Raw genomic sequence first — 144179 nt, 5'->3', positions numbered from 1 at the left:
AGAGCGAGAGGGACCGGGCAGGCACCGTGTTATGCTGTGGAGTGTACGGGGTCCCCGGTGCGGGTGCATAGCCCGGTGCGGTACATTCCAGCTCATCGTATAGGCCGGGCTAGAGTGGGCATCGAGCCAGGTGCCATGAAGCCGGCTCTATGCATCTGGTCTCCAGTGCGTCTCCTTGGGCCGGCGTACATGGCACCAGCCTTGCGCATGGTGTCCCCAGTTCGCCAGCACAGCCCAGTGCGGCCTATTCCACCTCACCGCACTGGTCAGGCTATGGGGAGCATTCAACCAGGTAAGGTTGGGCAGGCTCGGTGCTCAAGAGCTCCAGTGCGCCTGCACGGTCCGGTCTATCCAGTATCACCTCCACGCACCAGCCCTCCGGTGGCAGCCCCCCGCACCAGGCTGTCTCTCCGTCTTCTGCCTACAGGGTCTCCCGCCTGTCCAGCGCTGCCAGAGCCTTCCTCCTCTCCAGCGCTGCCAGTCTCCCGTCTGTCCAGAGCCGCCAGAGTCTCCCGTCTGTCCAGAGACGCCAGAGTCTCCCGTCTGTCCAGAGCCGCCAAAGTCTCCCGTCTGTCCAGAGCCGCCAGAGTCTCCCGTCTGTCCAGAGCCGCCAGAGTCTCCCGTCTGTCCAGAGCCGCCAGAGTCTCCCGTCTGTCCAGAGCCGCCAGAGTCTCCCGTCTGTCCAGAGCCGCCAGAGTCTCCCGTCTGTCCAGAGCCGCCAGAGTCTCCCGTCTGTCCAGAGCCGCCAGAGTCTCCCGTCTGTCCAGAGCCTCCAGAAACTCCCGTCTGTCCAGAGCCGCCAGAGTCTCCCGTCTATCCTGAGCCGCCAGAGCCGCCAGTCTGTCCTGAGCCTCCAGAGCCGCCAGTCTATCCTGAGCCACCAGAGCCGCCAGTCTGTTCTGAGCCTCCAGAGCCGCCAGTCTGTCCTGAGCCGCCAGAGCCGCCAGTCTGTCCTGAGCCTTCAGTCAGGCAGGAGCCGCCAGAGCCGTCAGTCAGCCAGAAGCCGCCAGAGCCGTCAGTCAGCCAGGAGCCGCCAGAGCCGTCAGTCAGCCAGGAGCCGCCAGAGCCGTCAGTCAGCCAGCAACCGCCAGAGCTGTCAGCCAGCCAGGAGCCGCCAGCCAGCCAGCCAGGAGCTGCCAGAGCCGCCAGCCAGCCAGGCGATGCCAGAGCCGTCAGTCAGCCAGGCGATGCCAGAGCCGTCAGTCAGCCAGGCGATGCCAGAGCCGTCAGTCAGCCAGGCGATGCCAGAGCCGCCAGTCAGCCAGGCGATGCCAGAATCGCCCTTCACTCCGGAGCTGCCGGAGTTTCCCCCTGTCCGGCACTGCCGGAGTCTCCCGCCTGTCCGGCGCTGCCAGAGTCTCCCGCCTATTCGGGACCCATGTCTAGGGTCCCCAGTCCAAGGTCGGTGGCGAGGGTCTCCATTTTAAAGAGGCCATGGAGGCGGGCGAAGAGGCGCATTAGAACTATGGTGAAGTGGGGTCCACGTCCCGCACCCTCCCCTATAGGTTCAGGTTTTACGGCCGTTTCCGCACCTTAGTGGGGGGTACTGTCACGTTCTGACCTTTATTTCCTTTGTTTTGTCTTTATTTAGTTGGTCAGGTCGTGGGTTGGGGTGGGCATTCTATGTTTTGTGTTTCTATGTTTGGTTTCTGTTTCGGCCTAGTATGGTTCTCAATCAGAGCCAGGTGTCGTTAGTTGTCTCTGATTGAGAATCATACTTAGGTAGCCTGGGTTTCATTGTTGGTTTGTGGGTGTTTGTTTCCTGTGTCAGTGTTTGTGCCACACGGGACTGTTTCGTTTATATACACTTTGTTATTTTGTATTGTGTCATGTTCAGTTTATACTATTAAAACATGGACACTTACCACGCTGCGTTTTGGTCCGATCCTTGCTACACCTCTTCAGATGAGGAGGAGGAAATCTGTCGTTACAATTATTATGGACAAAAGAGCGTGATTATTTGTATTTGTCAATTGGCAGCCAAGCATCGATCATCATGTCACCAGAATAAGACCCTGGATATTTATTGGAAAGGAGCATCACGGTGCACTTTCACCACCCTGTGAAGTTCATCACCAAACTATTTCATCTGTAGCCTAATAAATTGCTCTCTCGACGAGTCGTAGTGGGAGGACCACAAAACATGTCATCCCGTGACTCCAAGTTTACTTCAATATAATGATTTATTATTGTCATGCATAGGTGTAATAGGTGGCAGGGAAGTCAGGCGCAGGAGAGTCAAATGGAGTGTAAAATGGAGTCTTTTAATAAAGTCCACGGAGTATGCTCCATAACACTAAAAGTACATAACAAACAAACATGGGTACAAGGACCCCGACGCGCACCTATACAACAAACACACTACACTGACAATAAAACAATCTCTGACAAAGACATGAGGGGAAACAGAGGGTATTATACACAACAGGTAATGAATGGGATTGAAAACAGGTGTGTGGGAAGACAAGACAAAACCAATGGAAAATGAAAAAAGGATCAATGATGGCTAGAAGACCGGTGATGTCGAACGCCGAGCACCGCCCGAACAAGGAGAGGCAACGACTTCGGCAGAAGTCGTGACAATTATATTAATATTTGTGCATCAAAGCGTTTTTATCGACATTTCTCGTATAATTAATTTTACCGACACGTAAAGCTCTTTTTTTTTTGTCGACATTTGGAATGTTTACCGAAAAATGTTTCCATCAGGCCTGTCATGACATTTTTGATCCATCATGTACTATGCTTGTGAAAAATGTTGAATGGAAACCAACCTTCATCTCCCTCTCCTCCCCATCCCAGGTTCTTGAATGTGAACCAGCCTCTCCAGCTGGGTGGGGTGAAGGTGACCTCAACACACAGACGCTACAAAGCTTTCACTGGCTGCTTCAGGAACCTGGTGGTCGATAGCAAGGTAACCTCTCTACCCTAACATCTCTTTTCCCCTCCCTTGCTTTCTATTTCTTTCTCTCCCTCTGCATTAAAGTCACACATCCTCCTCTTCCTCCACCACCTTTTATTTCCCACTTCTCTAGTAGTTCTATCCTCTTTTCCTCACTGTCACAGTGTTTTCATGCTCCCCATCAGAGTGACAGAGCTGTCTATCCGATCAGACTGATAGTGACAGGTTTATGAACAGAGCTGAGAGGAGACGGAGACTGGCAGCTGTATTAATATACCTGGGAAGAAGAGATGCTTTTTAAAAGTCTGTTTACTCTATGGGGTTGTCAATATTCATTTGTTTGTGAGTGGGTTTTTCCTACAGTGTTTTGAGAGGCAGTGTATGTGTCTTCCAGTTGGGAGAGTGTTAGCTTCTCTGTCTCTTTTGCGACTTGTGTGTGGGAGCGCGTCAATCTCTTTGTGTCTTCTATTGGCACTGGCTGAGAGTGCCGGGGGAGAGAGTTGGCCAGACGGTCGTTTGAGCACAGCTTATGAACGGAGGCCAATAAACGATTTCAAAGTCCAAATAAGAAATAAATTAAAAGAACATCTCCTCCCTAAACTATTCCTGAAAGCAGATTAGCTTGCGTGGTTTTGCGTCACTGCTGGGAAAAATGAAAGGGAGGGAACACGGAATGGAGTGGTGGCCATTTTGGCTCAGACGGTTGACAGTTGACCATATACAGTCCTGTTTGACATGAGGTGTGAAAGGAGAGGATCTACAGGGCAGCAATGACATCCATTTGGGCTCAGACTGTTGACATAAAGCCCCTTTGTAACAGAAATGTTGATAACTGACTCTGAGGGCTCTCTTTATGTTTATCTAAGCTGGTATTTAACCTATAATGTACATCTCTCTCTGGAGGTGTATGACCTGGGAATTCCGGGGGAGAGCTTGGATAGTTCCCCAGGCTGTGGCCTGACAGACGGGGTGTGTTTGACAGCAAGTGGACCCTCCTGTGGCGTCCACGGAACCTGCCTGGGCGAGTGGGGCTCCTTCAGCTGTGACTGTCACCCCGGGTACAGCGGGCACAAGTGTGACATAGGTAAGTGACTTTTCTGGTGGACTGGTTCTTCACAGCAGTATTTTGGTGTGTGAATGTGTGTGAGAGAGAGTATTAACCATATCGCCTCTCTCCCCTGTAGCTCTGCCAGAGTGGTCCTTCGTCAGGGACAGTATGCTACGCTACCAGCTGAGGGGGGGAGGTAGCCCCCGTCGTACACACATCCAGCTCCTGCTCCGCACGCGCTCCTCCACTGGCACCCTGCTCTCCATGACGTCCCGCGATGCCAACGAGTACATCATCCTGGAGGTCAGTGCCCTGCTGTAACATCACTCACAGGATCCAATTTAGTCAATTGGAAAGTGAAAAGTGGCTACATTTGCTGATGTCCTCTCTCCACTCTCTCAGATCGTAGACGGCCACCTGTCGGTGCATGCCAACCTGGGCGACGGTGCCCACTCCCTCCGCCTGGCCAGCCAGCGAGTCGACGGGGGCCAGTGGGTCCTCGCTAGCTTGCATCGTCACGACAACCTCTTCACGCTGCGCCTGGAGCAGGGTGGTGGCTCGCGGGAGGTCAGGGCCTGGATGGGGAACAGGCGGGAGATTGTAGTGCACCCCTCCAGTGTGCTGCTGGGAAATGGACCAACCCCGGGACAATCTGCTGACTTCCAGGGTAAGATTGTCTCCTCTTCTGTCCTTTCCATGTTTTCTCTACTGATTCTCTCTTCTTTCTCCCATCTCCTCTTTGTCTCAATCTATTCTCCTGTCTCATTTCATTATCTCTTCTCATCATTTCACCTCATCCTGTCTCTACTCCTCCCCTCCTCTCTACTGTAATGAGCTCCTCTCTCCTTGTCTCTCCCTGGGTGTGTCTGCCCTCTACCTCTCAGTGTGGGTATCTTTGGCTGGGTCAATAAGCCACAGGTCCATGTCAAGGAATGACTGATCTTTTTGTCTTCATTTTGTTCTATCTTATTTACTCAATCTTTCCCTTTTTTCCCTTTATTTTACTTTACCAAGGTAAATACATTTCTTAGAAACAGCAATTACAAAAAAAAACGGTTCTCTGATTCACTCTGATTATCTCTAAGAATGTTATCCTATTAGTATTTGTCAGTCATTAAGTCTCTCTCCCTCTCTCACTTGCAGGCTGCATGCGCGATGTGAGGCTGAATGGCCACTCCCTCCCTATGGATGGTCAGAGTACAGAGTTCAGTACAGTGTTGGAGCGGAGGGGGGTGACCTCCGGCTGTCACTCAGACGCCTGCAGTGCCAAGCCCTGCCGCAACCCCCTCTACTGTGTGGACCTGTGGAGGAAACACCAGTGCAGGTGTGTGAGGCTGGCTCCACACACACACACACACATTTAAACACGTAAAAGCACTCTCTCACACGCACGCACACAATCTTACACATGCTAAGGACACAGACATAGTTAAAAGAACAAACCTGTTCTCTGTCCTCTCCCAGGTGTCCAGGTGGGCAGGTGACGGTGACAGACGAAACATCAGGCCACCACCGCTGTGTACCCTCCCCGTGTGGACCCTCAGCCTGCCGTAACAGGGGCACCTGCCACGCCCTGACCCCCGACAGCTGGCAGTGCCGTTGCCCCGAGGGGTTCAGAGGTCAGCGGTGTGAGGTGGGCCAGATGAAAGCCCACCGTATGGCCGCCCTCAGCCCGGGCTCCATCCTGGTCATCAGCATGTGTCTGCTCGTCTTCTTCGGTAAATATGGGCGACTAAAACCCTCTCTTCACATGACCTTTCACCCTTCATATAGTGAGCTGTTTTTACGGAACATTGAGCGTGCAACTTGTTATGGCTGCAATCCCAATACTGGGATCGATATGACAACTTCCAGTGAAAATAGAGGGCGCCAAATTCAAAACACAGAAATCTCATAATTACAATTCCTAAAACACACATTTGTCCTATCATTTTAAAGATAATCGTGTTGTTAATCCCACCAAAGGTTCCGATTTCAAATAGGCTTTTTAGCGAAAGCACTACAAACGATTATGTTAGATCTCCACCAAACCACAAAAAGCACAGCCATTTTCCAGCGAAATTTAGCATTCACAAAAAGCAGAAATAAAGGTGAAATTAATCACTAACCTTGAATTATCTTCATCAGATGACACTCTTGGGACTTCATGTTACACAATACAGGCATGTTTTGTTTGATAAAGTTCATATTTATATCAAAAAATCTGAGTTTACATTGGCTTATTAGATTCACTAGTTCCAAAAACATCAAGTGATTTTGCATAGCCACATTGTTTCAACAGAATTACTCATCATAAATGTAAATGATAATACAAGTTATACACATGGAATTATAGATATACCGCTCCTTAATGCAACCGCTGTGTCAGATTTCAAAAAAGGTTTACGGAAAAAGCAACACATGCAATAATCTGAGACGGAGCTCAGAACAGAAGCCAAATTAGCCGCCATGTTGGAGTCAACAGAAACCAGAAAATTATGATAAAGGTTTCCTTACCTTTGATGAACTTCATCAGAATGCAGTCCTAGGAATCCCAGGTCCACAATAAATGCTTGATTTGTTCGAAAATGTCCGTTATTTATGTCCAATTAGCTACTTTGGTTAGCACGTTTGGTAAACAATTCCAAAGTCACAAAGCGCGTCCACTATAACGTGACGAAATGTCCAAAAGTTCCGTAACAGTCAGTAGAAACATGCCAAACGATGTACTGAATGAGTCTTTAGAATGTTGTTTACATATATCTTGAATAACGTTCCAACCGGAGAATTAGAATGACTTCAGATGACCGGTGGAACGCAAGTCCTTCCCCTGTGAAAGCGCATGGTGAAAGCATGGTCAACTCGTGGCAGTGGTGACTATTTCCTGTGTCATTCGAACCCCCTTTACATTAGAGTCATAAGACAAAGTTCTATTGACTGTTGACATCTAGTGGAAGGCGTAGGAAGTGAAAACACATCCATATCTTGCTGTAATTTCAATGGGAGCTTGGTTGAAAATCTGCCACCCCCAGAAAAAAAAACAGGAAGTGGAATTTCTCAGGTTTTTGCCTGCTATATGAGTTCTGTTATACTCACAGACATAATTCAAACAGTTTTAGAAACTTCAGAGTGTTTTCCATCCAATACTAATAATATGCAAATATTAGCAACTATGACTGAGGAGCAGGCCGTTGAATATGGGCACCTCTCTGCACCTTTCATCCAAGCTACTCAATACTGCCCCTGCAGCCATAAGAAGTTAAAAGATCGAAAGGGTAGCCATTATAATACTGTCCATTCGCAGCATTGATAAACACTATATAGATAGATATGTAATTACAGTTGAAGTCGGAAGTTTACATACACTAAGGTTGGAGTCGTTATAACTAGTTTTTCAACCACTCCACAAATGTCTTGTTAACAACTGTAGTTTTGGCAAGTCGGTTAGGACATCTACTTTGTGCATGACACAAGTAATTTTTCCAAAAATTGTTTACAGACAGATTATTTCGCTTATTATTCACTGTATCACAGTTACAGTGGGTCAGAAGTACATATACTAAGTTGACTGTGCCTTTAAACAGCTTGGAAAATTCCAGAAAATTATGTCATGGCTTTAGAAGATTCTGATAGGCTAATTGACATCATTTGAGTTAATTGGAGGTCTACCTGTGGATGTATTTCAAGGCCTACCTCCAAACTCATTGCCTCTTTGCTTGACATCATGGGAAAATCAAAAGAAATCAGCCAAGACATCAGAACAATTGTAGGCCTCCCCAAGTCTGGTTCATCCTTGGGAGCAATTTCCAAACGCCTGAAGGTACCACGTTCATCTGTACAAATAATAGTACGCAAATATAAGCACCATGAGACCATGCAGCCGTCATACCGTTCAGGAAGGAGACGCGTTCTGTCTCCTAGTGATGAACGTACTTTGGTGCGAAAAGTGCAAATCAATCCCAGAACAACAGCAAAGGACCTTGTGAGATGCTGGAGGAAACAGGTACAAAAGCATCTATATCCACAGTAAAACGAGTCCTATATCGACATAACCTGAAAGGCTGCTCAGCAAGGAAGAAGCCACTGCTCCAAAACCGTCATAAAAAAGCCAGACTACGTTTTGCAACTGCACATGGGGACAAAGATTGTACTTTCTGGAGAAATGTCCTCTGGTCTGATGAAACAAAAATAGAACTGTTTGGCTATAATGACCATCGTTATGTTTGAAGGAAAATGAGGAGGCTTGCAAACCGGAGAACACCATCCCATGGGGGTGGCAGCATCAAGAGGGTGCTTTGCTGCAGGAGCGACTGGTGCACTTCACAAAATAGATGGCATCATGAGGTAGGAAAAGTATGCGGATATATTGAAGCAACATCTCAAGACATCAGTCAGAAAGTTAAAGCTTGGTCGCAAATGGGTCTTCCAAATTAACAATGACACCAAGCATACTTCCAAAGTTGTGGCAAAATGGCTCAAGGACAACAAAATCAAGGTATTGGAGTGGCCATCACAAAGCCCTGACCTCAATCCTATAGACAATTTGTGGGCAGAACTGAAAATGTGTGTTCGAGCAAGGAGGCCTACAAACCTGACTCAGTTACACCAGCTCTGTCAGGAGGAATGGGCCAGAATTCACCTAACTTATTGTGGGAAGCTTGTGGAGGGCTACCCAAAACGTTTGTCCCAAGTTAAACCATTTAAAGGCAATGCTACCAAATACTAATTGAGTGTATGTAAACTTCTGACCCACTGGGAATGTGATGAAATAAATAAAAGCTGAAATAAATCATTCTCTCTACTATTATTCTGAGATTTCACATTCTTAAAATAAAGTGGTGATCCTAACTGACCTAAGACACAGGATTTCTACTAGGATTAAATGTCAGGAATTGTGAAAAACTGAGTTTAAATGTATTTGGCGAAGGTTATGTAAACTTCCGACTTCAACTGTAGATGTATGTCGAAGCGAGGGCAGGGGAAATAGACTAGAGACTAGAGGGCCATTCAGTGACATGTGACGGGTAGCGAGGTTTGTATGAGCCTCTGACGGGTATGGCTGTGTGATGTCAGACTGGCCCCCGAGGGCCCCTCTGTCAACGCTGACGGCCCTGATACACGACGTAGAGAGATCATAGCCCCATGCCAGGGAAAGGAGAGGGGGATGAGAAGACTAACATAAACATCTGAGTGCTAAAACTAGAAACGTCAAGCGAGATGAGGAAAAGGGTGAAGTAGCTGCAGTGGTGAATGTCTACAAATCAGTGATATATGATGGTTAGACTTGCAGGGAGAGTGAGGAGGGGAAATTGAGAGAGATGGAATGAAGGGAGAGGGGAAAAGACCGTGTAGGATTGCCTGAGGGACAGCAGATGGCCAACAGAAGACAAGAGGTGAACGTGAAACGGATAGGTTTTGCTTCATCTCTTTCCCTTTTTTCCCAACACTCAGATGCATGTAGAGTACAGTAGTGTTATCTCTCCATCTCTTCCATCCACTATAATGACTGAACTGTTGCCTTTATCTGTGTCCTGTAGCTGTGCTGGTAGCTGTGACAGTGTGGAACCAGAAGGGCAGTCGTAGTAAGTTCCAGAAGAGGGGCGTGTACCACATCCCTGCAGAACACCAGAGCTGGGAGGACATCAGAGAGAACATCCTCAACTACAACGAGGAGGGAGGAGGAGAGCAGGACCAGGTACACACACACACACATACATACATACACACATACATACACACACACACACACACACACACACACACACACACACACACACACATACAAACACAAATCAAATCACATTTATTTATATAGCCCTTCGTACATCAGCTGATATCTCAAAGTGCTGTACAGAAACCCAGCCTAAAACCCCAAACAGCAAGCAAGGCAGGTGTAGAAGCACGGTGGCTAGGAAAAACTCCCTAGAAAGGCCAAAACCTAGGAAGAAACCTAGAGAGGAACCAGGCTATGTGGGGTGGCCAGTCCTCTTCTGGCTGTGCCGAGTGGAGATTATAACAGAACATGGCCAAAATGTTCAAATGTTCATAAATGACCAGCATGGTCAATAATAATAAGGCAGAACAGTTGAAACTGGAGCAGCAGCACGGCCAGGTGGACTGGGGACAGCAAGGAGTCATCATGTCAGGTAGTCCTGGGGCATGGTCCTAGGGCTCAGGTCCTCCGAGAGAGAAAAAGAAAGAAAGGAGAGAATTAGAGAACGCACACTTAGATTCACACAGGACACAGAATAGGACAGGAGAAGTACTCCAGATATAACAAACTGACCCTAGCCCCCCGACACATAAACTACTGCAGCATAAATACTGGAGGCTGAGACAGGAGGGGTCAGGAGACACTGTGGACCCATCCAAGGACACCCCCGGACAGGGCCAAACAGGAAGGATATAACCCCACCCACTTTGCCAAAGCACAGCCCCCACACCACTAGAGGGATATCTAGTAAACACACACACAGGTCAGACATTTCAGCACAGTGAAATGATCTATGTTACTGTTCATTGACATGAATTTCTAAATTGACCACAAGATAGTACCATTTACTTATTTTCATACTTATGTTTTTAATTTGATGCCATTTCATCCCTCCAGAATGCCTATGATATCACAGAGCTGAAGAGGCCCCTGTGTTCCAGCCTGTCCCAGTCCTCATCCTGCACCACCGCCCCTCTCATCAAGTCCTCCCAGGGCTCCCAGGAGGAGGTACACCCTGCTGGCTCAGCCTGCAGCTCAGGGACCCCCTACCTCCACATCCCCCACCACCACCACCGCCATCATCACCACGCTAGCAATGCTAGCTATACGAATGATAGTAATGATGCGCATGCTAGCTCCGTGGGCCACTGCCCCATGGACTTCAAGAGCTACGTGGCGCATATCATCTGGGAGGCCGACAACGACAGTCAGGAGTTCCCGCCGGACAGCTATCATGTCTGGAGCATCGAGGGCGCCGGGTCCCCAGTCGGTAGCCTCAGCTCGCTGGGTTCTGCTATCTCCCACGATACAGCAGAGGAAGAGGAGGGAGCAGCCTTCAGCTTCGACCGGCTATCCCACTGGGGGGACAAGTTTGAGGCTCTAAGCGAAATGTACAAGCGACCGGCGCTGGCACTGACATACAGGGACGCTTTGTGTTACAGCCAGAGTCAGAGGAGCCATAGTCAGGACAACCTGCCACACCCTTTTTAGGGTATTCATAAACCACAACATCATACACTGCAACATTGACTGACTTAGTTCCTGCTAGTGATTGTGTCTGGTGTGTCAATGATGGTTGGTTGTAAGGGAAACAAAGCACACAGAAAAGTGGCTCCTGTTGTTTTTTTCTTCATGTTGACAGGTTTGCTGATGCTTTATGTGGTGGAAGAGAGATTACAAGTCTTAGTGAGATGAATTTATTTATTCCGTTTTATTTCTCTCGGTGAAGTGTTGAAACTGTATTTATTTTAGCTCTGAAATGATGTTGAACCAACGGGGACAATGTTGTTCTTCTACATTATAAGGACTTTGAACTTAGTATGTCAAATGTATATGTTACCGGTACCCATTTATTTTGTATTCTAACGTTTTTGTTTCAGACATCCTATTGGATAAAGATAGTCATGCCAGGGAAACGGGCAAATGGAGAAGCTCTGATTTGTTCCTTTATGACATTCTATCCTGTGACAATATATATTAACAGCATTTTTGCCCTACACAGGGGGAGTTCACCTTCTTCAGTTGAGCAGGAGGTAGATATGATCTCTAGGAGGAACCTTAAATAACTAAAGGAAAATGGATTAGACGAAGAAAGCAGTCAATCGTGTTGCTTATTCCTTGATATGTGAAGTTATGAGTAACTCATATGCAGGAGGTTCTAGACTATTGTCAAATACTTTCCCTTTCAATCACGGTCTAATTGCACTAATGGATGATTCTCAGTGTTAATTGCAGAATCCATTTACCCAAACATAAGTACAAACCTTAAAATGCTTAGAATGGTAAAAGCATTGTTTATATGCCTGGTGAGAAACCTTCACTTGGCATCAATTATGTGTATTATAGAATATAGTGATGGGTTTCAGATAGGAAATATTTTTATACTCCAATATAGATATAATGAACCCAACACTTGTGGTGCACTGTGTTGATGTGTCTTACAAGGATGTGCTCCTTTCTTCTGTTTCTAGCTCTATGTTGGTTCAGAGATGGTGTTGTGTGATGCCAATCATTTCTGAAACTTCCTGTCCTATCGTCTTGGAAACAAGAGGGCAGGATGACCCCACAGTGTCCTGACAACGCCTGATGAATGTATTGTGCTAAAGGAGACAGGACATACAGGGAGGGGTTGGCTGGGGAGGAATAGTTGTGAGTAGTCAAAGAAAAGTCGAACAGTACAATCACAGAAACTCCATTGCTGACAATTATTTTACAAATGATCTGATTGAAATGGATGTATGTTTTTTGCCGTAGATAGACAGAAACTCCCCAAAACTAGCTCTCCAAAATGTCTTCACTTTACAATTTTGTTCTTGATCATTCTTATGTATGATAAGCTATATAAACAAATATCTCATTTTCTCCATGGCTGTAGAGTTACTGTGATGCACAGTGGGGACAAAGTGAGAACCAGGAACACCTCACTAACAAACACACTGATAAAATCCCTTCTGGCTATTGTCTCCACATTTCAAATTACTGGGGGTGCGTTTTGTACACTGGTGTTTGGTCCAATTATCGACTGCATCCTTAAATTTTTTCCCCCATATAACTTAACTGCAGTTGCTATGTTTGCATATATTAACCTAAAATTATAGATACAATGGATAAATGTGGTTGCAGTCGTTCAGTGATTTTGATCAGGACACACATGGACTCCAGAACTCACAAGCCCAGTAAGGCTTCACTCCTCGCAGCCCAGCGTCCCTACTTACTGTATTCAGGACTCAAGGTTCTTGCCCCCATGTTATTATGTATAAATAATGTACATATCTAACGTTTTATAGCAACCTAACGTCAGATATTCATTTTGTATATTACTTTTATTAAAAATAGCTTTTCTTCAAGGCATTGCATTTGGTTTTGTAACTTTCTTTGTCCAGTAACTCCATCTCTATTATATGGAAACTGTTAATGAACCATGGCCCAGGCTTTATCAGGACATAGCACTGTATGAGAGAAGGTTCAACAACAGTGATTAAGGGGATGAGAAATACAGCCAGGATTATTCTTAATATAGGGACATACTGCCCTCTGGTGGTGTAATCTGCAGCTCCTAAAGGCACAGTGAGGCAGTTTTAGATCTCTACATGAAATACATGAAAAATAATGTATTTGGTCAAATTATATTATGTTCAATTTGTTATAGTTTCTCTCAAGGATTTAAAAAAATATTCCTACTGAAGATGTGTCATAGATAATATGGGCTATTTGTACGTGGAGATGGTAGCACATGTACGTTAAATTGGAAAATGAAAGAAACATAAAAGTGAAGGACTCATTATGCAGTTGGGTTGGGGGTGGGGGGAGAGGGTCTCTTTGTCAGGGTTGGTTTAAGAGGGATGGGTGGGGGGTTACAATAACTCTGGCATGTAGAGGTGGGGGCCATGCATTCCCAGGCCAACACAATAACCTCTCACAACCTAGACTTGGGGAGGGGAGAGAGAGCGGCCCACGGCTGCCTTGCTGTCCCACTGCCTGCCTCCTAGACTACCCCCTCAAACACAGACACACACAAACACGCTGGCCTCACAGTAGAGACATGCATCATCACACACAGACACCCGAGCGGAGCTGACTGACCAGGGGCCACTGTCACTGTTCAGTCCTTTCAGGGTGGGGGACATTAGGGGTACTAGAGATAGGACTGGGGCAATTTTTCATAAAGGCGCAGTGCAGTCAAAAACGTAATATTCCTGTGTTTAATATACAGTACATTTCCACACTATGAGGTTGGAATAATACAGTGAAATTATGAAAATAATGACCTTTTAGTGTAAGAGCTGTTTGAAAAGACTGCCTGAAATAGCCTGTTTTGGTGGGATGGAGTTTTGACCTGCCTGGTGACAGAGGCGGTGGATTAGTTAGACCAAAAAGAAAGTTCAAAACCTCTCTGCCAATAACAGATTGTTTCCCCCTCTCAACTCAGACCATTCCCACAGTCTGAGAAACATTGTTGCTTGAGAAATTGCTGTTTGCTCAGCAGCTATTTAAGTTTTTACCATTATCACAGTAAGTTAATTGTTACCCTGAAATGACTTGATATTGAGATAAAAATGGCTGCATTGGACCTTTAACACAATCACAGATTACTGAGTTTTACAGCTGCTTTGGCCCACTTTTTAACCTAATGTTCAATAGATTAGTGTCCCTCTGGTTTCAACACCCTTCAATACTGGAGTGAAGTTGAGCACTTCATTGAGACTTAACCCGTCTGTCACGGTTAAGGCTTCTTTTACACAACCTGTCATTGGAGTAGTAGTGTTCCCCTCCCCCGCAGAACAGTCCCATGGCATGTGTAAACATGAAATGCCAGACCCAAGACGAGGCCTGATAAGGATACTGTAGTAATGCAAAGCACATGTTAAAAGTGCAGGCCTCATCTTTATAACACCATCATTCTGTGAAAAATGGCTTATGTCTGAGGACCCGAAGGGGTGATGCTCACACCTCACGTTTGTTGAAGGAAAGGCGATGTTCGTCCCATTTCAGATGGAAAGAGGACTTCTCCAGTCTATGTAAGAGGTAGCATTGTGTATGGATCTTGTGGCTTGATTCATTCAAGTTAGACCAGTTCTAAATGTCACTCCCTCGCAATTCACAAGATTTTAACAAACCATAGTCGAACAAGTCCAAGGCAAATGCTGCCATTGCAATGCCAACCATAAAAGCAGGCAAAATGCACATGTCATTTATTCAAGACAATTCCATTAGAAAACATAACTTTCAGTTTATGTACATAACATATATACATTAATATTTCATTTAGTTTAAACATGGTTTTGTATACTGCTGCCTCAGCAAGCATCTGCACAACACTGAAGGGTTCAGTTGACAGTCACAGGTTTGCTAGACTGACTGGGTTGGAGCCCTGCACTGGTACCTCTGGGTTCTCAAGTCTTCACATCATCACCATAGTAGTTCAACTAAAGGCCACGGACAGGCTAGCGCAAAACTACAACATTTCATATGTAACTGCATTATACCGGGTTTTCCGCCCAATAACAGAGTCATAAATAACATGCATCCGTGACAAATGGTTTGCCTTTGGCATTGTGAAAGACCTGAATTCATAGCCCTATGAATGTATATGGACATAAAAACATTGTAAGGCTTAAATGTACAAATAAATACAATGTTAAAATTAAATAGTTGTAAGTCAGTCCAAAGGGTCTAAATCAAACTACTGAAGTCAAGTTGTCCAGGAATGTGTTGTGGCAGGAGAATGCAATGAGTCGTTCACAGTGTGGTGAGAATCCACAGTGAGTCGTTCACAGTGTGGTGAGAATCCACAGTGAGTCGTTCACAGTGTGGTGAGAATCCACAGTGAGTCGTTCACAGTGTGGTGAGAATCCACAATTCCAAAAACAGTGTTTTAAGAAGGTTGTGTAGTAAACAGTTAGCCCTGCACTACCCTTTCAAACAGCTCAAATGTTTAAAATGTCACCAGAGCAAACATCAAGACTGCTTTCAGTGTTACTGTATGGCTGAGCATTTCCAGGAGCACCCAGATTTAAACTACACAGCACCAGATACACAATGTTAAGAGACTGAGTTAAGTAACTCAACTGTGAGCATTATGTACCAATTCAACTCAAATAATGAGCTTTTTAGCCATCAAAACATCCCATGTCTTGAGATGTTCAGCTTCAAGTAACAGAGGGGGAGCAGCAGACATGCTTTCCTATGGAGAAAGGCTTGAGTCAACGCAAATGATCTCCATGTAAAATTAAAATTCAAATTCTGGGGATTAAGACTGCGAGAACAGGGTCTTTGTTGCAATCATTTGACAAAATAAGTCAATATAGTAACCATGAGCTGATTTCCATGGTTGTACTGCATATATATACAGCTTGGTATAAAAAGTAAACTCCTTTTAACATGCTACACAAAGGTGAGTTCTTCCCAAAAGCTAATTTGATTGGTCACATGAGGATGAGGTTCCGAAGTTAAGTTTCCCAGCCTCTGGCTGGTCAGGCATGACATCTAGGGAATTTTCCCTTCATCTGGTTGGCCAGAAGATCAACACAAGGAGACCCTGGGGCTCAGTGATTGGCTGGTTTCTCTGTGCTTTTTGGTGGAGTCAATATCCCTCCTATGGCAGAAGGTGATAGTCTGTCTTGGCTGTCCGGTTGCCTCTGGTGAGCGTCGCTCTGCAACAGACATGATTCAATAGAACAATGAACATTTTGAATGCGCAGTTCTATTCTTTTTTTATAAATATGACTTTGTAGCACAAAATGGCTGCCCGTGCATCACCAAGATGGCTGCAATACATGTCTGGGTGAAAGACTTGACTCCCAAACACTGGTAGAGATACTCTAAACAGCCAACAGTGAGCAGCCATTCTGGTTGTGTTCTTTGAATATTGTACCCATTGCAACCCTTGAAAATGTGGTGAGCCCTCACCAGCATGGACAGGTAGTCTACGTGGGTCTGGATGTTGTGTCTTTCGTCAGTCGTCACTTTCTTAAAGTCCTTGAGCTCTGCTCTGGGACAGGCGCTGACCGTGCGCATAAAGGGGGTCATCCACTGGACACAGGGAGCAATACTATCCCACGTCAGACCTGCACAGAAACAGACATTAGTAACTATGTAATAACACAGGAGGGCTGTGGCGTTCTAGGGGCCAACCCATGTACACAATGTCAAATCAATGCTTACCTGATACTTTGTGGACAACGTCAAATGAGAAAAAATGGCAGAAGGCAGCAGCAGCCAGAATCCCATACTGGTAATCCAGACAGTTGATGTCCAGAATGGCCAGGTCTAAAAGCTGTAACATGAAGAGACCAGGACAACCATTAAAACAGTTGTAGGGAAGCTGAAAACCTTCCATGACAGTCAAGTGTCAGGAGGAAAAGTAAAACCTGGGGGGGGTGGGGGGGCCTAGTGGACTCACCTGTGTGATCTGGATGTAGGTGTCCTGAGAGAACTGAGGTACCAGGAAGTTGACACCATCCTTTAGGGACTCCACCTGAGCATAGAGCTTCAGCCATGTGATCACCGTCTCTGGACACAGGTTCCAGTTCAGCGCCTGATGGAGGAGAGTCATTAAGTCATATGTGACAACTGAATTAGTACAGTGTTGGGCACAGGGTGTTTCTTACCTTCAACATGACAAGTTCCATCTCCAGGATCGCTTCCTCCTCACAGGCTCCGTCAGTAACGTAGGCAAACTCATGGAGCTTTGGAGGGTAGATTTCCTGAGGGACATAAACGGGGAACAATTAGACGTGAGAATTAAAAAAAAAAAGTGCTAACGACATCTTATTAATTTGTTGACAGTATAAACTAAAGCAGTGGTCACCATCCAGAAGAGGACGTTACACCTACCTCTATCTTCGATGCGATGAAGAGGGCTGTGATTCCTATGAGCTGCAGTCGGTCCTTCGCCATATCATCCTGTGTCAGCATGAAGCGGTCAAAGAAGTCCTGGGCCAGATAAGCAGTCTCTCGATGCAGAGTGTACACCTCACTCACCTACAACACAGGACAAAACAGGGATGGGTTAGACACTCACCTCTGTACAAATCCTGTGGCACTATAGTAAACAAGTCAAAGTATTGGACATGTAGAACCCCTGAGATAATGACTATGGAGGTGGAGTATCAGACCTTTGGCTCATGCGTATCCAGTTCAGAGGTCGACCGATTAATCGGAATGGCCGATTTCAAGTTCTCATAATCGGAAATCAGTATTTTTGGGCGCCGATAAAAATGTTTGTAGCTTTATTTAACTAGGCAAGTCAGTTAAGAACACGTTCTTATTATCAATGACAGTTAACCCACTGTTCCTAGGCTTTGTTTAGGGGGAAGAACGACAGGGGGTCTAATCTTGCAACCTTACAGTTAACTAGTCCAATGCTCTAACCACCTGCCTCATTTACTCCACGAGGAGCCAGCCTGTTACGTGATTGCAGTAGAAGCAAAGGTAAGTTGCTAGCTAGCATTAAACTTACAAAAAACAATCATAATCACTAGTTAAACTAGTAATATCATCAACCATGTGTAGTTATCTAGCGTGTCCTGCGTTGCATATAATCGATGCAACGCAGGGGGATGATTTGACAAAGCGCATTTGTGAAAAAAGCACAATCGGTTGATGACTGTGCCTAACCATAAACACCAATGCCTGTCTTAAAATCAATACACAGAAGTATATAATTTTTAAACCTGCATATTTAGCTAAAAGAAATCCAGGTTAGCAGGCAATATTAACCAGGTGAAATTGTGTCACTTCTCTTGCATTCATTACACGCAGTCAGGGTATATGCAACAGTTTGGGCAGCCTGGCTCATTGCGAATGTATTTACCAGAATTTTATGTAATCATGACATAACATTGAAGGTTGTGCAATGTAACAAGAATATTTAGACTTAGGAACGCCACCCGTTAGATAAAATACGGAAAGGTTACGTATTTCACTGAAATAAACGTTTTGTTTTTAGATTATAGTTTCCGGATTCGACCATATTAATGACCAAAGGCTCGTATGTCTGTGCGTTATAGTGGTATAATTAAGTCTATGATTTGATAGAGCAGTCTGAGCGATGGTAGGCAGCAGCAGGCTCGTAAGCTTTCTTTCAAAAAGCACTTTAGTGCATTTTGCCAGCAGCTCTTCGCAAGCACAGCGCTGTTTATGACTTCCAGCCTAATGGCTGGTGTAACTGATGTGAAATGGCTGGCTAGTTAGTGGGATGCGCGCTAATAGCGTTTCAAACATCACTCCCTCTGAGACTTGGAGTGGTTGTTCCCCTTGCAGAGGGCTCTTGTGGAGCGATGGGTAACGATGCGTCGAGGGTGGCTGTTGTCGTTGTGTTCCTGGTTCGAGCCCAGGGAGGAGCGAGGAGAGGGACAGAAGCTATACTGTTACTCTGGCAATACCATAGTGCCTATAAGAACATCCAATAGTCAAAGGTATATGAAATACAAATGGTAAGAGAGAAATTGTCCTATAAATACTATATTAACTACAACCGAAAACCTCTTACCTTGGAATATTGAAGTGTTAAAAGGAACCACCAACGTTCATATGTTCTCATGTTCTGAGTAAAGACCTCAAACATAAGCTTTCTACTTCTCCAACACAAATTTAACAGGTTTCATTATTTATGAGGCTAAATGGATTTTTATTGATGTATTAAGTTAAAATAAGTGTTCATTCAGTATTGTTGTAATTGTCATTACAAATAAATATCGGATTCTGCTTTTTTTGGTCCTCCAATAATCGGTCGACCTCTAATCCAGTTATGGCAAATACAAGAGCATAGATGGGTACAAGTAACAGGCCCAAGATTGAATAGAGTACAGCAAGTAATTTCAGAGACACATGTACCTCCAAAAGCCAGTCCAGGAGAATGGCCCTCATCTTGGGCTTTAGTTTGGGGTGCTGCTGTAGGAAGCCCTTGTCATGGACATACTTCAGCTCCTTGTTCAGCATCTTAATCCACACGTCATCCGAGCTGGCCCAGCTGCCAAGGGGAAACACACCGGTCTTAACAGGACATCCGGTGTACACTGGCATTGACTGAGGCCCAAAACCAGATACTGAATGTTTGTCATCAATAGTCAAACATGAAAAGGGCAAAAAGTAGCCAATTTCTAAAGTTTCTCTAGTTGCAGGTCTACTTCCACCCTGACCATGTGTTTAAGATTGGCATTGATAGTAGAGTGCCATGTAAAAAATGACATTCAGAGTTTTCCTTAGTAGTATTATGGGGGGGGGGGGGGTACAGTTTAGGAACAAAGACATGGGAGCAGTTGCCACCAACGAGGTGTAAATGGAATTTGGGCCAAGCCCCTTCAACACACACACAGTACCTGAGGCAGGGCAGCGGTGAGGTCTTGATGAAGATGTTCTTGAATCGGAACTGTTTGAAGCCAGACAGGTCTCTGGTCATCACAAGCTCCTTGTGTGGTGTTTCTACAAGGACACATGGACTTGCCCCTTCTTCTGACCACCGTTTCTAGAGAGAAAAGGCACCAAATTCACTCTTTTCATCAGCATATAGTCACATAAGCAGCGAATGCAGATGAATAAGCATGCATTTACGAGTGAAAATTCCATATAGCCAACAGAGCCATCATTAACAAAAAGGTCACAGTATGCTACGCACAGTGAAAAGTACCAAACTGTTCAAAGCTATAGTACACATGAACTTGAAAAAAAACACCAAAAAGAGAATGATTATTTTAATGGTGACAGAAACGGTATTGATACGCGTTCCATAGTGTATACAAAACAAAGAACGCAATGCGATTTAGATCAGGCGGGGAGGAGAAAGGGAGGGACAGACAAAACGCGGGGTTATTGCGCGCTGTCTAACCCAGTGACAACGCTACATACACACACGGCTAGTTCATTCTCAACAATTACTTCTACATCCATGCGAATTTATGTACCAGTTCACCGCTATATTCTCCCACGTGTTTTACAGTCATCAATCACTGGCAGAACTTGGTAACGTTAATTGGTTGAATAAACAAGCAACCAACCTGTATTTCATAGCTTTGTTTCTTCACTGCGGGTGGCATCTTTTTTGATGTCTGAAAAGTAAACGGACAATACCATTAGCTGTAGTTCTTATTTGGCTTAAAATCAAAATATAAACAATACCGCTACACTAATGGTTAAAAATAACACTGCTAGCTAATTGAACAAACCTCAGATTTTCTTTTTCGTGTGATCTTGACATTCTGTTCCGGTGCGTTCTCATCTCTTGCTTGTAATGTGATGCGACCACTGGAAGGACAGAACTTTTAGCGGCAGCAAGCAGTCAACATACTAATTGTTTTCAAACATGTACAAATATTCAATTTTAAAGTTCGCTTGCAATCATGCTTGTTGATAACGATGCTTTATTACAGTGTGGCTTCCCATACCTGCGTCTAACGTTAGCCATTCTGTCAATTGAAGGCTTCAGAGTTCCACTGAAAAGGAGACAGGGCGAAAACATTGTTAAAATGGCAAAGATAAGATTATTTGTACAAACTCTAAACTCACAAGTTCAAAACATGATTGGATAATAAAAGGCTGTTTTTGTCCGGGCGGTAAAATGGTATGCCAAATGGGTAGAGGGTTGAGCTTGTGAGTACCGTCCTCAATTCCACAAAGAAATCTGCCACAAATTGCATAAAATCTACTGTATCCATAGTCCCAATGTTATGTCAGAAACCCTGGTAATAACTTACATTGTTATTGTTAACGAAATTAACCATATGATAATTATTTTTGATGGTTTGTGAAACCCAACTACGCGCCAATTTCTCGAAGCGGGAGGATTTGGACAGTCACTATGGCTAGCTACAGTAGCTCCCCAGTGAACCAATTTTACCTCCAATACATCAATATTAAAACAACGTTCATATAAATAGATAAAATATGATACTTAAATAATGTATTGCAATAGCAATAATTCAACAATGCTAGGTAACATTTGCATGATGTAGTTTCCTGTCTAGCAAAGTTACTGGCTAAACTACCTTTATGCCACGTCCATGAAAAGCAGTGGTGGCTTGCGTGTTAACGTTAAATATCAAGCAAAGTTGATAACAAAGACAGCGTCAAACCAATGTGAAGAAAGATATGTATTGTCTTATCAAATCAACTAACTAATGTTTACCAGACAGTTTGCTAACGTTACCAGTCGCCCTTGCAATTTGGTTTCTTTTCCAGATTTTTTGAAAAAAACAATATCCCAATGAACCGAGTGTTCCCCATCGACATAGTAGCTTTACCACTAATTTTCAGAATAAACTCCTGAGAATTATAGCTAGCTAAATAAATGAGCAAACAATTCCTCTCCAGCTCCTTACCCTCAGAAATGAATGAACGAATAATGATCAGCTGGCGCGCCGGCGCCAATCTTTATATATCTGACTATTCCATGGCAAGTGCGCATGTGTGTTCCCGGTTCATTTCAACGCGCTAAATGTTCAAATCTGAATTCCATTTATTGCAAATAAGAAAGCGAACATTCTGTTTTGTTTCCCGAGAATTAATACATTTGATCACGTGTTTGTGATCTTTATTAGGGACGTTCGCTCATCGACTTTGTATGGATGGCGGATCTAGTTTGCACAAGAGGGGTTTATATTTTTTGGGGGAAAGGGCGCATTCCTTATTTCCCGGTTAACTTTAAACGACGCAGTAGGCGTTGAGTTAGCCTTTACATGTGGTCAAGTATATATAAAAAAACGTTTAAGCTCTATTTTCTTATTTTTTCTCTGCAAGAATAACACTTCCGTATTACAGGTCCACCTATGGGAGAGGTTTCAAACTCTCTTAGCCAATCAGAGGAAGGTCAGGAGAAACAACGTGGTCTTCCTTCAAAATGTAAACAACCCGAGATGAAGACAGCGTGGAGCGCTGTCATACTGAAACAGGAAGATTCTTACGTTTCAACGCAGATATTATATGCTGATTGTTATTGTACGTAGATTGAGGTTGGTTGAAGCTTTTTTCACTCCTCTTCTAGCAAATGCATTATTTGTTATACTGGACCCGTCCAAATAGTGACATCTACCCCCAGAGGGTAGTATCATGTACAGTGGGGCAAAAAAGTATTTAGTCAGCCACCAATTATGCAAGGTCTCCCACTAAAAAAGATGAGAGGCCTGTAATTTTCATCATAGGTACACTTCAACTATGACAGACAAAATTAGAAAAAAAAATCCAGAAAATCACATTGTAGGACTTTTAATGAAATTAAATGCAAATTATGGTGGAAAATAAGTATTTGGTCAATAACAAAAGTTTATCTCAATACTTTGTTATATACCCTTTGTTGACAATGACAGAGGTCAAACGTTTTCTGTAAGTCTTCACAAGTTTTTCACACACTGTTGCCGGTATTTTGGCCCATTCCTCCATGCAGATCTCCTCTAGAGCAGTGATGTTTTGGGGCTGTTGTTGGGCAACACAGACTTTCAACTCCCTCCAAAGATTTTCTATGGGATTGAAATCTGGCTAGGCCACTGGCTAGGCCACTCCAGGACCTTGAAATGCTTCTTTGTCATGCTGAAAGACCCAGCCACGTTTCATCTTTCATCTTCAATGCCCTTGCTGATGGAAGGAGGTTTTCACTCAAAATCTCACGATACATGGCCCCATTCATTCTTTCCTAGACGGATCAGTAGTCCTGGTCCCTCTGCAGAAAAACAGCCCCAAAGCATGATGTTTCCACCCCCATGCTTCACAGTAGGTATGGTGTTCTTTGGATAAAACTCAGTATTCTTTGTCCTCCAAACACGATGAGTTGAGTTTTACCAAAAAGTTATATTTTGGTTTCATCTGAGCATATGACATTCTCCCAATCTTCTTCTGGATCATCCAAATGCTCTCTAGCAAACTTCAGATGGGCCTGGACATGTACTGGCTTAAGCAGGGGGACACGTCTGGCACTGCAGGATTTGAGTCCCTGGCGGTGTAGTGTGTTACTGATGGTAGGCTTTGTTACTTTGGTCCCAGCTCTCTGCAGGTCATTCACTAGGTCCCCCCATGTGGTTCTGGGATTTTTGCTCACCGTTCTTGTGATCATTTTGACCCCACAGGGTGAGATCTTGCGTGGAGCCCCAGATCGAGGAAGATTATCAGTGGTCTTGTATGTCTTCCATTTCCTAATAATTGCTCACACAGTTGATTTCTTCAAACCAAGCTGCTTACCTATTGCAGATTCAGTCTTCCCAGCCTGGTGCAGGTCTGCAATTTTGTTTCTGGTGTCATTTGACAGCTCTTTGGTCTTGGCCATAGTGGAGTTTGGAGTGTGACTGTTTGAGGTTGTGGACAGGTGTCTTTTATACTGATAACAAGTTCAAACAGGTGCCATTAATACAGGTAATGAGTGGAGGACAGAGGAGCCTCTTAAAGAAGAAGTTACAGGTCTGTGAGAGCCAGAAATCTTGCTTGTTTATAGGTGACCAAATATTTATTTTCCACCATAATTTGCAAATAAATTCATTAAAAATCCTACAATGTGATTTTCTGGATTTTATTTTCTAATTTTGTCTGTCATAGTTGAAGTGTACCTATGATGAAAATTACAGGCCTCTCATCTTTTTAAGTGGGAGAACTTGCACAATTGGTGGCTGACTAAATACTTTTTTGCCCCACTGTATACCTACCTATACCACATTTTCTTACTAAACCATGTTTGCCTATACCGTATATAGTAAAGAAGGATCAAGGAATTACATGGCATTTTTTTTAAATATATAAGCTTGCAACAACCAAAAGCATAAAGTTGAGCTTTTTTAATGAATCAGAAAATCAACATTTATTTCTGGTTGCTTAGCTGGCCAATTGTTGGATTCCACTTTGTATAGCATACCCCTCCGATTTCAACACAGAATAAACATTATTATTATACATTATTCAATGTTATAGCCTTTAAAACAAGTGTATAGGATTATTTTATCAGAGTTATTGTTTTCTGGGTCACTGTTTATTTTCTGAAGTGTTGAATTAGTTGTTTGTTTGTAATAGTTATTGAAGATCTTCCTGGCAACTACTTTGCCCTGTTGTGATTGGTCAAACATTCGTGATAACTCGTTCTCAATTGTTTGATGAAGCCCATCTTTTAAACGTTTTATTATGCTTTAATATTGCTGTGCAAAGCAGTTACGTACTCTTCATTCAGAACTCATGAGAATGTCATACTGAAAGTAACATCTCAGCTCGGTGTCATAAAGGGCTAGGTTTGGAAATTAAGTCCAGCCTGGCTGTGGGTCTTTCTTGCAAAATACATGTCATCTTAGTTGAATAAACCTGGTAGAATAAAGGTTAAATGGATCAAATGGACAGAAACTGAAGAGTATGTGTATGAAAACATTTATTGTAGACTGTGGCTTTACATCATGACAACAGAGCATGTATTACAGTTTTAGAACAGACTACCACATTCTCATTTGCAAATTTTGCTGACCATAAAAACAGAGTGAATTGATCTCTCATACGTCCAAAATACAAATAATGCAATCAGTTAAGTAGATAAATAACAGTTAACGCTCAAATTCCTACACTTTTTTTGGCAAAGTGCTGTATTATTCCAGTAAACTAAACCAAAGCAGAAGTCTAACACGTAGTAAAAAAAAATGCCACCAAATTTTCTTCACACAGGAGAAAACAGGTTTGCTACATTTGTGTATAAAAGCTGTACATGGGCTGTGTGGTTCACGAAGAGAAGCTACCTCCTGTGTGCATAGGTGATTTTCTTTTGTATGTGTTGTCCCTTTGGACAACAGTTCAAGTTCTTCATTAATGCATTGTCATTATACTGTTTAACCTGGAAGGCACGTGATCCACAACAAATTCAAGGCATAAAACAAAATACAAATCCCTGTTATTATCAAAGAGCTCAGACAGACAGCCGAGGACAAAACAAAATGGCTCCTTCCAGCTTCACACATCAAAAATGAGGACTTTGCCATCTCCTCCATTCCCTTCGTCCTGTTGCCCGTGTCACAACAATGCAGTACAAAAATTGACACGTCAAATGATTTGCAATCGGAGAAATTTGAAAATAAAAAAAGACACACAAATACAATGGCTAGGCTTAAATCACTTCACTATAAATCAGTTTACAACAATAGAGACAAAACCAAACAAAACCACCTTACTGCTTCTTAATGCTACCATGCTAAATACATCTGAGTATGTATGTACTGTGTATTTCCCCCATTAAGTACAAAGAAACAGGTGATATTAGGTCATAATATCAGGTTATCGTAATATTAGGTCATGTAAATGATTGAGTTTGCCCTGGATACTTGACTTTTAGAGGTTCTGTGAAACTAAAATAGGCTATTTGGGTCTTTGAGTTGTCTCTGTGCTTTCTTACCACTACAGTGCACAGATTCATGTTGTCACAAACTTGACCATTTCAGAACACAAAAGTCTCCAATTTGCAAACATTGTTAAAGTAAAGAAGAATATACTGTAAAAGCAAAAACAATAGTAATATAAACTATTGCAAGGTTAGAGTTTGCTGCTACTTTTTTGGTTGACATTTTAACATAATATTACTAAGTTATGTAACTAAGCAAATAAAGAACAGGTCAAAAATCTAACTCAAAACAATGGAAAGTACACAGAAAAAAAATACAAACTAAAATTAAAAAGACTAATAGTTTCACTCCATCTTGGTGGGTTATAACAGTCGATTGAGAGAGTAGGAGTTCATTTTCACAGTCCTTGGACAAGCAAACGTTCAAATTCATCGAGACGCACACAATTATTTTAAAAGGTCAATCATTGATCACAAACATTACCACAAGGCAAAGCACACTATGACAAATTTGGAAGGTCTCCAGTATGTACAAAGACAATTAACATCCGTCAAGTAATCTGCATTTTAGTAAAGTGTAAAGGTGATTGGCTATGACCCTGAGAAGTGGACTGCAGATTTAGAACAAACAATATGAGAAGACACAAAAACATTTTTTTTCTTCTGTTTTCTCAACATCTGGAGACTAGCGCTATACAACCATGCAACAAATCACACACTAACGTAGTCAAACCGCTGCTTACAAACATACCTATGTAGATAAACACTCATACTAACTTCATACTGATATGTAATATAAGTTTTTTTTCTTTTAAAAAATATTATGGAATTTTTTTTTAAATACATTTTACATTTATTTATTTTTATCTTAAATTCTACTATTATAACAAGGCGTTTAGTGATATTTAACCCAGTATTTGACCATCAATATTGTGAAAGTACTGAATTACTAAGTTCAAGGCAGGTTCACCCATAGTCAAGAGAGGGGAGGTGATGATTTTGAAAAGTAAGTTGTGGCCATCAGAATGACAAATTACATTAGTTTGCCATGAAGTGAGAGAGGAAGCAATTTCATTGGAGGGGCATGAGAAACAACCTTGTTAAACTGTCCTAATTACAAGTGAAAGACATGCTCCTTTTCTAAATGCCTACTCCTACTCTAAAGACATCACAGTCATTCTATTAAGCCACAAACCCTCTTCTGATAGCACACAACCACTCTATGACAGCATACAACAACTCAATGACATCACTTACAATGTCACTACGACAGCATACAAGCAACTCCATGATATCAATCAATGACATCACACAACCATTCTATGGCAGCATATACAGCCACACTATGACACCACACAACCATTGCAGAGTGGGTGAAAGCGGAGAGTGTCGCCACAGGTGTTATATCTGATTGAACCAGTCTCTCCCAGTTGTGGTGGTGTGGACCTGCGGCGGAGTAAAGTGACCTATGGCATTGATTCTAAAGGAGTCCTCATCACATCTCTTCATTCCAGAGTGGAGGATCGGTGGATGGAGGGAAGATGGAGAGAATGTTGCAGGATGAACTCTTTTCGTGGATCCAGGTTGAGACAGATGGATGAATTGATAGTTGGAGGGTAAGGGATAGGGCCAGGACCTCAGTAGTTGAGATGCCTCTGGCCAGGCTGGTGTAGATAGGTGTTGGTGGTCTTGGCCTGCTTGGCCCCTCCAGTACGCAGCAGGTTGAGGCGGCGCAGGGCATTGCGGGAGAGGAGCTGGTGCTGGGCGCCGCCACGTACCCTTTGGGCCAGTCGTCCATGCTGCTGTGCCTGGTCTAGGAGGCCTGGGACGGCAGCCGCATAGCAGCCAGCATGGGGGCCGGCTCTGCACTGCACTACCGTCTCTGGCCTATAGGGGGAGACAGGAAGGGGGCTGGATTGGTTAATCCATGTTCTTTTTTCAATTTGCGCCTAAAATGAAATACCCAAATCTAACTACTTGTCAGGACCTGAAGCAAGGATATGCATATTCTTGATATAATTTTAAAGGAAACACTTTGAAGTTTGTGGAATTGTGAAATTAAATGTAGGAGATAATTTTTTTTAAATGTCAATTTTAAATTTAACCTTTATTTAAAATAGGCAAGTCAGATAAGAACAAAAACCCCAGCCTACCGGGAGAACAGTGACTTGCTCGGGATTCGATCCAGCAACCTTTCGGTTACTGGCCCAACGCTCTAACCACTAAGCTACCTACCACCCCAAAATATAATATTATACAACATATTAGATCTAACATCTAACAAATATAACACATTAGATCTGGTAAAAGATAATACAAACAAAAATACTTTTTTCCCTCTTCTCCATCTTTGAAATGCAAGAGAAAGGCCATCATATAATATTGCAGTTTAGGCACTGTTTAGATTTTGGCCACTAGATGACAGCAGTGTGTGTGCAACGTTTCCGATTGATCCAGTGAAGCATTGCAATACTGGACAATATTTTGAATCAAGTCTGCCCAAATGTGCCGAATTTGTCAAATGATACATTTTCAAGTACATACAGTGGGGCAAAATTGTATTTAGTCAGCCACCAATTGTGCAAGTTCTCCCACCTAAAAAGATGAGAGGCCTGTAATTTTCATCATAGGTACACTTCAACTATGACAGACAAAATGAGAAAAGAAATCCAGAAAAATCACATTGTTTGCAAATTATGGTGGAAAATAAGTATTTGGTCAACTACAAACAAGTAACATTTCTGACTCTCACAGACCTGTAACTTCTTCTTTAAGAGGCTCCTCTGTCCTCCACTCGTTACCTGTATTAATGGCACCTGTTTGAACTTGTTATTAGTATAAAAGACACCTGTCCACAACCTCAAACAGTCACACTCCAAACCCCACTATGGCCAAGACCAAAGAGCTGTCTGAAGACACTAGAAACAAAATTGTAGACCTGCACCAAGCTGGGAAGACTGAATCTGCAATAAGTAAGCAGCTTGGTTTGAAGAAATCAACTGTGGGAGCAATTATTAGGAAATGGAAGACATACAAGACCACTGATAATCTCCTTCGATCTGGGGCTCCACGCAATATCTCACCTGTGGGGTCAAAATTATGACAAGAACGGTGAGCAAAAATCCCAGAACCACACGGGGGGACCTAGTGAATGACCTGCAGAGAGCTGGGACCAAAGTAACAAAGCCTACCATCAGTAACATACTATGCTGCCAGGGACTCAAATCCTGCAGTGCCAGACGTGTCCCCCTGCTTAAGCCAGTACATGTCCAGACCCGTCTGAAGTTTGCAATAGAGCATTTGGATGATCCAGAAGAAGATTGGGAGAATGTCATATGGTCAGATGAAACCAAAAATATAACTTTTTGGTAAAAACTCAACTTGTCGTGTTTGGAGGACAAAGAATGCTGAGTTTTATCCAAAGAACACCATACCTACTGTGAAGCATGGGGGTGGAAACATCATGCTTTGGGGCTGTTTTTCTGCAAAGGGACCAGGACAACTGATCCGTGTAAAGGAAAGAATGAATGGGGCCATGTATTGTGAGATTTGAGTGAAAACCTCCTTCCATCAGCAAGGGCATTGAAGATGAAACGTGGCTGGGTCTTTCAGCATGACAATTATCCCAAACACACCGCCCGGGCAACGAAGGAGTGGCTTCAAGGTCCTGGAGTGGCCTAGCGGCCTAGCCAGTCTCAAGATCTCTACCCCATAGAAAATCTTTGGAGGGAGTTGAAGGTCCGTGTTGCCCAGCAACAACCCCAAAACATCACTGCTCTAGAGGAGATATGCATGGAGGAATGGGCCAAAATACCAGCAGTGTGTGAAAACCTTGTGAAGACTTACAGAAAACATTTGACCTCTGTCATTGCCAACAAAGGGTATATACCAAAGTATTGAGATAAACTTTTGTTATTGACCAAATGCTTACTTTCCACCATAATTTGCTAATTAATTCATTAAAAATCCTACAATGTGATTTTCTGGATTTTTTTTCTAATTTTGTCTGTTATAGTTGAAGTGTACCTATGATGAAAATTACAGGCCTCATCTTTTTAAGTGGGAGAACTTGCACAGTTGGTGGCTGACTAAATACTTTTTTGCCCCACTGTAACTATAGAGAACACACAAAATTATATGGTAATACAACATTTTTGTTTACACACTCCCAGGAATGTCATACATGATGGATCATTAGCGTACACACTAACTTTTACACAGACAGCAGGGGTTCAAACTGTAGAACCCAGTTCCTACATTTGAATATAAAAATTGATTTTATCAAACAAAATTATGCTACATTTTATCTCTGGGACCCTCAAGATGACAAATCAGAGCAAGATTACTGAATGTAAGTACATTATTTACCTTCAGAGGTGAATGTATCAAACCAGTTGCCGTGATAAAAGTTTGTTGTTGTGCACTCCTTAAACAATAGCATGGTATTTTTTCACAGTAATAGCTACTGTAAATTGGACAGTGCAGTTAGATTAACAAGAATGTACGTTTTCTGCCCATATAAGAAGACATGGGAAATTCACTAAATGTAGGTGCTGTAACACTACTGCCAGTATTTTTGTAGCAACAAGCCCTACCTGTGGCAGGGGGTGTCAAGCGACCGTCGTCCCGGTTCCATGCCCACAGCAGCAGGTGTGTCAACGGGGGGGAGACAGAGATTGAGGTTGAGGGAGAGGGGGAGGTTGAGGGAGAGTCGTGGGGGACAGTGGGTGGTGTACACAGACATGCTGGGGTGTTCTATCAGCAGGTTCTCCAGGGGGCTGGTCTCCAGTACCATAGGCTTGCCCCTCCTCCCCCCGCCGAAGCAGGGTGGGGGAGTCACGAACCAGCTCTCCTCTAGAGAACAGGCCTCCAGGCGCTGGAAACCGCCCTCATCCTCCTCGGGACCCCCATCCTCGGTGTCGGCGGTGGAGTCCAGGGAGGTGCAGGAGGCATAGCGGATGGGGGAGCTGGCGATAGGAGAGGGGACTACCACAAGGTCCTCCTCCTCCTCCGAAGTCAGTTCCACCTCAGACAGGCCGTCACCACAGGGGCTGGAGCAGGCCTCGGCTGAGGAGAAAGGCAGGGATTGGTTAGGATACACCAGCACAATTTACATTTAAATAAGAAATGGAAAGTTTGTTTGCAACAAAAGCATGTAGGGTATGTGTGAAAATGTGTTTTACAACCATTGAGTTTTATAATTGGTGATAAAAAAAAAGGTGTAAAACTCCCTGTAGCAAAATGTAAAAATGCAATATGATGGTCTTGAGGTCAACCTGGATGGGATGACAACTCATATGCAATACCCTGACATGACTTTAGGGGGCAATGTGGCACAGAGAGAATGACTTTAGCGATCAAAACAAAAACAGATTTTCCCCTGACGCATAGGTGTCAAAGCCCTACAGGCACAGAGCAGTGTTCTATCGGTCAGAATAACATGCCTGACCCAAAATACTATAGTGTGTGTGTGCGCAAGAGCTGTCACTCATAGGATCAAGCAGCTTCAGCAACTCCCTCTAACAAACGTTTTCCAAATGCTTTACAGTCTTTCCCCAACTCTAGAATGCACCAAAACATGTTTTTCCACTAGCTCAACTCGTGATGCTGCTTAAAAGGTTAGGAGAGAAACTAAGTTTCAATTGAATAAATCTAATCAAGTTAAATGAGGTGGTTTGGCTGGAGCGAGAAGTTGTATTCACTGCATCCCTGGGCAATACAGCATGTCTTGCTTTGAGACTTGGTGGTGTTACTGTAAATAGTGCACTAAAGTCAGAATAATACACTGCCATATGGGAAGTATGATGGAAAAAGCAACTTGATACCAGATGGGAATCAAAGCCAGCAGATTGCTGTTTGGGTTCCCATTATACTAAAAATAGCCTGCACCGACGTCTGGCCAAAACTTAATTCCTGGCCAAAGTTTAAAGCTGACTGTCTGTCTTTTTTTGGACAGAATCTCTGACAAACAGCTGAGTGTGTGCATGTACATGTTTGTGTGTAACTGTGTTCTTTGTGTGTAACTGTGTTCTTTGTGTGTAACTGTGTTCTGTGTGTAACTGTGTGTGTGTATTGGATGTGTTCCTGTGTGTGTATGATCATGAAAGGTTTCCTCTCTTTCCTTTTCAGATGTAGTGTGTACAGATGTGTTGTGTTCCTCAGAGCGTGTTCATTTCTGAGTGTGTGGATGTGTTACGGTGTCTGTGTGTGATAGAAATACACCCACTCCCAAGGACACTTCAGTTTCCATCCTCATCTTTCTCTGTCACGCGTGTCAGCGGCAGTGCAGCCACCTTGTTAACTCAAAAAAATAAAAATAGTAAATCTCATCCATTCTGACACACACACACACCTTCAGGGTGATCCGTACGCTTAGCCGCCAAGCAATGCAGCAGAACCCTAAAACAGCTTACACCCCTCATCACTGTCTCTGTAAGGCCAATTAGGACCTGTAATCCTCTCACCCCACCATCCACTTCGTGTTTGTGCGTGTGTTTATGTGCGTGTGTGTGTGTATACTGTATGTGTGTGCGCACGTAGGACGGGGGAAGGAAAGCAGTCTACGCTATTGATATAATAGATTGGCAGTTTAGAAGAAGTAGGAGACTAGCGCAACTTGAGCTGTTAAAGTGTTCTAGGAATACAGCGGGTACACACTAAATAGTACACACTTTAAGCATGTGGAATCAATCCCTACTGCAAAATAGGTCATGGTACTGCAGTCTGTGCAGGAAAGAATTATTCAACGCTTTCAGAGACAAAACATCTGACCTCTGCTTACTGCATTCACTCTAACAGTTCTATAAAACAGACACGTAATAAAGGGTTTATGATACCATGTATCATCTGATAGAGATTCATTGTGATCAGATGAATCATTATTATATCATACTGTTCTATGATCACATAACAGTTTGGGTAAGGCTACAGAGTGCTGGACTATATATAGGGTAATATATCAACCACCTGTTTGTAAAGCATTATGAATGCTTTTATAGGCATTTAAGCATTTACCTGGAACACCTGTAATGAATGATGCGTAAAATGGATTACGAACACATTCTCAGCCTTAATGCATTTCCAAAGGTTGTCGTAAGAAGCCATGAGCTACATATGTAATACAAGTCCTATAACGAATAATGGACATGATAGACAACGCTACGAATGCATTAATCCCAGGTGGCTTGGGTCATAGACTGCGTTACCGACTGGTGGCAATTCTGGAGGGGGATTCTGCTGGGCTGTCTGCCCACACGTCTCACTCCTCAGAGCCTAGAAGGGTAACTCTACCGGGCCTATTTTTATCTTCCTCCCCTCATGCTTTTGTTTGACCCGTTTACAGACATATTGCCCATATACTGCCCCATATCCCTTCCACCACCCTCCCCTCAACCGTACAGAAGTGGCCCAGCAGGATTCAGTCTCTCACACCTTGAATATTCACACACTTGTGGAATATGAGATGTGATGTATCAGGGACAGACGTGGTGGATGCACTCCTTTCCCCCCAATGAACAAGTGTGTGTGTGTGTGTGTGTGTGTGTGTGTGTGTGTGTGTGTGTTATTGAGCAGCATTTATATACTGTATATGTGTAGAACCATGTGTGTCTGGGCACACGTGTATGTGTTTTTGTGCGTATGGATACTGGGAACCTTGCCAGGGCTTAGAGTAGCATCCTTGTGTCTGCATTTGTGAACGCAGGTGAACTTAGGTTGCGTTGGCACAAAACAGAGGTTTATGGAGACAATAAGGCACCCAAGGATTGCATAGCCAAGCAGTTTGATAAGGTCAGTTCTTAGATGCTTATGATATGTATATATCTGATAATATGCTCACATGGAAAAACAAACGCTGCAGCGGCAAACAATCAGTGTTGACTTTTAAAAGGTAGTGAAGTTCCCACCACGTGACTGTATGGAAATGATGCTCACTGTTGAACCCATCTGAAACGTTTTGTACATGAATACCAGGAGGTTATGGTGTGTGAGGGTTGTTTGTGTTTAGAGTGTGTATTTAACTGTTTATGAAGGTTTCCTCTGTGTGTGTCTGTGTATGTTCTGAAACTCACCCAGATAGTCCACCAGGATCCACTCTTCATCCTCCTCCTTCTGGCCAAAGCCCTGTTCTCCAGGGCCTCCCCCACTCACCTCCTCCACATCGTCCCCAAACAGGACGCTGGTGAGCCTCTGGAACATACTGGGACTCCTTGGGGGGGTACGGCAGGACCAGGGGGGGGCTGAGTGGTGCGAGGACCGGGGTGAGGGTGGGGAACAGGCACTTTGGTCATCAGCTGCAGGTGCTAAAGTGCTTCAATAAGGTACGGATGTCTATCATCTGAGGGGAGCCGTGCAAAGTCTGGTAATAGCTCACCTCGGCGTGTGCAAAATTACAAAGGACCTGAGAGACAAAAGGGGAGGGGGAGAAAGAGAGAGAATAATTTGTTGTGATCTTGAGTGACACATTTGAAACCATATACACATGAGCTTGTAAAGACCTGTGTGAAAAAGGAGGGGGGAGATGCATGCAAAGATCCTTTGGCTTTTGGGCAATTGGCAGGAGGAAAACATGGGCCAGACTGAACTGGAAGGACATCTGTGTTTATTTCTGGGTTACTAGTTTGAGAGGACAGTCCAATATTAACACTCTCTGCCAAAACCAGATTTTCTATATCTCTAATACTTGATAATTAAACATATAAAAGGGTAGCCAGATCATTCATAACTGTCACAAGCTTCAAAGATGCACCGTATGTGGTCGTAAATGTTTACAGGTGTGGGTATCATCTACCAGACATCCCTCATAAAGCCAATTATGGAAATAGACCCATCATCACCACCTAGCTGCCAACTGACATAGACACACTGGCCAAATATGTGTGGGCTTAATAGATCTGTAACCTAGCAGCTTGTTCACTGATAGGGGTGGTCCTTTATAGAACACACCCTATAGTGCTGTATCTACACCTAGGGGTCAACTCTCTGTGACCTTACAGCCCAGTATTGGTGGTAAAGGATTGACCTTTCTTTGCAATTAGACCTCCAGTCCCACTGACTAGAGTGTAAAAAGCCAGACAGCATTTTCCTCTGCTGATAAAGTGAACTCCTACCCCCACACAGACACACCAGGGATACAGCACAGCCTTTACACTCACTTCAGGTCATAGATTACGACCCCTGACCAGAAGCAGGATTACTGATACACAACAACCATTATTCTGCCAGACAACATTCAATTCCTGCTGTGAAGCCACATTTGTCAGTGCAATTGTGAACTATGAGTTGTATGCATGTACACATTTATGGAAAACATATACAGAGCAGTGCAGCCAATAATTAGAGATATGTGGTTTTGTAAGATCTGAAAAGCTGAGAACTGCAGTAGCTTCTTATTTGTGATAATGTTCAAAAAGGACAAGATCGCTGTTTGGTAGACGTGACACCAAACTGAAACCTGGTCTGCCAGGCAGGCTACAGGAAAACACACGTTATACAGTTTGTCATGTATTACTTAACATCAGACATCTTCGTCAGAAGATGTGTAGGCTGCAAGCGAATGCAAACACTTCGTTCTTTGATTCAATATCCTCTTATTTCTAAGATTCAGCAAAAATGAGCAGCTGTGCAATGAGGTCAAGGGACTGAGGGCTTTTCTATGAGACTTAATCTACAGTATGTCCAATAGGCAACTGGGTTATAATCTCCTGCACCTGTTCATCCTCAACAAAATATCGCTTGCATGCATTGTTTCCTTCCCGAGAATGCTGGCTCTATTCAGATAGAATACAAGGAGGGGGGTGAAGATGCGGTCGTGATATTGGGCCCATTAAAATGGCAGTATATTATTAGTAACGAAATGAAACGGTAGGTTGTGTGAGAGCTCACTTTCTTGTCGTATGGTGTTTGGAAGGTTGGTTGGAGGCCTGTCGTCGACACCTTGGAACAGAGAACGTTAGTACCGTAACGATTACGTCATATGGATATTCTCCATGAGGTTTCTACCCAGATCAAAATGCCTGATATTGGTTCTGTAATAACATTTATTTATATTTTCAGTGATTTCTTTGTTTTAAGTTATTACATCAAAAGTAACAAAATAAGGCACATTTTAGGTTCAATAACAACTTCCAATCGTGGTAGGCTGTCTTGATTGCAGGATGGTTTGTTGACTAGCATACAAGCAGAGGGTGTAGAGCGTAACCCTACACCTCTTGGGCGGGTCGCAGCTCTTACAATCTTAATCTGCCAGCAAAGTACAATTCTGTTTTGTGCATATAAATAGCACCTCCTTCAATAGATCGGGAGACATATAGACCTTGCCATGATAATACATTTTCAGTAGACTGCCGTCTGCCTCTTATTTGGCAAAAATAGGCCGAGAATCTTATTTTTGCTACACAAAACATTGTTGGTGCATAAAAACCGTGGAAATAGGCTGTGTTTGTGCTAAACCGTTCTTGTGAAAATAATGTCATGTCAACAATGGCCTACAATTGAATTGCAAAAGATTACTGCGTGTTCTTTGAACAACAGACAACAAAGAGACCCCCAAAAAACTCACCTGCGGCAAGAAAAGATGTGAACAGCAAAGGACGGATATTTAGTGATTAAATCCTTAAGACTTTGAGGTAGATTGTATATTTTAGAAAATATATATAAAAAAGTTTCCTTCGCAGAAGAAATTAAGTACATGGACCTTTGTATTCGGAGCAACACAGTTCGTTACTTTGTCCGAGCCTTTCCGAGGTCCCAACTGTTCCCTTTGTTATTGTTGAGGCACACTAACAGCTGATCCGAGAGACGTAGTTTTCAACAGCCTATGGGAGGGCCCTGTATTAAATCTGTAAGCCAATCATACACTGCCGTTGACTCTGACAAACAGTCACCAACGCACGTGACCACCCCAGAGAAAGACAAGACTGGGCTAAACCCAGCCCACAAGTTTTTGGGATTGATTTTTAAAGTCTTTCTTCAAACTTGTCAACATATTTGATAAAGCACCCTTATTTCCTGTGATGGGTAAAATAGAGCCCATATGTTTCCTAATGATTTTTACTATTTTCCGGCTTAATTTATCAAGCTTTATGGATAGCAGGCTATAAATTAGCAATGTTATAATATGCGTTATAACCCTGTTATATAACTGTCCATAAAGGGTAAATGAAGCCATCCTGTAACATTATTTCCTTCGCTCAATAAAACATCGCCCTGTAGCCCAGTGACAGTCAAATGATCTAATAATGTGAAGGTGACATTATCAAAAGTACCAAAACACTATTCAGCACCCATGCATTAGAATTGACCCAAAAAAAGTACATTTAGGAGTGTGGGACCATGTTACAAAGCAATAACAGCTCGGCCCCCTCCCGAAAAGGAAACATAAAATCTATATGTTTCATTATTGTAACATTGCAACAACAAAAAACTTGGTGTAATCACAAAAATTTGATATATGTATGTCTCCTCTATCGGGACAGAATGGGCCATTGGCTTCACAAACAAAAAGAATCCATACAAAGGAAGAGGGGACAAAAAGATGACAATGCACTCAATACAGAGTGTCGGTCACCCGGCGAGGGGTACAACAAAGCACCCCTTCCCTCAAGCGGTGTAAATTGGGAAAAGGGGCCTGATCCAATGGTACACCAACCCCCATACATAAACCAGATTAAGGACACTTCGGACAAAGGACCTCCTGGGGCTGGTTGCACCAGTTAGTTGTAAATGGGTCGTAACTCTACGTCCGATGTCAAATGTGCTGGATTGCTGGCCCAGTATTCCATTAGGGTGAAAATGGGTCTGCATTTCACAGTGGGCAAAAATACAGACATAGAAGTGTCTTTGTTAATTTCCTAAGTAAGCCATACACAACTAACATGTAATAAAATACCAATAGCAAATCGTTTTTGAGGCTAGAAAAACACTCACCTCAATTTGGCTAACATTTCCCCAGCCGTGTAGGCTATCCAAAACGGACATTCTGTGAAAACAAAAAAAGTACTGATTGATTTATCAAGACGAGTCCCCACAATTGTATCAAAGAAGCGCAGTTGGGGCTACCGAGTGGCGCAGCGGTCTAAGGCACTACATATCCGTCCTTTGCTGTTCACATCTGCAGTCCCTGGTTCGAATCCAGGCTGCATCACAACCGGCCGTAATTGGGAGTCCTATAGTGCGGCGCACAATTGTCCCAGCGTCGCCCGAGTTTGTCTGCCATTGTAAATAAGAATGTGTTATTAACTGACGTGCTTAGTTAAAAGGTTAAATAAAAAAAATAAACGCCGAAATTATAGCTGACCACACACACCTACCGCTATTTAAAACGGTTGGATGACTGGGAGTTTCTGTAACAATTTGATCAATGGCTTTAGCCTACTTTACTCGAATATTCCCGTTATTCAGTGATATTCATTCCCAGAGTAATTATCCATCCAGTTGTGTTTGAGACAAATTTGCATGCTTTGTGATGTGACGAACATACCTTGCAAAGTTTAGAATGAATCAATGATGTGTTTAAACCCTGGATGACTAACAGGGGGCGCTGCATTGAACCCTGCTCGCAGCCATCGAGGCACTCAATTCTAAAACATATTTTGGAAGCTATAAAAATGTGTTTATTCATGTCTACATTCGTTTTCTATTATAGACACCTTAATGCATACTTTTAAATTATATTGTGAGCAAAGACATTTTCCTTAAATTATTTTTTGTTGTTGAGAGTACTGTTACTGTCCCCACTGTAACAAACAACAAATAGTTAAATGCATGTAATTTTGTCAGTCCCCGAGTCCCTCAAAACGTTTAATTGAAATAGTGTAGAATTCCATTCATCCTATGGAGGACTGCTCCTAATCCGGAGGGCCAATATGGCCGACAGGTGGCTTCCAAGCCTCTCAATCGTGTTATCAATCCAGGCTTATATAAATCATTGTATAGATCTGCCATGACTGACCAACCATAATGAGGAAGCATCAAATCTCATGAAGGCACATTGTTTACATCGGATTTAGCTACGACTAATCTTATTTTTGGTTGGTGCAACCTAGCATTTTATACCAACTTTATTTTTTACACCCAACTGGTGCAATCTGCCCCTGGACTGCTGGCCAAGTATTCCATTGGGGTGAAAATGGAACAACATTTCACAGTGGGCCTATAGACAGACATAGGAAGTTACGACATGTCTGAGTAAGCCATCCACAACTAGTATGTAAGAAATACCAATACCAAATAGTTTGAGGCGGCAAGAAAAATAACATGGCAAGTATGCAGATTGAAATAGTGTTTCTAAATATATCCTAACCCACAAAACAAAGAACCATGTTGAAATGAGGAAGTCTCTTGTCAGAGGGCTGAGAGGTGGGTAGGATGAGGCCATCATAAAAATGTGGAGGCCATAAACTGAGTATGTGTTGTCTTATGCCACAGCCACCCTGCCCTCTCCCTTTAGGGCAGTCTGGTTTCTCTACACTGGACCATAGGGCAGAGTCGTGTGTTTGTGTAAGCACCGTGTAGCGGGACAAACTCTTCCTGGAAGGCAAATCCCCCCCCCCCCCCACACACACACACACACACACACCTTTCAGAGGTGAGGTTATCAAAGTGTGAATCAGTCATACGAGTCCATGTAAAGAAAACTCTAACCAGCCATTTCTGTAATTTTCCAAGCCCAAAAACAAAGGCCACACCGGTGCTGTTTTAGTTGGCTACTATTGCAACACTGAAGATGTGGCTTTCAGCTCAACTCCGTTTCCTTTTTGCCACAACAGTGTTACATCACTCAAAATCAACCTGAGTGTGTTCTTGACCTACATAACTTGAGTTCCAATTTTACTTGGATAAACAAATTAAAACCTACTATGGTGTTTCTATTAAGAACATTAAAATGTTTACATTATGGAAGTCAAACATTTGTGTTATTCAGAAACAGGAAACAAATAAGGATTAAGAGTGAATATTATTTGGGATAAAAATGTTAAATTACCATCAGGTGTAGGTAATGTCAATTTGCAGAACATCAAGTAGACTTTCTCTGATACATCATCCTGTCAATAAATCTGGTCCTTTAAACAACAACAACAAAATTGTGTAATTTAAATGGGCCATCGTCATTTTATACAAAGACAATACATGTTCCCTTTCACTTGAAGACACCGCATCTTTACATAATGTTGTTATTGTTTGTTTCAAAGTGGGCAATACCTACTAGGTGACAGTTCACTGAAGACTTGTCATTTCAGCGGTTTAATAAATCAATAACGTACATTTTTTTACAGAGCAGACTAATTTGTATTTTCTCTGATATTTAACATGGTGAATTGAAACTGTGCATGTGACAGAAAAGAACATCACAGAATCTTCTCAGAGTAATCCAGTTAAAGTACATTCAAGGGGACAGCTATTCCTTGAGGGACAGTTCAGAAATAGAAAAATAAATAAATAATCAAAATCAACAAAAGGAAACCTATGTCAAAGGTCATGTGAAAGAGTTTGGGGAATTTGGGGAAAAAACAGCTGTGTATTCAAGCTGTGGGGTAAAGAGAAGGCTGTGAAAACACAGGAACATGCATGCATTCACTGCAAAGTTAAGGACTCATTTAAGTGTGGTAGGCTACTTCATTAAGCCACATTCTATGGTTGGATTGACACTTTCTGTCCATTGATAGGCAGAGGGTGACATTTCCAGCCCTCAACAACTATTATGTCAAGTAAAATCACATCACTAGGAAAGATTCATATGGAACTATGGGTAAAATAATTAACTAAAATCAAAACTGGTGAAATTATAGGTTCAAACATTGTTTTTCTTGCAGTCCCTTTGAATGGACAAAAATATACAACAGACGCCCATAACCTACAGTATGTTTGACACCCATAATAACCTGTGATAGGATCAATGATTAGGTTAAACATCAAATTTGCGTCTGGTTCTGTTTGATTAACATTGACTCAGGGTGTGACAGTTAAACTTCACTTGTTTGCCTGTTAACCAATACAAGACAGACAAGTGGGAGGGCAACCTTTCCTGCCAGTCTGTCTACCTTAACAGACAAACATACTCGCTCAAGCTAAGGCACACAGAAATTCAATATTTACAATGAATGCTTAAATTATTGTTTTGAAGAACAGTCACGAACACTCTAGGTAATGTGGGAAAGGTATGTCATGAATGGAGATAAGCGTGAGTAAAACCTTGATAGGACAACTTAGAGAGGAAAAGAGGTGGACAGGGAACAAGCAGGATAAGGAGCAAAGAGATGCAGGGAGGGACTGACATCACTCTTATGAATTGCATCAGCTGAAAAGGACAGAGAAGGCAGGGCAGACATGTGCCAGTCAGCAAGTGAATGGGTGGGCCATCCAGTCAGTCACTCCCATGGAAAATAACCTTGACTGTTGAGCACCAACATGAAATGGACTCACAAGACGCTAAAAATAAATCAAATGAGTTAATTACGGTTGTGGAAGCAGACTACGGACATGGCTACTTTGTCCACCAAAATAAACCACTGGTGAATGAGGTGTATGAATTAAGTCCTAAATTGCACCAACCTATATCAGACAAGACATTGATACTGAAACAAATGGCTTTATTGGTGAAAAACAATCTTCACAAACTCAGCAGTGACATGCCACCACCTTAAACTGCAGTTTGTTGTTCTCAATTCTTGCATTTGCATATTAACGGCAATACGTTTCAAGTAGACAAGATATGCGAGTTGTCATTCACAGCGATGACTGTAAAGGAGGCACAAGCATGAGAAACATTTACACCAGTTTTAGTTAATTGACTTTAGTTTGTGATTAACACTATACATGACTCAAGTGCATCAAATACATTCCTTGACAAATATTAACATATTATCAAACGTATAAATATTGAAGTGGCAATTCCTGTCTACATGGGATGGGAACTAAACAATTATTTCCTTGCCTGAGTAAAACAAAAAGAGATAATATACATTTGTTCAAAACTAGACTAAATCAACCCCCAATTATTTGGCATTATGCTGGAATCGGTACGTTTTAGGGACCACCCACTGGTGGACCTCTGATGAAATATAGCATGATTCCACATGTAGAATCGGTTTGCAAATTATGTCCGGCATGCTTTTCAGAGTTGGTAAATACTCTTGGCTGGCAAACGCTACCGGTGTTCCGTAGCCTGGCTCGGACTCAGGCTAGTTAACACAGACAACAACCCACGCTGGGCTACAACTGAACAGAAAATGTTTTTTTATAATATGCCAAGACTATTACAGCAAAAGCGTACAAAAATAACAACTCAAGCAAAAGGCCAATTAATCACAAGCCGTATGTAATGACATGATCATTCAGTGGGTGCTTATATTTATCCAAGTAATTACACGTGTGAATTGGAAATGTGTTTTATGCATATCCCTAATCTTCCCAAAAAACCCTCAGGGTGACCCTGGACAGCCAGGGTGACTCTGGAGCAATTACGGTTAAGTGCCTTTCTCAAGGGCACAGACTGATTTTTCACCTTGGCTCGTAGATTTGAACTAGGGAACTTTCGGTTACTGGCCCAATGCTCCAACCATTAGGCTACCTGCCACCTATATGTTCCAGGGTAGTGAGGCCGGGTACCTCTTGTTGGCCATCTAGCTCAGAAGCAGCATAAAACGTCTACAATTTACCAAACAAAACCAGTCTCGCAACTCTCCAACAGGCAAATGTATTGAAACAAACTTCTACTCAAGCAACCACCTTGATTTGCATTTTGACTTGCCTGAAGTTTAATGGTGAGAGCGCAAATGAAATTCTTCCATTCTCTTCACCAGTTCAAGGAAGTGCGAGTCAAGATAGGTAACTATACAAACACAACAGCATCGCTAGCACACAGTGAGTCATTATCACTGTATAAAGTCCTTTCAATGTTTTTGAGCACAAGTCATTAGCCGTCTCAGTGGGACAACCCAACTCCCAAACAGCCTCCATATAGACCACAATCTGGTAACCTGCATGTTAAATACACATGTAACAACACCATCAAACACATTTCCCATAAAGTGTTCTCCCACAGCCTTGTAATATAACCACCCCTGGAATGTCTCAGTGAATCCTAACCTGATGTGTGTGTGTGTGTGTGTGTGTGTGTGTATATATATATATACACACACACATAAAAAAATTACAGAACAGACTAATTTGTATTTTCTCTGATATTTAACATGGTGAATTGAAACCGTGCATGTGACATATATATGTACAGTGCCTTGTGAAAGTATTCGGCCCCCTTGAACTTTGCGACCTTTTGCCAGAATGGTCCTGTATTTGGCTCCATCCATGTTCCCATCAATTTTAACAGGGAAGAATTTTAACCATCTTCCCTGTCCCTGCTGAAGAAAAGCAGGCCCAAACCATGATGCTGCCACCACCATGTTTGACTGTGGGTATGGTGTGTTCAGGGTGATGAGCTGTGTTGCTTTTACGCCAAACATAACGTTTTGCATTGTTGCCAAAAAGTTCAATTTTGGTTTCATCTGACCAGAGCACCTTCTTCCACATGTTTGGTGTGTCTCCCAGGTGGCTTGTGGCAAACTTTAAACGACACTTTTTATGGATATCTTTAAGAAATGGCTTTCTTCTTGCCCCTCTTCCATAAAGGCCAGATTTGTGCAATATACGACTGATTGTTGTCCTATGGACAGAGTCTCCCACCTCAGCTGTAGATCTCTGCAGTTCATCCAGAGTGATCATGGGCCTCTTGGCTGCATCTCTGATCAGTCTTCTCCTTGTATGAGCTGAAAGTTTAGAGGGACGGCCAGGTCTTGGTAGATTTGCAGTGGTCTGATACTCCTTCCATTTCAATATTATCGCTTGCACAGTGCTCCTTGGGATGTTTAAAGCTTGGGAAATCTTTTTGTATCCAAATCCGGCTTTAAACTTCTTCACAACAGTATCTCGGACCTGCCTGGTGTGTTCCTTGTTCTTCATGATGCTCTCTGCGCTTTTAACGGACCTCTGAGACTATCACAGTGCAGGTGCATTTATACGGAGACTTGATTACACACAGGTGGATTGTATTTATCATCATTAGTCATTTAGGTCAACATTGGATCATTCAGAGATCCTCACTGAACTTCTGGAGAGAGTTTGCTGCACTGAAAGTAAAGGGGCTGAATAATTTTGCACGCCCAATTTTTCAGTTTTTGATTTGTTAAAAAAGTTTGAAATATCCAATAAATGTCGTTCCACTTCATGATTGTGTCCCACTTGTTGTTGATTCTTCACAAAAAAATACAGTTTTATATCTTTATGTTTGAAGCCTGAAATGTGGCAAAAGGTTGCAAAGTTCAAGGGGGCCGAATACTTTCGCAAGGCACTGTATATATATATATATATATATACACACAGTTTTATTAAAGTTGATCATCCCTCTTTACATCCCCACTCTCCCAACATAATCACACAATTCCCTTACACCCCCCACTATGACCATATACTACCCCAATAGTCTCATCGTCCCCCTACCTCACCAAGCCACCACACAATTCTCATATGGAAAATAAATAAAGGCCATAAAGAATTTCCTTGTCTCTGTGAGAGGACTCAACTGAAAAATAATGAGAATGAGCTTTCTGTTAAAGAATTGAGATTGGGGTCAAGGAGCGGTCAACATACTTACTCTGTCAGACAAAGTAAAAAAAAAACTGTCAAACTAGTTTGGGTACATGCTTATTTCTGCATTCAAAACCCCTACTGCTGCTGCCTAAGACAATTTTGTCTGAACCAGAAGCACACTTGGCACCCAGACATAATTTAAACAGGATTTCAACAGTTTATCTGAACGGTTACAAAAATAGGTGCTTCACAGGGCTGGTGGAAACATGACTTCAGACAGAAAAAAATAGTTTGGAAATCTTAAAAACAATCCCAGTGAACCCCGGTGCATTCACATTGAATAATTTGATCAAGTGGACTCCATAAATACAAGGTTCAGTGGGTTGGAGCATTGGGGATTTCCTGGCTAGGGTTCAAAGTTCTTAACTTGTTTGTTCTCATGGCAACAGTGGATAAATCCATCCCATGTTTGTGGAACAGGATTGCAAACATCAGGGTGGCCAACAATAAAAGGACCAGAATCCTCTTCTCTGTTTATGTCCCCTTAAAATACCTATTCTTATAGGGACACATACATCCTAGTTGGTAAACAAACGGTCTACTGTTGATATTAGACACAATCAAATATGTTGGCATATTGTTTCTTTTTTGTCACTTAGAAAAATCTATAGTGGAGGACAATAAAAGTAATTTAGTATAAAAAAGTACAAAGGGTGAAATAAGTTATTTTCTTCCTCCTTTTACTTTATGCCCTTCTTTTCAGGCTGTTTTCTCTTTCTTTACATCCACTCTGGATAACGAGATGGTGAGTGACGAGCCGGAGGGAAAATACAAATAGCCCTCTTTCAAATAGGGATAGAGTGTGAAACATCCGAGGGCCTTGTCAGCTCTCCCTCCCTCCGCACTCCCTCCCTCCCTCCCTCCGCACTCCCTCCCTCCCTCCCTGACCTCTTCATGCCCTTCTCTATCCCTGGCTCCATCTCTTCCTCTCCTTTATTGATTGCAACCCATTCTCTATCTAAACCTTTCTCCCCTCTTTACAGTATGTTAGAGAGAGCTTCTCCAGACAGTCCTAACAGGGTAGGCTCACTCCTACCCATCCCCCATCACCCTCCCTCAGCGTGCACACGACCACAGTTCATCCTGGGAGTCAGTCCTCCATCTCGAATACTCCTCTGTTGGGCTGCGACCCTTTCCCTCGAACCCCTGAACCGCACACACCACCATTGATCTCTGTCGGAGAAACGTAGGAGTTGTCCACACGGCCGGGTTGGTGAGCCGCGGACCCCGACACATCTTGATCAGGTGACCCACCAGGCTGGCCAACCGCAGAAAGGTCAACAGGCCAGTGACGATGAGCAAGTGCTGCCTGGGGAGAGATGAGGGATGAGAAGCGAGAACAGGGGAGATGGGAAATGGAAAACGGCGGGCGCTAAGCATTGGAAGTGGTGTATTTGCTGCATGCAGAGTGCTTGGAAAATGTACATATTCAATCCAAATCCAAACCACTTTTATTATCATTATCAGAAGAGGATTCATTGATATGTTCCCCAAAAAGGAACATTTGTAGGACGATGAGTGAAAACGGGAGGAGGAATTGAAGAGCGATAAGGCAGAGAAAGATGAGCAATGAATAAACAAACTTGAACCTCCCACTCCAATTGTGGAGAAAACCCCTCCACAGAGCATTTGGCAGAAACCATAGCAACTCAAATCAATCCCTCCCTAGCGTATGAAATGTAAGGGGTTAAATGCATATGGCCCCTGCACTGTTTGTCCATTCAAATATTAGAACATCAAACATAGCAGTGGACACGCTGTTAGTCACACCATCGAGGCATAACATATGATTGATTAAATGACTATGAATTTCTGTCAGAGCCAAGCTGTGAAAAATAGCATGGTTGTGTTTTGCACAATGGTCATCTGCATTGATTTACAATAGGAGAGCGACAGAGGGATTCAAAGGAGGGAGCGTGGCTGTGCATGCGAGGAGGGCAGTTAGATTGATTTGTAGGTGGTTAACAGCAGGGAGGGGGTTCAGCTGATTTGACCTTTGGCACTTACTCAGAGATAAAGCTTGGATTTGTGTGTCTCCTCCTCTCTCCATGTTGCAAACATCTGATTAGCAAGACAATGGCCAGCTGTGGAAACAGTATAAACAGCAATTACAGAAACCACTCTCCATGTCTAAAGTCTCATCCTCACACACCACTATGATGCTCACATTATCATACCAACTATAGATGGTCACTTCAGCTTCCTTGTTTGAATGCACTAGCTGTGACTCTCAGCTTAAATGGAGGACAGAGAAAATGACTAAAATGCAAAGAGGATGTAAAAGAAAAAACAGCCATCAAAGTACAAATGCGACAATTTGTTATTCCTCGACATGGCCTCAGGCAAATACAAGCCACTTAACATTTTACACAGTGCTGTGTTACAGCCTGAATTTAAAATGGATGACAATTAGATGGTCACTGGCCTACACACACCATTTCAAAGTGAAATGACGCTTCTTGAAATTGTTACAAATTTAAAATGAAAACCTGAAATGTCTTGAGTCAATAATTATTTGACCCCTTTGTTATGGCAAACCTAAAGGTCAGTAGTAAAGATTTGCTTAACAAGTCACATACGTTGCATGGACTCACTGTGCAATAAGTGTTTAACATGATTTTTGAATGACTACCTCAACACATACAGATAATTGGTCCCTCAGTTGAGCAGTGAATTTCAAACAGATTCACCCACAAAGACCGGAGAGGTTTTCTAATGCCTCGCAAAGGGCACCTATTGGTAGGTACATATTGAATATCCCATTGAGCATGGTGAAGCTATTAATTATACTTTGGATTGCGTATCAAAACACCCAGTCTACAAATATACAGGTGCCTTCCTAAGTTACCGGAGAGGAAGGAAACCGCTAAGGAATTTCACCATGAGGCGAATGGTGACTTTAAAACACAGTTGAGTTGAATGGCTGTGATAGGAGAAAACTGAGGATGGATCAACAACATTATAGTTACTCCACTATACTAACCTAAATGACAGAGTGAGAAGAATGAAGCCTGTACAGAATAAAAATATTCCAAAACATGCATCCTGTTTGCAACATGGCACTGAAGAAATACTGCAGAATATGTGGAAAAGCAATTAACTTTTGTATTGAATATAGTTGTTTGGGGCAAATCCAATACAACACATTGAGCCCCACTCCATTTAAGCATACATGTGGCTGCATGAATTTAATGGTATGCTTGTAATAGTTAAGGACTGGGGGACTTGTCCATGATAAAAATAAAAATAAACAGAATGGAGCTTAGCACAGGCAAAACCCTGCTTTCCACCAGACAATTTTCTTTCTCAAATATCAGTCAAAAGTTTTAGATCTCCTACTCATTCAAGGGTTTTTCTTTATCTTTTTATTATTTTCTACATTGTAGAAAAGTGAAGACATCAAAAGTATGAAGTAACACATACGAAATCATGTAGTAACCAAAAATAAGTGTTAATTCAAAATATATTTTATATTTGAGATTCTTCAAAATAGCCAGCCTTTGCCTTGACTGCCAAGAGTGCGAAAAGCTTTCTCTCAACCAGCTTCATGAGGTGGTCACCTGGAATGCATTTCAATTAACAGCTGCCTTGTTAAAATGTCATTTGTGGAATTTCTTTCCTTCTCAATGCATTTGAGCCAATCAGTTGTGTTGTGACAAGGGGGGTATATAGAAGATAGCCCTATTTGGTAAAATACCAAGTCCAGCTCAAATAAGCAAAGAGAAATGACAGTCCCATCATTACTTTAAGACATGAAGGTCAGTCAGTGCGTAAAATTTCAAGTGAAGTCGCAAAAACCGTCAAGCGCCATGAGGACCGCCAAAGGAATGGAAGACCCAGAGTTACCTCTGCCGCAGAGGTTACATTCATTAGACTTACCAGCCTCAGAAATTGCAGCCCAAATAAATGCTTCACAGAGTTCAAGTAACAGACATCTCAACATCAAGTGTTCAAAGGAGACTGTGAATCAGGGCTTCATGGTCAAATTGCTGCAAATAAACCACTACTAAAGGACACAAATAAGAAGAAGAGACTTGCTTGGGCCAATAAACACGAGCAATGGACATTACTGGTGAAAATCTGTCCTTTGGTCTGGAGTCCAAATGGGAGATTTTTGGTTCCAACCGCTGTGTCTTTGTGAAACGCGGTGTGGGTGAACGGACGATCTCCGCATGTGTATTTTACCACAGTAAAGCATGGGAGGAGGTGTTATGGTGTGATGGTGCTTTGCTGGTGACACTGATTTATTTCGACTTCAAGACACACTTAACCAGCAAGGCTACCAAAGCGATACTCCATCCCATCTGGTTTGGCCTTAATGGGACTATCATTTGTTTTTCAACAGGACAATGACACACCTCCTGGCATTGTAAGGGCAATTTTACCAAGAAGGAGAGCTGCATCAGATGACCTGGCCTCCAAAATCCCCCGACCTCAACCAAGTTGAGATTGATGAGTTGGACAACAGAGTGAAGGAAAAGCAGCCAACAAGTGCTCAGCATATGTGGGAACTCCTTCAAGACGATTGGAAAAGCATTCCAGATGAAGCTGGTTGAGAGAATGCCAAGAGTGTACAAAGATGTCAAGGCAAAGGGTGGCTATTTGAAGCATCTCAAATATATTTTGATTTGTGTGGCACTTTTGGTTACTACATGATTCCGTATGTGTTTTTTCATAGTTTTGATGTCTTCACTATTATTCTACAATGTAGAAAATAGTACAAATAATGGAAAGCCCTTGAATGAGTAGAAGTTCTAAAACTTTTGACCGGTAGAGTGAGATATATTTTTTCAATTAAACTAGGCAAGTCAGTTAAGAAAAAAATTCTTATTTTCAATTACAGCCTGCTCTGGCCAAACCAGTGGACCAATTACACGCCACCCTATGGGACTCCCAATCACAGCCAGATGTGATACACCCTTGATTTGAACCAGGGACTGTAGTGACACCTCTTGCACTGAGACACAGTGTCTTAGACTGCAGCGCCACTTGGAAGATGAATTCTCCTTTCAACAGGACAATAACCTAAAACACAATGCCAATTCTACACAGGAGTTGCTTATGAAGAAGACCGTGAATGTGGCTGATTTACACTTTTGAAATTAAAATGGCAAATGTTGTACAATCCAGGTGTGGAAAGCTTAGAGACTAAGATGCTTCTACAAAGTATTGACTCACAGGTGTGAGTACTTATTTAACAAAAACATTTTTTGCAAAAATGTCTAAAAACAAGTTTTCACTTTGCCATTATGGGGGATTGGGTGTAGATGGGTCACCCCAAAAAATATATTCAATCCTGTTTGAAGTCAGGCTATAACAACAAAATATGGAATAAGTTAAGGGGTATGAATACTTTCTGAAGGCACTGTACATTTACATACTAGTGTAAACAAGCTATTAAGAAATTAAACTTGACATATACATATGTAGAGGACTGGGGATTTTTTAGGGTTACTCTAGTTTGTGACATACATCCCAACATGACCAGACTAAGCCCCCCACCTCTTTCACAGGGGTCTAAATATTTTAAACTCCTGCACGTGTGCTGTGAGTGGCAGCCAGGCAGTCAGTAGATGGTGAGGGCCAGTCAGCTCATCATCCTGATAAGGAGCACTGTGCTGGGCTACATTGAGACAGAAAGGGGCGATCAACCTTAGAGGACATGGGATGAAGGACTGCGGGAGGGGGTGAGTTATAACACACGAGAAAGTCAAGAGGGAATGAGTCAGTGTAGTGTTGCGTTGATATGTTCCAACCCCACATATAAAAACACCACCAACATAGAACTAGAGTAAATAGCAGAGATAGTGTGATCCACTATCTCTGTGTGATGCACTGAGATAAGCATTGTGGTGTGCTGAGGAGTGAGATTCCAGTCTGCACTGATTCCAGTCTTCCAGGCTAACCTGGCTCTCAAGAGAAGACAGGCTATGTGCACACTTCCCACAAAATGAAGTGGAAACTGAGCTGCACTTCCTAACCTCCTGCCAAATGTATGGCCATAGACACATATTTCCCTCAGATTACACAGACAAACCAAAAATGTGAAAACAAATCCAATTTTGATAAACTCTCAAATCTATTGGGTGAAATACCAGTGTGTCATCACAGCAGCAAGATTGGTGATCCGTTTCCACAAGAAAAGGGCAACCAGTGAAGAACAAACACCATTGTAAATACAACCCATATTTAATTATCCCTTTTGTACTTCACCAAATGTGCACATCGTTTCAACTGTATGTGGCCATATGACATTTGAAATGTCTATTCCTTTGGAACTTTTGAGAGTGTAATGTTCAGTGTTTATTTTTGATGATCTATTTCACTTTCTTTGGCAATGTTAACATGTTTCCCATGCCAATAAAGCCCTTTGAATTGAGAAAGCAAGGCCAACAAGTAACGAACAAGGAGGGAGGTAAAATGACAGACAGGAACAAGAGAGGGGAAGAGATGAAATGAGGTAATACGTGGAAGGGAAATGGGTCTGGGTGTGCTGGGACAGTTGAGATCATCTCAGAGATAAACCTTCCTGATTTGTACTACAACAAAAAAACACAACACTAGACACACAGGACGACTACATTAGGGCTGACCCAATTAGTCGACAGGCTGTTGGTCGACTAAGACTAGACTAAAAGGTGGCTTAGACTAAGTCAATTTATGTTTGATCCGAAAATGTGGTCGGAGACTCCGTATGGAGGGTGTGAGGCAATTTACGGTGCCTCCGGAGGGCACGCAGAGGCCACGTACCTGACAAATGTAACAATGTGGAGGGCTCTGTATAGCTCCACATTGACATGATTGGTTGACGGTTGATGGGAGCGTTACATCCTGTCTAAACACAAACTCACCGCGAAGTGGAAGTAGTATGAATGCCCTGACTTCTGCAGAGGCCGTATCTCCGTAAACACTGCATGGCCAATGCAGACTTCGGCTTGACCACGAAGCACCCAGATGCGCTTCTCTCTACAGAATGCACTCTTCCACCAATTTGTGCACATTCATTGTTTCATAACTTCATTGTGTGAATCATTTGTGTTTGATTGTTAGTGTATATCAATTTCTCATTACATAGATCACCATTTGTACATTTGCCATTAATTGCCAATCTACAATGTTTGTTCGGCTACGGTCATTTCTGTTGATGCATTCAACATATTATTCCTTTTAGCGTTCTCATTGTCAGAGTGGACACATTGTTTGCAGAGCGCACAACCTATGCAACACTTGTGAGGAACAAGTTTTGGTTTATTTCAACCCATTTACGAGTTCTGTCAATTTAGTCACTGTCTTTTGTTTGGAGCGCTCCTGTCAATGTTGAGTAAGGACGTGCACCTGATTATGCTTAGAAGTAGACCTATAGGCTACCTGGCCTGCGGACAACTTTAGGCATATAAATGTGCCCATTTGGGGATCTGATAGTATTTCTGATTGGCTTAACCACCACTGTGGTGGTTAAGCTGTGGAGCTGTGGAGCTTCTCAAAGTAATGTTTTCACCTCGAACAGCAAGCAAACAAAGTATTTTTTACATGCATTGAGAATGACTGTAGTCCCTCAATATATTTGAAAAATCTTTCCAGCTCTCTCCCTTCTGAATACAACTCAGTGTGAATGGAAAAATGTCATTCTCTGATCCAGTGGAAACGTCATTGAATAGGCCTACACGATTACTTCTCATCAGTGGTTGACTTGGACTGAAATAGGTCCTGGTCTCATTCTGGGTGCTGGAGCTCAAGCAGTAGGAAATTTGAGGTGTCGGTACTCAGCTCCAGTGAGCTCCTGCCCAAGTCAAGTACTGCTTCCTATCACTTGCGCAAATAGCCTACAGCTGTGTCTGTCCAGAGCTCACAGGAGCCTGAAACAGAGGGCCCAGAATATTTTATACAATGTTGCAAGTTTGCTAGAGCAAGCTTCAGACCAGACCAAAATTAATACAATGTTTCAAGTTCATTGCAGAAAGGCCATGCATAGCCAGTATCATTTTGTAGGATATTTTCTACCGGCAGGCTGCAATGTTTTTATTTGTTGGCTTTATGTAGGCTATTTTTTACATAGTTGACCAATGGAAATAGAAGATACTTTTAAGGTTTGTATCATTTTAATTTAGATATAATTTTGATTAACCACCTGACAATGATTGAAATAAAACGTTATTATAAAAGTGCATATGAAAACCATAACTGGCAAACAGATCGGTAGATATGGTAAGATAAATTGGCATTCCACATGAAAAAAAGGTTGCCGACTCCTCGTGCAGCCTATTACCGGCACCTTCAGGAGAACAATGGCAAAATCTGAAAAAGCCATCAGGAGAGGGATGGTTGGGCAGGTTAAGGTTTTTCTTCTGGTTATCTAGATCTCTGGCTCCCTCTAGAGTCATTTGCGTCTTATTTAATCAAACAGTGAGCTTAAAGTGTCAGACAAGCTCAATGCATACAGTTGATTTTATCAAAATACATAGGATGTGTCTATATGGAAAAATACACGTTTAAAAATATCGAACCAATCGATTGGTCGAAGGTACAGACAACGTCGGTCAAACAATATTTTTGTTGTTGTTGGGGGCAGCCCGAGACTACATACAGCCAACTGAAACATATCCTGAATGTCTGTACCATGTAATGATGTGGAACCAATAAAACAGAAAACCTATGCTAGGAGGCTTTGAATGAAGTGGTCCACATACTGTGCAAGACACTTTACAGGATGACAACTATGAAACTATTAGTACTCTTTAGAGATTGAGGTGCAGACATCATGAAGAGGCTTGTAACCTCTTTATGCAGTATGTTGTGATCTGTTTAGTTACTGCAACTAATAGTGCTCAGAGCAGGCGCGGGTGTTACGGGTGGCCTCATACCACTGTGTGGGGAGGGGAACACAGGAAGTAATGTGTAAGAGACACCAAGGAAACAGAATGAGATGTCACTGGAAAATACAATAAAGCTTTAAAGTTAAGAAACGTCCTTCCTGTAAACCACTGCTCTAGCTTGCAACATCAGGGGTTAGTACCAATGTTTTGGTTTCCTAGACCTTCTAAGGGATTTGAAGATACTGTTCACCATATGTAATTGTCACATATACGTATAACTAGTCCATAATACATGGGAACTACAGCAATGATGTACATGAAGAGTGAAAAGGCTCTGACAGACAATACGACTTCAACAAAAGCGTCATTTAATCTCCAAAGCAAAAGGTATTCAGTCCAGGATTTGGTCATCAGAGGACCAAGGAAGTGATGTAACGTAGGCTTAGCCTATTAGGGCTAATGCATTCCAGCTGTTCATTCAGAGATTTGAAGCGAGACTATTGGCAAAACTCGTACAGAGAGGGAATGTTCTAGCCGGACCACTGGGAAAGCTTTTGTTGATCACCGTTATTCTTGTGAGACTGGGAATAAGGCATAACATTGGAAGTGCGCCAAGGTGCCATTATCGAAACAGGTGAGGGAATGTCGGGGAATGGGAAAGAGAAATTAGAGATTGAGAGGGGATTACGAATTTGCTTTGGAGGATCATAAAAGGTTGTTAGGTGTACACCAATCAAGCAGAGTTACACACTTATCCTGCCACACTACTAGCAGTACACACACCCATGTATAAACACACCTTGTTCACAGAATTCACCATGGAAACCAATGGGGCCAGCTGCAGCCACCGTAAACAGGTTCACACGAGCCCCCGTTAGTGCAGCCGTCACCATAGAAACCCAAATCACACACTTAGAGAGAGATAAAATAAGTTAAGACACAAGTAAGCTGTTATCGGTGGACGGTCAGATACTGTAGATTTTGGAGGGAGTATTACAGGATATGAGGACATGACCTCACTGTATAAAGTTTTAGGTAGGATACAGGTTTGGTCAGGAAGGTAAAGAGTGTATTATAGGACCATGGGGTTGGGAGAAGGTGCAGTGAGTGAAAGAAAATGTGAGGTCTAAGAGGTGTTAAAGCACTGCCCTGGAATGTGGACGTTATAACTTCCAACCGTAATTGCCAAAGCTCGACAGAGCACATTCTTCACAAATCATAGGGTCCTGGGGACAAGCAACATGTTTCACACCAGGGGAAATTACTGACTTGTTGTGTAAACAAACCAAGCCAGAAAGAGAGAGAGAGCGGCTGATTACCTTGGCCGCAGTTCTCCCCTCTCCATCCAGCATCACACGCACAGCCATCTGCACCAGGAGAGAGATGAGATAAGAAAGAGGAGAAAGAATAGATAAAGAAAGAGGCAAGAGGCATTTCATTGTGACCTCAGAGCTTGTTCAGAACACAAGAGAGAACAACTGTACCCACTCCTCACCAGTCATCACTCACCCTGTGTACAGACACCGTGGGCACCGCAGGCGGACGGTTCGCACACCAGGTTGTCACAGCCAGTCCCACTCCAGCCCTCCTGGCATTGGCAGTGCCCATCGATGTACATCCCGTGACCGCTGCAGTCCTCAGCCTGGCAGACACACAGGGTGGTGGAGACCCGCCGAGGGCAGCACCACATGGGGTCTGAGACACTGAAGGAGGGAACCGATAGACGAGATGGGGAACATGGAGACAAAGAAAGCAGGTGAGAGAATGAATATCATGAATAGAAATTGCAGTGTGTCAAACAGCAACATTTGACTAAAATAAAAGTCACAAAAAGCAGCTACATAAACCTTGTAATGTTATTGCAATGAACATGTGACCTAAGCTCTCTGTTTGGCTTACCAGTGGTCTGAGGGGTAGCTGGTCAATGAGCCATTTGCCACGTAAGTGGAGGAACCACCCCCATCCAGGTTGATGGCGTTGATGACCCCCTGACCTTTCAGAAAATGTGCCATCTCCCAAAGAATCATGCTAGAGAGGAATGAACAGTTGGTACAACACCACTAGTAGTACAGTACCATAAGGCCATATAGGAGAAAGGTGCATGCATTTAATGCAAAACAAATCCATAAGGATTTCTGAAGCAATGTCGATTGTGTGAAAAATAAGGTAAATTCATTGGAGAAGGTCAGTGGTTGGTCTGATATGCACTGAGAGACTGTGCTGACTAGATACAATTTTTTGACTTTATATGGCCTGATATTGAGTGGAGAGGCCATGGACATGAACAGACATGTCCCCTTGTGGTCTTTTCAAAGCCATTTCTTTAACAAACTCATGAATCTCTAGGTCAATGAGGTCATTTGTTCATTGCACCGGTGCAGAGAAAGCCAGATCAATAGAATTGATCAGAGCCTTATTACTTAGCCCTATCTCCTTTCATATGCCTAAATGACCCCACTTCTGTCTCCTATCAAACCTGCATTGTTTCACTTTGACCACGCATTTTCTCTTCCTCCCACTGTATTCCCTTTGTCTCCCACAATCCTCTTTCCACTCCCCCCCCCCCCCATCTCTTTTACATTTTTACCCTCTGCGGTCCGTCTGTCTATGTGGAACAGGCAGGGTAGTCTAGTGGTTAGAGCGTTGGACGAGTAACTGAAAGGTTGCAAGTTCAAATCCCCGAGCTGACAAGGTACAAATCTATTGTTCAGCCCCTGAACAGGCAGTTAACCCACTGTTCCTAGGCCGTTATTGAAAGTAAGAATTTGTTCTTAGCTGACTTGCCTAGTTAAATAAAGGTTAAATTCTTTTTATTTATTTTTTCGCCTGGCTAGCTTTGTTGGCTTCCACAAGAAATGTTTATACTACAGTTTGTGACAGTTAAATATCTTAGTGTTGACAGCCCTCAGGCTCTGGTCTATGAAAAATCTATGGGGGGTGAGATGTGGGGGCACATTGGACACATTGAATGCTTTGGTGAGTCTGCCCATACAGTATTACATCAGCCACGCCACAACAACCAAGCAGCCGTCTGTTCCAGGTGGCTGGTTTTATTGGTTCAGGGACCACTGCTTTTTTCACTGCTCTTATTTTTCCCATCAAACGTGCCTGAACGTAAACACCCTTATCTGGGTAACAAGAACATTCCATGTTAGAGCCATTAGTCTACACAGAATGACTGACAGGTCAACACAACACTTCTCCAGGGAGCAGGGAGTCCCGTTCTAATCTAATTGGTTATGTTCCAAAGTAGACGTCATATTATGCGATAGGGTCATAAACATAAGAACTTCATATTTTATGATTACAGGATCCGTGTTCCACAACCTCAACTACAAGCCTTGACACCATTTGTCTAGAAAAAGTCATGAAGTGCAAATTTATGTTAGATATTACAACCACAAATGGAGCTCAAATTGAGTAGAGAGAGATTGAGAAGGAAATTTTACAAGACCGGCAGCTCTTACCCAAAAAACAGTGTACCGTCCCTCCTGATGCCAAACTGGGCATTCTGCTCCCCTCAGCTGTCCCTCACTTGCACCCCGTCACTGACTACATTCCCCAAACACTTCCCAGTCCTAGTACCAAAGAACCCTCCATTCTGGGCATAGAGACACCTGGCGGCGTTAGCCGTTTCCTCCACCGCCTCCCGCTGGTTCACCCCGCACCCCCTGGGCTCCAGCACAGACACCGTCCTCAGTGGGTCGTGGACCACTGCAATGTGACCTGTGGCAGGGAGGAAATCTTTTCATGACAAAAGCCTAAAATTGTAATGGTATGGTGTTTAAAACTGTTGAATAGATATGGAAACAAACAAAAAAAATAGTACATTTTGCCATGAAGAATTCAAATGGGGTAATTGTAGGGGTATTTTCAAAATGTATATTTCCTCCACTGACCTGTGACCCATCGGGTTGTGCCAGGGACGTCAGAGATGAAGACTTTGGACTCAGCCTCGGGCACCCCAGTGTGGTTGCTGGTGGGCGACGTTGCCATGGACAACTGGCTGGCGGTCTCGGACATGACGGTGGGAGTGTGAGGGTCCATGGTTATGGCCGTAGGAGTACGGAGATAGGTCATCATCCAATGAGGGACTGAAGAGCAAATACCTGGTTGTTTCAACTTTATTTACTCATGATACACTTATCTTGAATTCATATTGCATTAAACGTTAAGCAAAATAGACAAACTGCATTCAAAGAAATCAAGATCTGCAACAAAACTGTAAAGTAAAAGCACCCGTCACACATTTGAGTTATGTCCAAAACACTTTAATCTCACAAACAATTGACTTATTATCAGTGGGTAAACGTGTCCATAGATTGTTAGTTATGTGAAGAAAAAAAAATAAGAAAAAGCCTCGGGCCACTTCCAACCATCCTTGGTACGTCTCAACGCTCATGATAAGTGTTGATAAAGATGCACTACGCAGAAATCGCACCTTATTTCAGTTTCAGTAATAAAACAAGCAAGTATAGTATCATTGTACCATTTAAACCGCTGTGAAATATATTTTCCATAACCAAAAATCTTGTATTTTTAGCCATTTGAAGCTTGGTGTACAAAACTGAAAGACGTAAAAATGTACCTAAAACGGAAAGCATATAAATAGGGCACATAGACCACATCACCTGCGTCCTGGACTTGCTTTTCAATGAGAATGGGTCTTCTATACCATTAGACAACATATGGCAGCTTATGCTACTTGATAAGATGAGAGAAACGCTGGTGAGGTTGTAGTAACAAAGTAAAGACAGGGTCTGTAAAACCAGACAAACTTGAGTTGAGAATCGATTACGAGGATTTGATTTACATAATTTGAGATACAAGCACAGGACTATACAACACTGTCCTCTAGTGTTGATGAAATGCAACTGCCGGAACCTTCAAGATGAGTTGTGCATAAATGCTGAGAAGAAACATCTCTGCCTCAATGAAATTACATGTGTACTTTAGATTATATAACGTTTGTAAAGAATATGGGATGAGTTATTTCAAGCATAAAAAAAATGCTCATATTTCACATTAGCAATGACAAGTACAATGTACAGTTGAAGTCAGAAGTTTACATACACCTTAGCCAAATACATTTAAACTCAGTTTTCACAATTCCTAACATTTAATCCAAGTAAAAATTCCCTGTCTTAGGTCAGTTAGGATCACTTTATTTTAAGAATGTGAAGTGTCAGAATAATAGCAGGGAGAATGTTTTCAGCTTTTATTTCTTTCACCACATTCCCAGTGGGTCAGAAGTTTACATACACTCAATTAGTATTTGGTAGCATTGCCTTTAAATTGTTTAACTTGGGTCAATAATTTTGAGTAGCCTTCCACAAGCTTCCCACAATAAAGTCAGTGAATTTTGGCCCATTCCTCCTGACAGAGCTGGTGTAACTGAGTCAGGTTGGTTGGCCTCCTTGCTCGAACACACTTTTACAGTTCTGCCCACACATTTTCTATAGGATTGAGGTCAGGGCTTTGTGATGGCCACTCCAATAAATTGAATTTGTTGTCCTTAAGCCATTTTGCCACAATTTTGGAAGTATGCTTGGGGTCATTGTTCATTTGGAAGGTCCATTTGAGACAAAGCTTTAACTTCCTGACTGATGTCTTGAGATGTTGCTTCAATATATCCACATACTTTTCCTACGTCATGATGCCATCTATTTTGTGAAGTGCACCAGTTCATCCTGCAGCAAAGCACCCCCACACCATGATGCTGCCACCCCTGTGCTTCACGGTTGGGATGTGGTTCTTTGGCTTGCAAGCCTCCCCCTTTTTCCTCCAAACATAATGATGGTCATTATGGCCAAACAGTTCTATTTTTGTTTCATCAGACAAGAGGACATTTCTCCAAAATGTACAATCTTTGTCCCCATGTAGAGTTGCAAACCGTAGTCTGGCTTTTTCATGGAGGTGTTTTTATGGCTTCTTCCTTGCTGAGTATCCTTTCAGGTTAGTCGATATATGACTCGTTTTACTGTGGATATAGATACTTTTGTACCCGTTTCCTCCAGCATCTTCACAAGGTCCTTTGCTGTTCTGTGATTGATTTGCACTTTTTGTACCAAAGTAAGTTCACCTTTAGGAGACAGAACGCATCAGGAACGGTATGACGGCTGCCTAGCAGACTTGCCAAAACTAGTGTGTTAACAAGACATTTGTGGAGTGGTTGAAAAACAAGTTAATGACTCCAACCTAAGTGTATGTAAACTTCCAACTGTATATGTTTATTTCAGATAGGTCCTCAGTTTGCAGTGACGCTAAGTGTACGAAAGACTTCGTCACTTGACTGAACATGTTTGCGTTAATTAAATAGCCTATTCACACAGCCTAGTAAAGTCACACAGGGAAAACATACTGTTGTCAGAGACAAGAATGACTTTGCTCTTTGCTGCTGCCACTGCACGAGATAAACATAAATCAAGCAAGTGCCTGGCTTTAACTGATCAAAATATGAATGAATTCGTTTATTAATTCCCAAAACCTGGCAGAACATAGGCAGGGAATAATTTACCCTGATGCATTTTACTCAATACATTTTCATACTGGTCACCATTGGAAATAGAACCTACAACCATGACATTGCAAGCTCCATGCTCTGCCAACTGAACGACACGGGACTACCACGTCAGATAGGTGCGGTGTCCTCACAGGCTGTCCTAACAAGATTCCGGTCTGCCTCCTTGAGACAGCAGACCAAGCAATCTAGCAAGCGAGCAGGCTGGCGCATGTTAACTTCTGAGTCTGATTGTGAACTTCCGAACTTGACACGACGGCCCTTACCCAATATTGTTGCACTCCGAAAGCCAAATACCATGCCATATCAGGACCAATGCAAAGTGACAATTAATTGAAACTGTTGCCATATAACAGCATCCACATGGACAGTGTGTAACTGGCTCACTCTACTTTTAAGCTCCCATAATCATAGCGAGGGAAGTCATATGACCCTTATATATGACGTTGTCCAAAACAAGAGCACGTCAAGTTCTGTTTACTTTGCCTGCTGCAAAGGTCTACTATAAATGAAACTCTGAAATGCACAGTTGTAGCTGCTACATATTGTTCGCTAAATTATAACTAATTGTCTTCCTTGAGATAAATACTTTACCTAAAACGAGTGTTCTGTATTTAAAAGTACAACATAAAGCGGAACACATGAACAAGGGAGGAATACTTTTGTTGTGACACAAAGTAAGGGTGAAAGTTGAAGGGTATGTTGTGAACATGGCATCTGGCATTAGTGCAAAGCATGGACTATTAACCACAAAATGTTCGGTGTTTCACTCACTCCAAAGAGTGCCACACGCTATTTGTATTCAACGACCTACCGAAGTAAAATGTATACGAGCTTCAACAAACTCTACTGCAGAATCTCGGCATAACGAAAAATACTGTATCGATATTGTGAGGTAAGTAAGCCAGTTTGCTAGCTAGCTAAATATGGCTAAATGGTTTGACTAGCAAGCATCATTCTAAGCACAAATTGCACGGGCCCCTCTGACTGGCTACATTGTATAGCTAGTTGCATGGTTGGGTTCAATTCCTGTTAATTTAGAAAGTAAACCAAATGCATTTAAATTCCAATTGTTCCTCGTTGAAATGCATTGAAGAGAATTGGAATGTCAGTGCATATACTGAATTGACCCGAACCCTGGCTAGTTATTTGTTTTTGTTACATGTGTTACTGCATCTAATGTTTTCATTGTGAAGAAGTTAGTCCACCAATAGCATTACACTTGTTTCAAATAATTTGCCTGTGTCCACTGCCTTGTTTCCCCAGGTCTCGGGACTATGACGGTTTTGTGTCCTCCCTGCTTCTCCCTGAGGATGCCCGGCGCTCCTCACTGGCCCTGAGGGCCTTCAATGTCGAGCTGGCTCAGGCAGGTATTCCAGAGTTCAGCACTGAGTGCCTTCAGAAAGTATTCATACCCCTTGACTTGTTCCACATTTTGTGTTACAATCTTAATTCAAAATGGAATAATAATTATATATTTTTTTTCTCACCCACCTGAACACAATACCGCATAATGAGAAAGTGAAGACATTTTTGCAAATGTATTTAAATACAGAAATCTCATTTACATAAGTATTCACACCCCTGAGTCAATACTTTGTAGAAGCACCTTTGGCAGCAATTACAACTGTGAGTCTTTCTGGGTAAGTCTCTTAAGAGCGTTGAACACCTGGATTGTGCAACATTGGCCATTTTATTATTTTCAAAATTCTTCACGCTCTGTTAAATTGGTTGTTGATTATTGCTAGACAATCCCTTTCAAGTCTTGCTATATATTTTCAAGCCGTTTTAAGTCAAAACTGTAACTCGACACTCAGGAACATTTCACTGTCTTCTTGGTGAGCAACTCCAGTGTAGATTTGACCTTGTGTTTTAGGTTATTTTCCTGCTGAAAAGTGAATTTGTCTTCCACTGTCTGTTGGAAAGCAGACTGAACCAGTTTTTCCTCTAGGATTTTGCCTGTGCTTAGCTCTATGTTTATTTTTATTCCCAAAAACTCCCTAGTCTTTGCCAATGACAAGCAAACCCATAACATGACACAGCCATCACCATGCTTGAAAATAGGAAGAGTGGTACTCATTGATGTGTTGTGTTGGATATGCCCAAATATAATGCTTTTTATTCAGGACATGAAGTTAATTTCTTTGCCACATTTTTGCAGTTTTACTTATTGCAAACAGGATGCATGTTTTGGAATATGTGTTCTGCTGCCGTCCTTCTTTTCACTCTGTCAATTAGGTTAGTATTGTGGGATAACTACAATGTTGATCCATCCTCCATTTTCTCTTATCACAGCCATTAAACTCTAACTGTTTTAGTCACCATTGGCCTCATGGTGAAATCCCTGAGCGGTTTCCTTCCTTTCCGGCAACTGAGTTAGGAATGATTCCTGTATATTTTTGTTGTTGTTGCCATCTACCAATAGGTGCCCTTCTTTGTGAGGCATTGGAAGACCTCCCTGGTCTTTGTGGTTGAATCTTTGTTTGAAATTCACATTTAGCAGACGCTTTTGTCCAAAGCGACTACAAAGGGACCATATGGGTGGTTACAGATAATTGTACCTTACAGATAATTGTATGTGTGGGGTACAGAGATGAAGTAGTCATTCAAAAATCATGTTAAACACTATTATTGCACACAGAATGAGTCCATGCAACTTGTTATTTGACTTGATTATTACATATTTAATCCTGAATTTATTTTGGCTTGCCATAACAAATGGGTTGAATGCTTATTGACTCAATACATTTCAGGTTTTTATTTTTTTATTCATTTATAAACATTTAGAAAAGCGATTCCACTTTGACATCATGGGTTATTGTGTATAAGCCAGTGACATAAAAAAATCTCAATTTGATCAATTTTAAATTCAAGCTGTAACACAAAATGTGTAAAGAGTTGAGGGGTGTGAATACATTCTGAAGGCACTGTATGAATATGTATATGCATATATTGGAAATGATGATACTATAATCCTCGGGGTGGTCATATGTCCAATACATGTCCAGAGCTAAGTGTTGATGTTCAGGCATCCTGCTGTTGAAGATAATGCTGTTATGTCTAGAATAATAGATCACCTTATAGACCTAGATATGAACAAGGATAACAGTGAGGGAATGGTCTTGTAAAGCAAGGCATTTTTCATGCAAATCTGTATGCCTAACAGTATAAACTTATTCAATGAAGATGTCTACTGAAAGGAATTGAGAAAAGACTCGCATTTTTGTTTCTCTCCAAGGTGAAGGACTCTGTTTCCCAGAAGACCATAGGTCTGATGCGGATGCAGTTCTGGAAGACTACAGTGGAGGAAATCTACAGGGACGACCCCCCAGTGCAGCCTGTCAGTGCAGAACTATGGAGGGTCAGTCTGGAGTAGATATCTTCTGTTTTTATTTTCATGAATACATCTGCAGGCTAACGCAGTCTACAGTATAACGTTTGGATTTGGCATACCATTAAACATAGTACATATCAAATGCATTGGAAAAGCTGTTTTAAATACCTTTAAATATCTCCTTTTGCAGGCGGTGAAGAAACACTACCTGACAAAGAGGTGGATGCTGAGAATAATCTCTGAGAGAGTAAGCAAATGTTGCATTTTAGGTCATGGATTTGGGTGGGTTCAATTCTAGTTCTGTTAAATTTATTTGAAGTATGTCTCTACTGTTGCCAACAGGAGAAAGACATGGAAGACAGAGCTTATAGAAACCTCCAGGAGTTGGAGGCCTATTCAGAGAATACCCAGTCCTCACTACTGTACCTTCTTCTGGAGAGTTTAGGTGAGCAGGTGTATCTGTGTTTTGTGCTCGACTCCACTGACTGAAGAGAGTGTACAGCATGTGCATTGTTCTGTTCCAGAGGGGGGGAAAACATCTAATTTATATTCACAATTAAGTTCCCAGTGTTCAAGTACCTCTTAGAAATGATGAGAATCGTTCTTGCAAATGCAGCACATTGACTAAATTGAGAAAGATGAGAATTGCAGCCAGCGAATGGAGCATTGCTGGGAACTTTGTAATTGTGTCTTGTCTAATGATATCTTGTCCGCCTGGCGTTGCAGAGCTCTTCATGCATAATTGCACAACGGAAATGCCATCAGAATGAATCAATATAGCCACTGATCTCCTGTAGATTCTTGCTGAAAGGCTGGACAACAGAAATGACCCATTTCCACTCTACATTAAACACATTCTCAATAGATTCCATAGAGCCAAAGAAATGGATGACAATGACTCTGCTCCTTCCCTATTTGGAAGAACCTTGACAGGAACAGTCACATTATACTGTGTGTGTACGGTGCATTCGGAAAGTTTTCAGACCCCTTGACTTTTTCCACATTTTGTTATGTTACAGCCTTGTTTTAAAATGGATTAAATAAAACATTTTCCTCATCAATCTACACACAATTCCCCATAATGACAAAGTGAAACAGGTTTTTAGAATTGTTTGATCATTTGTTAAAAATAAAACAGAAATACCTTATTTACATAACTATTCAGACCCTTTGCTATGAGACTTGAAATTGACCTCAGGATCATCCTTGAGATGTTTCTACAACTTGGTTGTAGTCCACCTGTGGTAAATTCAATTGATTGGACATGATTTGGGAAGGCACACACCTGTCTATAAAAAGGTCCCATAGTTGACAGGGCATGTCAGAGCAAAATCCAGGCCATGAGGTTGAAGGAATTCTCTGTCGAGCTCCGAGACAGGATTGTGTTGAGGCACAGATCTGGGGAAGGGTACCAACATATTTCTGAAGCATTGAAGGTCCCCAAGAACACAGTGGCCTCCATCATTCTTAAATGGAAGAAGTTTGGAACCACCAAGACTCTTCCTAGAGCTGGCTGCCTGGCCAAACGGCGCAAATGGAAACGGAGGAGAAGGGCCTTCGTTAGGGAGGTGATCAAGAACCTGATGGTAACTATGACAGAGCTCCTCTGTGGAAATAGGAGAACCTTCCAGAAGGACAACCATCTCTGCAACACTCCACCAATCAGTCCTTCATGGTAGAGGGGCCAGATGGAAGCCACTCCTCCAGTAAAAGGAACATGACAGCCCGCTTGGACTTTGCCAAAAGGCACCTCAAGTACTCTAACCATGAGAAACAAGATTCTCTTGTCTGATGAAACCAAGGTTGTACTCTTTGGTCTGAATGCCAAGAATCACATCTGGAGGAAACCAGGCACCATCCCTACAGTGAAGCATGGTGGTGGCAGCATCATGTTGTGTGGATGTTTTCAGCAGCAGGAACTGGGAGACTAGTTAGGATTGAGGGAAAGATGAACAGAGCAAAGTACAGAGAGATCCTTTATGAAAACCTGCTCCAGTGTACTCAGGACCTCAGACTGTGGTGAAAGTTCACCTTCCTACAGGACAACGACCCTAAGCAGACAGCCGTGACAATGCAGGAGAAGTCTCAGAATGTCCTTGACGAGCCCGGACTTGAACCCGATCGAACATCTCTGGAGAGACGCTCCCAATCCAACCTGACAGAGCTTGAGGATCTACAGAGAAGAACGGGAGAAACTCCTCAAATACAGGTGTGCCAAGCTTGTAGTGTCATACCCAAGAAGATTCGAGGCTGTGATTGGTGCCAAAGGTGCTTCAACAAAGTACTGAGTAAAGGGTCTGAATACTTATGTACATTTATTTTTAATATATTTGCAATTATTCCTAATTTGATTTGTCAGTATGGGGTATTGTGTGTAAATTGAGGGGGGGAAAAAACATTTCAATAATTTTATAATAAAGCTGTAACGTAACAAAATGTGAAAAGTCAAGGGGTCTGTAAACTTTCCTGAATGCACTGTATACAAAATAATGATTATTTGAACATGCAGATTGTTTTATGAGAGGAAGATTTAGAAGCTGGTCAAGCTGTATTCACTTGAGGGATTAATTAAGTGGCAACATTTCTGCATTTCAAATGCAAACAAGTCACAGAAATGCAGGTATCTTCTCTTGTGGAATGTCATTATTTTGCACCCCTCTGCCAAGGAACCTGTCACACTTGTTCCAGTCTAATTGACTAGAAGAGGTGTCTGACTCAAAGCCTCAACCTATTTCAAGTACAGGGCACTCCGCATGAAAGCATTTCCCAGTTATTGATATCAAATGGGTGCGCTTCATTGTTATAAATTATGTATACAAGAGAACAGTGTCTGCTTAAGGTTTTAGCATGGTCCTAGTCAATCAAAAACGGTAACTAGGTTTCTGAGGTAAACTAGAAGACAGATTCTTCTTGTACCTAGACAGCGCATGTTTAATTCAATAGAGTTTAGTAATTTGTTTTAAAAGTGGTGCAATGATTTAACTTTTATTTATTTTTCTGTCTTCCCTGATTCCCTGTGTGTGTGTGTTTGTCCAGGTGTGAAAGATGTCCATGCTGATCATGCTGCCAGCCACATTGGTAAGGCCCAGGGGATTGTGACGTGCCTAAGAGCCACGCCCTACCACAGCAGCAGACGCAAAGTCTACCTACCTATGGACATCTGCATGCTGGTGAGTGACCATATCTGCAGCAGAGGTATCAAAATGATGACTTTCCTGCTGGTGACGTGTTGTACAGATGGATGCTACACTGCCATTCCAGATACACACACACACACACACACACAGGCCTTTGTGACATTATATTCCTGCTAGACCGGTTTGTCATTATCAACACAGTGAGGGAGTGTGTCACTACTCCAAATGAAGTATGCCAGAGGCACAGTTCTAATGAAACCCCATGACAAATGCACTGGCTGTAGTTACAAGTCAAATTCACAGCCTTTGTCTGATCATCTGTCGACAAGGCCTCTGAGCCACAGCTGGAGTGACAGGGGACTGTGTGCAGCTGATTTATGATGTGACATCAGGAGATGTTTTTACCGCTACTAGTCCAGTGTGTGTGACAGTAGTGACCTCTTCAGGTTTATGGAGACCTCCAGGTCATTTGCCGATCACTATTGTTTTGACACCTGGGGTGCTACTGTAACATAAAGGTCTAGTCCTGAGCTCAATTGAAGCTTGCTAAAGCCTGGTGGGTTTTCTCCACTTCCTGTGTCATTAAGGGACAGTGAGTGCTTTGCAATTTTCCAATTATTTTAATCCAGTCATAAATTCATTGCTCTGGTCGGAAGCGGAAGGGACTGTTGGTGTCCAGGCTATACAGGCTTTGGCAGTGGACCCTCTGTATGTTCTTGTTTTGTTGTTTTGCTCCCATTGCTTGACAACAGCTTCTAGCCTAGCTAATAACTTGCAATTCCAAGCTTCATTTTATTCAAATAGTATTGAAGTTACCTGACTTGATTGTTTAGTTTGTCAAGCTAATGTGTGTAGCAGCATGTCTACAGACACCGACCGCCTTGTGCTTTTGGGCAATAAAAAATCTCATTGTCCTTGATCAACCAAGATGGAATAGCAGTTCAGACGTCTTTTGTCCTCATCGTGTCATATATATATAAATGCAACTTTCGTATATACGGGCTCTCTGTAATACCACGCAGGGCAGAACAGAGAACTGACAAGACGTATGTAAAACAGTATTCTTTATACTGTGATAGACAGTTCCAACCCGTCTGTTGGCCTATCACAGTAGAGACTGGGCGTGGTTTAAACTTGTCCAGTCTATTGTAGGCGCTCAGGCGGGTCCCCGCCTCTTGGCGCTTCTGTAACTTGCTTGTGAGGAACATCCAGGTTCTCATGCTCCATACCGTTATCTCGCACCTGGCTCCTGTTATCTAACAAAAGACCGCTTATTCTTGCAACACCCTGCTCTGAATGTGCCCCCCTCCCAACTAATTTGAACAGTTCCTGTCTTCATGCTTCTCTGTATTTTTCCATCATGAGAAAGTCCCATGGCCCTGATACTTTTAACAATGTTTTAAGTCAGCTATGTTGCATAACACATACATACATCCACACAAGCCAACAGCAGATAATATTCAATCATATATATGGTAATGGCTATAATGTAAAATACAGGATCCAACACTAGCCAGGAGCTAATCCAGAAGCTAGTTAAAGCTTTCGTCGATTCCGGAGCGAACATCAGTTGTTCCGGAGCTAGCCAGCTGAGGAGTTCCATCAATCACTCCTAGGCTGCGGTCACCTATCCGGACCCGTTTGGCTGCCTACGCGGAGCCCCACCGGGCCTTCACGGCTGAACTGCCGACGTTGTCTACCCGAGAGAGTTATCCGTCTGGTTCCTCCGTCGCGACGTTGCCTGGGCGCCCATCTGCGGCCTGCTAGCCATTAGCTGTCTTATCGGCTGCTATCTGAATAGATAATCGGACAATTTATTTATTTTTATTGATATTGTTATTTTTTTTCTTCTTCTTGGGCCTCTAGCTATATCTATTGTTTTTAGTTTTGTTGTTGTGTGATTTGGATTGGTCCCCTCTACCACACGGAACCCCACTAATCTACTGACGGAGCGCAAGAGGTGGCTAATAACAGACGTCCATCCTATGCTAGCTTGCTACCGATGGCCTGTCTGGATCGCCCCCAACCAACCTCTCCACTCTCTGGACCCTTTTGATCACTCGACTAAGCATGCCTCTCCTTAATGTCAATATGCCTTGTCCATTGCTGTTCTGGTTAGTGTTTATTGGCTTATTTCACTGTAGAGCCTCTAGTCCTGCTCACCATACCTTATCCAACCTATTAGTTCCACCACCCACACATGCAATGACATCTCCTGGTTTCAATGATGTTTCTAGAGACAATATCTCTCTCTTCATCACTCAATACCTAGGTTTACCTCCACTGTATTCACATCTTACCATACCTTTGTCTGTACATTATACCTTGATGCTATTTTATCGCCACCAGAAACCTCCTTTTACTCTCTGTTCCAGACGTTCTAGACGACCAATTCTTATTGCTTTCAGCTGCACCCTTATTCTACTCCTCCTCTGGCGATGTAGAGGTGAATCCAGGCCCTACAGTGCCTTGCTCCACTCCTATTCCCCAGGCGCTCTCTTTTGATGACTTCTGTAACCGTAATAGCCTTGGTTTCATGCATGTTAACATTAGAAGCCTCCTCCCTAAGTTTGTTCTATTCACTGCTTTAGCACACTCTGCCAACCCGGATGTTCTAGCTGTGTCTGAATCCTGGCTTAGGAAGACTACCAAAAATTCAGAAATTTTAATTCCAAACTACAACCTTTTCAGACAAGATAGAACTGCCAAAGGGGGCGGTGTTGCAATCTACTGCAAAGATAGCCTGCAGAGTTCTGTCCTACTATCCAGGTCTGTACCCAAACAATTTGAACTTCTACTTTTAAAAATCCACCTCTCTAAAAACAAGTCTCTCACCGTTGCAGTCTATAGACCACCCTCTGCCCCCAGTTGTGCTCTGGACACCATATGTGAACTGATTGCCCCCCATCTATCTTCAGAGCTCGTGCTGCTAGGCGACCTAAACTGGAACATGCTTAACACCCCAGCCATCCTACAATCTAAACTTGATGCCCTCAATCTCACACAAAGTATCAATGAACCTACCAGGTACCTCCCCAAAGCCTTAAACACGGGCACCCTCATAGATATCATCATAACCAACTTGCCCTCTAAATACACCTCTACTGTCTTCAACCAAGATCTCAGCGATCACTGCCTCATTGCCTGCATCCGTAATGGGTCAGCGGTCAAACGACCCCCACTCATCACTGTAAAACGCTCCCTGAAACACTTCAGCGAGCAGGCCTTTCTAATCGACCTGGCCGGGGTATCCTGGAAGGATATTGATCTCATCCCGTCAGTAGAGGATGCCTGGATATTTTTTTTAAATGCCTTCCTAACCATCTTAAATAAACATGCCCCATTCATGAAATTTAGAACCAGGAACAGATATAGCCCTTGGTTCTCCCCAGACCTGACTGCCCTTAACCAACACAAAAACATCCTATGGCGTTCTGCATTAGCATCGAACAGCCCCGTGATATGCAGCTGTTCAGGGAAGCTAGAAACCATTATACACAAGGAGTTAGAAAAGCCAAGGCAAGCTTTTTCAAGCAGAAATTTGCTTCCTGCAACACTAACTCAAAAAAGTTCTGGGACACTAAAGTCCATGGAGAATAAGAACACCACCTCCCAGCTGCCCACTGCACTGAAGATAGGAAACACTGTCACCACTGATAAATCCACCATAATTGAGAATTTCAGTAAGCATTTTTCTACAGCTGGCCATGCTTTCCACCTGGCTACTCCTACCCCGGTCAACAGCACTGCACCCCCCACAGCAACTCGCCCAAGCCTTCCCCATTTCTCCTTCTCCCAAATCCGTTCAGCTGATGTTCTGAAAGAGCTGCAAAATCTGGACCCCTACAAATCAGCCGGGCTAGACAATCTGGACCCTTTCTAAAATTATCTGCCGAAATTGTTGCCACCCCTATTACTAGCCTGTTCAACCTCTCTTTTGTGTCGTCTGAGATCCCCAAAGATTGGAAAGCAGCTGTGGTCATCCCCCTCTTCAAAGGGGGGACACTCTTGACCCAAACTGCTACAGACCTATATCTATCCTACCATGCCTTTCTAAGGTCTTTGAAAGTTAAGTCAACAAACAGATTACCGACCATTTCGAATCTCACCATACCTTCTCTGCTATGCAATCTGGTTTCAGAGCTGGTCATGGGTGCACCTCAGCCACACTCAAGGTCCTAAACGATATCTTAACTGCCATCGATAAGAAACATTACTGTGCAGCCGTGTTCATTGATCTGGCCAAGGCTTTCGACTCTGTCAATCACCACATCCTTATCGGCAGACTCGACAGCCTTGGTTTCTCAAATGATTGCCTCGCCTGGTTCACCAACTACTTCTCTGATAGAGTTCAGTGTGTCAAATTGGAGGGTCTGCTGTCCGGACCTCTGGCAGTCTCTATGGGGGTGCCACAGGGTTCAATTCTTGGACCGACTCTCTTCTCTGTATACATCAATGAGGTCGCTCTTGCTGCTGGTGAGTCTCTGATCCACCTCTACGCAGACGACACCATTCTGTATACTTCTGGCCATTCTTTGGACACTGTGTTAACAACCCTCCAGGCAAGCTTCAATGCCATACAACTCTCCTTCCGTGGCCTCCAATTGCTCTTAAATACAAGTAAAACTAAATGTATGCTCTTCAACGGATCGCTACACGCACCTACCCGCCTGTCCAACATCACTACTCTGGACGGCTCTGATTTAGAATACGTGGACAACTACAAATACTTAGGTGTCTGGTTAGACTGTAAACTCTCCTTCCAGACCCATATCAAATATCTCCAATCCAAAGTTATATCTAGAATTGGCTTCCTATTTCGCAACAAAGCATCCTTCACTCATGCTGCCAAACATACCCTTGTAAAGCTGACCATCCTACCAATCCTCGACTTTGGCGATGTCATTTACAAAATAGCCTCCAATACCCTACTCAACAAATTGGATGCAGTCTATCATAGTGCAATCCGTTTTGTCACCAAAGCCCCATATACTACCCACCATTGCAACCTGTACGCTCTCATTGGCTGGCCCTCGCTTCATACTCGTCGCCAAACCCACTGGCTCCATGTCATCTACAAGACCCTGCTAGGTAAAGTCCCCCCTTATCTCAGCTCGCTGGTCACCATAGCATCTCCCACCTGTAGCACATGCTCCAGCAGGTATATCTCTCTCGTCACCCCCAAAACCAATTCTTTCTTTGGCCGCCTCTCCTTCCAGTTCTCTGCAATGACTGGAACAAACTACAAAAAGCACTGAAACTGGAAACACTTATCTCCCTCACTAGCTTTAAGCACCAACTGTCAGAGCAGCTCACAGATTACTGCACCTGTACATAGCCCACCTATATTTTAGCCCAAACAACTACCTCTTTCCCTACTGTATTTAATTTATTTATTTTGCTCCTTTGCACCCCATTATTTTTATTTCTACTTTGCACATTCTTCCATTGCAAATCTACCATTCCAGTGTTTTACTTGCTATATTGTATTTACTTTGCCACCATGGCCTTTTTTTGCCTTTACCTCCCTTATCTCACCTCATTTGCTCACATAGTATATAGACTTGTTTATACTGTATTATTGACTGTATGTTTGTTTTGCTCCATGTGTAACTCTGTGTCGTTGTATGTGCCGAACTGCTTTGCTTTATCTTGGCCAGGTCGCAATTGTAAATGAGAACTTGTTCTCAACTTGCCTACCTGGTTAAATAAAGGTGAAATAAAAAAATATTATTGTTAAACTAAACTCAGCAAAAAAAGAAACGCCCTCACTGTCAACTGCGTTTATTTTCAGCAAACTTAACATGTGTAAATATTTGTATGAACATAACAAGATTCAACAACTGAGACAAACTGAATAAGTTCCACAGACATGTGACTAACAGAAATGGAATAATGTGTCCCTAAACAAAGGGGGGTCAAAATCAAAAGTAAGTCAGTATCTGGTGTAGAAGTCGACCGATTATGATTTTTCAATGCCGACACCGATTTATTGGAGGACCCCAAAAAAAAAAACGCCACCGATTAATTGGCTGATTTTAAAAATAAATAAATAATAATATTTAAAAAAAATATATCTATATTAATTATAATAATAAATAAAATATTATAATAATATTTGTAATAATGACAATTACAAGGTGATAAGGTATAAATCTGTTGTTCTGCCCCTGAACAAGGCAGTTAACACACCGTTCCTAGGCCGTCATTGAAAATATGAATGTGTTCTTAACTGACTTGCCTAGTTAAATAAAGGTGTAAAAAAAAAAAAAATTGATATCCGTGTCCAAAAATACAGATGTCCGATTGTTATGAACTTCAAATTGGCCCTAATTAATCAGTCGACCTCTAATCTGGTGTGGCCACCAGCTGCATTAAGTACTCCAGTGCATCTCTTCCTCATGGACTGCACCAGATTTGCTAGTTCTTGCTGTGAGATGTTACCCCACTCTTCCACCAAGGCACCTGCAAGTTCCCAGACATTTCTTGGGGGGAAATGTCCGATCCAACAGGTCCCAGATGTGCTCAATGGGATTGAGATCCGGGCTCTTCACTGGCAATAGCAGAACACTGACATTCCTGTCTTGCAGGAAATCACTCACAGCAAGAGCAGTATGGCTGGTGCCATTGTCATGCAGGAGGGTCATGTCAGAATGAGCCTGCAAGGAGAGTAGGAGGATGTCTTCCCTGTAATGCACAGCGTTGAGATTGCCTGCAATGACAACAAGCTCAGTCCGATGATGCTGTGACACACCGACCCAGATCATGGCGGACCCTCCACCTCCAAATCGATCCTGCTTCAGAGTACAGGCATCGGTGTAACGCTCATTCCTTCGACGATAAACACGACTCCGAACATCACCCCTGGTGAGACAAAACCGCGACTTGTCAGTGAAGAGCACTTTTTGCCTGGCCTGTCTAGTCCAGTGACTGTGGGTTTGTGCCCATAGACGACTTTGTTGCCGGTAACGTCTGCGGAGGACCTGCCTTACAACAGGCCTACAAGCCCTCAGCCCTGAGTCTCTCTCAGCCTATTGCGGACAGTCTGAGCACTGATGGAGGGATTGTGCGTTCCTGGTGTAACTCAGGCAGTTGTTGTTGCCATCCTGTACCTGTCCCGCAGGTGTGATGTTTGAATGTACTTATGCTGTGCAGGTGTTACACGTGGTATGCCACTGTGATCAGCTGTCCGTCCTGTCTCCCTGTAGCGCTGTCTTAGGCGTCTCACAATGCGGACATTGCAATTTATTGCCCTGGCCACATCTGCAGTCCTCAAGCCTTCTTGCAGCATGCCTAAGGCACTTTCACGCAGATGAGCAGGGACCCTGGGCATCTTTCTTTGTTGTTTTTCAGAGTCAGTAGAAAGGTCCTCTTTAGTGTAACTGACCTTAATTGCCTACTGTCTGTAAGGTGTTAGTGTCTTAACGACTGTTCCATGGGTGCTTGTTCATTAATTGTTTATGGTTCATTGAACAAGCATGGGAAACCGTGTTTAAACCCTTTACAATGAAGATCTGTGAAATTATTTGGATTTATCTTTGAAAGACAGGGTCCTGAAAAGGGGATTTTTTTTTGCTGAGTTTATATCAAACTAAACTCCTTATATGTGGAATAACATTACGATTAACCATTTTATATATATTTTTTGCTGTCACTATCTGACTTGTATTCAGTTTCTAAACAACTTCTGTCTATCATGGGGTTGACGGCCACAGTGCTGTAAACAGACCTCAGGGCAGCCTGAGGCCATAACAATTTTTAAAGGAGAGAGAACTGAGATCTGACAATCGCTATACATACCGTGAATAATGAAGATAATTATCGAGAGCTTCACTTTGTTCGCCCCCATTAGAGGTCATATGCTATCAGCATGAACAATTGGTTGGCTTGGCTAGAATAGTGGTTTGAAGGAACAAATCTCTCCTGTGTGAATAAGTGGTGTGAACAAAGGTGTGTGTGTCACCACCAGCACAGAGCCTCCCAGGAGGACTTCATCCGAGGAAGCCGGGAACAGAATGTGAGAGACGTGGTATATGACATTGCCAGCCAAGCCCACGTTCACCTACAACACGTACGTAACCTCATGACATTAGGACAGTGTTCCTCCAATGTTATTTGGTGGGCTGTTCTTGCCGAACAGATTTACTGCTTGATTTGATTCAATTACATTTCTACATTTGGAGAGCTCTGATAGTGTATTCTCATGTGGGTTCAGTCGTTTTCTCGAATGGCTACTACAATGCCTTTTTTACCTGTACAACACATACATAATCATTTAACGTTGATGAATACTTGTAACTTTGTTTTATTGTGAGCTTCAAGTCAATTAAGGCTTGTTTGTACACAAAAGGAATTTAAAAGAGAAGCTGAAGTAGTCAAATTTAGTAGCTACTGGTGTTTTATATGCACGTCCATCTCTGTTAAACGGATTATAGCTTTATTAGCCTGTTAGTCATTTTACTCAGTTTGAACCTTTTTTGTCTCCACAGGCCAGATCCTTCAGCAAGAACATACCAGCTTCCGCTTTCCCTGCCTTCCTCCAGACAGTGGGTTGTTGTTATTACTATAAGAATGATTGGGTTATGTTACTGGGTTATGTTGTGGTCACTGTGACTGATGTAACATCATGAAAAGGGTCATATTTACTAAAACGTTGACCAAAGACAAGACTGAACTACGGGGCTTCTTTAGTCCTGGCACCAGGGAAGAGACCAGGTCTGCGTGTTAGTTTCTCTTCAATTTCTGTCATTTTTTTTAAATTATTTTTTTTATGAATCCTCCAGTCATGTTCATCTGAACCTAGAACTTAGACCGTCGTGAGACAGGTTAGTTTTACCCTACTTTTTTTTTACTTCAACTGTACTTATGTCTATATGTTAAATCAAGTGACTTTTGTAGACTGCATCATTTGTTATTAACTACCTCATTTTAGAATTACTCATCAAATTGACAAGCATTGATAAAAGTTATTAAAAAAACAACACAAAATCAGACTTCACCTCTGAAGTGATCGAGGTACACCAAATATGCTCTACACAGGACCAATAGTTTTTCAACGGTCACTGTCTGAGACTAATGTAAAGACTGTCATAAGAAGCTTACCCTACAAGGAGGAGCAGCCATCTTGAATGATCCTTCCTCTTCCTCAGCCACCTCCCAATATCCTCACATGGCTGTCTGTCTAGCCTAATCTCCCTCTCATCACAGCACGCTCCCCATCAGGCCAGACACACCTTCTACTGCTCCAATTTAAATCGCACCTGACAGAACACCAAGGGACTGCATTATGGGCTCTTACCACTGGCACTCTCAAAAGCAGTCTGATTCATGCATGGAAGAGCACAAGAAAGGAAGGGCAGAACATATTAACCAGAGGCTTGAGAATGAGGCCCAGGTGAAGAATTCAAAATAAACAAATGCCCCGTCGTCGTGTTATGTTTTGAAGGGTGGATGTCACAACGCTTGAGTGCTCCAACCAGCAGGGGTATGATGGTAATTAGAGAAAGAGAGCATTAATCCACTCAATTCTGTGTTCTTTTATCCTCTCCATCCAGGACAATTTCCACAAATATGATGCTCTATTGCTGCTGGTGCTATAACTATGTTAGCTTTTCTGACACCTTAAAGGCTCTTTCCTCTCAGATGCTGAATCATATCATATGTTTTAGGCCGGGCTGGCTTTGTGTATCTAGGGCAAAGAGGAAGCACATTCCTGAGCTCTGAGATGATGCTCACGCTAGCTTCCACATGTAGAGAATAAGGACTGACAGACACACAACACACACACAGGTGTGTTGATGCTGTTTCCCTCTCTCTGGCTGCTGTTCTAGGTGGTGCTGGAGGACTACCTTCAAAGGGTGCGGCGGGTAGACTTTGATGTGTTCCATCCCAGCCTACAGAAAAGAAACCCACTGATCCCCATCCAGCTCTATTTCCGCTCCTGGAAGAAGACCTATTGACCTGCATGGTGGGACCTTATCTTTAGCTCTATCCGATTTCTCAAAGTCCCGCTCTCGTATGTTGGTTTCTAAGTAGACCAATCTACAACAGTGGATTTCAGGAGACTCTTCCATCTACGACATCAGCACTCCCCAGAAAAGGATTCTGATCTAAAACATACCTCTGCCATCTAAACCAGTTCAACCTGTGTTACTCCCTGTTGTAGACTAGACAGCTGAGAACCACAGACAGGGATTATTGCAAAGCAATAACTACAGTACTGGAGACTGAACTGATGCCCTGATATATTTAATATTTTCAGTAGTAAATCGGACCATCAACATGGCTACACAAGTGTTCTCTTCTTTTTAAAGCTCTTCAATAAAGATGTCACGACCATAATAACAGTTATGTATATTATTCTGAATTGTGAACATTTTAAGAAAATATAGAGCTTTTTACTTGACTTAAGTGTGAATATCACTGTCCATATTTGCGGCACAAGCTGTATACATTCACAACAGCTTTTACCAGCACAAAATGATATGGTACTGTTGCTCCTGACAACCATTTACAGCCAAAGTAGGATGCAAGTGTATAATTAGCATAGTGCTTAGTTTACCAGAAAATGTCCGCCTCCAGTTGATTGTTTTGATCTGGACCAGATGCCAGGTTGTGGAGTTGAAAAGAAAAGGGCCATTTTGAACTGTTTATGTACTTATTTGGTTTTATTCTTCAAAACCAGGAAATGCTAAGGCTTCACCTTAAAGATTGTCACAGAGAGGGCCAGGTCATTCACCCAGGTTAGTTTGATTATTTATTTAAATAATGTATTTTATTTATTATAGTATGTATTTTCCTCCCTGTTATGAATCATTACATTCCGCGTGTTCCAGACCCTGATGATGCCCTCTTCAGACTAGGCTACCCTTCTGCCCTTAACAGAAGGGAAAGTCCTCCCATCCCACTTTTTCTGCCTGTTCTCAATGTTGCAAACAGCTGTAGCCTTCCAACGATTCATTGTTTTTTGTTGTTGTTCCCAAGCAACCCTCTGTGCTACTTCTGTCCGCTTAAGGCTGTTTCTTATACATGCAAATACCTGTGGCCATTCGTTAGATTGCCATGGTAGGATGAAACATCAATCTTGATGCAGTCAATGGACTACTGATAAAATGAAGTTGGTATCATTCACTTGAAGCAACCCAGTGAAGTCCTGGACAAATGCCATGTTTTGATGAGCAGTGCCTTGTATTTCTAACCGGTGAGAGGGCGAACGCGACTAGAAGAGAGACATCCAGGATCAAAGGGTATTTGATAGGTTGGTTTAAACCTTCACCAAAGATGAGCGAGCATCGTCAGAATTTATTTATGTTTTTCGTCGCCAAGCCTGTGATGGCCAAAATACAAACATGCACACAGGCAGGACTCAAATCAAATGTACCTTTTCTTTTGAACCAAGATACCAGTGTGTGATGGCCAGTCAGTTCTCTATAGTACTGTCTCTTTCGGAGAGAGAACACTGGTCTCATCCAATTGAAGATTCTCCCCACTGGGCACAGACGTCTTCCACATGGGTTCAGCGTCATTTCGTTGAAATTATGTGGAAACGTTTATTCAACCAGTGTGTGTGGGTCAGAATTAAACCAACTTGATTGTCCCCTCGCTGTTTGACTTCCTGCATTGTGCCGATGTGTCCTCTTGAAAACAGTTTGTTTAATAATGTAGGAATGATGACTTTGTTGTAAAGGAAGTGACTTGCAGTCTGAAGGGTGACCTATAATATGCTTAGGAAATATGTTTCTTCCAGTAGATGCCACTTTTCTTGTCTAACTAAGTATTGATAGAATGTCAGTGGGGTGGTTCAAGGCTAACTGAACTGTGTGAATCTAGAACGATTGGTGTAGTGGCACTGCTGCTGGTACAAAGCATCTGGTCCTGTTATACTTCAAAGGAGGAGAGAGCCAGGTATGCGTTATCAAGTCCCCAACTAGAATGCTAATGATCAAGCGTCATTAATTGGTCCTATTATGGTCTGTTGCTATGGAAACCTGCTCATCTTTCCAAGACTGATAAATTGTGTCAACGATAAAGACTTGTGTTAACGATGTTAATTGTTATTCTAAGTAAAATAGGCACACTAATCCAAGAGATGTTGACCTGTGGTCTAGAGGTACAACTTAAATGCATCAACATGATGCCAATTTTACCTTTTATATAACCATTTAGTGTCTAGATGCAGAATTGCATTTGACGGGATTGTCAAGCTAAATTAATTGCTGTGATGCATAACATATTTCGATTCAATTAAAATTGTGTGCTGAACCCTACGGGACTTGACAAGGTTCCCTGTCTAGTCAAAAGCCTACTAATTTTATATTGCAGGAAATATAAGTCCATCCAAGCTCTCCATCCATTCCGTAATAAACAAAAATATAAATGCAACAATTAAAATTGTTTTACTGAGTTACAGTTCATATAAATTCATTAGGCCCTAATCTATGGATTTTAGATGACTGGGAATGAAGATACCGTTAAAAAAAATGTATCTGTTGTGACTACCATTTGCCATTTATCTCTTGAGATGTCTGTATCCTACTGACTGGTGTTTCTTTTATTTAAGACACTTAATATGTTTCTCTGCATCTCTGATAAAATCTGGGTAGAAGATTGAAAGGAATGTGAGTCTTATCCAGTACATTTAGTAATTGCTTGCTTTTCTAAAGTCTACCAACCTTGCCAGCAGGCATGCCAGCCAAGATACAGGTAACTGCCAAAATAATGGAAACACTTGAGTTAATGAGAGTCACAATATATATTGAAAGCAAGTGCTTCCACATGTGTGGTTCCTGAGTTAATTAAGCAATTAACATCCCATCATGCTTAGGGTCATGCATAAAAATGCAGGGCAGGCCATTATTTTGGCTATTATTTTGGCTACCATGGCTCTGTACCCATAGGATGACAATGCCTCGATCCACAGGGCACAAATGGTCACTGAACGGTTTGATGAGCATGAAAACAATGTAAACCATATGCCATTGTGGTCTCAGTCACCAGATCTCAACTCAATTGAACACTTAAGGGAGATTCTGGAGTGGTGCCTGAGACAGCGTTTTCCACCACCATCAACAAAACACCAAATGATGGAATTTCCCGTGGAAGAATAGTGTCGCATTCCTCCGATAAAGTTCCAGACACTTCTAGAATCTATGCCAAAGTGCACTGAACCTGTTCTGGTGGCCCAACATCCTATTAAAACACTTTGTTAATGTTTACTTTATTTTGTCAGTTATCTGTAGTTGGACAAGCTAGCTACTGTAACTTGATTGATAGTCTGAAATGGCTTCTTGGTAGCTAGTTATGAGGTTGGCAGATAGGTTTCCATTTTGGGCTAGCTAAAGCCAACTTCATAAAATGCTAGGTAGCTAGTAGTATTACAGAAAAACAACACTTTAAAAAAAATCTAATATTAAAACAGGACAAATCTGAGGTACCCCTGTGCCCTTTATGTGCATGACACCTCTATATGAACATTATGCCCAGTCACACCCAGAAACATAGACAGTTATCTAATTCTGTGGGATCTATTGTGACTGCTGAAACCAACATTGAGAAAGTGTCTGATAGGAAACATTATCATATAAAGTGTGAAGAACAAGGGGTTAGGAGTAACTAGTAAACAACTGCTGTTCTGTTCAACTTATTCAAAGGAAGTGGTGGGTGAGTAGGGAGGCTCCTGATGCTTACCAACTTGAAAAGATGCACAATGGCTTCTGCCCTGTGTGTGTGCGCATGGGGGCAGACTGGTTAACTAATTGGAATTTTCATGACGGATCCAGAGTCATGCTAGATACCTTCATGCCAACATCAAATTGAAGACCTTTTGACTGCCACATTCCCTCAGCAGGGTTGCATAATGAGACAAGAGAGGGGAAATCATCAGAGAAGAGTATGCTGGGAATAGATAATGGAATGAACTGAGTTTATATTTTCTCTCGACAAGTCCACTATTCACATTTTAGCCTTTGAAATTGCTGGCAGGTAGAGATAATGAACATATCACCCATACCAGTCACAGGAGTTCTGTTGCTTCAAGCAGGTCCAAATAAACTACATACTCAGGCCCTAGACATGTTTATATGAACGCAGTTTAAAACATCTGGTCTCCTTCTGTAAATAGTATTTTGATGAATACATGAATCCTATGTTATGTAGCATAAGAATTATATCTCTGACTTATCCTGCTGGACACACTGTTCCCGGGTTTCGATTCAATAAGCCCTTCGGTTTTTATGGAGATTACAAAATGTATCTCTGGGAAGTACTTAATACTCCCTGGTTCCCCCACAATAGATGTTTACTGAGGAGCTGTAAAAAACTAACTCTTAATCCACCTGAAAAGCCCTCCCACATGCACAGAAAAAAACACTACAATCCTTTTAGCCATAGATTTGATGTACTTCTTAAAGCAACTTCTCCTCTTCTATTATTTTCCATGGCAACCTACTGTAGATGTTATTCTATGTTATTACTGTGATGTTACATAAGAACCTCAGGGTTGTATGGGTTTATTCAGAGAACTAAGGAATTTCATGAAGTTCTACTGTTGCGTGGTTTACTGGTTGGAAACACTTGGTTAACATTATGGACTTGATGTAGCCTACAAGATAGCAATGACAATCACAACAACAGTCTGCTAAATATACTGTAAATAACGCTGAAGGAGACGCGTCAAAAACGCGTCATAAAAGCGGCAACCGAATCAGTATCATTAAAATGTCATAACAACTTGCTGAGAAAGACAGAAACATCAACTTATACCCCTTAGTCATGGCATCTTGCTTCTCAGATGTTCATATCTAGAGGCAATTACATTAGTAAATAGAGAGAAACATGGGAACATATAGTACATTGTTTTTTATAAGCACTGGACACATACACCAAGTCCCTTGAAATGCTAACAGTGTTTTGTCAATTAGGAGTGTTAAATGAAGCAATGGAAATACCCTATGACTGGATGTGCTCCTTTCATTTGCTCTGAGGTTATGAGTGTAAATGAAAATGGATCTGCTTTCTGATTATTTATTTTTGTCACCCAGTAAGCCTACTTTTCACATAATTGTTGTCCAAGTGAACTTCACCCCATAGTGACACTGTATGTGATAGGCTGTGAAAGTGCTTGACCGGAAGCTCAATTTTTCTTTTTGAACTGTTACCCTTTTTAGCTCTTGTGTGAATAATGTAGAAGCCTGCTATGGCCTGCTATAATCACTTTATGGCCTGCTATAATCACTTTATGGCCTGCTATAATCACTTTAGAGGCTACTTCTTGATAACCAATTTGTTCTTATTTTTCCAGTATCAACATGAAGCTCATCGTGGTTAGGCTAGTTAGCTAGGCTAGTTATAGCCATGGATAATGAAGGAAAAGTGGGAAAACAACATAATGACATGAGAGAGGGAAGACAAATGCCTTTGGACTCTCTTAGATTAAGGTCAATCTTATTCACTCAGCTGAAGAAAGGACAATTTTTCCCATCATTTGTTTTGGACTTGAACTTTTAAAAGCTTTTATTGAAGTGAAGTAAACATGAGCATTTTCATGTAAATAACAAAAGCAATAATGCCAGAAGTATGAGGTATGTCAGCGCCATGTTGCCTGTTAGCTACTGAGGGACCCATAATCATAGGTTATTTCAATAGAACTATTGTGTCTTTCTAAAGAGGATTGTAGGTAACTTCAATGTGTGTGTGTGTGTGTGTGTTGTGTGAGAGAAAGAGAGCATGTGCACATAAATTTGGCCCTAATCTATAGATTTCAAATGACTGGGCAGGGGCACAGCCATGGCTTGGCCTGGGAGGGCATAGGCCCACCCACTGGGGAGCCAGGCCCAGCCAATCAGAATGAGTTTTTCCCCACAAAAGGGCTTTTTTACAGACAGAAATACTCCTCAGTTTCATCAGCTGTCCGGATGGCTGGTCTCAGACGATCCTGCAGGTGAAGAAGCCAGATGTGGAGGTTATGAGCTGGCGTGGTTATACATGATCAGCGGATGTGAGGACGACTGGAGGTACTGCCAAATTCTCTAAAATAATGTTGTAACCAAAAATATAAAGGCAACATGTAAAGTTGTAAAGTGTTGTTCCCATGTTTCATGAGGTGAAATAAAAGATCCTAGACATAGAGAAATAACATTCAATTATCTAGCAACGGCTCTGGTGGACATTACTGCAGTCAGCATGCCAATAGCACGCTCCCTCAAAACTTGAGACACCTGCGGCGTTGTGTTGTGTGACAAAACTGCACATTTTAGAGTGGCTTTTTATTGTGACTTTTTTCCTTACTCCAGGTGTAGTACAAACAATTAATAAATAACATGTCTTTGTTTACAATGGGTCTAAAGAGAGGGGAAGCTGACACAAACTCCAAATAACCTAAACTTTCCTTACAATAGCTATTATTCACATTTACAGTTGTTTTTCTTTTAAATTAGCTAACAGTGGTGATGATGTTTTCAAGATGATGATCCTTTTTTTTTTGTTTTTTTTTTGCCACAAATGGGAAGACAGACAACAAAATCTCTGCTATCGCCACCTTGTCTATTTTGCTATTCGGGGGTCTAGAAACATATATAGGGAGGGAAAGTACGCTCCAATCTGGCCCACGAGACATTAAAATATATACTTTTCTTTTGACCCTTTTTTTAGTCTTGTCCCATTGCTGCAACTCTATGGTTGAGAGCCGTGCGTGCTCCGAAACACGACCATGCCAAGACGCACTGCTTCTTGACACAATGCCTGCTTAACCCGAAAGCCAGCCGCAGCAATGGGTTGGAGGAAACACCGTACACCTGGCGACCATGTCAGTGTGCATGCGCCCCGCCCGCCACATGAGTCGCAAGAGCGGCATGGGACAAGGAAATCTTAACCTTCCAAACCCTCCATCTTAACCTTCCAAACCCTCTCCTAGTCTGGATGACGCTAGGCCAACTGTGTGCCGTGACTGGGCACCCGGGTCTGTAGTGATGCCTTAGACCGCTGCACTACTCGGGATGCCCGCAAATTGATTTTAACAAACAATTGATCCCCCCAAAAATGCATCCCTCCGTTGATTTTCAAAATCCCGACGTGTCCTTCGAGCCAAAACGTTTCCCCATGCACCCCTGTGCTAGAGCGTCGTGTTATAAAAGGCGCGCGTTTCTCCCCCAAAAAAGTTTCCACCCAAGCGCACGCTCCTAGATCTATGAAGTGAAATGAGGAGAGACCTTTAAACGCACAGCTGGCGCACTAGTGAGGGGCGACGAGCATTTTAAATTGCGCGATAGCTCTCATGTGAATGGTCAGCCGCCGCGACAAAGACTGGCAAGCGCAAGCCTGGATATCAGAGATGAAACTCATGACTGCAGCTCCGCCGAGCCATAATCCTCAAAACGAAATTAAAGACAGGTTTACAAAAATCCCAAATCTGCTCAAGATTACCACTGACAACGTTTGAATATTTGCTCCCTGTGCGTTGTGCGTGCGTGTGCGCACGTGTTGTACGAGTGGGTGTGTGCGTAATCAGAGTGACAATGATGACACTTCGGTTTGCCTATAGGTCACCTACAACAGGACAGACGCATTACACATCTTCATCATCATCGTATTCATTCATTTTAGGTTACCATTTGAATATCCAACTACTACAATGGCTGCACAAAACATATTCATATGCTGCCATGTTCTTGCTAATGGTGAGATTGACCCTCTGCGCCCTCACACGCCGCTCTACCCCAAAGTAGCCTATCAGAATGAGGTGAGGTGTCGCTCCCGCTTGTGATTATGGTGTTAGTAGAAAGTGCAACTTCCACCCATCTGAACAGGCTCCCTAAATTGTATTTGTAACAAAAAATACATTTATTTTTAATAGTCAGAGAACACAACACATTGTGTCAATAATACCACATATTTGAGCAAGTGTAGTACACACAGTTTACACGCAGACAAGTATTGCTGACAAAACAATCATTTCACAAAATGGCTAAGTGTGCGCTGAACATGACATAACCTAAGACACAGCTGTTATACCATCATATTGGAAACGTGATATGCTTTTATGATGTCATTTGATTTTTTATTGTTGGACATAAAATACTGTAAAAACACCAGCAAAGCAGCTCCAAGTGATTTTCATTTTTGGAATCTGTTCCAAAGTATTCAAAAACAAATTTGAGAGATATACAATGAGTAGGAAAAGCATTAAGAACACCTCATTCCATGACATAGACAGACCAGGTAAATCTAGGTGAAAGCTATGATAGCTTATTGATGTCACTGTATTAAATCCACTTCAATCAGTGTATATGAAGGGGAAGGGACTAGTTACATAAGGATTTTTAAGCCTTGAGACAATTGAGACATGGATTGTGTATGTGTGCCATTCAGAGGGTGAAAGGACAAGACAACAAATTTAAGTGCCTTTGAACGGGTTATGTTAGTAATTGCCAGGCTCACCGGTTTATTTTATTATGTTCAATTAACCATACGTTCAAGAAAACAAATCTGCCTGCGGCTGAACCTAGTTGATGATCCCTGCCCTAACAGGTGTGGGCGTAAAGCATCGATCACAGAGATACCATAACCTAGCATTTTTCTGTAGGCTGTTTTTCTTTCGTTATTACATTGTGTTTGGTACCTTTATCATAAGTCCGTCATTTCGACATGTACAAATATGTCAAAATAAAATTAAGACAAAATGTCCACAGTTTTTGAGGTCTTGGTGACATTATTGATTTGGGAAGGAATCAAAAGCTTGTGCGCGCGCAGCCTAAACTTCTGGTCTCTCACGCTGTATATTATAACATTCCAACAGCTATTCGTAGTCAGTATCCAAAAAGCAAAAAGCGAAAAGTTGCACCATTCGTTTCCAAGAACATTTCCCACGACAAAGACAGCAATGGGGGTGAAGGATGCGGTAAAAGCCAGCGTTAAGGTCCCTATTGTTTTGGCAGCCTTGATATCTGAGAAAGTGGGTCTGGAGCCGCTTTGGCATTCGCCTTCAGCCAGATGTTTTCTCTGCTTTGAGTTCTGGCGTATGCTAGACAATGAAATTATATTTATCACCACGGTTCCACCAAGGAGTGTGAAATCAAACGCGGGAAAGAGCAGGAGAATGTTCCATGCCTGGGAAGGAAACGTGTCGATGGTGCCTAGTGCGTAATTGCACATTCTACTACAAAGGTTATATTCGAGGGCAATTTCATCGCTGAAAATCATAGGAGACACTGCCAGAAAGAAACTTCCCACCCATGAGAAGAGTATGATGATAGTGGTCCGTTTGCGCGTAATGACTGATTCTTTGTGCAACGGTCTTAAAACTGCGATGCTCCGTTCGATAGTAAGGAAAAATATAGTCGTAATGGACACAAAGGTGCAGCCAGCGAAAATGGGGCCAATTAAATTGCACGGGTGAAAAGCCGTTGCTTGTGAATTGTTCACGATCCATTCTGGCGCGGAGTTGTTCAACATAAGCGACACCTCTGCGTAAACGGAGACTGGCACCACAAATATCCCTACCGCCAAGTCAGCCACCGCTAGCGACGTTTTCAGATATCCCTGGGGCGTATGAAAGTGCTTAGTCCCGCACAATACGGCTAAAGTCACCGAATTGCCGAACAAGATAGCAAAAATCAAGATAACCATAAAAACGACCATCAAAATCTTGTTGGTCAGAGCACAGTAACACAGAGTACAGTTTGTCGGCTCAGTTCCCTCCGGCAGCATGATTGGTCTACATGAGAAACAGACCGTGAGCTGAAGTTACTTTAATAATGATGACTATCCTCCTCTTCAACTGTATGTTACAGCAACTGTGGTAAACGACCCCAGGACAGGATACGCGCTGTAATGTCTCACGTCGAGCTGTCACGAAGAGTAAAGCGATTACGTCATATTTAGTATTGACAGCAGCTGGAATAGTAAATACAGATGCTATTATTTGTAAAGTGGATTTCATAAATCTTCATAAGATTTCATAAGTCTTGCAACCCTAATATTTGATAATATGAAAAAATAATAATGTAGTAAAAACAAATAATATTCTAGGCTATCTCTTTTTTTTAACCTTTATTTAACTAGGCAAGTCACCTTCTTAGGGATAGGAGTCCTGCTATCGGGACAACTTCTGGTGAAACTGGAGGGCGCAATTCAAATAAATAATCATAAATATTATGGATTTTAAACATTTATGTACATAAGTATATCGGCTGAAAGATTAAATTCTTGTTAATCTAACTGCACTGTCCGATTTACAGTAGCTATTACAGCAAAAACATGCCATGCGATTGTTTGAGGACGGCGCCCCACATCAAAATATTTTTCCACCGGCACAGGTTTAATAAATTTACATATAACGTTTAAATATTAACTTACTTTTTGAAAATCTTCCTCTGATTTGTCATCCAAAGGGTCCCAGCTATAACATAGTGTCGTTTTGTTAGATAAAATCCTTCTTTATATCTCAAAAAGTCTGTTTAGTTGGTGCCATCAATTTGAGTAATCCACTCGTTCAACTTGCAGAGAAAGGAATCTGAAAATCTACCCCTAACTTTGTTTCAACATGTCAAAATACATTTCTATCTACTCCTCAGATACCCTAAAATGTAATTAAACTATAATATTTCTTACGGAAAGAAGTATGTTCAATAGGAAACCGACTTTAGCAGGTGCGTAATGTCTTCATGGCACGCAAACATGAATTTACAAGACTGCATCCTTATGCTAAAACAGATATTTCTTATTCGTTTTTGAAGTTACAAGCCTTAAACCTTGAACATAGACTGCTGACATCCTGTGGAAGCCATAGGAATTGCATCCAGGGAGCGAATTTTCAATATACCTTTTTATAATTTATTTTATTTCACCTGAATTTAACCAGGTAGGCTAGTTGAGAACAAGTTCTCATTTACAACTGCAACCTGGCAAGACAAAGCAAAGCAGTGCCACAACAACACAGAGTTACACATGGGATAAACAAAAGTTCAGTCAATAACAATAGAACAATCTGTATACAGTGTGTGCAAATGGAGTAAGGAAATGGAGTAAGGAGGCTGCAGCGATCTGTGAGCTGCTCAGACAGCTGATGCTTAAAGTTAGTGAGGGAGATATAAGTCTCCAACTTCAGCGATTTTCGCAATTCGTTCCAGTCATTAGCAGCAGAGAACTGCAAGGAGAACTGCAACCAGTGAGATATACCTGCTGGAGCGCGTGCTACTGGTGGGTGTTGTTATGGTGACCAGTGAGCTGAGATAAGGCGCGAAATAGGAATCCAATTCTAGATTTAATTTTGGATTAGAGATGCTTAATATGAGTCTGGAAAGAGAGTTTACAGTCTAGCCAGATACCTAGGTATTTGTAGTTGTCCACATATTCTAAGTCAGAACTGTCCAGAGCAGTGATGCTAGTCGGGCGGTCGGGTGCGGGCAGCGATCGGTTGAAGAGCATGCATTTAGTTTTACTAGCGTTTAAGAGCAGTTGGAGGCCACGGAAGGAGTGTTGTATGAGATTGAAGCACGTTTGGAGGTTTGTTAACACAGTGTCCAAAGAAGCGCCAGATGTATACAGAATGGTGTCGTCTGCATAGAGGTGGATAAAGGAATCACTCACAGCAAGAGCGACATCATTGATATATACAGAGAAAAGGGTCGGCCCGAAAATTGAACCCTGTGGTACCCCCATAGAGACTGCCAGAGGTCCGGACAAGAGGCCCTCCGATTTGACACACTGAACTCTATCTGAGAAGTAGTTGGTGAACCAGGCGAAGCAGTCATTTGAGACACCAAGGCTGTTGAGTCTGCCGATAAGAATATGGTGATTGACAGAGTCGAAAGCTTTGGCCAGGTTGATGAAGACGGCTGCACAGTACTGTCTCTTACTCTTGCATTTCTAAGAGGATGGTCTCTCTCTCAAAAAAAAATCTGGTTGGTTTTTCTTTGGATTTTCTCCTACCATATCTGTTGTGTTATATTCTCCTACATTATTTTAACATTTCTACAAATGTAAGTGTTTTCTTTCCAATGGTACCAATTATATGCATATCCTGGCTTCAGGGCCTGAGCTCCAGGCAGTTTACTTTGGGCACGTCATTCAGACAGGAAGTGGAGAAAAAAGGTGCCTAGCCCTAATTAAGAACACATTCTTATTTTCAATGACGGCCTAGGAACGGTGGGGTAACTACCTTGTTCAGGGGCAGAACAACAGATTTGAACCTTGTCAGCTCGGGGATTTGATCTTGCAACCTTCCAGTTACTAGTCCAACGCTCTAACCACTAGGCTACCTGCCACCCTGCAAAATAGAAGAGTCATTATTGCAGATGATAGAAACAACTCACCTACCTTAAATTGATTTTCAAATGATTAGATATAAATTTCACTAATATGCTTTATTGGGGGCACATAGGCCTACACAGTGGCTGCATCTTTTGCTCCAGGTTAAATATACCATATATAATTCCTCTCATAAAATAATGAAATATGACAGACTGCTATTCTCAAACCCACTTTTTTGGATGACTCTTGGAGACGAGGACCAAACCCAGTCAGTCCGGGACAATATGACCAGACAGGGCTTGAAGTCAGTGTGACTGTATGTGCACTGCATGGTCGAATATTATAGGGAGAACTAGAAATGACATTTTTACACAGGCAGATTCAACCCCATTGGCTGATGTTCTTGATGACAAAATGATTGATGCTTAAATTGTCTTTATGACATATGAGGTTTGCTTTGCACAATTTTGGGATGACAAACCTATCAGTTTATATCGTATCAAGTGGAGAGATGAGGAGGAAAGTATCAGTTGGTTGTGATGGTGTGAGGGGCCAGGTTCAGTAATTTAGACAAGACTATTAAAACCCCTATTTGTCATAAAACTCCACTATCACTGCCCTGTGTTGTTGGGGTCGTCAGATTGATGGCCCTAGTTCTCCAACAGCAGCAACCTGATTTTGTTTCCCCATCCATCTCCCTAAAGTAAACTAGGTCTGACCCTGCTAGATGAAAACCAGTAGAAGGACAGAGGTTGGTGTGGTTTTGCTGACTAAAATCATACTGCACACTGATTAAACGTGATTGTCTAAGCAGTCTGTAACATGGACGTTCGGCTTTCGCTCTGTTTGGGCAGAAGTATACACAGAAAAACAAAACAATAATCTCATGCCATAGTGTGTGTAGTTTAGTGGTAATAACCCATAATCCAGGGTCACCATGTGTGACTCAGGTACCAGCTCTGCAAAGCTCCATAAACAGAGGAAGACATGCAGCTGGCATCATGCCCATCTCACCAGATGCAACAGTCAATATTGCCTTTTCAGTCTGAAAAGGAGCAATGGGAGGACAGAGAAACAGATGGAGATGGGAGATCAAACAAGCGATATTGAGTGTAATAAGAGAGAGAGGGAGAGAGACGTAGGAATAGGTTGTTAAGGGCGTGACACAGAGACAAACAAAGCAAGGGCACTTATTTTCCATTGCTGGGCCTACAACAGACAGCACCAAGCGAGTCGAGTCAGATTAATTGGCTTTGACCGTGACATGCACCCGTTTCTCTCCGGAAAGACCAGTGCTGCCACTATAGCTTCCCCTATCCCTCAGCTAAGTCTAGCTCTGCTCGGTCAAGCTCTTGAGGGTGTGTAGGAGTGGGGCTTTGGGAAGGTGGATTGAAGATGTGGGTTTGAGTGACAGATTGAGAACAATCGCTTAGCATGGTTTTTAGTACAGTGGTAATTGGCTGTATTGTGTAGCTCTGAGGCAAGTTTGTTATCACTATGTTGTCATCCTTGTGTAGTCATATTTCTCTGTGCTGGCTGTGTTTATGCCCTGCTGAAATAAAATAGCATAGGCTGGTCATCAGCCTTCACTGTGTTTTTGCTGTTGCCTAGCCTTTATTGTGTTTTGGACACAGGTGACATTAATAAGGGATCATAGCTTTCACCTGGATTCACCTGGTCAGTTTATGTCATGGAAAGAGCAGTAGTTCTTAATGTTTTGGACACTCAAGTGTATATAATATAGTGGCTACCTCAGGTCTGCCAGTCATGTTATGCTGGTTTGCAAAGCGATGTTTACTTCATATTGGAATCCAGCCAGAGTGGGGATATCCAACAATTGTACTTATTCACCCACAATCTGCAATCAGAATGACTGCCAGGGTAAAAAGATTAATAAATGAAACTACCTAAACAATCTAAACTGGAACAACCATTTCAGTAACAGGTGCAATAAGTCCAACTAACAGATTGGATTAGAATTGTTTTATCTTTGTGCAGCATAAGATTAATGAATCGATCAATGTACATGCAATAACAAAAATCAAACTTCAATAGAGCTTGCTGGGAAATATGATAATGATGGCCGTGGTTTTACCTAACTAGCTTGACCAGCTAGCTAGACCATGCTGGACCAGCATACACCAGCTTGGTCACCAGCATACCAGCATGAGCTGCTCACCAGCATCATCAGCTTGAGCAGCTAGTCGGCCAGCCTAACCAGACAAGGGGTGGGCAACTTTGATGGGGGTGGGGGCCACCAGAAATCTGAACTCATGAGAGGCCGCAGTGGCTCGCGGGTCTGCGTACCCACATCCATACTCACACATGCGGCCTTTTGGGGGACCTATGTGAAATTTTGTTTCTCTAACAAAATCAATAGCGGCCCACCGAACAATAATTCAACCCTGATTACTACAGGTTTAGATAGATGAGTAAGTTAGTCTAGCCAACTAAAACATGTTAGCTGACATGGGCTAATTGAGTGACTGTCAGCGACTGACAAGAGAAACTGCTGATGCACATTCAAATTTAGAAATTGCACCCTGTCTATTCTACTATTCTAACTAAGTTACTAAGTTTTAAAAAAATTAGCATTGTGTGGAAATAGATCCGCGGGCCTACAAAAGGGGGGCCAGTTGCCCATCCCTGTGCTAGACCATGCTGGTCAGACCAGATATACCAGCTTAAACCAGCATGTACCAGCTTGAAATGTAGGCTGTTTTTTTCAGCAGGGCGTACCTCGTCATCAGAAAGTTGAACTGAATTAGTATTTCATGGGAGTGTTTCCATTGAACAATATAAACTATGAAAATCCTGGAAAAGGGTCTCAAATTCCATACAATTCATAGAAAAAACATTTAATTCACAATATGTGTTCCTTGAGCATTGCCCTCCCTTGTCCTATTTGCTCCAGTTGGCAAAAACAGCTACCTTTCAATCAGGGCAGTAGCACTGACACTTTTCAGGTCAATTAGGCTGTGTCAGCCATTCCATCACAGCCTCAGTCACTGAGAGGAGCACTTCCTCGACAATAAGCCAGGGAGACAGTCTGGAGATGACACAGGGAGACACACCAACGCAGACAGGCTCACCTGTTTCAGACAGGGACAGAAGTGTAATGGGGTGAACGACAGGATAGGGGCATGAGCCATCTGGCGGAGGTGACGACAGCTCTGTGATATGAACCCTGGTAGGGGTGGCGATGCACAGGAGTTATCCCTGCTGAGATTCCCATTAGCAGAGAGACTGGACAGTGCTGAGTGACCCACGTCCAGGCTAGCACAGGGGGGAAATTAAGCTAGAGCAATGTTAATAAATTGCCTTGGACACCTGCCATTTTCTAATGGGAATCTGAACCAAGTAAGAAAGCAATTAACAGTGAGAGGATAGACGGACCAAGGCGCAGCGGATGTTGAGTTCCACATATTTACTATAAAGTGAAAAGTAGCAGGAACAAAACAAATACATCAATAAATTAACAACGACTACATGATGCACAAAATAATATCCCACAAACACAGGTGGGAAAACTGCTACCTAAATATGATCCCCAATTAGAGACAACGATTACCAGCTGCCTCTAATTGGAATCATACAAATCATCAACATAGTAAAATAAACTAGAACACCACATAGAAATAATAAACTAGAATACCCCCAGTCACACCCTGACCTACTACACCATAGAGAAACAAGGGCTCTCTATGGTCAGAGCATGAAAACCATGAACAACAACAGGGCCCAAAACACATGTAGAACGTCAAAAAGAGAAAACTTGAGAAGTCTTATCACTTATCATGGAGATGAGATTTAAAAAATACTAGGGTTTTAGAAAATACAAAAACATGGCTTTGGTAAAAAAAAAAAAGTCACTTTGTGAAAATTCCCTAAATGTACATTAGTTGCTACCTGGAGAGACAAAGAGTCTAGAGCAAAAGTATTCACTTCCTGCTGGTTTTCTGTTCTACCTGATAATTAATTGCAGACACCTGGTGTCTCAGGTCTAAATCAGTCCCTGATTAGAGGGGAACAATGAATAAATGCAGTGGAACTGCATCAAGGCCCAGAGATAAGTATGACGGGTCTAGAGGATAAAGCTGGGATTGAACTAAATCTCCTAGAGGCCACTCTAGCTGAGAAGAATGTTTATTTCTCCCTTTACTCTCAATTAGTTTTTTTGAACTTGCCCAGATGAGTCTTTTCCTTGTAGTCACCAGAGTACACACTCCATTTGAACAGACTCTAGTCTCTACACACTATGTTTTTTGGACTATAATTTAACCTGTTGTGTGTGTTCATGATCAGTCAAAGTAGTTCAGATGATAATCAGTGAATTATCATTGTGCTCTAACTCCTAGCCTGGCTCTATGCTCTAACTCCTAGCCTGGGTCAAAATCAGCTGCTAGAGACAAAGGAATATGCTCCTTATAAAAGTGTGAAACATTCAGGTGCACTGAATTAGATGTACAATTAATTGTATTGGAACATGTTTTGAGTGTTCTTGGATATCCCTGACCTACTAGTGCTATGTCTGTGTGTACTAGATGGTTGTCCATGCTTACATGATCCTCCAGGCTATATTCACCTCTATTAAGAGTGTGTTCCTTATTTAAAGATCTAGGCATTGGAGGATAAGGATTAGAGAGGAGCAAGGATGTGACATTCTCCTGATCCTCTTAACTACACTAAACAAAAATATAAAATGCAAACATGTAAAGTATTGGTCCCATGTTTCATGAGCTGAAATGAAAAATCCCAGAAATGTTCCATACACAAAAAAAGCTTAATTCTCTCAAATGTTGTGCACAAATGTGTTTATATCCCGGTTAGTGAGAATTTCTCCTTTGCCAAGGTAATCCATCCACCTGACAGGTGTGGCATATCAAGAAGCTGATTAAACGGAATGATCATTACACAGGTGCACCTTGTGCAGGGGACAATAAATGTGCAGTTTTGTCACGCAACACAATGCCACAGATGTCTCAAGTTGAGGGAGCACTCAATTGGCATGCTAACTGCAGGAATGTCCACCAGAGCTGTAGCCAGATAATTTAGAGAATTTGGCAGTATGTCCAACCAACCTCACAATCGCAGACCACGTGTAACCGCGCCAGCCCAGAACATCCACATCCGACTTCTTCACCTGTAGGATCGTCTGAGAGGGGTTGTTGGGGTGCTGAGGAGTATTTCTGTCTGTAATAAAGCCCTTTTGTGGAGCCTGGCTGCCAAGTGGGTGAGCCGATGCTCTCCCAGGCCAACCCATATCTGCAACCCTGCCCAGTCATGTGAATTCCATAAATTAGGGCCTAATGAATTTATTTAAATGTACATATTTCCTTAAATGAACTGTAACTGTAAAATATTTGAAATTCTTGCATGTTGCATTTATATTTTTGTTCAGTATAGAAGAGAAAGCAGATGGACTTGATGGGAAAGTGATGTATGTTAGTCCTTTCCTGAGTTAATGCTGCGTTCAAAACAACTGGAACTCGGAAATCTCAAGACTTCCAACTTTGGCAAAGAAACTAGCTTAATCTGTATGGACCTCGCTTTGTGCACGGGGGAATTGTGATGCTGAAAAAGGAAAGGGCCTTCCCCAAACTGTTGTCACAAAGTTGGAAGCACAGAATCGTCAAGAATGTAATTTATGCTGTAGCGTTAAGATTTCCCTTCACTGGAACTAAGGGGCCTAGCCCAAACCATGAAAAACAGCCCCAGACCATTATTCCTCATCCACCAAACTTTACAGTTGGCACAATCCATTTGGGGAGGTAGCGTTCTCCTGGTATCCGCCAAAACCAGATTTGGACTGCTAGATGGTGAAGTGTGATATATCACTTCAGAGAACGAGTTTGCACTGCTCCAGAGTCCAATGACAGCGAGCTTTACACAACTCCAGGTGATACTTGGCATTGCGCATGGTGATCTTAGACTTGTGTGCAGCTGCTCAGCCATGGAAACCCATTTCATCAAGCACCTGATGAACAGTTATTGTGCTGATGTTGCTTCCAGAGGCAGTTTGGAACTCGGTAGTGAGCGTTGCAACCAAGGACAGATGATTTTTGCACGCTACGCACTTCAGCTCTAGGTGGTCCCGTTCTGTGAGTTTGTGTGGTCTACCACTTCGCGGCTGAGCCATGTTGCTCCTAGACATTTCCATCTAGCAATAACAGCACTTACAGTTGATCGGGGCAGCTCTAGCAGGCCAGAAATTTGATGAACTGACTTGTTGGAAAGGTGGCATTCTATGATGGTGACACATTGAAAGTCACTGAGTTATTTAGTAAGGCCTTTCTATTGCCAATGTTTGTCAATGTAGATTGCATGCTGTGTGCTCGATTTTATACATGTTTCTGAAATAGCCGAATCCACTCATTTGAAGGGGTGTCCACATACTTTTCTATATAGAGTGTATTTTTAGTACTGGCTAACCACATTATATGTTATAGCAATCTGTCAGTCAATGACGTGATACGCAACCATTGGTTGATGCTTGCAACGTCTGAGCAGGGGAACGCAACCTATATGTGGTTAGGTATTTATCAGCTATCAGGCATTGTATGATCTGTCAGGAGTCAGAAATATCCAAGCAGTGGAACATGACCTGAGTATTCACTCAGTAGGGAGTCCAGGCAGTTATTTTCTCTACTATTGTTGGATCCCAGTTTACTAGGGGAGTAGCCTGCCTTCTTCATAACAGGGCCTGTTGACCAATCCTGAAACAAATTATGAAGAAAAAAAAAGACCAAAAAACATGGTAAACCAGTGAGCCACTTATCCCTGACCCGTCCTGTTTATGACTGCACGTCCCAGTCCAGTCCAGCCCAGCCCAACCCAGCCTTGCACTCACTCCCATATTTTTTGAACAAGTCAAGTGACGCCACTACTCCCTGTAGCCATATTGTTATTACTTTCAAGGCAACGAGTGAGCCGCTACCCGCGGACAGCAAGGTAGAGGGCGACTGACAAGTGTGGAATTTCATTAAACGAAGCTACAAGTTACTTGTAAATTGCTGGTCGAAGTTAAAGTCGGGTATGTGCTTTGTTGGAATGATATCTCACTATTTGTGTTATATTCTTAGCCAGTCACAGCTACTGTAGCTAGCTAACGTTAACTCACCACTTGTCCACTGCACTGCGCTAACGCTACAGCAGCTAAGTTAGCTAGTAAGTTGGAAACGGGACCGAATGGAGGATTTAGCTAGCGTTTGCATTAACATTGTGGCTAATGAGCGTAGCTAGCAACTAACTAAATAAGTTGATCTAGCTAGCGCTACACCAATTATGAATTATTTTGAGATAACGTTGGCCAAGTTAACCACGTGAGTAATCTTTAGTAGCTAATGTTAGCTAGTTAACCAGTACACCATAGACGTCGTTAACTAACTACCTTTAGCGCCCATTGACGATATTGTCTGACTGGGGGTGTTTCGTAAGATCCCCGACGCTTGTTCTAAACGTTAACGCATCGTTTGCGGTAGGATTTTGAAAACATAAGGAACGTATCTTTCATATTAGTAGGTGGGAAAAAGTACTGGATTTTCATTCTTGAAAAAACATAAAGATAACTTAATAGAAAATGACTCAAGTAAAATATAAGTCACACAGTCAAATACTACTTGAGTAAAAGTATTTGGGTTTTAAATATACTTAAGGAGCTATCAAAAGTAATTGGAATTGCCAAAATATACCAGATCAAAGACGGTAGGGATGAACAGGGATGTTCTCTTGATAAGTGTGTCAATTGAACCATTTTCTTGGCAAAATGTAACAAGTACTTTTGGTTAGCAGGGTAATGTCTGGAGTAAAAGGTACAATATTTTCTTTAGGAATGTAGTGAAGTAACAAAAATATTTTAAAAACATATAAACAGGAAAGTACAGAGCCCCCCCCAAAAAAAGTTATTAATTTAATCTGATAGTCATGGAACCTTATGACATTGTCCACACAGGGCATCTGAACACACAAAATACATCTGGATGATTTTCATTACATGTTGGGTGTTTTATTTAACTTTTGTACACCTGTGGTGTTCCCTGTCATTAGAAATGATTGGGTGAGATGACAATTAGTGTATAAAATTGAGTTCAGGCACATGCCCATTAATCAGATGGACACTTCCTCTCCCAGACCCCCACATGCATGTGCTTTTGAGCACACACACCTCACTCCCCTTCTTGGCTTCCATGGCAACCCCCATGGAATCTTTCCCCAATAGAATTACCTGTTGGCATTCTCACAAACAATCACAACATTGTTTCAATAATATAAATAACTTTTCTTGCAGCTCTGGTATGTAAAAACTTTTTTGAGGCCTTGCTCACAATTCATTCTGTGGCAGCACAATGACCAAACAATATACTGTATGTGAGGCTCTTGATCATGACACTGGTGAGGAGAGAGTCCTTGATAATCTGACACAAAAGTAGTCTGTGATAAATGGCACTGTTTCATCTGATTATTCGTTATAGTCAAAATAATCCATACATTATGCTTTTTTTAAAACTCAAATTGTATAAGCCTAAAGGCTATAAATAGCAAATAGAAGTTCAAAATTGTAATGTTCACATGAACTTAAGTTGATAAAAAGATCTAACACAACATTAGGTGACAATATGTATTATGGATTTATAATCAGCTATCATGGGGTGGTCATTTTGTACCGAGAACACAGAATTAATAAACATGAAACAAAACACAACAGGAGGGTTAAAGTATTTTTTTACTTACAGTAGAAGATGGAAGTTTACGTACACCTTAGCCAAATACATTTAAACTGAGTTTTTCACAATTCCTGACATTTAATCCAAGTAAAAATTTCCTGTTTTAGGTCAGTTAGGATCACCACTTTATTTTAAGATTGTGAAATGTCAGAATAATAGTAGAGCGGATTTATTTAACCTTTTATTTCTTTCATCACATTCCAAGTGGTCAGAAGTTTACATACACTCAATTAGTATTTGGTAGCATTGTCTTTAAATTGTTTAACTTCAGTCATGTTTCAGGTAGCCTTCCACAAGCTTCCCACAATAAATTGGGTGAATTTTGGTCCATTCCTCCTGGCAGCTAGTGTAACTGGGTCAGGTTTGTCGGCCTCCTTGCTCGCACATGCATTTTCAGTTCTGCCCACATATTCTATAGGATTGAGATCAGGGCTTTGTGAATCCTTAAGCCATTTTGCCACAACTTTGGAAGTATGCTTGGGGTCATTGTCCATTTGGAACACCCATTTGCTACCAAGCTTTAACTTCCTGACTGATGTCTTGAGATGATGCTTCAATATATCCACATACTTTTCCTACCTCATGATGCCATCTATTTTGTGAAGTGTACCAGTCCCTCCTGCAGCAAAGCACCCCCACAACATGACGCTGCAACCCCCTCTGCTTAACGGTTGGGATAGTGTTCTTCGGCTTGCGAGCCTCCCCTTTCCCTCCAAACATAATGATGGACATTATGACCATACAGTTCTATTTTTGTTTCATCAGACCAGAGGACATTTCTCCAAAAAGTACGATCTTTGACCCATGTGCAGTTGCAAACCGTAGTCTGGCTTTTTTATGGCGGATTTGGAGCAGTGGCTTCTTCCTTGCTGAGCGGCCTTCCAGGTTATTTCGATATAGGACTCGTTTTACTGTGGGTATAGATACTTTTGTACCTGTTTCCTCCAGCATCTTCACAAGGTCCTTTGCTGTTGTTCTGGGATTGATTTGCACTTTTCACACAAAAGTACGTTCATCTCTAGGAGACAGAATGAGTCTCCTTCCTGAGCGGTATGACGGCTGCGTGGTCCCGTGGTGTTTATACTTGCATACTATTGTTTGTACAGATGAACGTGGTACCTTCAGGCGTTTGGAAATGGCTCCCAAGGACGAACCAGACTTGTGGAGGTCTACAACTTTTTTTCTGAGGCCTTGGGTGATTTCTTTTGATTTTCCCATGATGTCAAGAGAAGAGGCACTGAGTTTGAAGGTAGGACTTGAAATACATCCACAGGTACACCTCCAATATGCTAATTGACATCATTTGAGTCAATCAGAAGCTTCTAAAGCCATGACATTTTCTGGTATTTTCCAAGCTGTTTGAAAGCACAGTCAACTTAGTGCATGTAAACTTCTGACCCACTGGAATTGTGATACAGTGAATTATAAGTGAAATAATCTCTGTAAACAATTGTTGGGAAAATTACTTGTGTCATGCACAAAGTAGATGTCTTAACCTCCTTGCCAAAACTATAGTTTGTTAACAAGAAATTTGTGGAGTGGTTGAAGCACTTAGGTTGGAGTCATTAGTTTATCTAAACTTCCAAATTCAACTGTAAGTTCTTTACACCACTGCAAAAAAAATCTAAAGGTTAAATTACCTTTTTATAGGGTTAGGGTACCCACAGAGACATATTTCTATGTTACAGCCCTTGTTTTCAGCAGTGATGGGGAAACGAAGCTTCCTGAAGCATTGCATATTTCCAGCCAATTGTGTCAAATAGGTTCATTACTCGAGGCTTTGATCAATACTGTGTGCACTAGTGGCACCTTGTAGTCAAAAGAATTTAGCACTACCTTTTTGTCTTCTTCCGAAGCTGATAGCCAATCAGGTGTTTGGCGCCAGATAGTCTAGTGGTTAGAGCTTTGGGCCAGTAACCGAAAGGTTGCTGGGTCGAATCCCCGAGCTGACAGGGTAAAAATCTGTCGTTCAGCCCACTGTTCCCCGGTAGGCCATCTTTGTAAACAAGAATTTGTTCTTACTTGCCAAGTTAAATAACTAAAAATAAGATTTTGTTAGACGAAACAAAGCTTTGGATGTCATTGATCACGTGCCTTTGATAAAGCGATACAAAGCATCTGCACACTGCTTAAAAATAAACTGCTTAGCGATTGCCTCGGAGCACCGGTATTGAACGTAACATCACTAGTTTATGGAAGACAGTGGACTAACTAATTAGCTATCTGCGGCACCGACACGTGTGTAAACAAAAGACAGACGCAACAAACATCTTGTTGCTGAAAAATACTGTCGGGTGCAACTGTGTTAAAACCGGTTAAAACATTGTATAGTAAGTGTGTGTTTTTAATCTGTGAAATTATTTTGTTGTGAGATGAAAGTAGAGTGATTTCTGTTTCTAGAACCGAACCGCAATTGAGAATAAATGCTTTCTCAAGGGCCCTTCCTAACAATGCAGAGAGAAATGTATAAATAGAAAACAAGGAATAAATACGTAATGATAACTTTGCTATATACACGGGGTACCAGTACCGAGTCAGTGTGCAGGGGTACGGGGTAATTGAGGTAGATGTGTACATATAGGTATGGGTAAAGTGGCTATGCAACAGGATAGATAATTAACAGCAGCAGCAGCGTTTGTTATGAGTCAAAATAGTTAGTGCAAAAAGGGCCAATGCAGATAGTCAGGGGTGCTATTTGGTTAACTATTTACTAGTCTTATGGCTTGGAGGTAGAAGCAGTTCAGGTTCATTTTGGTTCCAGACTTGGTGCATCTGTACTGCTTGCTGTGCAGTAGCAGAGTGAACAGTCTATGACCTGGGTGGCTGGAGTCTGACAATTTTAGGGATTTTTTAAATTTAATTTAAGGACACTGACTAGTATATAGGTGCTGATGGCAGGGAGCTTGTCCCCAGTGATGTACTGGGCCGTACGCACTACCATTAACACCTTGTGGTTGGATACCAAGCAGTTGCCATACCAAGTGGTGCAACCATTCAAGATCCTTTCAATAGTGCAGCTGCCTTTTGAGGATCTGAGGGCCCATGCCAAATAGGGCTGTTGCGATCACAACATTTTTTTTCAATGTCAAAAATAAAAACGTGAAGTAAACCAAACTCTTTGGTCCTTTAAAAACCTGATGTATGTGAAATATTGTGTGCTATATGTTGGAAAATATACTGAACAAAAATATAAATGCAATATGCAACAATTTCAATAATTTTACTGATTTACAGTTCATATAAGAAATCAGTTAATTGAAAAAAATTCCAGGTCAATCCCGCAGTGGAAGAAGCCAGATGTGGAGGTCCAGGGATCTTTTTATTTCAGTTCATGAAACATGGGAACAACACTTTACATGTACCGGTAGTTTTTTATTTTAGTCCAGTATAAATCAATGTGTCTCTGGATGACTGATGTTTGTTTCCAACATTATGTATGTTTTTCTAAAGAAGTTGAATCTGCTTTGTGTTTTGTTTCCTTGCCAACGCCTTTTGCGATACTGGTATCATCATGGACCTATTGCCAAATCTTTTCAGCCTCCTGAGGGGGAAGAGGCGTTGTTGTGCATTCTAAGAGGCATTGTTGAACCTTCTTCATGACTGTTTGGACCATGATAGTTCCTTAGTAATGTGGACACCGAGGAACTTGAAGCTCTCAACCCACTCGACCCTCTGTTTCCTGTAGTCCACAATCAGCTACTTTGTCTTGCTGATGTTGAGGGAGAGGTTGTTGTCCTGGCACCACACTGCCAGGTCACTGACCACCTCCCTACAGGCTGTCTCATCATCGTTGGTGATCAGGCCTACCACCTTTGTGTCGTCAGCAAACTTAAAGATGGTGTTGGAGTAGTGCATGGCTACAGGAGGGGACTAAGCATGCATCCCCAAGGGGCCTCCATGTTGAAGGTCAGCGTGCTGGATGTGTTATTGCCTACCCTCACCACCTGGGAGCGGCCCGCCAGGAAGTCCAGGATCCAGTTGTAGAAGGATGTGTTCAGTCCCAGGGTCCTGAGCTTATTGATGAGCTTGGAGGGCACTATGGTGTTGGAATGCTGAGATGTAGTCAATAAACAGCATTCTCACATAGGTGTTCCTCTTGTCCAGGTGGCAGAGGGCACTGTGGAATGCAGTCGAGATTAACGTTAGGCTCCTTTAGTCCATTATTGGGCTAGTTATTTAGACAGAATTTAGATAGCTAGCCGTTTTGTTGTTTATCACCACATCCAGTACTTAAGTAGCTGGAGAGCTTACAACGGCCATAAATAGGTTCAACTCACTTAGCTAGCTACCCAACTAGTAATCATGACAAATATCAATCACCATTTAAACTTGTAGAAACTTGAATGCAGAACACCACCACAAGGACGGCTCAGCTATCATTAAATGTACTTTATCCTCGTCCTGGGGAGGCAAAGGTGTGTACCTTTTCTTTTTTTTTCTTGCTCGGTTTGTAGAGCATGGCACCTGCAACGGCAGAATAGTGGGTTTCGATTCTCGGGACCAACCTTACGTAAATATATGCACGCGTACTGCAAGTTGCTTTGGCTAAATGCATCTGCTTATGGCATATTTTTGCCTTCGTGCTACACAACTGATTCAAATGATTAACTCATCAAGCTTTGAGGATTTGAATCAGGTGTGTAGTGCTAAGGCTAAAATATGCAACTCTTTCAGTTGCCAGGACCAAGATTAAGAAATTGCGATTACGACATCAGTTAGCTAGTTTTTCACCTGGTCAGAGCATCAGCCTTGTACGATTATGTCAAAATTAGAGGTATTGAGCAATCTAGCGGTTGCTTTTGCTCTGCTACGAAACACACACGACTACCCAGTGCCTGATGCTGCTCACTCATAACTGTAGAGTAGCCTAGATGGCTTAGGGCAAAAGGACAATGTTGTGCAAGTGTGTCAATAGGCCATTTCCTATTGAATGAAGGTGCTGTCATTTTTTCCCCCTCGTGTAATTTCACATGGTCAGAGGCAAATCATAAAATGTGCATCTGAAGAGAAGCACCTACAATAAGTTGCTTGATAGCGTTTTTATTTTGTACATTTTTGACTTTTTTTTTTTTTTTTTTAGCTTAACTGTGTAAAACCAGTTTTCTGCCAGCTAGGCCTAGGTGAGGTTAAATGCAGTCGACTTGCCCAGGAGGACTCCTCCCAGCCTCAGGCAACTTGATGCTCTGCCGCACCGGTACAGGATGTTGCTCTGGTTCCTGTAATCCAATATGGCTCTGTTTATAAATGGATGCAGATTAAATACACTAGAATACTTCCCACACTGAAACAAATAGGTTGCCTTCGCGTTAGTAGCTCACAGGTATTGCTTAGCTTGCTGAAGTTATAGGTGTAGTGTAAGTCAATTGTGCTTCTCTTTTCACCAGGAAGTAGTTCTGTCACAGAAAGGCCTATAATGTAATAGTAAATAGTTTCCTGTCGCAACAGGAGGGTTTTTCATATTATGTAAGCATTTCACTTCTGCGTTTGTTGTGCCTGCCTCCAACCTGGCGTTTTTGAAAAGGCACAATTCAGACTCACTTTTGCAGGGCCTTTTTACTTCTGATTTATTCTCTTTTGTCTCATTGAGAAGATTTCACTTGTGACAACTTCACTTTTATCCACATGAAGGTAAACAAACAGTTAGCAAGATGGGCCGTGAGTAGCCTAGTTTTTTTCTTGCTATTTAACAGACAGTTTTATTTTAACGTGGCTAACTGCAAGCCTTACCACTCAACCTTTTTACCATTCCTTGCTACCTTTTGTATTAAAATGTCCCAGAAGTGAATATGATGAACGCATAAGCACATATGAATGAGTGTAACAGATGTTGTTATGGTGCATTCCTGTGTAGATAAATCCTCACAGTTTCTTCTCCTACAGACACCATGGTTGAGTTTAACGAGCGCTACCAAAAACCTGGAAAGCGTTTGGAAGAGCAGCCATTTCACATGTCATCAGAAAATGTAATGTGTTCATACTCAAACCCCATATGGAGCTCAGCTACCCTTTTTTTTCACTTTAAACATCAATCTGTAGTGAATGCTGTTTGCTGCTGCTGAGGGAGCGATCATTGCTTTCTGAGTGAATGGTATGAATAACAACAACTTCTCCACATAGAAGCAGAGAGCTTAAGGATCAACCACATGACACAGTGCCTTTTGACCTCTACTACAACTCGGTTGAAAAGAGGCGTGTCAGTCGGACTCTTGATCTCCATGGTGATTTTACAACCCTGTGAGCGGTCTGCGCTAATGCATAGACTTACTAAAGCTCCCACGCTGCCTGTACTGGAAATTGTAGAGGTTGAAATTATGTTGTCAACCTATAGGCCTAGCCTAAGAAATAATGTTAAGACAAAAAGGTACTTTGATCATATATAGCGTGTCAACTTTTGGCCTGAGAGGCAGCTGAAGTCAAAGGGTGGTGACCTCAAAGGTTTAAGCCAAGTTCATTTGGGTCAGGCACTTTGTCTTTGACAATCTTTCAATGATTTTTGTCAATTCAAATCGAATCCCATGAGCCGTCGCCTGTTCCATTAAATCGATTCAGAGGTTTTATGTAGCCTAGACCCACAACACTGGGGGGTGGCTTCCCCTCTAGTCAAAGTTAACATCCTTTCTGCCTAATGCTTTTTTTTTACTAGCTTCTTAGTCAGCAAAGTTATGGCAAGGACTAAATCTTTCCCTCCAAGGTAGTAGCTGAATAATTATTTGCCATTTTAAGAGTAGAGTTGTTGTTTTTTGTCCCTCAAGCCTGTGTTTATTTTTTTAAATTTAAGCTCTCACCTGCACAAGGTTATAATTTAGTCTATTTACAGGTGGCTTCACTGTAATAATTTACACAGTGGAATGTCCCACAACTTCACTTGAAGGTAGAGGCCCCCTAACAAAGGTTCTACTGAAATTCAAATCAAACCTGGTTGCTGTTGGATTGATAAGGGCCCTCCCTGTATTCTGTAAATGCACTGTCCTTTTGCTCTGGTTTAGAGAGCACATCCACAACAGTCCCATTGTGCATGTCACGAATTAGGCTTGGGCAGTATACCATATGTCAGGGTATTTGGAAAAAGCCACGGGATGGTTTTTCAATACTGTTGAAACTATTAGTTTTTTTATGCATTTTAATATTTGTAGATACTTTTGAAGTAAATATCTGCAGTCAACTTGTGCAATACTATAGGAGATAAAGAACATTGCGTAATATAGTTAACCTGTCACATTTTTATGAAGTTTACGGTCGTCCCCAGTCACGTGTCACATGGTGTTTGTTTACAAGCAAACAACGACGAGAGATCGGAGCCTTGTGAGTCACTGTTGTGCAGCATGCGCCAGGGGATCTGATTACGGTATGGAATTCAGAACTAAATGTTTGCCAGCTCGATATCTTATAACGTATGTTAAGTCTAAAATGTGCGAAATGTCTGCAGTTGTGCATTTGGTGTGCAAATTTAGTAGCTATCTAGCTAAGTAGTTAGCTTATTCCAAAATCAAGCATTAGCTTGGAAGCAGCAGAGAATCCCATCCTGGACCAAGAGCCTTGCTGGCAAATATTTGTTTTGTGTGTGCAGCAAAATTAGTGAGTATTTTTGAGTTACTTGTTTAGTTCAGAAACTGTACAACGTGTTTACAATGCGCTCTTTAGCATTTAGTTGGTATTCTCTATTGGGATTTTACATACAGTGCATTCGGAAACTATTCAGACCCCTTCTCCTTTTCCAATGTTTGTTACGTTACAGCCTTATTCTGACATGGATGAATCCTGTTTCCATTGATTATCCTTGAGATGTTTATACAACTTGATTTGAGTCTACTTGTGGTAAATTCAATTGATTGGACATGATTTGGAAAGGTGCACACACACACACACCAGTCTATACAAGGTCCCACAGTTGACAGTGCATGTCAGAACAAATCCAAGGCCGACGAATTTGTCAGTAGAGTACTGAGACTGCCTTGACACAATCCTCAGATCATATTTGCAGTGAGGGGTTTGACCTCAACTTAGCCCTGTCCTATTCAACAGGTCAATGTGCCTGCACTGCCCATCTGTTTTAGATATCACATAAACAGCCACTTCACATCCATATTTCCAACCCCCTTATCTCATATTGTGATCATGTAATCCTCTGTAGACATGCTGTGCTCATGGTAAGCCATGAGTGTGTCCTCTGCTGTAAGGCTGTATTTTCTTCGCAGAGGTAAGCGAGGCTGAAGTTGTTTGTTGTAAGCTGACAATAACACAGTGCAGTAGTGTTGTCACGATACCAGAATTTTGACTTCGATACTCGATACCACAACAAATAAAGAAGGCATATCAGCCAAAGTCATGTAATGTCACTTGATCCAGACAGATCTTTTGAGTTCAATATCATTGCATTACAATTTGAGTTTTGGTTCAATTTAAAAATAGAAAAAAACTACATCAGTGGTAAATCTTAGGGATGTGCAACTTTCCCTTCCTTGACAATTCAGTACATATCTAGATACATGGGCTCCAATACGATACAGGAACAATATGTTTTGGTTTTAAACGACTCGGTTTGAATAGAGGAACGAAACGATATAATTCGATGCACTGACATTTGTTGTATAAACACATTCGTTTTCCATTCTAATCTGCAGCTAATGGAGCTTATGAGCTGGGTGCCTCTAAGCTGAATCTGTCTGAGCTGACCTTTCTCACTGTGTGTGTAAATGATGTGTATATGTCAGCACCTGAGCTGAGCCATAAGCGAGACTGCATCTACCACCCCACCTATCAGATAATGGGGATAAAGTTTGCTTTTTGTCCTTCAACTTTCGATCTGAAATCCCATCACCAACTAATTTTGTCATTTAACTTGGCAAGTTAGTTAAGAACAATTTCTTATTTACAATGAAGACCTACCCCAGCCAAACCCTAACCCGGACGACTCTGGGCCATTTGTGCGCTGCCTTACGGGACTCCTAAACACGTCCGGTTGTGATACAGCCTGGAATTGAACCAGGGTCTGTAGTGACGCCTCTAGCACTGATGCAGTGCCTTAGACTGCTGGGCTTCTTGGAAGTATCTTGCAAGTGTTTTAGCCTGTAATGCTATTGAGTGCAGTGGTTCCTCAGGCCAGGCTAGAGCTAGCAAAGAGTAAGTGGAGCAGGGCGGTTGCTCTCTCGCTGTTAGGGGACATCGGCAGCCCTGATAGACATACTTGATCCTCTCTCAATCAGTAGATGACGTTAGGCACATTTGACACTGACAGAAGTACCGAAAGTAACAAATTCTAGTATTGAAAAACGACTGAAAGTTCGGTATACCGTGCTATACAACAATGAAATGGTACCTGTCAGTTCCAAGGACTCAACATATTTTTTTCTGGCTGTCTGACCCTTGGTGATTGGGGCTGGCTGCAGAGTGGGCATCAGCTCGGAGAATGGAGAGCAGAGACTTGGGTGTAGTGAAGTAGTAGCCTGAATTCTTTTGGAGGTGTCTCTGTGAGGAGGCATAGGCCTGTAGCTGTACTGTACTTTAGCTTACATAAACACCTGCTAGTGGGGGTGGTGGTGAAGTCAAATGTCTCACATATACAGTGAGGGTGTGCTTATCCTCTCATACAACCTGTGCTACATGGTCCAAGGTGTAGTGAATCATGAGCTTGGCAGTCACACTTCCACTTTAATAGCTGAAATGCTTGAGGCGGATCTTCTCTTCCTGTCTGGTTGAATTATGCTATCCTCCGTCTTTCACGCAATGCTTCCTTCAGTTAAAGGGGCAATCAGCAGTTTCTACATACATTTTAGACTTATACACAGAGTGTACAGAACATTACAAACACCTTCCTAATATTGACTTGCACCCACCCACCTTTTTTTTGCCCTCAGAACATGAAATCTCCAAAAGCGTTCCACGGGATACTGTCCCATGTTCATGTCAATGTTTTCCACAGTTGTCAAGTTGGCTGGATGTCCTTTTGGTGGTGAACCATTCTTGATACACACGGGAAACTATTGAAAAACCCAGCAGTGTTGCAGTTCTTGACACAAACCGGTGAGCCTGGCACCATACCCTGTTCAAAGGCACTTAAATCTTTTGTCTTGCCTATTCACCCTTTGAATGGCACACACAATTAATGTCTCAAGGCATAAAAATCCTCCCCTTCATCTACACTGATCAATAAGGGATCATATGTTTCAACTGGATGCACCTGGTCAGTTTGTCATGAAAAGAGCAGGTTTTCTTAATGTTTTGTACACTCAGTGTGAATTATATATGCCCATTCATTCTTGAAGAATTTAACTTATAAATGTCTCATGACCTAAGTTCAACTGTCGTACCCCTTCAGAACCCAAACTATAAACATGTTTTACGCCCACTGTTTGTCAACAAAGTAAATACAAATGCTATATAGCCTTAAAACATGGTTAAAACTATAATTTTGATATATAATGGATGGTGAATCCTTGCATCCATAGCTCTGTCTATGAATTTGAGTGGTTAGATTTCTCAAGCCCCATCCCTTAACTTTTTACTGAAACTGGTGGGGAGGTCACTTTGTTATTGTTTTACCTGCTGATTGCCGCTTTAAGGTCATGAATTCGTGTTTTGGTGAGCAGTGTAAAAATCACTTGATGCTCATCTCTTCAGATTAATGTGTGCAGGGTAATTACTTCCTCTGTAGGAGGAGGCTGTGACAAACTGTGCATACATCAAAAACATGAGCCCCTCCCAACAGTGAGGTTGATAAGCTACCACACCACAAGTGTTTATAAACCCAGAGGCGCAACATCGCGAGACTTCCAGAAACATCTGTGAAATAGACTAAGCAGACAGTTTGGGGTTTGAGCAGTCAATGAGAGAAGTGAAATTCTTTCTTAGTAGTTCATTTTCTCAGTCTAAAGGCACAACCTAGATTCAAGTCAATGTCTTAATAAGTAGTTGAACATGTTTTTACTCCAACCTCGTGAAATTGACAAACTAACACGTTTTGATTTTCGTCAAAAACAACTTTATATTGAGTGCCTTTGCTTTGACGGCCTGCACATGCGAAGTTTGGCGCCAGACGACCGTTAGACCTGCTGACGTGTTTCTACACATGAGCTTAGCTAGCCAACATCGCCGACAAGCGTGATCGGGGATTTCTATTGGCGAAGCAGTTTCTGCCTGTCTTTGACCTCTAATATGCAAAAGCAGCAGCATCCTTGTCAACAACATAACTCTCTTAATTGGTTTTGCTTGTTTTGGAGATTTTTGTTTGGGTTAGAGCATACAAACACCTCTCTTTCTTCCGGGACTTTCATTCTCTTGGTATCGGAGTCAGTTCTCTGTCTTGCCAGGGTTTATGACACATGGGCCGGTATAGAACTGCATTGCACTTTGACTCAAACAGTGATCCTCGACAAGTATTCTAGTGTCTGACAGTTAGGCTAAGTAATGTTGTAGCCCAGCATTGAGGAGAAAGGTTGAATGTCCCCTGCTGCTTCCCTCTCTGCTTCATGATGACAAGGGTTTTGCAATGGTGACCCATCTGGGGAAACCTTGGGTTATTTTTAGATGTACTGTCTCCCAATTTGAGACTGAAAGAAGACTGTTTTGCATTGGGTGCCTCTTCTGTTCAACGTTACAGGAAGGTAAGGGCAAGGAATCATTCATTATGAGAGCCAGGCCTTTTTTTAAAGCTGTTTATAGGCAGTGTCTCCTATACCATTAGTTTATTATGACCATTACACCATGTAATTGGATGCCCTCCTGCCTATGGAAAATGTTAGCATCATTGGCCTTGATGTTGCCTCAGGAAGATGTTGTGTGGCAACTGTGTTCATTAGGCCCTCCCCACACACTCATATAAACCTAACATAGAAAACATTGTGGGGAAAAGAAGAACTAACATGAGTGTTGACTTTCCCTAAGTTGTCCTATTTTCATGTCTGCCCAATGTTGGTTATATTTTCACAACCTCAATCTGCTTCTTGGTGAAATGTCTAGAAAAATAAACTTGAAAGAGTGAGAGGACAGAGCTCGTAATTAGGGATGCACGATATATCAGTGAACATATCGGAATCGGACAATATTAGCTGAATATGCCAACATCGGTATCGGCCGATGTGTAGTTTAATGCCAGATGTGCAAAACCCATGTGAAAGCTGTAGTGCATACTAGAGGTCTACTGATTTCGATTTTTCTACACCGATACCAAAAAAAAACGATACAGATTTGGATTTGGCTAGCTTCACATAGATGGGTCCGACCACCATTTAATCAAATAAGAACTGTTATGGATATTTCAGATGACACCGAGCTATATAGTTAGCTAGCTAACTATAGCTACTGAAAGTGTCATTTTTCTGGAAGAAAATGGTTTGCATCCATGAGCTAGCTAGCTTTTTTTATGACCAGCACTGTAGGTGCGCGAGACAACTTTACCAGCATCATAGCATATGTATCAATGAATTGTTGTGACATGAAATACGAGTAATAGTTATTACACATTGATTACACTATGTAAAAAAAGGAATGAACACGTTAAATTATTATTTGATGTGCAGTCATATTCAGGCCCTGATTGTTCAACAAACTTCTTTGACACATAAAATAGTGTTAAATAGTATCTTTTTTTGACACGCAAAGACCCAAATGGCGTTCCATAGAAATCCTGGTTGAGAATGAAAGGACTGAACAAATGAACAACGAAACAGCACAGCAAGTAAGTGAAAGAATTAGGTTTTGATTATGTTTTACTGGAAATGGGGACATGCCAACAAAATAACTTTTGTGTGTGTATAACCTTTATTTAACAAGGCAAGTCAGTCGAGAATAATTTCTAATTTACAATGACTGCCTACCCCGGCCAAACCCGGACGACGCTGGGCCAATTGTGCACCTCCCTATGGAACTTCCAATCACTGCCGGATGTGATACAGCCTGGATTCGAACCAGGGACTGTAGTGACGCCTCTTGCACTGAGATGCAGTGCCTTAGACCACAGCTTGTGTATGTTAACTTTTTAACTGTACTAGAATTCTTAAAAGGCCATAGTAATTTTAAATATCGGTATAGTTTTCTTTGGCAAGGAAAATATCGGATATCGGTATCAGCCACTACTCGTAGTCTATTAATCATGGGTGTAGCTTTAGCTACTTCTCCCGTAACCTTAGGTAGGCTATAGCAACAAGTGTTGGTGTCAGCTAACCCTGCCATTCAAAATGAAGTCTTTAGTCCTGTTACTCCAGCATCCAAAACTATGAGGAGTACACTGTAAAAGGTTGTCCTTTTTCCCAACCTGTCCACGATCTGGTGTCGCTGATGGTGGAGGGAAAGCTTATGAGGTTTTGAAAGGACCAGCTGTTGATGGGGAAGCCCATAGTCAACCTGGTGCTGGGATAAAGGTCTATTCACCACCTTGCTACCCTCTCCTACCTGGTAACATTCTTCCACCTGCCAATCTGGTGACCCTCTGCCATTTGCCAACCTGTACGTCCACTCCGAGACGAGGCACAAGAGCAACCAATCAGCAAATGACAAACTTAAACACTCCCAAGTGTTGTTGCTACCTGTTGCGTGGTTTCTGACCAGAGTCCAGGTTTGTGTGAGGGGGTGGTTATCCTGTATGTGTTTTGGCTAGGTAGTTCTTTGCTATGTTATTTTTGTTTGAGTTTTAATAGAAATCAAGTCTTTCATCTGTCATTATTAATAACAGTACTAAATCTTTCGGGGACATACACACGTGTTTGATGCGATGACTGACGAGTAATTACCCTGTTCCAGTGTGTATTTTCTTTAGTCACTGATCATTTGGACAAATCACAATTTCACAGGTGTGCTCATCGTTAACATTTCAGAGAGGGGAGGGGACATTTGGCCCATAAACTAGCCTGTAACCTGCAAGGAGAGGTGGTTGGAGCTACAGCTCTGCTTCCCCTCCTCGTTCTGGTGTCTTTTCTAGCTAGTCTGCCCTAGGAACTTAATCGAGCATCTGCAATCATGCAATTTCTTGGGATTTTAGTTATGGATTTCTGAGATTTCTCAATACTAGGTTGTGGACCCTGTATACCCTAATCTATTTCACAGCAGCAGTACATCTATAGCATTAAAAGGTTGAAGTTAATTCCATCTGTATGTGCTTACTATTTCAGGCAGTGCACTGTTTGACCCGTTGTGCTGAAGGTTGTGTATGACCTGAGCTTAGCTGAAAGGACATGAGATGTTTTTCTGTCTTCCCCATCTGTTTACTGCATGTCACACTGAAGAGGAGGCGGCGTGAAAGTGAGACTGATGTCTTGTAGGTCATTATGCTGTTATTTTGGATGAGAGCTGGAATCTGCATCTTCAGAACTAAATCTATTCTATCCACTGAAGCAGTACATGTACTATAGGCCTAAGACATGTTAGGCCTGTTACTGTATAAAGTTAATGCAAAATCTGTAGCCTCACTCTGAAGCACTTTTCTCTGAAATGGCATAGGCCTCCCTTTCCACTCTGTGTTTAACTTTGCAAAGCAGAGGTGAGTCACAGTAGTTCAGTCACAACCAGGATTGGCAGTTGGTTTTGTCCCAACATGTTGGGCCCTTCAGATGAAAACGACCACGCCTAACCCGGTGGGCGCAGAGCATCACACTTTAATGCTGAATGTCAAAGCGCCCTCGTATGCCTTTGCCATTTACATGTAGGTGTTTGAATCGATGCCTCCATGCAGCCTCACCACCACAATGTATTTTACAGTGTAACGAGATCAAGATCATCGGTTGTAATCAGACGTGTTGAAAGGTTTAGGCCTTCTCACTTTCTATTGGGCATAAAGTACCAATGAAGAGACCAAGCAGCCTTGTATCTTTCTCTTAAGCTAACTCCCTATGATTTATTTCCCTGACACAATCCATCTCTTTTTTTCTCTTTCTTTTCTTTCTTTCTTTCTCAGGCCCGGCTCTAGATCTCATCTTCCTCTTGACTGCAGCTGAAGCTTGTCGTCATGGCAGTAGGCAGTGAGGCCTCACTAACAGGGCTAATATGTCTCTAAATAATGTCCCCCCCCAGGCAGGGGCACATAAGGCCCTATACTCCATGGCTCCATATCATCTGTTGTCAATAGTGTTAGCTCTCTGGGCTAGGTGGCTAATGCACAGATCACTGTGAGCCCGTGTGCCCTCTCTGCCTGTAGCCTCGCCCCAGTGTTTATGTTAGTCTTAGCTCCTGCTGCTAATTAGCACAATCCTAGAGCAGCAACAGTAGGGCCAGGCCTGGAGTGAAATTGCGTTGCTATGAACCATTCTATATTAGAGATCTGCCAGCGGTGTGTTTACCTATGTTTTGAATTTGTCTTGGTATCAACATCAAGATATGGCATAGTTGAGTAGGCTATGTGTATGCGGATCTGTATGCTTGATTTGAGATTGTGGAGATCAAAAATAATGTGCCTTTAGTATCATATGCATGAGACGCATGTGTGCATCACCAGTTCAAACAACTGAAGTCTGTCCCTCTTGCAAGGTACCATCCCCAGGCCCACAGGGCAAACGCAGCCTTTCTCATTAATTACCTTTGACTTACAACTACCATTCAAAAGTTTGGGGACACTTAGAAATGTCCTTGTTTTTGAAAGAAAAGCATCCCAGAGTCGCCTCTTCACTGTTGACGTTGAGACTGGTGTTTTGCGGGTAGTATTTAATGAAGCTGCCAGTTGAGGACTTGTGAGGCGTCTGTTTCTCAAACTAGACACTAATGTACTTGTCTTCTTGGTCAGTTGTGCACCGGGGCCTCCCACTTTCTATTCTGGTTAGAGTCAGTTTGTGCTGTTCTTTGAAGGGAGTAGTACACAGTGTTGCATGAGATCTTCAGTTTCTTGGCAATTTCTCGCATGGAATAGCCTTCATTTCTAAAAACTAGAATAGACTGATGCGTTTCAGAAGAAAATACTGTTTCTGGCCATTTTGAGCCTGTAATCGAACCCACAAATGCTGATGCTTCAGATACTCAACTAGTCTAAAGAAAGCCAGTTTTATTGCTTCTTTAAACAACACAACAGTTTCAGCTGTGCTAACATAATTGCAAAATGCTTTTCTAATAATGAATTAGCCTTTTAAAATGATTAACTTGGATTATCTAACACAACGTGCCATTGGAACACAGGAGTGATGGTTGCTGATAATGGGCATCTGTACGCCTATGTAGATATTCCATAAAACATCAGCCGTTTCCAGCTACAATAGTCATTTACAACATTAACAATGTCTACACTGTTTCTGATCAAGTTGATGTTATTTAATGGACAAAAAAATGTGTTTCTTTCAAACACAAGGACATTTCTAAGTGACCCCAAACCTTTGAACGGTAGTGTATATGAATGTACAATTACAAGCTCCCACTCAGTGCCTTTGCTCGAAGTTGGGTCAAAGCAGAGAAACTTCTGTGTTTGCTTTGCTTGTTTTGGATTCACTCCAAAGAGTGGGAGAGATGAGGGGAGCATCTACCTTTTGGAATAGAGATGAATCAGGAGGATAAGCTGCAGGATCAAATCAAATCAAATTGTATTTGTCACATGCACTGAATACAACAGGTAGACCTTAGAGTGAAATGCTTACTTACAAGCCCTTAACCAACAATGCAGTTTTAAGAAAAAAGTTACAAAAATAAAATAGAGTAGCAGTAAAATAACAGTAGCGAGGCTATATGCAGGGGGTACCAGTACAGAGTCGATGTGCAGGGGCACAGGTTCGTCGAGGTAATATGTACATGTAGGTAGTCTTAAAGTGACTATGGATAGCCATTTGTCTATATGAGTCTTATGGCTTGGGGGTAGAAGCTGTTACAAAGCCTTTTTGGTTTAGACTTGGCGCTCTGGTACTGCTTGCCGCGCGGTAGCAGAGAGAACATTCTATGACTAGGGTGACTGGAGTCTTTGATCATTTTTAGGGCCTTCCTCTGACACCTCCTGGTATAGAGGTCCTGGATGGCTGGAAGCTTGACCCCAGTGATATACTGGGCCGTACGTACTACCCTCTGTAGTGCCTTGCGGTTGGAGGCCAAGCAGTTGCCATACTAGGCAGTGATGCAACCAGTCAGGATGCTCTCGATGGTGCAGCTGTAGAACTTTTTGAGGATCTGAGGACCCATGCCTCCTGAGGGGGGACAAGTCTTTGTTGTGCCCTCGTCACGACTGTCTTGGTGTGCTTGGAACATGATAGTTTGTTGGTAATGTGGACATTAAGGAACTTGAAGCTCTCAACTTGCTCCACTACATTGAGTAGCATTCTCACGTTGGTGTTCCTTTTGTCCTGGTGGGAAAGGGCAGCGTGGAGTACAATAGCGATTGCATCATCTGTGGATCTGTTGAGGCGGTATGCAAATTGGAGTGGGTCTAGCATTTCTGGGATAATGGTGTTGATGTGAGCCATGACCAGCCTTTCAAAGCACTTCATGGCTACAGACATGAGTGCTACGGGTCGGTAGTCATTTAGGCAGGTTACCTTAGTGTTCTTGGGCAAATGGGGCTTTCTGGTTTCATGCCATGGTTCTGTGAAGCAGCAGATGGTGGTGTCCTCAGGATAGAGAGAGCGAGGGAATTAGATTGGGGGAGACCGATGTTGTCTTCTGGGCAGAGAGCGAGGTTAAGGAGGCGAGCGAGTAACGGAGAATGTCATCATTAGGAAAGTTAGATAGGAGCAGCTTGATTTTCCTACTGGTATGTCAGAACCTGTTAGAATATAATGTCACAGTGCAATTCTCTGTACATTAAATGGATAGTTCACCCAAATTACATATTGGTTTCCTTACTCTGTAAGCGGTCTATAGACAAGGTATGACAGCAGTCCATGCTTTGATTTAGTTTCTGTTTCAACATTTTCCAAGTCATGGGAATGATATTAGCGTTTTTCGTGCTTCATGTTTAAAGCATCGAGTGTACAAAACATTACAAACACCTTCCTAATATTGACTTGCACCCACCCACCTTTTTTTTGCCCTCAGAACATGAAATCTCCAAGGTGTTGAAAGCGTTCCACCAGGATACTGTCCCGTGTTCATGTCAATGTTTTCCACAGTTGTCAAGTTGGCTGGATGTCCTTTTGGTGGTGAACCATTCTTGATACACACGGGAAACTATTGAAAAACCCAGCAGTGTTGCAGTTCTTGACACAAACCGGTGAGCCTGGCACCTACTACCATACCCTGTTCAAAGGCACTTAAATATTTTGTCTTGCAAGTGACTTTATTGAGGTTTACAATCAATGCTTACAATCAATGCTAGATACTTTCAGATAATTTGGATATGACACGTGAAAAAAAAGCTATCGGCCCCATGACTTGAGTGGGATTTGTGCCTCAAATGCCACAATGTTAGCATGTGGAAACCGTGCCAGGCAAACTAAACCACAGCGCGGCTTGTTATACCTTCTCCTTCGACTGCTTACAGGGCATAATTTAGTAATTTCAGTGAACTATCCCTTTAAGACCCATATTAAACAATTTGTTTTGATTTTGACACCCATCTTCTCTGGACACCGTTATTCTGCAGCTATTAACCTTCATTAAAATGTTTGTCCAGATCTGTTTTTGGGGACGATGGGAGTTATTAATACTAAGTGTGTGTGTGTGTGTGTTTGTTCTTTGAAGCAGTGTTTCCCCTATAATCATTTAGCAGCGGTGCCGTCACTGAAAAATACATATTTTTGCCAAGATACGCTTTTAAGATCAGAGTGGCAAGTCACAACAAGTTGCATATCTTCCTCAGATTTTCATCAGCTCGTCCGAGAACCTCCAAGGTAATTTGTAATCCTGGAAGTGTAGCCAACCCATAGAGAGGGAGAGGATTCTAGTGCCCAAGGGTCCGTTTTAGCATGGGCATCGCTATTGAGGACGCTATTCACCATTTTGTAGTAGTTAGCATGGTGGGACTTCCTATGAGTAAAGGAAGGACCACATAATTCCATCCAGGTCATCAAGAGGGATCAGCCAATGAATTATACTTGTAAGGAAACATTCCATAACTGCATGTGGCAGTAAATGTATACCTGTTCAAACAGCACACTTCAGGTGGCAATATGCACCCTTTCACTTTGTTTACTAACTCATAGAAGTAGTAGAGGAAAAACATTTGACTACTTCAAAATGGAGATGGCCAACCTTATAGATATATGTAATAATTGTTAGCTAAGAGTTACGTTACGCTAGTTAAATTACCTTTTGGGTTAATATAGAATGGTCTGGTGATGTCATTGAGATTAAGAAAGAAAATGAAACTGTCCATGATTTTCAGATGGAACTTGATTTTTAAAGGAAGATAACATGTATTTTGAAGTAGGATGTTCAACAACAAAAATGCTAATTTTGAGTGAGTCTTAAGTTAATAAAGCAGCTGACTAAATGAGAGGCCTAGTCCATGGACATTTTGCTAGAAGTTCTCTATTGAAACGCGTCTGTGTTGCCTGCCAAATATTTCCTATATCGCTTTTCATATTCTTATAATGCAATGAACTGGATGACACTTTTTTTCCACTTTCAATCTTTGTATCGCAGCTTTGAAGGGGTATTTGCAAAAAATTTAAACACAATTGTTTTCTCTCTCCCTCCTCTCTGTCTGCTCCAGGCGAGGCTAAGATGGTGGACCGGCTGGCGAACAGCGAGGCCAACTCCAAGCGGATCCAGGTAGTCGAGGGCTGCTTTGGCGCGGCGGGCCAGCCACTGGTCATACCGGGCCGCGTACTCATCGGTGAAGGTGTGCTCACCAAGCTGTGTCGCAAGAAGCCCAAGGCGCGCCAGTTCTTCCTGTTCAACGACATCCTGGTGTACGGCAACATTGTCATCCAGAAGAAGAAGTACAACAAGCAGCACATCATCCCGCTGGAGAGCGTCACCATCGACACGGTGGCTGATGAGGGCGACCTGCGGAACGGCTGGCTCATCAAGACACCCACCAAGTCCTTCGCTGTCTACGCCGCCACCGCTACTGAGAAGTCAGAGTGGATGAGCCACATCGGCAAGTGCGTGGGCGACCTGTTGGAGAAGAGCGGCAAGGCACCGACTGGCGAGCACGCCGCCGTCTGGATACCAGACTCAGAGGCCACCCTTTGCATGCGCTGCCAGAAGATCAAGTTCACGCCCCTCAGCCGCCGCCACCACTGCCGCAAGTGCGGATATGTGGTTTGTGGCCCGTGCTCTGACAAGAAGTTCCTGCTGCCCAGCCAGTCATCCAAACCGGTGCGTGTGTGTGAGTTCTGTTACCTGCAGCTGGCCTCCGCAGGAGGGGGGATGGGCTTAGGCCCACGCTCGGACTCCTACAGCCGGTCAGGGTCAAAGTTCAACAACGTGTCGGACGACGAAGATGAGGAGGACAGCAGTGACTGAGGAAGGCCTTCCTGACAGCCTTCCATCTTTCCCCTTTTAGTAATCAATTAGCAATATTCCACTAATAATTACTTCTTTTTTTATTTTTATCCCTCCACAGCTTAAAAATAGCGTAGGAAGATTAATTAATTGGACAACAGTGTTTTGAAGAAACATTCTCTTTTTTCTTGCTGAAATAAATGTTTTTTAACGATAATATAGTGAAATGCTTGATCGGAATTGTAGTAAGTTTGGTTAAAAATATCCCTCACACTATTAGTAGTATGGCTGCTTCCTGTATGGCATGCTCCATAGTCCATCCTCTTTGTTCTCCATTGAACAGTGGACCTCACTACAGGAGCGAATGATGCTAGGAGTAATGTAGCACCTCTCATTGTCTCTCTGCTAATGTCATCCTCGCTTCTATTACATTCTTGATTTCATTTCCCCTTATATATATTTTTTTTACCAATGAACCTTAAGAGGTGTGTTTACATGCCTCAATGCTGATATTTCTGCGGGGAGAAGTGATTAGCATTCAGTCACACTTTACATAGTCTTACCTACCCCTTTAAATATTTCAGGTAAAATACCTGTAGGTGCTTTTTTTTCTCGGTTTTTAAACTGCTTCAGTATTTTCTAACATAAATAACCCCTCCTTAACTAACCTCTCAAATGATTACAGTATCAAAGCCAGAAACGTGAACAGTCTGATATGTTGTCTGTTGATTTGTCTTTTGTAGTTAGTTGCTTATGACAAATCGGCTAAAGCTTTATAATTGTATGTTGAAGCTCCTCTTGGTGTGTGTCTTAGCATAGAGTGGTGTCCAACTTTCAGTTTTGAAGTTGAAGACTTTTTCTCCACAGCTTAACTTGTAATAGCATGTATTTGAAATGCACATAGTCAATCATCCCAAAAATGTACCTCACACAGACCTTAATTTTCACACAGTGCCTTTTGAGAAAGTGAGTTGTCTGGGCAGGACTGTTTTAATGAGATATTGCATCAGACCCTAGTACTGTAACTTCTGTTTTGAGGCTGTGTTCTGTCGGTATAACCCTAAGTTGAATAATGGCTGTAGGGAGAAGTTTGTGTGATCATTGTGTGTGTGTAGATGCACTAGAAAGCTTTACTTCTGATATTTTTTACTAAATCAGAGAAGAGAACATGCACCTAAAAATACAGTCATGCTTTGTAAGGTACTGTCCAGTGTTGGAGATGGGTTTTGGTTCATCTAGAGTATTTGGCAAGTTTCTGGCTGGAGTTTCCACTGAGTGCCTCTAGAGTGCTGTGAGAGCAGAAACTTGACCTGTGATGATCAGGAAATCAGCCCATTGTCTTACTGTGGTCTCCTCAGTATGTGACTGCTTCCTAACCTGCCCTCAAAGTTCCAGGGTATCCTGACCTGTCAGAAAATAAAGCTGAACTGAACTTGCCTGACCACAGAGAACGGGATATCATTGCATAACGTACAGGAAGTGTCTACCATCGACTTCTCTCAGAGGAACCGAGATCATCCCTGCCCCCTCCTGTCCCTCTTCCAACTGAGCTTCCCTATAAGGTATGGCCAGTCTGTGTCAGCTGACGCTGACATGTGAAAGGCTTGTTGGAGGACCAACAATGACCTACTCGCAACCACCATCACTTTTCACGCTGTGAAGCGAACGTGAAATGTGCTAACCATTTCAGGTTTTACACTCTGGGCCAGACAGATCTAATTCACTTTGTTTAGGTATAGATTATCTTCCTGTGTTTCCATGGGAATCCTTTCAAAGCAACTTGTTTTTACACTTAAGCAGTCAGGCTCACAGGTGGCATAGACTTGGAAATAATTTGCAGTCTTTCAGAGTAAAATGGAACGTTTATCCTGAAGTGTGTGTGTGTGTATGTTTCAGAGTGACAACTGGTAAAAGGGATCATTTCTTTCCTTTTTATTTTTTAGCTTCTCTAAGAAGTAACTGTAGAACCCTATAAAAGTCCATCTCTTTGGCAAGCAATAAGACGTCATACAGTACTTCAATGTAAATCTCCTACACCGTTGTCTCTGATTATCAGGTTGTATTGTTGAAGAAGCAGATGCTCAAAATACTACATCACTCACTCTATTGAATGTTTATCATTATACCCACTTAAGCAAGTTTTGCTGTTGATCCTACTTATAGATATTGGGCACATCTATATTAACGCAAATCCTACCATAATCTGTAGTTTCCTTAATCAACACATTTGTATTTCTTCTTTCACCTTTAATCCTGTTGATTTTGTATATTTGTATAGCATTTGGGATTTGTTTTGTACAGTATACTATGCAGTTATACAAATGCCGCTGTTTCAGGTCTCTTGTGCTCGTCTCGTCTTCATGTATGGACCGGATTAAACACCAGCACTTTACTCTCTTTCTCTGGAGAGAGGTCGTAAACAAGAGCTACATGTATGATATCACCTCAGGAGAGTGAGCTAGGGGGACCGACACAACCTGAGATTTAACATTGTACACCCATTAAGCAAAAATTATGTCTGAACACAGAACTGAGGGAACAATGTGAGATTTCTGAAAGAGAGCATACCATACTGTTTTGAGTTTGTTTTCTTTGCCTGATTATCTGGTGTGGTTTGTTAACCACTCAAGTCTCATGGAATTTAAGTTCTCTCGATTGCTATCGGGTGACGTTTTTGTTTTGTCTCAGATTTTGATTTTGATTTTCATTTAAATTCTTGTTTAAAACGTCTTTAATAAAGGGCTTAAACCTGAATGTAATACAGCATATCATCATTAGATACTAATTTTCTCAATTGAAATATATGTATAAAATATAAATAACATATTGCCTAAAATCTGTTGTCTTCTTTGGCTTGTTGGAAAAAAAGTCCTCATGGCTTCAGAGGGGAATGACTATTTACCATGGTGTTTAGAGGGAGCTTGCTAGGTGGTGGCGCCAGTCTTCTCGGGCAGCTGAGAACTGACTGCTCCATGACCTCATAGGCTGCCTGATAGTCACATGGCATGTAGTGCTCGTAACAATCATGCCATAATCCAGCAGCCAAACTGCTCTCAGTGCAGTTTTCAAGCTCTGTTTGTCCAGTGATTCAATGAGAAGCCCAGAAAATTCTGAGAAGGTTTTTTTTTCTTTTCTTCCTTGTGCAGATCTTAACATTAGTGATTAAGTCAGCGTTGTCCGGGTTAGGGAGGGTTTGGCTGTTTATGGATGTCCTTGTCTCATCGCGCACCAGTGACTCCTGTGGTGGGCCGGGCACAGTGCACGCTAACCAAGGTCGCCAGGTGCATGGTGTTTCCTCCGACACATTGGTGCGGCTGGCTTCCGGGTTGGTTGCGCGCTGTGTTAAGAAGCAGTGCGGCTTGGTTGGGTTGTGTTTCGGAGGACGCATGACCTTCGTATCTCTCGAGCCCGTACGGGAGTTGTAGCGATGAGACAGATAGTAACTACTAATAATTGGATACTACGAAATTAGGGAGAAAAGGGGTCAAATAGTTTTTTTTAAACATTCAGAAAGAAATGCACCAAGCATTTCTGAAAGCGATTTGAATCATTCTGAAGATGCCATGTTCATAGCTGTCCTTTTATTTATTTAGTCGACATCTTAAATTCATACGTTTCTGATGAAGTATCAAGATGCCCTCAACTAAGCCTGTGGTGTCTTGACATAAAGTCAAATAAAATAAAGATTATAGGGATGTTTGTTTGTCACATTTTCCAATCCCATTCCCTGAAGCAATGCATGATGTATGAAGCTTAACTTGTCTAACAAGTGCAATTTTTAAACGTTTTATTCTGGAGTATTTTACTGTCCCTCTGCCTGCAGGTACAGGTATATTAAAACTTTCAGGTTGCAGTTGGTTAAATGCCCCCAAATCCAACCGATACACCATCCAGCCCATATCCCGCTCATTACAGCCCGTGGCTAATCTCCACTGTACAGTTCCCATGGTAACCACAGAGGGCTGCAGCCTGGCCCTTGCTGTGATTATGACCTGCTGTTGAACTTTGACCTCTGTCTGGGAGAAGTTTCAGTGCGATTGAGTTTTTACTGAGACTTCACAGAAAATATATATTTTTAATCCCATTGAGAAACTTGGAAGGTTTAGCGTTTGTATGTTGATACTTGTGAATTTTGTGATAATGTTGCAGATGGTATTAGTTTGACTAATTTATCAGACCATTATAAACTTGTGATAGTTATACATCTTAAGAATTATGTCAAGGCTATTGACTGGGGTCAACCAACCCTAATGGTCCAAGCTGGGGGGGATTCAGCCCCTACATGGCAAAATAATTGTGTACAACATCTTCAGAAAAATAAGTATTGATTGCTTAAAACCTATGACATCAAGCTGAGGAAATGGCTCCCAGTTTGATTGTCTGTCATCAGGACTGATGTCCATCCGGCCTCTCACTGGCAGGTCGGCAACCAAAGACTCATGGAGTGGAGGAAGAGGAAAGAGGTATCGATTAAGCTAGCTGCCAGTGGGATGTGGCAGGTTAACACCACTAAGAAAGCAAGATGTACATGCTCAGGTCAGGTTGGGGGTGTGATCAGCGGGGAAGCTAGACCACGTTGTCTGAACAACATGCAATAAATGCACAGACAACCATTAAGTGGAGTGTTTGGTGTAGAAGTGAGAACTGCTTGTGTGTGACTGCTCTCTTACAGATGGGAGCGATGGCTGGTCCTGATGTTGTAACTTCAAAAGCTGCAGGGCGCTTCCTACTGGCAGACGCTTAAACTGGATGCATGTAGGTGACTGGAGCAGTCTTCTACAAGTCAGTGTTCATACTGAGAACAGAAACTGACATTGTCACATGAGGCTGGTGGGTATTAGGTTACTCCACACATGCTTTACATCCTCTTGCAGCGGTTTTGAACTCTGTACGGTTGGGATTCCTTCTCCTGGCGTTCTCCTTTTCTACTTTCTTTTTGACTGAGAGGTGCAATAAAATGCTATATTAACTCATTTTCTATCTGAGAGCACCTTATTCACACTGCTTGTGTATGAAACACTGATTCAAATGAACAGAGGTAGAAAAGCTGTTTTGAAAAGCAGCTGTATGTGTTCCATGTTTCATTCTACAAAGTCCCATTGTTTCGCTCCACAGGTATTAATAACCTTACTGTTGTGTCAATTAGCCTGCCTTGTCTCTCCAAGGTGGAGTCTGATGAACTACCCTGCATCGGAAACAGAGGTGCATTGTTTCTATAGGGATGGCTGTTATAGGAAATACATGAACATACTTGAGGCAGATGCCTGTTGGGTTCCCACAAAAGTCAGTTCAATAATGTATGTCAAATACATTTCAAAAGAAAGAGGCCTAGAGAACAATTTTTAAAATTACATTTTTTATTTCACCTTTTATTTAACCAGGTAGGCTAGTTGAGAACAAGTTCTCATTTACAACTGCGACCTGGCCAAGATATAGCAAAGCAGTTAGACACATACAACAGAGTTACACATGGAATAAACAAACACAGTAGAAAAAGTATATATACAGTGTGTTCAAATGAGGTTGGTTAAGGGAAGTAAGGCAATACATAGGCCATGGTGGCGAAGTAATTACAATATAGCAATTAAACATTGGAGTGATAGATGTGCAGAAGATGAATGTGCACATAGAGATACTGGGGTGCAAAGGACAAGATAAATGGAGGAATTGGCTTTGCAACTGACCAGTGAGATATACCTGCTAGAGCGCGTGCTACGGGTGGCTGCTGCTATGGTGACCAGTGAGCTGAGATAAGGCGGGGCTTTACCTAGCAAAGACTTATAGATGACCTGGAGCCAGTGGGTTTGGCGGCAACGTATGAAGCGAGGGCCAGCCAACGAGAGCGTACAGGTCGCAGTGGTGGGTAGTATATGGTGCTTTGGTGACAAAACGGATGGCACTGTGATAATTGCATCCAATTTGTTGAGTAGAGTGTTGGAGGGTATTTTGTAAATGACTTCTCCGAAGTCTAGGATCGGTAGGATGGTCAGTTTTGAGGGTATGTTTGGCAGCATGAGTGAAGGATGCTTTGTTGTGAAATAGGAAGCCGATTGCTAGATTTCATTTTGGATTGGAAATGCTTAATGTGAGTCTGGAAGGAGAGTTTATTTTAGCCAGACACCTAGGTATTTGTAGTTGTCCACATATTCTAAGTCAGAACCGTACAGAGTAGTGATGCTAGATGGGCGGGCAGGTACGGGCAGCGATCGGTTGAAGAGAATGCACTAAATTCTTTTAGCATTTAAAAGGAGAGACCACAGAAGGAGAGTTGTATGGCCTTTAAGATCGTCTGGAGGTTAGTTAACGCAGTGTCCAAAGAAGGGCCAGATGTATACAGAATGGTGTCGTCTGTGTAGAGGTGGATCAGAGAATCACCAGCAGCAAGAGCGACATCATTGATGTATACAGAGAAGAGAGTCAGCCCGAGAATTGAACCCTATGGCACCCCCATAGAAACTGCAAAACGATGCAAAAAGAGGGCACGGCACATAGCTGACAGAAAAGCTTCAGCTATGCAATTATGACCTTAATGATGTTCTTCACTGGCAGAAATACAATGGAACGAACTTGTAAAAGAATGCATTGACCATTAATAAACCGAATAATAATAGTAACCGTGATTATGACTGTGTAATCAGCAGTGCTTCCCGATGACGAATCATAGCTAACTGAACACAGGAGGTACAACGGCAGTACAACCATCCCTACACACAGTACAACCATCCCCACACACAGTACAACCATCCCCACACACAGTACAACCATCCCCACACATTTTAAATGATGCCTCTGCTGTTTTCAAACATCTTGCATAGCAGGTGACTATCAAATAATGCCAGGATCAGCAAGAGTGAAGCTGTTGCAGATAATTGGGGTATCATCATTTCTATAGAAATACAGTAAATCAAATTCAAAGTTAGAGCAACTCCTTGGAAGAGGAAGTTTGTCTCACTCAAACAGATTACATTTGATTAAATGGATGTCTTGTTGACGAGTGCAAAGATGTGTGAAGCACACCACCGACAATCACCCTTTGCCCATCCTTGTCAAATAGCTCCAGTGAGCAACAGTAACAAGACAACTAAAGAGAGAGAGAGTCTTGACTTAACTACTGCGCAGAAGAGAGACAGTAGAATGTTCTCTTTGGCTAAGTGATCGTTTATTCTGGTCTTGTTCTGTGTCGAGTGGTCAGAATAACATCACATCAACAGTTGGTGAAAGTGAGAATTGTTGTTGAGCCAAAGTCCCTTCAGAAGTTCCGTAGAAACCCTACGTCATCAGAGTGTTAAATCACCAACTTGCCATGTAATCCATGTGAGTCATTGTGGGTGCTTACTGAGGTATATGATCTGTAGTACAGGGATAACGGTATATGGAGAGTTGTGAGGTAGTGGTGTGTGCTTTGATACACCAATCAGTATCATGGAGACCTGACCTACTGTATCGTACTGTAAGGACTCAAAAGGGTTGTGAACCTGTTCTGGAGCAGGATCCATTGGGTGGTGGGTTGCAAAGTTGTTACACAACCCTCCCCGATTGAAAAACATGTCAACACAGACTCACTAACTAGTCCTTCATAGGACTTCTGGAGTGATGGTTGTCATGGTCACGATTCCACGTCTGCCACCAACGTAACAAAGCTTTGGCCTCATGTATAATGACTATACAGTATATTGGCCTTGTACAGTGTGTATAAAGGACACATTTTTTTACAAAAGCACAAGAGAAATGGACATACATTATTGTCTTCCTGGACCTGCTACAACATTTCAAATTAGTTTGGGCCAAGTTCTGGGCCCAGGCCTTCTGCAGGCTCTTCAGACTGAAGGAGTCTGTGTTTGTGTATGGTGTAACCACACATTTCATTGTGAAACGATTCATGATCAATGGAAAACATCAGGGGTGTAATAATTAGTACAAACAGTTGTTTTGCAATGAAAACAAGAGTTTCTAGTCGACAAATTCAGTTAGGTCCCTCCCAGTTTCATTCCGTTTAAGAAAGGTTTTGCAACAGAATTGGTGTAATGAATATGCCCCAGTTGTGGGCGTACTGGAGGTTTAATCATCTGTACTCAATGACACCCATAGGACAGGATATTAGTTGGTTATGAAATCACACCTACTCCTCCCTTGGGCATTCTGTCTGAGGCAATAGTGAACACTATACCTGAGGTCTCAAAGTGGTTTTGGTTGTGGTGGGAAATGCGTCACAGAATAACTTTATTTTAGTAAACAGCCAGACTTAGCAGTCATGTCCATTCCTGTCCGCAGTCCAGCTGTTTTAGAGGGAGATAATGATTTATTGTGTTAAAAGTGCTTTTGTAAATTGCTTGTTAATGTAGTAGGTAGTATAAGTAGGTAGTGTTACCATTGAAAAGGGTAAATATGCAAAACTATTCAAACCAATAATTGACTCATTAATGAAATGTATCATTAGATTATATAGGCATGCCCTCTATAACTTTCTCCAATTATAGCAAGTTACGACCTTGTGCCTCATGCAAATCAGTCTGTTGACATCCACCCAGCCCTCGAGTGGTTCAAGTGGCTTTCCTGTTCAAACCAGAAGCCCCGTGGCGGTAGAAAATACATTTAGTTAGGGGGAAACCCTGAGTCTGATATCAAGCCAGGGCTGAGTACCATTCCAAAAACTGTGACCTTGTCCATCCTGCCTTAACCAACCTCTTTCACATTGGAAGGTAGAGCTGCTGCTTTCGCAGTTAGTTAGTTTTTCTTCTAGTGTCAAACTTGGCAGTAGTTACCAAATGTAATTAGGTCGTTTTTGACAAAGGTTTCAAAAAAAATATATTTGATTTATCGTGCATCTTCAGTAATCTTTGTCCAGGGGATGACTCATTCCATGTTGCTGGAAACATTTATGATGCACTGCACTCGGCAAGAAAACGGCAATGTATGAGCAGTACATCATGTACACACATACTTACCACCCCCATAGCTATCAACATGGTTTGAAAGTCTTTGGTGTGAAGAGATGACACACTGACCATCAGCTATGTCCAATAACTCAGCATGAGAAACACAATAATACCGCACCACAACCTATTTGTCACCCTACCTTCCTGGCTATGTTGCTATTAACCATTCTATGGTAGTTTCGGTACATGTTACATTTGTCATTTCTCTGTGGGAGAGTGTATCAGACACCTAGTCTGGATCAATCTGGAAAACCAGCCCAGTGATAAACATGCAGATAGGACTGACTGTGATGGTTGGAGGGGCGGAAGTAGTCTTCTTATTTGATTGAATATGAGAGGATGCAAATTACAGTATTTAGTACCCTGTTGAATGTTGAAATAAAGAATTGTTCAATATTCTTCCTTTAGAAGTGGGGTATATTTTTGCCTTATATATATATATATATATATATATATATATATATACACACACACACACACACACACACACACACACACACACACACACACAGTGGGGCAAAAAAAGTATTTAGTCAGCCACCAATTGTGCAAGTTCTCCCACTTAAAAAAGATGAGAGAGGCCTGTAATTAATCATAGGTACACTTCAACTATGACAGACAAAATGAGAAGGAAAAAAATCCAGAAAATCACATTGTAGGATTTTTAATGAATTTATTTGCAAAATATGGTGGAAAATGAGTATTTGGTCAATAACAAAAGTTTATCTCAATACTTTGTCATGGCCAACAAAGGGCATATAACAGAGGTCAAATGTTTTCTGTAAGTCTTCACAAGATTTTCACACACTGTTGCTGGTATTTTGGCCCATTCCTCCATGCAGATCTCCTCTAGAGCAGTGATGTTTTGGGGCTGTTGCTGGGCAACACGGACTTTCAACTCTCTCCAAAGATTTTCTATAGGGTTGAGATCTGGAGACTGGTTAGGCCACTCCTTCATTGCCCGGGCGGTGTGTTTGGGATCATTGTCATGCTGAAAGACCCAGCCACGTTTCATCTTCAATGCCCTTGCTGATGGAAGGAGGTTTTCACTCAAAATCTCACGATCCATGGCCCCATTCATTCTTTCCTTTACACGGATCAGTCATCCTGGTCCCTTTGCAGAAAAACAGCCCCAAAGCATGATGTTTCCACCCCCATGCTTCACAGTAGGTATGGTGTTCTTTGGATGCAACTCAGCATTCTTTGTCCTCCAAACACAACGAGTTGAGTTTTTACCAAAAATATCTATTTTGGTTTCATCTGACCATATGACATTCTCCCAATCTTCTTCTGGATCATCCAAATGCTCTCTAGCAAACTTCAGACGGGCCTGGACATGTACTGGCTTAAGCAGGGGGACACGTCTGGCGCTGCAGGATTTGAGTCCCTGGCGGCGTAGTGTGTTACTGATGGTAGGCTTTGTTACTTTGGTCCCAGCTCTCTGCAGCTCATTCACTAGGTCCACCCGTGTGGTTCTGGGATAACTCTCACGCACCCTGAAGCTCCCTAAAATGTATAAAAAAATTGTACAGTTTAACACGAACCCTGTTAAAGAGCCTTTATATACATTTATTGGGCAGAACAGACACCATTATCTGTCATGTACAGTAGAGATTGACTGTTTTAATGTGTAGGAGTAGGACATTGAGCATCTCTTTACAGTACTCAACCCAAGCATTACAGATTTTGTGGTAATCAATTTTCCATCCATTCCTTATAAGTTGCTAAACGATCACACTTTTCAGACGTGCGCGTGTGTGTGTTAGAGAGAACAAAGTTAGAGAGAAATGACTTCCACTCTAGTGAAGGTACACTACATGACCAAAAGTATGTGGACAATGGCTCTTTGAACATCTCATTCCAAAATCTTAAGCATTACTACGGAGTTCTTCCACACCGATCTCGCCAAACCATTTCTGTATGGAACTCGCTTTGTGCACGGGGGCATTGTCATGCTGAAACAGGAAAGGGCCTTCCCCAAACTGTTGTCACAAAGTTGGAAGCACAGAATTGTGTAGAATGTCATTGTATGCTGTAGCGTTAACATTTCCCTTCACTGAAACTAAGAGGCCTAGCCCAAACCATGAAATACAGCCCCAGACATTATTCCTCCACTATGCATTGGGTGTGGCTGCTCGGGAATGGAAACCCATTTCATGAAGTTCCCAAAGAACAGCTCTTGTGCTAATGTTGCTTCCAGAGGCAGTTTGGGACTCTGTAGTGAGTGTTACAACCAAGGACAGATGATTTTTACCCACTTCAGCACTTGGCGGTCCAGTTCTGTGAGCTTGTGTGGCTTACCACTTCACGGCTGAACCGTTGTTGCTCCTAGACGTTTCCACTTCACAACAGCACTTACAGTTGACTGGGGCAGCTCTAGCAGGGCAGACATTTGATGAACTGACTTGTTGGAAAGGTGGCATCTGTTGAATGTCACTGAGATCTTCAGAAAGGCCATTCTACTGCCAATGTTTGTCTATGGTGATTGCATGGCCGTGTGCTGGATTTTATACACCTGTCAGCAGCGGGTGTGGCTGAAAGACAAATCTACTAATTTGATATTGTCAGGACCCGGTTTCGAACCTGGGTCTCCGGAGTGAGAAACAGTCACTTAACCAACTGAGCCACGAATAGTCAGCAGAACCCAGAAGATGAGGCAGACACAGCAGTACTTAAGACGGTGTATTTAATAAAGAAAAAATCCTAAAATACAAAAAATGGCAAATCCAAAAGGTGGTAGGAAAAACACAAAAAGACCTCAAAAGAAACTCACCAAAAAATAAACAAAAACAAAAAACAGAATACCACAAGAACTTCACCCGGAATCGACAAGAGCACACAGAACACTAGGGCAGGGTGCTAACATACAAACACAGAGCACAGAACTGAGGGAAACAAAGGGTTTAAATACAATCAGGGGAAACGAGACACAGGTGCAAACAATAATGGGGATCAAGGGAAAAACACAGGGACAAAAAGCACAATGGGGACATCTACTGACAAAAACCCGGAACAACCCTGCCCAAATCCTGACAGAATCCCCCTAGGAACGGCTCCTGACGTTCCTACCAGCTCTCTCAGGGTGGAGGACCCTGAACTGACGAATGAGGTCAGGGTCCAGGATGTCTTTGGCAGGAACCCAGGAGCGCTCCTCAGGACCGTAGCCTTCCCAGTCCACCAGATACTGCCAGGACCGCTGCACCCGGCGGGAATCCAGTATCCGGTGGACGGTATAAGCCGGCTGGCCTCCAATGACACGAGGCGGAGGGGAGGTCTGTCTGCCGGGACAAGGGGAGAAAAAACAACAGGTTTTAACAATGACACATGAAATGTGGGATTAATCTTAAGGGATCTGGGTAAGTGTAGGCGATAAGAAACTGGGTTAACTCTCCTGGCAACCTTGAAGGGACCGATGTATTTTTGGGACAGCTTGCGAGACTCCACCCGTAGAGGTAAGTCTCTTGTGGAAAGCCAGACTCTCTGGCCGGGGCGCAGGGTAGGCCCGGGACGGCGACGTCTGTTGGCTTGTTGTTGATACCTCTGTGAGGAACGCATCAGATTAAGACGGGTCTTCCTCCACATAAGCCGACAGCGTCTGACGAACCTCAAGGCTGAAGGCACTCTGACTTCTGCCTCCTGGTCCGGGAACAATGGAGGAGCATAGCCAAACTGACACTCGTGCGGGGACATACCAGTGGAGGAGGAGCGCAAGGTGTTGTGCGCGTATTCGGCCCAAACAATAAAGGATGACCATGTGGACGGGTTGTCACGAGTCATACATCGGAGGGTGGTTTCCAGCTCTTGATTCATCCTCTCTGTTTGGCCGTTGGACTCCGGATGGTACCCTGAAGATAGACTGGCAGAAGCCCCCATGAGTTGGCAGAAGGCCTTCCAAAACCTTGAGGCGAACTGGGGACCTCTGTCAGAAACCACATCTTGAGGAATGCCGAAGACTCGGAACACATGATTAATTACCAACTCAGCCGTTTCCTTGGCAGAAGGTAACTTAGTCAGAGGGACGAACCTGGCCGCCTTTGAAAACCTGTCGATTATGACTAGGATAGTAGTATTGCCATGAGATGGAGGAAGTCCAGTAATAAAGTCCAATGAGATATGGGACCAGGGTCTGTGGGGAACAGGTAAAGGGTGAAGGAGTCCTTGAGGGCGGAGGTGAGAAGATTTGCCCTGGCAGCACACGGGGCAGGCATTGACAAAAGTGGCAACGTCTTCTCTTATGGTAGGCCACCAGAACTTACGCTGGATGAACTCCAAGGTGCGACCTACGCCCGGATGACAGGTGAGGCGAGAGGAGTGCCCCCACAGAAGGACCTGAGTCCTCACTGCCTTGGGGACAAACAACCGATTGGCAGGGCCTCCTTTAGGGTCCGGTTCGCTAGCTTGAGCACGTCTCACAGTATCCTCAACTTGCCACGAGATCGGAGCCACAATCTTAGCAGCAGGAAGGACAGGCATGTCCGTTTCATCTCGAATGGCAGGAGCGTAGACTCGGGACAGGGCATCCGGTTTGAGATTCTTCGACCCGGGCCGATAGGTGAGGATAAACTGGAATCGATTGAAGAAAAGAGACCATCTAGCTTGTCTAGAGTTCAATCGCTTCGCCTGCTGGATATACTCCAGATTTTTGTGGTCCGTAAGCACTTGAAACGGGTGAGAAGCCCCCTCGAGCCAGTGTCTCCATTCCTTCAATGCCATCTTAACCGCTAGGAGTTCACGATCCCCCACATCGTAGTTCCTCTCAGTCGGGGTAAGCCGGTGTGAGAAGAAAGCGCACGGATGAAGCTTCTTGTCTTCACCCCTCTGAGACAGGACAGCTCCAACACCAACCTCTGATGCGTCTACCTCCACCACAAATGGTTCATCCGTAGTCGGTAGTATCAGGATGGGAGCAGAGAGGACGCGCTGCTTGAGTCCTTGGAAGGCCGTCTCAGCTTCTCTTCCCCACACAAACCTTGCATTGCCACCTTTGGTTAAAGCTGAGAGAGGAGCTGCCACCAAACTGAAGTTCTTGATGAACTTGCGGTAAAAGTTTGTGAAGCCCAGGAAACGCTGAACATCCTTAACGGATTTGGGGTGGGCCAATCCGCTACCGCCCCTACCTTCCTAGGGTCCATTTGGACTCGACCGGGTTCCACTACAAATCCCAGGAATTGTACTCGGGATGAATGGAATTCACATTTTCCGGCTTAACGTACAGATGGCTGTCCAGGAGGCGTTTGAGTACTTGTCTGACATGCTTAGTGTGTTCTTGAAGGGAGCTCGAAAAGATGAGGATGTCATCCAAGTAAACGAACACAAATATGTTAAGCATATCCCTAAGCACATCGTTTATGAGCGCTTGGAACACCGCTGGGGCGTTGGTCAGGCCGAAGGGCATCACCAAGTATTCATAGTGACCAGTAGGCGTGTTGAAAGCGGTCTTCCACTCGTCACCAGGTCTGATCCGCACAAGATGGTATGCGTTCCGCAGGTCAAGCTTAGTGAAAACAACTGCTTCCTGGAGCAGCTCGAAGGCTGTGGCCATAAGGGGTAGTGGGTAACGGTTACGGACGGTTATGTCATTGAGTCCCCGGTAGTCGATGCAAGGACGTAATCCACCGTCTTTCTTGGCCACAAAGAAAAACCCTGCTCCCGCCGGGGAGGTTGATGGACGCATGAGGCCTGCTTCCAGAGAGTCCTTGATGTAGGTATCCATAGCAGCTCGTTCGGGTGGAGATAGGGAAAAGATCCGACCCCTGGGGGGGCAAGTGCCCAGAAACAGGTCGATGGGGCAATCGTAAGATCTATGGGGTGGTAGCATGGTGGCCCTCTGTTTGCTAAACACCAGTTTGAGGTCATGGTAACACTCGGGAACTCGGGTCAGGTCGATGGATTCTAAAGACTCGGGAGTAGAACTCGGGGAATTCTGGAAAATACAAGTAGCTTGGCACGTAGGACCCCACTGCTTGATAGTGCCCACAGACCAGTCGATGTGAGGGTTATGGCTGTGAAGCCAGGGGTATCCAAGGACGAGAGGGAACTCGGAACAGGAGATCAAATGAAAGTTCATCAATTCCTGGTGTTGTGAAACTGAAAGTCTCAAGGAGGTAGTGACATGAGTGACAAGTCCAGATCCCAAAGGGATTCCATCCAATGTAGTAACCCTCATGGGGTCACTTAGAGATTCAGAGGGAACGCCATTCTCCTTCGCCCAGACACCATCCATGAAGTTACCTGCGGCTCCAGAGTCTACCAAGGCTTGAAGGTGAAGCTTGTGGTTGTCCCAGGAGAGGGTGACTGGAATGAGCAGACGGGAGTTGGACGGATGGGAGGAGGTTATGTTTCCCGTTACAGTTCCCCCGGTCTGTACGGGACAGAGCGTTTCCCTGGAGCCCGGGACACGTGGAACGGAAATGGCCCGGTTTGCCGCAATATAGACAGCGTCGCTCCTCATCCGGCGGTCTCTCTCAGCCTGGGAGATGCGTCCAATCTGCATGGGTTCCGGTGGAGCCAGCGATGATAAAGGTGGGGACTCGGAGCTGGGACTGATAGGGGCTAGAGGTCTACGGTTGAGTTCTTCTCTCTCAGACGCTGGTCAATGCGTGAGGCCAACTTGATCAGGGACTCGAGATTGTCCGGTGGTTCCCGAGTGGCCAGTTCATCTTGGATAGTGTCGGAAAGGCCTTTCAGAAAGCACACCGTGAGCGCCTCGTTGTTCCAGCCACTCGCTGCTGCCACCGTGCGGAACTGGATGGCATAGTCCATCACGCTGCGCCAACCTTGATGGAGAGTCAGGAGCTGTTTGGCTGAGTCAGAACCACTGCTTGGGCCTTGAAACACTCGTTTGAATTCCTCAGCAAAGGCAGAGTAGCTGGCACAGCAGGAACTATGGGCATCCCACACAGCAGTAGCCCAGGCCAGGGCTTTTTCCGACAGCAGGGTAATGATATATGCGATCTTAGACCGGTCGGTGGGAAACGACGAAGGTTGCAGCTCAAAGGAGAGAGAACATTGAGTGAGAAAGCCTTTACAAGCACTTGGATCACCTGAGAACCGTTGGGGAGGTGGAAGACGAGGTTCAGCCAGGGGGTTAACTGCCATGGGTACGTGAACCTGAGGTACTGGGACGGGAACCGTTGCCGGGGTAAGTCGATCAGATATCTGCTTTATGGAAGTCAGCATCTCCGACAGAAGATGAGAATGTCTAGCCATTAAGGCCTCTTGCTGAACCAGGGCGGCTTCGTGGCGTTGGACAGTCTCCTGGTGGTGGGACAGCGTGGCAAAAGGTCCTGGGAACTGGCTGCCTCTGGGTTCATTTTTGGCTCTGTGTTTCTGTCAGGACCCGGTTTCGAACCTGGGTCTCCGGAGTGAGAAACAGTCACTTAACCAACTGAGCCACGAATAGTCAGCAGAACCCAGAAGATGAGGCAGACACAGCAGTACTTAAGACGGTGTATTTAATAAAGAAAAAATCCTAAAATACAAAAAAATGGCAAATCCAAAAGGTGGTAGGAAAAACACAAAAATACCTCAAAAGAAACTCACCAAAAAATAAACAAAAACAAAAAACAGAATACCACAAGAACTTCACCCGGAATCGACAAGAGCACACAGAACACTAGGGCAGGGTGCTAACATACAAACACAGAGCACAGAACTGAGGGAAACAAAGGGTTTAAATACAATCAGGGGAAACGAGACACAGGTGCAAACAATAATGGGGATCAAGGGAAAAACACAGGGACAAAAAGCACAATGGGGACATCTACTGACAAAAACCCGGAACAACCCTGCCCAAATCCTGACAGATATAGTGTATGATAACCACTTATTACTAAGAACAACAGCAGTTTGACTTCCTCCTCACTTTATATTTAGATCGTTTAGAGCAGGGGTGTCAAAGTCAAATGGACGGAGGGCCAAATAAAAAATTTAGCTACAAGCCGAGGGCCGGACTGTTCGAATGTTCATTGAAAAAATTTTAAATGACGCATATAGTCTAGTGAACCTAATTGAACCTACTGAAAACCTAACAAATATATTCCAATATGATCAGATAAATAAAGCAATATTTTCTTATGGCTCTGTCAGTAATCTTTAATTTTCAACAGACACAAAAGACAAATTTCCTTTATATAAAAATCCCCATAACATGAACATTAAATGAAAGAAACCGGTATTCAAGGCACCATCAGTAGCCTATATTTTCTATTTTAGCAAAAGTGGGCTAAATTTACTTCAAAGAAAAAAACAATAATAGCAATTTTCTATCATCCACTCAACTGAAATATTTTTAAAATATAATTGGATTGAAATACAATAAAATAAAGTGCAAAAATCTATTAATCAAAAACAACACTTTGTTTAAGGAGAAGTAACATGCAGTGAAAACAAATATTAAACTTTAACTTTTAAACTTGAACTGAGTAAAAACTCTAAATATGTGATTGAACAGTAATGTTCACTTGTTTGAGGTTGAGGGTGATACTTGGTGGTGTCCCATCTTTTCCACAAGTTCATCAATGTTCGGGGTAAGGCTCTGAGCTGAGGAAATCCTCAGAATTGAGTGGAGGTGTTCAGCAGTAAGTCGACTTCTGTGTGATGTTTTGTTCAGGTTCATCAAAGAAAAAGTTGTTCACACAGGTATGTGCTGCCAAACATAGACAACGTTTGAGCAGCCTGGATGCGCAGCTGGGGCATTGTGTCGGGGAGGAAACGGGCGAACTCCGCAGCACCCACTGCCGCATATTTTGCCCTCAGTGCATCATTGCATTGGAGGTCAATCAACTCCATTTGGAGGTTTGGTGGTGAGCTTTCCACGTCAACAGCAAATGGGTTACCGAGCAGTTCCAACCTGCTTTTTTGTGCTTCAAAGTCAGCAAATCGGCGTCGAAAGTCAGCGGCAAGCATACCTATTTTATCAGCCAACTGTGCGCTCGGGAACGCACTGGTAGAGAGCTTCTCTTTCATGGTCTGGCAGCTGGGAAAGTGGCTCAAATTTTCTTTCCGCATCTGCGTCTCCCACAGAGTCAGTTTGGTTTTAAATGCCTTCACTGTACTGTACATATCAGAGATGACATGATCCCGACCCTGCAGCTGCAAGTTCATTGCATTCAGATGACTCGTAATGTCACACAGAAAAGCCATTTCACACAGAAACATTTCGTCTCGGAGTTGTGTTGTGTCTTTCCCTTTGCTGTCCAAGAACAGACAAATCTCCTCACGAAGCTCGAAACATCTTTGAAGCACCTTTCCCTGGCTTAGCCATCGCACCTCTGTGTGATAAGGCAAATCACCATGCTCCGTTTCTAACTCCGTCAGAAATGCCTTGAACTGGCGGTGATTCAAACCTTTGGCTCTGATAAAGTTAACTGTGCGCGTGATGATGCTCATTACATGCTCCATTTTCAAGGCTTTACCGCACAACGCTTCCTGGTGTATGATACAATGATAAGCTGTCAGCTCACCTGTCGCGTTTTCCTCTTGCATCTTTTCCCGTATCTTCGCCACCAGTCCGCTCCTGTGTCCACACATCGCAGGTGCTCCGTCGGTTGTCAAACCCACGAGTTTTTCCCAAGGCAGCTCCATCTCATTTACACATCTTGACACCTCTTCATACAAATCATGCCCCGTAGTTGTGCCATGCATAGGACGTAAAGCCAAAAACTCCTCTGTCACGCTTAGGCTGGAGTCCACTCCGCGGATGAAAATTGACAACTGGGCAATGTCAGAAATGTCGGTGCTCTCATCCACAGCCAAGGAATATGCAATGAAATCTTTTCCCTTTTTCACAAGCTGCTCTTTTAGATTGATGGACAACTGGTCTACTCTCTCGGCAATGGTGTTTCTGCTCAGACTCACATTTAAAAAGAGTTGCCTTTTTTCTGGGCAAACTTCGTCACAAACTTTAATCATGCAGTTTTTGATGAAATCCCCCTCCGTAAATGGCCGGGCTGATTTAGCGATCTCTTCTGCCAAAATAAAACTGGCCTTGTCCGCGTGTTTCGTTTCATAATGTCGTCTCAGATTATACTCTTTCAGTACCGCCACACTTTCTCCACACAGAAGACACACAGGTTTTCCAGCTACCTCCGTGAACATATACTCCGACTCCCACCTTGTTTGAAACCCCCGGTTCTCAGTGTCCACCTTCCGTTTTGCCATTTTTGATGGGTATCTGAAAGTTAATTTTACTGTGATGCTGACGACTGCTGTGCCAATAAATATTGAAATGAAGCAGCCTACTGCTCGGTGCGTCACCGTTGCATTGTGGGAAATGTAGTATTGGTGCGTGTAAAAGATCTGCGGGCTGCCGGCTTGCTGCGGTCTGCGGGCCGGTTCTAATAATAAATCAAGATCATCCCAGGGGCCGTAAAAAACCTTCTCGCGGGCCGGATGTGGCCCGCGGGCCTTGACTCTGACATATGTGGTTTAGAGGGTGGAAACTGTTTGAACTGTGTTTGGAGGGAGCAAATCACAGGTGTCTTTGTTCATAAACACACAAACACACATAAACACACACAGCTGTTTTTAATCTCTCTCCAATGCTTTCTTTCATCCTTGTCTGAGGGTCATTGCCAACAAAGCACAAATTGATATTTGGGCAATTTTCTAAAATGTTTTCTCATTGGGTGTTTATGCAGAGCTTTAAAGGTATGGCTATTGACCAGAAAATGCATACCTAACCTATTTGTTGTGGATTCAGAGAGCTTAGGGGTCAATAGCTGAATTGACAAATATTTTTTACCAAACTAAGTAGGCCTAGTGATGATAAAAAGTTTGACTGTATAGTGTAAGGTCATATTAGGCTTTTTGTAGCTGATTAAATTAGTCAAGGGTTTGTTGTTGAGCAGCTATAGTTTGATCAGTTGGTATGGGTTCAAACAAAAGTCTGCACTCTCTGTGGGTCTCCACTCTCCATGGCCCAAGATTTCAAAAACATTTGTAGGGGTGTGAAGATTTTGTTGTTAGCATATTGTTAGCATATGACGTCACAAAATGCAAAGTAGGGCTGCTTTTCTCTTGGCTTTGAACCTTTCTCTTAATTTCTAACCCATGAAATGGAGGAATGGGTCATATCAGGAATCTCAGGTAAAAGCAACAATTTTAAGGCAATTTTGAAAGAACTTATAGCGCCCTCTTTTGGGTTTTCCAAGTACAGGCACAATTGAACTCATAAAGCGGTCATTGCTTTGCAACAGGTGTACGCAACTCTTTGTTTTACATCATGGCACCTGATAATTGTCATTGTACATTACATCAGAGAAAGAGTGTTTTTTAAGGCCATGTGACAATCTGTCAGACGCAAATATCTGGTTTGATATCCGTTTTAACCTACCTAAAATCATGACTGATATAAGAGGATAGAATTCAACCATGATTACCCGTAGCTCCCAGGAAATTCTCTCTCCAGGTAGCAAAAATAAAAGTAGTCTAGGTGCCTACCTAGTCTTGTAAAGTAGGCTAGATAAATACATTTAGGCTACATTATAAATGGGTATATGGAAGGAGAAGGGATAGAAATGACATAATATATTTTAGAATCAAACTACATTGACCTTGTTATTATCAAAAAACTTAACCTAATATTTAAATATCTGTTTAAAAGGAGGTTATCATTAACTGATTGCCCCCCTCTGTTCTCCAACAGCTCTGACCAGGGTTGGGGTCTGAATGGAGGCGGAAGAGGAAAAAGTCTGGGTTCCACATCGCCAAAACTGCTTCCCCCAACTTAGAATGTAGCAGGTCTAAGGAGCCAAAGGCTTTCAAGGACCTATTTGCTGTGCCGGCTCCCCCTGCACCCATGGTCCTGTGCCAGCTCCCCCTGCACCCATGGTCCTGTGCCGGCTCCCCCTGCACCCATGGTCCTGTGCCAGCTCCCCCTGCACCCATGGTCCTGTGCCGGCTCCCCCTGCACCCATGGTCCTGTGCCGGCTCCCCTGCACCCATGGTCCTGTGCCGGCTCCCCCTGCACCCATGGTCCTGTGCCAGCTCCCCCTGCACCCATGGTCCTGTGCCGGCTCCCCCTGCACCCATGGTCCTGTGCCGGCTCCCCCTGCACCCATGGTCCTGTGCCGGCTCCCCCTGCACCCATGGTCCTGTGCCAGCTCCCCCTGCACCCATGGTCCTGTGCCAGCTCCCCCTGCACCCATGGTCCTGTGGCGGCGTCCAGGGAACGTTAGCCAGAGATGCAACGCTGTGACCTCCAGGGCCTGGGGCCCAGGCAGGGGAGGTTGGATGGAGCCTGTAGGCCATGCTCCAGCCCTGAACCAGACTCAAGGCCCCTGGCCACTGTGCTTGGTGGGGGCAAATGGTGACTGCCCCTCCACTTCCCGCCCTAAAGCCACTAAACGCCACCGCAAAGGTAAAAGTGACCACCAAACAGATTCAGAAATCATTTCTGGTTCCATTAGGAGGGAATTCATTTTCACAGCTTTGTTTCATTTCAGCCTGGCTGGAAAAGCTGTATGTGAAGGGGGCATTGCTGGGGAAATGGGGCTAAAGGCTCCGTCTATGCAGGGACCCGCAAATTTGACACATGCCGGTAAGACAACATACAACTCTTCCCTTTCCTGTGAAAACACATGTTGTCCGTGTGACACTTAATATTGTTTTAGTGTCATACAAAATCTTAAACCAGTCTGGTTACACAGTCTGTTTCTGCCTCAGCCAACTTGTTGTTGTCCTGCTTGATTAGCAGAGCAACAAATAACTGATATATTGTTGAAAGCAGAAACAGACTCGTAGTCTTATACATGTTTCTACTCTTACATCCTCAATCTTACACACTCGCAGACTCACACACTCAAGGGACCTAATCATCATAGACAGCCTTACAGATTCGTATATTTTTAGAGTTTGAGACATTCTGTCTCATCGATGCTAGAACTTTTGATTGTCGGCTCTCTATGGCAGTTGACTATTGATTTGTGTTAGTTTTACACAGTGCTCGACTTGGGTAGGAGCTCACCGGAGCTGAGTACCGGCTCCTCACATTTTCTACTGCTTAAACTCCTGTTCCTTTTATAGAATAGGCCTGTCAATACAATGGCCCAAGGCATTTATTACCGCAGAGCAGTCTCAAATGCTGAGTCACAGCTCAGTCCCATTTGGGTTATAGCTCATCACTGGGCCCTGTGTTTGTTCCTGTGTCAGGTCACATTGACTTTGGATGGCCATGTCACAGTACAAAAGAGTGTGATCCACTACTCCAGAGGAATATTTGGTCTCCATTCTCTCACCATTGCAACTGCTTCAGTTCAATCTTGCCCCCTGGTGGACCAGGGAAGGTGAGTGTGTGCTTGATCCATGACACTGGACAAGAGTTATGGGAGTTTAGGTGTAAGATGGAATCGAGAGCAGCCTCTTTGTTTTAAATACCCGTGGCTTCTTAAATAAGTTACAGTTGCTTCATTCAAAAGCACTGCTTGACTTGAAATAGGTTCCGGTACTCATTTTGAGTCCGGTACTGATTACATTTAGGTGCAGGAGCTCCACAATACATTTGAGCTAATATTCTCACCTAGGTCATCCTGTTACAGTACATTTTATTTCTCTGTCGGCTGTCAGTCAATATAATTGCGCCTCCCCCCGGTCTTTCACTCCATCTATCCTGCAAATTTAGCCCCTTTCCTTTCCTAACAGTGGCAGTGTAGGAAGGTAGTTCCACAACCTCACCTAACTTTTATTTCCAGTAGAAAATCTCTACTTTCTTTTCAAATAGTAAGATCTTGATCTGTTCCCTTGCAAATCAGGAAGAATGACCCAGTCAATAAAAGAGCTTGTAATTATACTGAATAAATATATAAATGCAACATGCAACCATTTCAATGAGTTACAGTTCATATGAAGAAATCAGTCAATTGAAGAACATTCGTTAGGCCCAAATCTATGTATTTCACATGACCGGGCAGGGGCGCAGCCATGAGTTGGCCTGGGAGGGCATGGGACAAACCATTGGGGAGCCAGGCCCAGCCAATCAGAATGAGATTTTTCCCACCATAAGGACTTCATGACAGACAGAAATACTCATCAGTTGTCCAGGTGGCTGGTCTCATGATACCGCAGGTGAAGAAGCCGGATGTGGAGGTCCTGGGCTGGCATGGTCTGCGGTTGTGAGGCCGGTTGGACATACCGCCAAATTCTCTAAAACGATGTTGAAGGCTTATCGTAGAGAAATGAACATTTAATTATCTGGCAACAGCTCTGGTGGACATTCCTGCACTCAGCATCCAATTGAGCACTCCCTCTAAATTTTGATATCTGTGTCAGAACTGCGCATTTAAGAGTGCCGTTTTATTGTCCCCAGTACAAGAACCACCTGTGTAATGATCATGCTGTTTAATCAGATTCTTGATATGCCACACCTGTCAGGTGGATGGATTATCTTGGCAAAAGGAGAATTGCTCACTAACATGGATGTAAACCCATTGGTGCACAACATTTGAGAGAAATAAGGTTTTTGTATGTAATCAAAATTTCTGGGATTTTTTATTTCAGCTCATGGAACATGGGACCAACACTTTACATGTTGTGTTTATTTTTTTATTCAGTATATTTGACGTAAAATTAAGCAGTAAGGCACGAGGGGGTGTAGTATATGGCCAATATATAATATATATTAAAACGAGTTTTAATGATTCCAACCTAAGTGAATGTAAACTTCCAACTTCAACTGTATATGGCCAATATACCACGGCTAAGGGCTGTTTGCCCCTGAACAAGGCAGTTCACCCGCTGCACCTAGGCCGTCAATGTAAATAAGAATTTGTTCTTAACTGAATTGCCTAGTTAAATAAAGGTTGAATAAAGATAAATAAAGGGCGGTTCTTAGGCACGACACATCACGGAGTGCCTGGATACAGCCCTTAGCCGTGGTATATTGACCATATACAGTTGAAGTTGGAAGTTTACATTCACTTAGGTTGGAATCATTCAAACTCTTTTCAACCACTCCACAAAGTTCTTGTTAACAAATTATAGTTTTGGCAAGTCGGTTATGTCATCTACTTTGTGCATGACACAAGTGATTTTTTCAACAATTGTTTACAGATTATTTCACTTATTATTCACTGTATCACAATTCTAGTGGGTCAGAATTTTACATACACTAAGTTGACTGTGCCTTTAAACAGCTTGGAAAATTCCAGAAAATGGTGTCATGGCTTTAGAAGATTCTGATAGGCTAATTGACATAATTTGAGTCAATTGGAGGTGTACCTATGGTTTTCCCATGATGTCAAGCAAAGAGGCACTGAGTTTGGAGGTCGGTCATGAAATACATCCACTGTTGCGCTACCTACAAGACAAACTTCCCGAGTGGTTCCACCAGCAGCCAGACAATCACCATACGTTTCCTGAGATTCACCGACAAGGAACGAGTCCTACAGGCGGTGAAAATCAACACCATCACAGTGGGAAACGCCAAACTCACTTTACACCAGGACCTGTCAGCTGGAATATGCCGAAAGCAGCGAGAGTTTGATGAGGTGAAGAAATACTCAATTGACCGAGGCATCTTTAGGGGATACAAATACCCAAACGAGCTCAGGATTCTTCACCAAGGAGCCCTGCGACACTTCAAAACTCCCGAAGAGGCTAAACGTTTTTTGAAAGACAATCCTGGTCAATGAGAAATGGACCAATGGCTAAATGCGATTAATGCTATTACTAAAGGAGGTAAGACAACATATAGCCAATATCCAAAGACCCACCCGCCCTGCTAAATGTCACTATAGCCGTCCAATCTATATTTCTGTTCCTTTAGCTGAGAGGGATAGGCTCTATAGCCTGACCTAGGCCTACTAATGTTTCAGCCTACTTTTATTTCCATCTTTTTGTTGCTATTATTACTTGTGATTCCCTATGTCCCTTGGGGGAGATATATGTAGGCTGGGCTATTGATATTATTTTCTTTTAATGTGGCCTGGACGAGGGCTACTTTGTCACTTACTCAATGCGGGGGGGGAGAGGAGAGGATGAGGCATTTCTTTGGTGGGGAGGGGGAGACGTTGTGCGTTGCTAACTGTTCCCTGTTTGTTTTTTTTTCGGAACACAGAATTGAGACTGAGCGGGGGGATAATAGATCCAACGGGATATGTTGAGTTGTTTGGGAACTCGGCTAGGGTGTTCAGAGATTGTTATTTTATGTATACCATTTACATTTATTTTCCTTTAAAGTGAATGCAGCTGTAACTATTATCCAACTTTACCCAGCGATGACTTGCACTAAAGTTCGATTACTGTTCGATGACGATGACTAGCACCTTAAATCTATTGACATGGAACTGCCATGGTCTAGGTCATGCAATAAAACAGAAAAATATACTATGTGCTCTAAAAAAGGAAAAAGCAGACATCGCGCTATTACAAGAGACACACCTCTGTGATGCCGAACATGCTAAACTCCGCAGAACTTGGGTTTGACTGGTGTATTTCTTATCTTTCAAATCAAACAGTAGAGGAACAGCCATACTTGTCCATAAGAATGTTCCATTCATAATTGACAAAAACATCTGATCCGGAGGGGAGATTTATTTTGATAACTTGGTTACTGTATGGACAACGTATATGTTTAATCTTAAACATATAAGCCCCTAACACAGATACTCCTGCTTTCATGTCAAAAATGATAACCCTGTTCAATGAGCATCGTTTCCTTTGGCGTGGTGGCCGGAGATTTGAATTGTACCCTTCACCCAACCCTAGACAAATCATCTCAAGTCCCCATCACAAATCCTAGATCTGCAAAGATGTTGAACTCTCTTACTAAAGAGATGGGACTGATAGATATCTGGAGAGAGACTAATAGCTCATCTATGGACTATACATACTACTCTGATGTCCATAACACCTACTCCCGTATAGATTACATTTTTATCCCAAACAGTTTAATAAATTCAGCCACGTGTACAATCGGACCCATAGCACTTTCAGATCACGCCTTTGTCCACCTCCGCTTTGACCTCTGCAAAAACATCCCGAGGTCAAAGAGCTGGAAATTCAACATCTCCATGTTATCAAACGAAGCGTTCCATACATTGGTAACTACATGTATAGACAACTACACACAAGATTCTCCCGTTTCCCCGGCCACAATGTGGGACGCTGCCAAAGCCACACTAAGAGGTCATCTAATTGCATATGCTTCCTCTAAGAAAAAAGCAATGGAAGCACACAGGCTAGATCTTGAGAGGGAGCTAGAATGCTGTGAAAGAATACATAAACAGTCCCCAGACAGCACCTCCTGGAGTCAACTTAAAGCAGCCAAACCCAAACTGAATTTGGACTATACTCGGGAAATAACTTATTTTTTTTTTTTCTTTACTAAACAGAAATACCATGAGTATAGCAATAGGCCGAGAAAACCCAAGAAAGATCCATTTAACTTTTCATGATTTACTGCAAACTATATACCTCTGAGAGAAAACACACGGAGGCAGAACTCCACTCCTTCCTAGAGGGAATCTCGCTACCTAAACTATCAGATACCGACCAAGAAGTTCTCAACACCCCCTTCACTCCTGAGGAGATCCTGGAGGCAATTATAAGAAGTCCCCAGGCCCAAATGGATTCCCCAGAGAGTTCTACAAAGCTTTTTGACCCCAGCTCAGCCCTATTTTC

The 144179-nt window shown here is 42.7% G+C and overlaps 5 protein-coding genes and 2 pseudogenes across 13 annotated transcripts; 3 read left to right on the top strand and 4 right to left on the bottom strand.

Annotated features, from left to right (window-relative positions):
• Window positions 1-12993, top strand: part of LOC135520299 (neural-cadherin-like) — a 146381-nt pseudogene extending 133388 nt beyond the window's left edge.
• A 1824-nt stretch (window positions 12994-14817) lies between these two features.
• Window positions 14818-22015, bottom strand: LOC135520300 (G1/S-specific cyclin-E2-like). Its single transcript, XM_064945733.1, has 12 exons — window positions 21960-22015; window positions 21027-21074; window positions 20808-20886; window positions 20640-20690; window positions 19965-20110; window positions 19480-19615; window positions 17479-17625; window positions 17253-17348; window positions 17045-17179; window positions 16807-16918; window positions 16552-16709; window positions 14818-16295 (listed from the first exon to the last, which is right to left on the bottom strand). Exons 2-12 carry the CDS (start codon window positions 21044-21046, stop codon window positions 16188-16190), a joined length of 1188 nt encoding a protein of 395 aa, XP_064801805.1. The 5' UTR covers window positions 21047-21074; window positions 21960-22015; the 3' UTR covers window positions 14818-16187.
• Window positions 22016-24956: 2941 nt separating this feature from the next.
• LOC135520298 (tumor protein p53-inducible nuclear protein 1-like) lies at window positions 24957-36692 on the bottom strand. Of its 2 annotated transcripts, XM_064945732.1 has the most exons (5): window positions 36486-36692; window positions 35810-35860; window positions 33997-34325; window positions 30523-30994; window positions 24957-27814 (listed from the first exon to the last, which is right to left on the bottom strand). In XM_064945732.1, the coding sequence occupies exons 3-5, from the start codon at window positions 34121-34123 to the stop codon at window positions 27565-27567; spliced, it is 849 nt and encodes a 282-aa protein (XP_064801804.1). In that variant the 5' UTR covers window positions 34124-34325; window positions 35810-35860; window positions 36486-36692; the 3' UTR covers window positions 24957-27564. The 2 variants fall into 2 exon arrangements, with proteins under 2 accessions (XP_064801804.1, XP_064801803.1); XM_064945731.1 differs by lacking the exon at window positions 35810-35860.
• Window positions 36693-45625: 8933 nt separating this feature from the next.
• On the bottom strand, window positions 45626-59402 carry LOC135519690 (N-acetylglucosamine-1-phosphodiester alpha-N-acetylglucosaminidase-like; annotated as a pseudogene).
• Window positions 59403-60391: 989 nt separating this feature from the next.
• On the top strand, window positions 60392-76719 carry LOC135520297 (NADH dehydrogenase (ubiquinone) complex I, assembly factor 6-like). 2 transcript variants are annotated; one of them, XM_064945729.1, is made up of 9 exons: window positions 60392-60797; window positions 61169-61268; window positions 63141-63263; window positions 63427-63483; window positions 63579-63681; window positions 66273-66406; window positions 74343-74444; window positions 74863-74919; window positions 76204-76719. In XM_064945729.1, the coding sequence occupies exons 1-9, from the start codon at window positions 60613-60615 to the stop codon at window positions 76330-76332; spliced, it is 990 nt and encodes a 329-aa protein (XP_064801801.1). In that variant the 5' UTR covers window positions 60392-60612; the 3' UTR covers window positions 76333-76719. The 2 variants fall into 2 exon arrangements, with proteins under 2 accessions (XP_064801801.1, XP_064801802.1); XM_064945730.1 differs by having other exon boundaries at window positions 60710-60797; window positions 61169-61272.
• A 7576-nt stretch (window positions 76720-84295) lies between these two features.
• LOC135521273 (beta-2 adrenergic receptor-like) lies at window positions 84296-86168 on the bottom strand. The gene has a single exon (XM_064947197.1). It carries the CDS (start codon window positions 86072-86074, stop codon window positions 85037-85039), a length of 1038 nt encoding a protein of 345 aa, XP_064803269.1. The 5' UTR covers window positions 86075-86168; the 3' UTR covers window positions 84296-85036.
• A 9324-nt stretch (window positions 86169-95492) lies between these two features.
• On the top strand, window positions 95493-120378 carry LOC135520295 (pleckstrin homology domain-containing family F member 2-like). Of its 7 annotated transcripts, none has more exons than XM_064945723.1 (3): window positions 95493-95651; window positions 115270-115444; window positions 116888-120378. In XM_064945723.1, exon 3 carries the CDS (start codon window positions 116899-116901, stop codon window positions 117643-117645), a length of 747 nt encoding a protein of 248 aa, XP_064801795.1. In that variant the 5' UTR covers window positions 95493-95651; window positions 115270-115444; window positions 116888-116898; the 3' UTR covers window positions 117646-120378. The 7 variants fall into 7 exon arrangements, with proteins under 7 accessions (XP_064801795.1, XP_064801796.1, XP_064801794.1 ...); XM_064945724.1 differs by lacking the exon at window positions 115270-115444 and adding an exon at window positions 98448-98590; XM_064945722.1 differs by lacking the exon at window positions 115270-115444.
• The last annotated feature ends 23801 nt before the right edge of the window (window positions 120379-144179 follow it).

This window comes from Oncorhynchus masou, chromosome 29, assembly GCF_036934945.1.
Source record: "Oncorhynchus masou masou isolate Uvic2021 chromosome 29, UVic_Omas_1.1, whole genome shotgun sequence".
In the NCBI taxonomy this organism is placed as follows: Eukaryota; Metazoa; Chordata; class Actinopteri; order Salmoniformes; family Salmonidae; genus Oncorhynchus; species Oncorhynchus masou.
This window is presented reverse-complemented; position numbering and strand designations above follow the sequence as displayed.

Coding starts and splice junctions, on each gene's coding strand:
- LOC135520300 (XM_064945733.1), bottom strand. CDS start 21,046: ATGGCTAACGTTAGACGCAG. Junction 16,919..17,044: donor CCTACATCCAGATCACACAG/GTGAGTCCACTA, acceptor TTCATGTTACAG/CTTTTAGACCTGGCCATTCT. Junction 16,296..16,551: donor TAGACTACCTGTCCATGCTG/GTGAGGGCTCAC, acceptor TGTCTGTTGCAG/AGCGACGCTCACCAGAGGCA.
- LOC135520298 (XM_064945732.1), bottom strand. CDS start 34,123: ATGTTCCAGAGGCTCACCAGCGTCCTGTTTGGGGACGATGTGGAGGAG. Junction 30,995..33,996: donor GATCCTGGTGGACTATCTGG/GTGAGTTTCAGA, acceptor CTTTCTCCTCAG/CCGAGGCCTGCTCCAGCCCC. Junction 27,815..30,522: donor CTTGACACCCCCTGCCACAG/GTAGGGCTTGTT, acceptor CTCCCCCTATAG/GCCAGAGACGGTAGTGCAGT.
- LOC135520297 (XM_064945729.1), top strand. CDS start 60,613: ATGGCATCTGGCATTAGTGCAAAGCATGGACTATTAACCACAAAATGT. Junction 63,682..66,272: donor CCTTCTTCTGGAGAGTTTAG/GTGAGCAGGTGT, acceptor GTGTTTGTCCAG/GTGTGAAAGATGTCCATGCT. Junction 74,920..76,203: donor TCCCTGCCTTCCTCCAGACA/GTGGGTTGTTGT, acceptor CTGCTGTTCTAG/GTGGTGCTGGAGGACTACCT.
- LOC135521273 (XM_064947197.1), bottom strand. CDS start 86,074: ATGCTGCCGGAGGGAACTGAGCCGACAAACTGTACTCTGTGTTACTGT.
- LOC135520295 (XM_064945722.1), top strand. CDS start 116,899: ATGGTGGACCGGCTGGCGAACAGCGAGGCCAACTCCAAGCGGATCCAG.